Genomic DNA, 143703 nt, shown 5'->3' with positions numbered 1-143703 from the left:
TTATAGCAGCAGAAATGGACTAAGACATTTGGTTATGGAATTTAAACTTGTTTTCTGTGTCTCCAAGCCTTGGTTCTACTATTTACTAGGTCAGCCAAAGTGAGGGAATACATTTCTCCTGATCTCCTCAAGTTGTCTAGCTACTATGGAATTGGTCACTATCTTTAGGAGTCTTTCCTCCAAAAGTGATTTATCCCTTCAGACTCTTGATAAGGAGATATAGTCATTTGAGGGTACTGGGGAGTCATAGTCTTGAAATGGCCTAACCAAGAGCCCCACAGAATACTTAACCATGGTCCTGGGTTGGCACTGAAAACCTTGGTCCTGAATTCCACATAGGAAGAAGGATCCCAATTACAACACAAAGGAGATGATCAACTTTAATGGGTGCAAATGTATTGTCCTGATTGGTGTCATGATGGTGGCAGTTGTATGCTATTTATATCCTCCTTATCCAGAACAAGGACATTTTTCTTCCCTTATGTATTGTCCTCCAAGGGTATCATTATTGATAAAGTTAGTGTAACATACCTTTTTATCAATTTTTAGATTGGCTATGCTAGCTTGGGGAAAGGGAATTATAGTTTGGTGATCATTTCTAGTAAAGTTTATAGTTGTCAATATCAAGGGGGATATGATAACTAAATTAGAATTATATACATTTAAACCAGTAAAGAGAAGAGTATTACCAAAAGAATAATAGGCAAGATATATGTGAAAGACAATGTGACAGAATAATCTTGTACTGATGGTCTGAGGCAGAAGCTGCCTATTTTGTGTGGTCATCTACATGTTCTGAGGCTTTTGGGTTAACAGTCAACTTCTGTAGATCATCTGCTTCTAGAAGTTCTCTGGAGAACTTTTGGATCTTTAATGGATATAAATTTCTAATTCTATTAAGGCCTTTTCTGTTTTTCCAGGGGACTTTTCCAGGCAATAGGATTCTGACTAAAGGGCAAAACTTAAGTAATTCAAATCATGAGTAACTGTTCCAGCTTAATGTGGTCCTCTATCATTAGATAGATGGAATGTCCTTGGTAGGAAACACAAACTCTAATCATTTTTTAGCCCTTGTAAGTGCTGACTTTTTGATAGGGGAATACTTCTACCCATCCAGAAAATAAATGTGTATGTGTGTGTTTGTGTGTGTCTGTATATATATAAAACACATAGAATGAAGCAATTGTATAAAATCCACTTGTAAATACTCAGAGTCTTTTAGGATATGGTTCTAATTCATACTTCACCTTTACAATTTTTCCAATTAATTTCTTATAGATGAGACATGATCTGGCCACATCCTTTGTCGCCCAGAAATGTTTCCAGTAGCGGTTAATATTGTGACAATTTTTTCCCTATTGTGATGGGTGGTTTTATAGAGGATTTTAGCAAGTGTCTATTTGAAGTTTTATCTAGTGGTACTGAGTGGCTGTTCTAGTTTTGCTAGATCTTATCCTTAAGAATCTTACAACCTGATCATTCTCAGTGCTTCTTTACAGAATTTGGCAAAGATTTACACTAAGTCTTTGCAAAAGATTTAGTGTATTTAAGATGTATTCCTGGAAATTTTCCATGGATTTTCTATTTGTTGATTTTTTTGTTGTTGTTGTGTAAGGTGTCTTTATGGAGGGACATTAAGGTTGGAACAGCCTATTCAGTGCGATGATTTGCTAAAGTACTTTATAGTACAGCATACTAACTTCTCTTGTGGATCTCTACTTCTATGACAGCAATAGTTTCAAAGTAGTATCAAGTCATCAGCTAATTCATATTTGTTGTTCGTTTTTAAAGGATACTGGAGGAGGCTAAGAAATGTCTTTGTTTCTTTAAGTGAGTTATTCTAAAAGCATTGCAGCTACTAGAGTGTATATTCATTCTTTTATTTTCACAATTTTTCATGCCCTACAGAAGGTCACAGTTTGGTCATTTAAACAGTTTGGCTTCTGGTAAGGAATTAAATTCTTTGAGACATTTGGTGCCCTTTATATAACCAGCCTTGTTTGTCCCTTCTCGTTTTTAATATAAGATCCATCAACAAACAATATTAAGTCAGAATTTGGTACTGGAGTATACAAATGTTCTGTTTAGGGCATGAACACACCTCTTGAATTATTGAAATGCTATAATGAAATTCTCTCCTGTTGAGTAAGAAGTATGAAAGTGCTGGTTAAGACTGTTAAGCCAGGACCTGGGCTTTTGACCAAGATTGGGGAACAGGGACCAGATCACCCTCCCACCTGAAACAATCAAAAAACAGACAAAATATGTGAAATATATAAAACACTGGACATCATGCAGCAAAGAACAGTGATCCCTGAGAGAAAAGGAACAAACAAGGTGACCCTACCATTGCCTCTGTGTTGAGGAGGAACCAAGGTGGAGCCGAGCATGTCCCTGGAGTTAAGGAGGTGGAGCGGAGGCCAGAGAGACAAAGGCAGCGACAGTCCCAGGACAGAGCACCAGAAAGGAGAGAGCTGGGCAGGCAGGACGTTTCACGTTTGCAGAGTAGTCAGCACGTGCATGTGAGGAAACTACCTAAGGCCGGAGAAGGAACCATCCTGAAAGGTGTTAGAGGTAACGCCGCCTGGCACACAAACATAGTGCCAGTTCCCACCAGCCAGAATTGGAAACCTCATGATTCATGGGGCATTGGGTAGAGTGTACAAAAGGGTCTTGTCTCAGTAGTAGAGAATAGTTAACCCTCAAGTGAACACTGCTGTGGTCCCACCTAATGAGTCTTAAAAGGAAAATCCCAAATGATCTGATTCCAAGTAGCTGTGTGTTCCAGAACAAAGCTTAAGAATATGTTTATCATTTGTACCCCCATAATATGCTAAAAGAAAAAAACATGTACAGGCATACTAAAATATATGGCACCCATCAAGGTAAAATCAGTATCTAGCATCCAATCCATAATTATTCATAATTTGCAAAGAAGCAGCAAAACATGGCCCATAATGAGAAATTAGTCAAAAGTGACCCAGAAACTAACATAGATGTTAGAATTAGCAGACAAGGACATTAAAGACGTTATTATTATAACTGCATTCTATGTTCGAAGAGTATTACACTAGTGGATGGTGATATAAGAGATATAGTCATGGGCCACTTAACAATGGGAATACATTCTGAGAAGCGTGTCCTTAGGTGATTTTGTTGTGCAAACGTTGCAGAGTGTATTTACGCAAACCTAGGTGGAACAGCCTACTACACGCCTAGGCTATGTTGGATAGCCTGTTGTTCCTAGGCTACAGACCTGTTATTGTACTGCATGGTGTAGGCAGTTGTAACACAATGGTAAGTATTTGTGTATTTAAACATATCTACACATAGAAAAGGTACAGTAAAAATATGGTGTAATCTAATGGGATCACTGCTATGTATTCAGTCCATCATTGAAAGAAATGTTATATGGTCGTTATAGTAGTGACAAGAATTCGTAATTATGTAATTAGCTAGTAGAAAAATGATGGGTGGGTTTTCTTTAGCAATAGAGATTTACCACATGTGGTAGTATCAGATTTAAAGATAATCCTGATTACAAGATCTGTAGATGCTTTGACTAATTTTTTGAGTGTACTAATTGTTTTGAGGCAGGGAGGCTAAGCCGTGGCTGCTGAATTAAGACATGGACAATGGTTCTTCTATGTGTGTGGTATTGTTAACGCCCCAACAGCATGGCCTAATCTCTCCATGTTTGTACAGAAAGATTTAGGAAAATCTAGGAAGAATCGATCTGGACTCTAATTGACTTGATTTGACTCTAATCTACGGAGTCTTTTGCCCCAGGGCAGAGGTCCCCAAGCTTTTTGGCATCAGGGACCAATTTTATAGAAGACAATAGAACAGAGGCAATATTTAAAACTGTAATCCAAGAACACTGTCAAAAATAGAAAAAAAAAATGATTTTATACATTGGTGGGGCTTACCCAGTACCTGGGAAAAACTGAATAATCAACTTTGAGACATATTCTAATAAAGGTATTAGATTTCAAAGACAAAATAATCTTAAGGTCTATAAACCAAAAGCTCAAATAACTCACAAAGGCAAAGAGACTGCCATCAGACAATGAGAAACCAACACGCTAAGCAAGGAGCAGCAGTGAGTTGGCAGAATTCTGAGATAGGCCCCAAGATTTCTCGCCCTCAGTGTATATGCCCTCATCATCCTTGGGGCTGTGAAAATGATGGATTTCACTCCCATGATTAGATTATATGTCACAGTTACCTTTAAGAATGGGAGATTATCCTGGTGGGCCTGACCTAACCACGTAAGCCCTTTAAAAGCAATTTTCTCCAGCCCTTGCAGAAGAGAAATAGATTTAAAGCACAAGAAGGACTTCATGTACCCTTTCTGGCTTGAAGAGGAGGAGTCCACATATGCAGTGGCCTCTAGGAGCTGAGAGTGGCCCCTGGCTGAAAGCCGGCAAGGAAGTAGAGACCTTAGTCTCCAAACTGGAAAGAACTGAATTCTGCCACCAACCTGAGCAAGCTCGGCAACAGGTTCTTCCCCTGAAGCTGCTCTATGGCTGGTGCCAAGTGGAGACTGAGATGAGTGCTAGATAGAGTCTGCCTGGCTCATCTGGGCCACTAGTCCATTTCCTGACAACCCCTGTCCTGCATCTTTTCTAGTACCCAAAGAGGGTATCTTTGGGCAGGGAGAGTCGGCCCGAAGTTTACCAAAGAGACCCTCTAGAAAATGAGGATTCCTGCCAAGGAAACTCTATGATCTCAAATAGGATTTCTCTTCCCAGCAAAAGTGAGGCTTGTAGGGTTCTGATTTCTACTGACTTTAATGTTGGTGCCAACGTCTCCCTACACCTTTAAAACCTCTTCTGTTGCAAGTGCTCCAAGGTGTTGTAGGAGCTGAGCAGAGAGCTACCCCATGTTGTTTTCTCTGATTCTCTAAAGTCTCAGCTTCCCCTTCTTCCATCAGAATTAACAAGAAGAATCTCAGGAGTTTCTTTTGCCTCTTGAGTTGCCTGAAGATGGCCTGCAGATGCCAGCACTTTTGACTCTTCTCCATTTCCACTACCTTTATAAACAAATACGGTAAGTAAGTACTTGACTCGCCCAGCAGACACACAGTGAGAAGACTTCTGGCTTCACCATGAGACCAGGATCATTTTTGTTTAAGGCAAAGCCAAAAGCTTGCGATAAAGCCTTTAATCAGTCAAGCCCAGAGGCCAGGAACTCTGTATTTTTAATCCTTATACCATCTCAAAGGAGGGCCTTGTAAATCCTTCACAATCCACCTCTGCCTCCCGGCCTCGGAGAAGTCTAGCCATGTTTCTATAGATGCCACTTCCGCTCCCTGCATCTGCTTTCTGCTTTCGGAACCTGTTAGCTTTCCACATAAGCCATTTCCATGGTTCTGTTTGTTCCCTATTTTGTCAGTCCAAATGTAGATGGGGCTGATCTGCTTTCGGCTGAGATCCTTCTAAGAACTCCACTTGATTTTTCAGGATCTTCTTACTTTCCTGAACACAATCCAACCTTATTTTGAAATTTCATGTTGCCCATAAAGGAAAAAAAAATTTGATAAATTTGATTATACCAAAATTTAAAACCTGAGTTAAAGACACCATAAATAAAGTGAGAAGACAAGTGACAAGGCTTAATACTAGATTAAGTAAAGAATGCCTACAATTCAGTAAAAAAAGTAGGACCCAATTTTAAGAAAATGGGCAAAGAATGACAAAAGTGATTCAGAGAAGAAAAAAAATATCCAAAAGGTTTATAGAAACATGAGAAGATAGATTTTAGCTTAACCAGTGTGCAAATGAAACAACCATTTTCACCCATCAATTGGGGAAAAAAAAATGTGAAGCAGGCGTGGGGAAGCAGGTATCCTCACAATTGTTACAGCCATTTGGGAGGGCTCCTTGGCATTGGGTACCATATTAAAAGGCATGTCCCCTATGATGCAGTAATTCCTGCTATATACACAGCAAGGTGTGCATAGTTCTAGTCTTTCAAATCCCCTGGGAAGGCTAACTCGTAGGCACCTTGGAGGAAAACTTAGGCCTTTCCTGTGAATCATCTGCAAGACAAACAGACCTTTATATTGTTAACATTGACACTTGCTGCAGAACTTCAGTGTGTTAACATGTTGCTAAATCTGTCTTTTTTTTTCTCAGGTTTACCAAAGAGACCCTCTAGAAAAAGTGGGGATGGGAAGAGAAGAAATTAAGGAGAGGTGGAGAAAAACCTATCCTGCCATTTAACTACTGAAATACTCAGAATATTTTAGGCTTTTATAATCTGGAGATAGAGTCAATGTGAATTGTTCTTCACTCATTCCAAAACTGGCTTTAATCTGCGACTCAAAGGTAAACGCTTTCCAACCTTTTTCATGTCATGGCACACAGATTAAACGGCACTGTTTGTAGGCATTTGCTGGGATGAGCGGCACAGGCTGGGATTTGCTGGCCTCCCCCAGGCCTGACAGGTGATCACACTGGGTGCTCGGGTCCAAAGCCTTGGAGGGCTTGGGAAGTCTGTGAATATCATGCGCCATCTAGCGGTCAGATTCACTTCCTTTATCCTCCTCTGGTCAGACAAAACTAGCACCTGAAATGGAGAAAATGCAGTATCTTGCCTCCCCCACAGCACAAATTTACCAAGCATCTCTACCCAAACAAGACTGAACTTAATTCTTTAAAGCATGTTATTAGAAGAATTCTTCATTCAACTGTCTGTAGTTACGTAGGTATGTTTAAATAAGCAGCATTCATTTTGCTGCATTGAAACTCCTCTGAAACTAGAAGAATCCACTAATTAGCTTTAGAAAGAGGAAACAGAATTGGCTGTGACAGGGTTGACTTCTGCTTGTCCTCCTTTATGCAGCCGCAGGTCACTGAGCCAGAGGTATTGGCTTTTTCTTTCCCCTCTACACGTGCTTGAACTCTCCTCTCTGGGTGTAAACACATGACTGTCTCTACTAAAATGCTGAGTGGTCCTGTTAATTCTCACTCTAATATTAGCTTGCTTACCATGAGTCTGCAACAGGATTAATATGGGGTATGACCTTCAGGGTTGTGATTAGACTTTTCATGCATGATACAGTCACCTTTATATCTGCTAGACTTTTTTTGGCTAAGGCTGAAAAATGAGCAGCAAGAAACATATGTTAAGGCTCTAGCTCCTTCTTTCTGTGCTGATGGGAGTAATGCAAAAGGGACAGAGCCTTTTGGATATGATTGCTCAAATGTGGAGGGACGGATACTGAACTTTTTCAATCCAAATGTTAAAATTTCCCATAGTGTATTAAGACAATTAAATTTATGAAGTACAATTCTAAATTTATAGAAATGTACTGCCACCTACTGCATATAAAAAAAATCGCTGCAGGGTTATGTTCCTCCCACTGGAATTATTTGTAATCCAGATGCAATGAGATACCTTGAAATATAAATGAATTTATAAGTTATTACACAACTGCCATGAAGAACTTATAATTTAGACTGTTTTGTAACCTTCAATTTTCTTATCTGAAATTTTGTCATTTCTTCAATCTTCCATTTTGTCTTTGTTAAATTCTATTTTCCTCTTCTCTTCATTGAATTAGTTTTTACAATTACATTTTGAATCTCATAAAGCTCACTCTTTGAATTCCTTCCTTTTTATGGCATCCCTCTCTTATTTCATCTGTAGGATGTTTTCTCATCCGGGGATACTAATTGCATTTTCTTTGTTTCTTATGTCCTGCGTTAGTTCTGTTCCCTTTGAGTTCCTTCCCTACTCCCATTTGCTGTCACGGATTTCTTCCATTTCAGCAGCTTTCCTCAAATGTCTAATGACCATGAGCTGCAGCGCGCTGATAGCCAGGTGCCACCAGGCTGATTGGGCTCAGCAGCAGGGGTTTGTTCACTGGCCAGGTTGGGCTGTTCTTTGGGAAACCCCCAATTGTCAGTATACATAGATATTTCTTTCTTGAGCAGGGTTTTTCTCAGAAGGGAACCCTTCAATTTTCTGCTTAAAAGATATTAACTTGATGCCAATTTTCTGGAAGTTAAATAGGAAAAGGAAGCTGGCCGTTTCACTGTCCGGTATGTAGATTTTCACTTAATCCTTTACATAGTAGTGAATAAATCTTACTGTTACCCTTACATCACCACACTAGGCACATTCCCCCTACTCTTGCTCAGAACAGTTTTTAAAAGCTTGTTATGGATTAGATTTTGTGACACTACTTATAATTTAGCAACAAAGTTTTATATTCATTCCTATTTGCTTTATGCTCTTCTTGTGAAAATGGCTAGAAAACAGGAATGCTACATAGAAAGGAAGATGGAATGGTAGATCAGTTAGGAATTTTTTTTGGTGCAGCTAACAGAAAAACTCAAGCTAGTGTAAACATCAAAGGGGAAGTTAAAGAATCACGGATACCTTACAGAATGAATCCAAGGGTAAGAATATTGCTGGCTTTAGGATGGAACTGAAAGTTGGAAAATCTCTGGGAATCCATTGTACTTTCTCCACCTCTCATCTTTATTTCTCTTTATGTATAAACCTCACTTTTCTTTCTCAACAGAATGGGATAACTGGTAGTTGGCCTCATAGCTCTGAAGTTCTCCACAGAAACGTTCTCTCAATTCTAAAATTCGCAGTGAAGGAGGGAGGAAAGTCTTGATTGGCCCCGCTTCATTCAGGAGCAGACTCCCTACTGGATCAACTCAACAGTAGAAACGAATCTCATTGCATAAAATTGCTATCGGGATCCCATTGCAGAAGTAAGGATAGAAGGTAAGAGTGACTATGAGCTTTTTAAAAAAAAGACACCCCAAAAGATGTTTACTGCAGGTGCTTTCATAGGCTGAAGGCCTTGAGGACAGAAAAAGTAACTGCCAATTTCCTTTTTCTTTCTAAAATGAACTTACGCTCAATTTTTATGTTGTTCCTCTGAGCAAGAGTAAGAACGTTCCTCTTAAGGAATATCTCTGAGCAAGGAGTAGCCTGCTAGTGATCTTCAGCATGCTCTCTGTGTAAGGTGGATGTGATAACACCACCACCACCACGTACCTTACTGGTGGCTCAATCTCAAGTATCTAGTACTGTACTTAGCACATAGTAGCACAGTAAATAAAACTCAGCAAGTGGTAGGTATGATTTTAAATGCTAAACAAAGTTATGCAATATCAGACCTTTTTTTCCTTAGAAGACCGCTAGAGAGATTTATTTTTTCCTTAAAGGCTGTTTAGCAGACGCTAGAGTCACAGTCCAGTGAGCTAATTCAAGAGAGAAACTCTGAACACAGAATGCTCAGTTCCACCAAATTCTAAGACACAAATCTAACTTATTAGTCTATCACAGTTAGCTTTATCATTAAAGCTAAATGGCAGGTAATAAATAATAAGCATGTGAAACTGTAATTATAAAAATAAAATTTATTTAAATTATGTACACACACACAGAGTTCTCAGTATATTTACTTATTACATACAAATTCTGTTTCTCAACTAGAAAGTTATATATACAGTATAAACAGTAGTAAGAACTGCTAAAAAGCTCCCATTGTAGTTCTTTGATCCTATGTTTCTTCTCTCCCAAAATTGGACTGGGTCTTGCAATCCATATGTACATTTATTAGAGCATTTAACTTTCCCCTGAAAAGCTGTTGTTAAACTAGTAGTACATCTAAAAAGTATTGTTATCTTAGATTCAAGAACATATACTATTTGAGAAGAATGAAAGGTTTTTAACTTTATTCCATATACACAACTTGCCCAGTCTTTCTTACTGATCTTGAAATGGAAACCATGTCATTTCATTAAACATGATCTTTTTTTTTTTTTTCCTGGGTCAGGAAGCCACAAATACAGATCATGCATTTTTTAATTTGCCTTGTTGTAGTATGTTTTGAATTAGCCTAGCCTCCTAGGTTTCATAGTCTGTAGCTAAGATACATGCAGCTGAAAAGTAAAAGATTATTTATCTTTCTACCATGTAACCATTTTAAATAATTTTCTTAGCTGCTAAATAATGGTCTTGACATCATAAAGAGTACCAATCTGTCTTTTCTTTAATAAGCAACCTCTTTTTTGATGTATTTGAAAAACTGCCTTATGTAATACTAACAGGGCTATAGTATTATATACACAGATGAGTAAAAAATAGTGTATTCAACTCCAAGCTGGCTTAAAGGCTAATAAGACTGGGGACAATTTTACTATAGAATGGTAAAGCAAAATGACAGAACAATATACCAATTTGTGTAGGAATGATAATTTTGCATCATCATTATCATATATTAAAAATGAATATACTGTTAGATAATTCTGAAATCATCACTTCTATTCTGGAGTTAATAAGCCCTGAGACAGAAGATACTGGTCTCACACAGCAGCTGCCAGGCTTTCTCAGTTGAGGTGCTTTATACAGAACAATAGGTATACAAAAGCTTTTGAGCCATTCCTGTATTACCGCTGCTCTGATAAATGAGAGACAAGTTGTAGGCAATATCTCTTCGTAAGTCTAACTGGTCAACTTCTATACCCTAGGGGGAAAAAGATACATGAATGTTTCTATATTTCAAACTGCCAACCATGACAATTTTATAGCAAATTAAGTTTTCAAAAACTGTTAAAACTTATAATACTAAAAAAATTTATAAAAGTATGCATATACCTTCAATCAGTGCTAATTCAGTTAATCATTATAGTACCAATTATCAAATATTTCAAAATGTCTAAAGTCTCACCAATGAGCCACAGAAGAATAAACTCCAGATGAATGAAGGATTTAAGTATAAAAAAATACAGTTGCATACAATCTTGGGTAAGAAAGATCCTTCTAAATATGATAGCAAAAGTAGAAACTGTAAAGTGAAAGACTGATACAACTTCATAAAAAACCTTCTATGTGTAAAAAAAAAATAATACAGTAATAAGTGAACACAAATGACCAGATTGGGGAGAGGAGAAAGGCATATAAAGAATAGGTCTAGGAGGGCATATACCAAAGTGATTACCTCAGAGGTGTTACATTTTTTACTACTTAATGCAATGAACTCAATAGGATAGTAATCTTCCCCAATACAAAGTTTTTGGGTCAACTGAAAAATTAAAAATGATACCTATAAAGCTCAAGTGGTAATATGTAAAGATATTTATGAAATAGGAACACAATGGATGTATATGTTTTATCAACATAACTAAGTATATATTCATTTGTTTAAAGACTAAAGTTGAACAAGGGTAATAGAAAATAACTGAGGGAATATGGGAATTATGAGTGAAACAAATTTTTTTTATATATTGCTGTGTTAGAATACATTTAAAAATTAGCCATGAAAATATACTTTTCTCTAGAAATCAGACTTTAATACTGGTCTTTCATCTTTATAGAGAAGTATGGTATTTATACTTGGAAATGAAAAATCACTATATTACCCAATACTTAGGAGCTGGGAGACATGAAGCCCATCTGTAAAGCACAGGGGCTACCTTAACTGATATGTTCCCAGGGTTGCTGATCAAGTCATGAGGCTCAAAGATCTACCTGCTGCTGAACACAAATGCATTGAATAAGGGAAAAATACATTTTAGTATACAACCTGTAATTTATTTCACTGTCTGGACCACAGCAGCTAACTGTACTTATCTACAGCCAAATGAAGTGACTCCTCAGTTTTTAAATTATACAATACCTCTACCACAAGTGGAGGGAGCTCTAGAGCCTTCTGGTAATAGTGGATTGCAAGATGAATTAGCCCCAGTTGATGAAGGCCACGACCCAAATTGTAGAATGATTCTTGGCAAGGCCCACGCAGACTAAGGTATCGATTAAGAAAGGAAAAGCCCTGCCAAAAAGAAAAAGATAATTCAATATCTCACAAATATGTGCTGAACCACTACATTATCTGTTTAGTGTAGTGTCATATTAGTGTGTAGTAAGGTGTCAATACACAGCTCTTGTGAAAGGTGTAAAACAATTTTTTTCCTTTAAGCTAGGGACAAAAATATTCACAGAAAACAGAGCCAAATGTTAAAACTATCGACAGAGTATAATCTGTAGTAAACGAGATTTTTTTTAAAAATGGTTTCAAGTTGGCTTTTATGGCATTATAGGCCAATGAACTTTTTGGTTTGAGATACATGCCTAAAAACTTGAGCAAGATACAAAACCTGAGCCCTTATAATGGTAGTTTAGAAAGGTTTACTCTGAGGAGCAAGTTTACTTGGCTATATTTAACCTTTCAGGGTAAACTGTACCTTTTATAAGTAAGTTATCTCTCAGGACCATAATTGCCTCTAAACCTGAAAAACTGGAATTCTTTTTCCCCTGAGAACTTCTGACTCAAAGACTTAATGGAGAAAACTATTTCAGAGCAAAGCAATAATGATGCAGGCTCCCTGTGTGATATCACGTCCAGAAAGCACTTGCTGCTTCACCTCTTCCCATATTCACTTTCCCTTTTAATACAACTTCAACTTTTATCATCTACTGAAACTTACAGATTGCAAATGTGCATGTGTACTAATTAAATATATTACTTAAGGAATTGGGAGTAAATCAACTAATTTATGAATATAGAATGTAATTGTTCCCTGCATGATCTGCTATATAATACAATGGTCACAAATTTTCCTTTGTAAATAAATACATAATATGAGGAAAAAGAGTAGTCCCAAATGAATTGTAACCCAAATGAACTTTTAGGTCTTCTGATATAATAATGGGAGTTACCTGCTGCCTTTTTAGAAATTTTTAACACATTTAAAGAGGATAATCTCCTTGATAACTGAAAGACTATTCAGATATTTATTGATTTAAAAACTAGATAACATGGGCTTCATCTTATAAGAACTATGAATCATCAAATATAAAAACTGCAAAAAAGACAAAAGCATATAGTTTAAATGGAAAAGAAAAAGTTCTTTTGATGTTAGTTATGTTACATTTTAATCAAATTACTAAAAGGCCAAGTGTATTCACTACCTATATAATATTAAATAAAGGTAGAAGTAAGGAAACATGAAAGATTTTACTCTTACAATATGATATAAAGGTAACAAATGTAGTAAACTTAAATTAGCCTTTTTTCAAGGTAGTATAAAGGAAAATTACAGTCCTGGAGCATGAAGAAATATGAGAAACAATTTCATAAGTTATGCTATTACAATACAATCTGCTTTTTAGAAACTTTTTAATGGAAAATGTTTAACATACACAAAAGTAGAAATTAGTACAATGAATTCCCATTACTTACCTCTTGTTTCTTCTCTAGTCTCAATCATTTGTAACCTGCTATTTTCCTATCATAGTAGTTTGAAATTTAGCTTCCAAATTACTTTGAAGTACATGAATTTTTGCCTTACCAGGCCAACAAAAACTATACATTTTACCTATGAAATGAGTTAATCCATAAAAATTTCCATTAAATTTTTACCAGAATTTTATGAGGGCAAGAAATTCTGCCTGTGTGTGTACTCACTGCTATATCCCCAGTTCTTAGCACATAATCAGAGCTCAATAAATGTTTAATTTATAAACAATCCTACATTACCAAAAAGCATCCATTAATGAAGAAAAAGCAGCTTGGAGGAAAAGGTAGAAAGAAGAAAAACTTAGGAGTTTTTTGTGTTTCAGGGTTTTTTTTTTTTTTTTTACTTATGGTTATTTTCAAATATACAAAAGAGACCACTTTAATGAACCCCATACCTAGTTTAAACAATTATCAATTTAAGCTTTCCTTTAACCATTTAAAAAATTTTTTTTAATTTTAAAATATTAAGGGAGTTAAATGTTTTTGTTACATGAATACCTTATATAAGGCTTCAGTTGGGGCTTTTAGTGTGCCATTTTACTTTAAAAAAACAAAAATTCTTTACTCTAGATCCTGCTATTCCATTCAAGTCAACATTTTCTTTCCTTCCCAACCTACTGAAAAAACATGTCTATACCATATATTTTGGAAGCATCAAACATAAAAAATGAAATCATAGAATCAACAGTGTTGAGGGTACAGTAGCGAACTAGACAGACAAGATCTCTGATCTCAGAGTTTATATTCTTATAAGAGGAGATAAGCTATAAAAAAAGGGAAGAAAACAAAAACATAATTTTGAATTGTTGTAAGAACCAAGAAGAAAATTTTAAAAGAACCATTTGTTGGTGATGGTGTAAGGAAACAGTCACACTCCTCATATATGTATGTATTATTATATTTTTTAAAACTAATTTAGGCCGGGCGCGGTGGCTCACACCTGTAATCCTAGCACTCTGGGAGGCCGAGGCGGGAGGATCGCTCAAGGTCAGGAGTTCGAGACCAGCCTGAGCAAGAGCGAGACCCCGTCTCTACCAAAAATAGAAAGAAATTATATGGACAACTAAAAATATATATATAGAAAAATTAGTCGGGCATAGTGGCGCATGCCTGTAGTCCCAGCTACTCGGGAGGCTGAGGCAGGAGGATCGCTTGAGCCCAGGAGTTTGAGGTTGCTGTGAGCTAGGCTGACGCCACGGCACTCACTCTAGCCTGGGCAACAAAGTGAGACTCTGTCTCAAAAAAAAAAAAATAAATAAAAAAAAAAAAATAAAACTAATTTAAATTAAATGAATCTTTAGGACCTAGGATGGCTGGAGATTTCGGGTCCCCAGACTGTAAGGAACCCTGCATGTGGATTCCTCCAGATTTTGCCTGTGTCTTTTTCCCCTATGAGCTGAGAGTGTGTAGTAAGTCTTAGCCATGAGTACAACTGTATGTTGAGTGTCGTGAGTGCTGAACATAGGGACAAGTGTTGGGGTCTCCCGACATGTGTACTAAGCATTGTGTATTACTTGGAAACTGGATTTTTAAAAAGCATTAAATGTATTCATTTCTAAGAAACACAAAATCAAGTAATGAGAAATCCAATTGAATTACCTGTACAATAAGAGCATGTCTCCTTAACACATACTTCTGAGATGCCATATGAATAAAGGTTAGGCCTATACAGAGGCTATAGAGAGGTTCATGGGGGTGGGTACGAAAGGCTTGCACGTACTGTCCTGGAAAAAGAGCAGCAGTGTCAGATGGTGTGCCAAGAACAACGCTCCTTATTTCTTCAACACTTAAATATATTTTAAGGCTAAACATTATTGATTTTAACATATACAAAGTGTACACGACATCTTAAATATCAGCCCATTAATTTGAATTTTACAACACTACATAACATATAACACAATTAGAAATTTCCCACGCATGTGTCCTGACCATGAACATTAGTATGAGTAACTAAAAGTAACTTTTTTTCTAGGCACAGCTGGACATTTCTGTGTGGAGTAATACTTTCAAAATAAATAATTTATCAATTGTGATCATAAATCTGTTTTGAAAGCAACGTAGGAACGTGTCTTTTGGTGAATTCTTTTGTAAAATTAATCGATCTGTTTTATAAATTCAAATGTGACGGATCATGGAGGTGAGAAAAGGGAAGCTTTGTTTTGTTTTTTATGTTATAGGTGGTGTTTTCTCAAATGACCAACTATTCTGTTTTTCCTGAGAAAGCTAAATGTATCCAATAATAAGAATTTGAGGTTTTATGAATTCCAATTACCTCATGTCAAAAGCCTAATTAGATAGATAGGCGAATTTAAGCAAGTTGTATCTCATAAAGGAATAACATAGTATATATTAAAAACTTCTATTCCTTCCAGCTTCTGTTCTGGAAGGAATGGCACCACAGAATCTCTTTAGCAGCAAAGATGGTAAACTGTCCTTTGGGCTTTTCTATTTTTACCTTTTGTAAAAGTTTCCAATATAGGAAAATGAATATATTTTCTTAACAATAAACAATTCCCAAAAGCATATAAAAAAAGAGGAAAGTTTAAACATTTGATGTTTGAGGTTACTGGCTGAACAACTTTAAAAACACCAGCCATGCACAAAGAAACATAAAAGTATTAAATAGTCAAAAATCACAGTTTATTCAGAAGAAATGAACTTGGCCACACTAGCTTTTAGGCAGCAGGAAATACATGTCTAATTTTAAACATTTGGTTAGGTATTTTTCTACTTTTTCGTTTGTTTCCTCACTATAGAAATTCATTATAAATGATTAATGAATTTTCCTCAGTTTAATTAGAATAAGCACCATGTAAATAAATCTCAATATAAAGATTTGTTTCCTAAAGGAATGAACTATCAGCATACCTTAAATCCTTTTTGCACTACAGCAAATTAAAATCAGGGGGCAAAACATCCATAATTAATGGAAATTATTTTAAAAATAAGCCTAAGCAGAGAGAACTGTTGACCTTTACAATGAATTACAAGACCTACATCATGAGCTTTTTACAACCAAAGCTTAATAAGAATTAACAAATATTAATGTGGTTAATTATTATTGCTGATACTTACAGCCACGTACTATATGTGCCAGGCACTGTTTTAAGTACTTTATATTGACTCATTTAATTTTCACAATAATCTACAAGGTAGGTCCAATTATTATCTCCACTTTAGAGTAAAGAAACTGAGGCAGAGGGAGGTAGAAGAATTTGCCAGTGGGGCCACTATTTAAACCCAGGATGTTCCACTCCAGAGACTGGGCTCTTAACCACCACACTGTCTATGCCTGACAAATCATGTGCCAGGACACTTACCAAGTGCATGCTTAAAACTACCAGACACAAATGCATTGTGTCCATTTAAGACACACAGTGCATGATTATCTGGGTTTTTCAGCATTAATCGGAGACAGAAGCGATGATGGCGCACATCTTGGGAGTGCATGGTAACTTGATTGAAAATGTTCCAGAGCTGGGGTTTATTGACATTTTCCATTACCATTATCCTAAAATTGCAGAAAGAGGGTGAGGAGAAAAATAATGTAAAAAATCTTCCTGAATTCTAAAGATGAAACCCCTCAGTGCCATCCTACCAATATTGAAAAGCACCATCCCCCAATATGGAACCATAGAATGTTTCAATATATTTAAGGAAAACCCCTCACACAATGAAATTTTTTCCCCCCAAAAATGATAGTGTTTACATTTTATTTCTGCTTTTCAACAAAACTTTGAACTAAAAGCCAGAAGTGGTTTAAGTTTCACTTTTTCTCTCCCTGCTCACAACAGCTGCAGTACAATGAGCACTAAATAACAACTACTACTAACATCTGCCACACATTCTTAAAAGGCTTTAACCCTCATAATAATCCTATGAGGTGGCAGTATCATGATGTCCTTTTATAAATGAGAAGACTTACGCACTAGATGTTAATATAACTAGCCTAAGGTCACACAGCCAGTTAAGTGTCAGGGCTGGGATTCAAACCCAGGAAGCCTGGCTCTAAAGTCCGTGTTCTCAAATACTGCCTCTGAGAATCACCACTGAACTGAATCAATCAGGAAGCAACAGGAGAGCTAAAAATAAAGTAAATGTACTTATTCTATCAGAGAATCTAATTAAAGTATTAGAAAGTCACCTGATATAGTTGTATGCCTTTCTGAAATTTTTGTCCAGAATTGCAGCAGACAGACCAAAGTATTCTAGTTCTTTGCGCTTTTGCCTGTCATCATAAAATGAGTAATATTCCAATGAAGAATCTACAAGTAATTCAGCCTCTTGAAATCGGGATAGGTCACATAAGGAGTATATGGCCTTCAAGAGAAGGTTCCACCAGTCATCTTTTGTCAAGACACTTGTGAGGACAGCAAATATTGCTAAAATGAGACCAATGAAAACCAGTTAGGACACACTATTTCCAGAAGTAGCAGCATTGGAAAAATTCAAATCATCAATTTTAAGAAAAACTTAACCATGGGCCTGAATTCTTGCCAACACTGTCCTGACAAAGATAAGGGGGGAACTGCTTATTTTTACTCCTTAAATGCTACACCCTTCTGCTCTGCCTGCAAATCTGCAATCCCAGGTAATTCTGACTCTGACTTGTTGTCTACAAGGTCCAGCTAGCCTCATTTGCATGTTTCCTTGCTAGCTAGGATATATGCTCCTCCAGCGCAGAACAAGCGTGCTTCCCGTGGCTGCAGTCTGACGGGATTCTGCACATACAATGCACTCAATGACTTCAAATTCATACTCTGAGATTCAGGTTGTTCTTGATCTTTTCTGATCTCAATTTTCTTTTCTCTGCCTTAAAATTTCTCTTATCCTTAACAACCTCCTTCTCTTATTTCTCTGTAAGAAGCCCCTCTGTTATAACCCTTGAGAAATATCAGAAGCCACAAAAAATTTTTACTGTCTTTAATCCAGTAAGTTCCCTTTTGGGAATCTATCCTAAACATTCAAAATACGGATAAATCTATTTTTATGAAGATGCTCACTACATTATTATTTATAAAAGAAAATTATCAGAAGGAATCATATACCAAAAAAATAAAGAAATAAATAAATTATGGAACCACCATCCAATGGAATATTACACATTCCCTAAATATAACAGTTATGAAGGGAATAGAGCAACATGAGTAAATATCTGAGAAAATGCTCAGTGAGCAACAATGGACCCAAAATGAGGAATCACTGAAAGAAAATAAGGCAGGATCAGATATAGAGAAAACTACAACTTGGTCCAAAATTCATGCTGCAGAGGTAGAGCTGTTGGGATAAATCCAGAATCAATGAACTGGAGAGAGGGAGGGCTCTGAGGCATTTACAGCTAGATTATGAGCTGCTGAGCCCTCCCACCCTTCCTCTGACTCTAATAATGCCTATAGTAATGATTTAATAAATGTTTGCTGAATTAATTAACAATGAAATCATCTTCTGGCAGACTGATATCTCCAGTTTATAGCCTAGGTCATTTCCAAAGTTCTCTGAGTAATAACCTCATCTAAATATGTTTAATGCTCTTATAACTAAAAATAGATGTCTTTTAAAGTCATAATACTTGAGACTGGGTCACGGCAATTTATTTTTAAAGAGTTCATATGACTCTTGCTACATTTGTCAAAAATGAGTTTAATAGAGAATGGAATATATGTAATTGAAGTCACTGGACAAATAATCTGTACTGTCATCTTCAAAAATTTCTTAAAATATATTTTCTTAAAAAGTCAAGTCTTGTTTTACTTTTTTTCACAGAAGCAGATGCTTTCAATTTTTTAAAGTATTTACATTTACTGTTTCCTTTAACATCAAATGATTTTATTATACTTGAGAGACTTAATTTCTTTTTTTTTTTCTTTTTTTTTTTTCCTTTTGTTTTGTTTTGTTTTTTTTGAGACAGTCTCGCTCTGTTGCCCGGGCTAGAGTGAGTGCCGTGGCGTCAGCCTAGTTCACAGCAACCTCAAACTCCTGGACTTAAGCGATCCTACTGCCTCAGCCTCCCGAGTAGCTGGGACTACAGGCATGCGCCACCACGCCCGGCTACTTTTTTCTATATATATTTTTAGTTGGCCAGATAATTTCTTTCTATTTTTAGTAGAGACGAGGTCTCGCTCTTGCTCAGGCTGGTCTCGAACTCCTGACCTCGAGCGATCCACCTGCCTCGGCCTCCCAGAGTGCTAGGATTACAGGCGTGGGCCACCGCGCCCGGCCATTAGATTAATTTTTCATTTGAAAAGGATATATTTTCAATTACTGTCAAATGTTACTTCATGAGTCTTTTTCAATTCAGCCAAATTTTACATAATAAAGCAAATGACATAATTACCTTTTGCATCACAATTTGCTGTCTCTTGGTCATTGTTGTCTGATATTTTGTCTCTTGATACTTTAATTAGATAGAGATGCCTCTCTCCAGATTTGGAACTGGATATCAAACAGACTTGGGCTCTATTCATTGCTACCTGAATTAAGATGATAATTTGAGAGTTTTTAATCAATAATTTTTTTTTTTTTTTAAGAAATGGAGGGTTTCACTATGTTGCCCGCGCTGGACTCAAACTCCTGGGCTCAAGAGATCCTCCCACCTCAGCCTTCCAAGTAGCTGGAATTACAGACACACGCCACCACCACACCCAGCTTTAAACAGTAATTTTTTAAAGAAAATCTATGGGCCACAAATACCACAAGTGTGACTGAAACCTCCTTTAGTAAGAGAAAAGGAGGCCAAATTACTACATAAAAAAAAAATCTAGTAGTAGTATGAATTGATTTATTTTTTTCTCACCAAAGGAATTTTGGGTCACACTACTCACCTTAGAAAGGAAAAAGGCAATTTATATTAGCATTATAACAGGTATATACACACACGTGCACATACACATACACAGCCACCTCCCTGCAAAAAGCCAGGCTAAGAGATCTGGAATACATTTTTGCAAAGTGAAGAATTTTGGCACACAGTACTGTCTACAGGGCCAATAACTGATAATACTATGGTTCTCACTTTTCTAAATATGTATTAGGAAAGATTTTATTTCACTTAATCTACCATCAAGAATTTTCAATTATATACCACTGATCTCTAAAGTTTTTTGTTTTTATCTTTCACCTTAAAAAGTAAGTTTAACAGAGTAAAGCAATCATAAACCAGTATAATCTATATTTAAATACTAAACATTTAAAAAGTCAAAAATATAAAGCAAGCTCATTACCCACCTTTAAAAGCATAGCTAACATGGTAAGTAAGGTATCCACATAGCCATACATTTTGCCTTGTGAAAACAATAGAGTAGAACGATGAAGCAGTAACTTCAGTTCCTAAATAAATAAGCACATAATAATAATGAGTGTAACAAGATTTCTTTTTTATGTTTTATTTGCATTAAAAAGTTTTGTTTTAAAAAACCAAACTTTAAGCACATTCACCTTATGATCTTTGACCATAATTAAGATCCAATATTTTAGAAACTACAACTTACAATATTTAGTAAGTGGCTGAATCTTAAGATTCAAAATCATTTTTCAAGAACACTGAATGTAATACACTAAAATAAAACTTTGGATATAAGCTATACAGACATCCTTAACTGGGGACAAAGTTCTAAAATATAACCCAACGAGAAAAACTTCCTTGTATGTCACATAGCCTACCTGCTGCGCAGCGTTTGCATCCTGTGCTAAAGTATCTGGATCATACATTGGTTCCAGAGCTTCCAGAGCTTTCTCAGGACGGCCCAGCTGCTGTTGAAGGGTGGAAAGTGAAATTCTTGCATCCAAATGAAGAGGGGCCAGATCAACCACTTTGCCGTAGCTTTCGGCAGCACGTTCCATGTAGCCTAAGGCCTTTAAACATTCTGAGATGATGTTAAAATAAAGCATAAGTATGAACTACAGATTTGTAAACTGGCCAAAATCATTTTTCCATTTTAAAAGACATAGCAACATAAAAAGAAAAAGAAAAATGAATGCATATTTCTAGTGCTTTAAAACAACTATCCCTTCTAATCTCTTATCAGTTGATCAATCTATCAACCTATCTAACTAATTCAAATTGCTATAAAAACGTAATCAGTGTACACTTACAATCTGGGGCTTGGCTTTATTCACTTAGTGCTATGTTTTAAACATTGTCCCATGTCTTTGTTGGCATTCTGAATGGTTACATAATAATCAAATTGATTATATTTAACCATGTTATTTGACATTTGTTTTCAAATTCTTACTCTAATAAATAACACTGCAGTAAACATCTTCAGGTATATGAGCCAGAATTCACAAGTGGAAGACCAATTTAATTCACAGGTATATTTTATTGGGCCACAGTGCTTTTAAAAATTATTAATTGCTTACTTAACATTTTTAAAAATTAGGATTTTTATAAAATCCAAGGTACTAGTTTCTTTTGAAAACTCTGAATTTGGCAACAGTGGGCACCCCCATTCCCACAGGGCACATTGCCCGTGCTGAGAAATAGCCCTTCAGACAGGACTCTTCAATTCTAACCTCTCTACTACTCTCACTTGCCCACTCCACTCATTTTTGTTACCCACCAGGTTCCTAAGTTTTGTAATCCCCAATATAAATTGCCTTCTCTCATCCCACTCAATTAGTTCCTCAGGATAAGTTCTTGGAGCTGAGATTATTGGTCCCTATTCCTCAAACTTTATGCCCGATCAGTCACTAAGTTCTGTCATCTGAACATGAAAACAAGACCCTGTAAACATTTCTTCTCTCCATCCTGCTAACCTCAGCACTGATCTAGGCCCTTTTCATATTTCCTTTTTCACTGCGATTATCTCGTAAATAATTTTTGCCTCCAGCTGCTTTCTCAGATCTCTCCCAACCATCATCTTTATGTTAAATTTTGATAATAAAGGAAGAATACTAATATAAATGGATCATCACAATGGCACTTCTTACATTTTTTTCATTTTTCACTTTTAAACATTCAACTACTCTAATCATCTTTCTTATATCCTGATCCCAAATTTCTTTCTGATTCTTAGATGTCTCTGAGATACTATTTTCCAATCACTTCAAGCTACATGGGCTCAAAATGGAAAAAGCATTTATCAGAATCATGATCATAACTAAATAGAATTTTTAAAGTACCTCCTATTAGTAACATAGGAGCAGTTTCAATATTCCAGCCTTAAAAAAGCAATAAAAACTCAAACTCTCTGCTCATGCTGTATTCATGTTTACTCATCTAAACAGAAAGGTGTTATCTTAATCATTAAGTGCTCTCCTTCCTAGCTCATGTCTGTGATGTAAGTGAGCTACTGCCCCAACATGTCAATCAATGCTTCTCTAGTTATAGAGAACTTTCTGCCATCATGTAATTTAAGAGAGCCATTAGAACTTTCTGCCATCATGTAATATGTGAAACCAAGACTATTCAATTTTTAATGCATCTTTTATGTTAACTCAGTAGGAAATCCTATCAGAATATTTTTTGCTTTCATATATATTTTCAGAGATTTAGTTGTGTTTCTTAAGCTATTTTTTCCACTCTAAATGATTTATTTCAGATCACTGTGGACTTAGGCACAGTGTAATAAAATGACTGACAAAATCCAATCCTGACCACATATGTGGCTCAAAGAGAATTGAAAAATACATTAAATATTTTCTCTCAAAATAAGACATTAAATATAAATCTTTACTGTAAAAAATTTTTAAAAATTAGATTTCATCCCCCATAAGATGAAATAAAAAAAAAAAAAGAAAAAAAAATTAGATTTCACCCCAAATCTGACTATCCACTGGAAACCAGAGCCTATGGTTAAACAGGTAAGAGACAGGCATTTAAGGGACATGTTAGTCCTTCCAACTGCACTCTGGTATCATTAAATGAATTGTTCCTCCAAAGTATTAGTGAGGGGGAAATCACTTAATAGCCTAGCAAGACAATTTTGAAATACTCACTTTCAAACAGCTGCCCTGAAATCAGAAATACTTGCACTTATCATAATTATTACCACCTTGGGAAAATAAGTTTTTTTTTTTTTGTTTGAGACAGAGTCTCACTCTGTTGCCCAGGCTAGAGTGAGTGCCATGGCATCAGCCTAGCTCACAGCAACCTCAAACTCCTGAGCTCAAGGGATCCTCCTGTCTCAGCCTCCCGAGTAGCTGGGACTACAGGCATGCACCACCATGCCCGGCTAATTTTTTCTATATATATTTTTAGCTGTCCATATAATTTCTTTCTATTTTTAGTAGAGGTGGGGTCTCGCTCTTGCTCAGGCTGGTCTCGAACTCCTGAGCTCAAACGATCCGCCCACCTCGGCCTCCCAGAGTGCTAGGATTACAGGCGTGAGCCACTGCGCCCGGCCAGAAAATAAGTTCTTGCCTGCTTATATGATTAAAACTTCTCCCTCCCACAAAAAAAATATTACCTGCATGCCGAAGCCAAACTACTGCAAGATTATATCTTTCAGAGCAAACGAGTGCACTAAGGAGGGGAAGTGCAGAATTGTATTCGCCAACATCCAGAAAAGCTTCAGCAACATCCAGATACAGGTCTCCCATGTCTTCAGGATTCTGTTCCACTAGTGTTGTCAAGAGAGGCTAGACCCCAAATAAAATCCTAAAGTTAAACATTCATTACAAATGTGTAATCTACCTATAACTCTCTTTTTAACATCTATATCCATTATATGAGGCAAGCTGAAAAGGAGCAAGGCTTAATAAAACCAGCTTGAAATGATTATTTTTCTATTCACTTCTGTATTTCTATTTTAAAATCCTCATACTTACATCATTCACCTATTCAACACATTTTGTGGATGTGTTAAAAGGCAGGCATTGCAGGAACTAAGACCATGCTGATCTGTTGTGTTCTTCCTCTAACAAGGCAAATATCCCACAGCTCCCGGCTTCTGTGTTTGCTGATGTTTTTGGAAAGCTCTTCCTTCAGATATCCCCCTGGTTTACTTCCTTAAGGTCGTTATTCAAATGTCACCTTTTCAGGGAGATCTTTCCTGGCTCCTCTATTAAAAATTGCAACTTTCCCCCACCCCCAATATTCCCTATTTTTCTTCCCTGTTTGATTTTTCTCTAGAACACTTATCACCAATATCCCATATGTTATGTATTTATTTTATTATCCATCTCATCCCATTAAAACAAAAGATCCATGAGGCTAGAGATTTGTATATTTTATTCAATTCCTTATCCTAAGGTCTACAAAGTAGCCCAATACATTTTTTGTTCAATCAAATACTTGGTCCAAAGTTGGCAAAGGAGAATCAACTGTCAGAATTATTACCAACTGTCTAAAGGCCCAATCTAAAATTCTCATCTCTAGATTGTTCTCATTTTAAAAGAAAAACATTATTATGAGCCCAATTCCAAAACACTTTTAGCTTTTGTAAGACATTCATAAAAAAATATGATGCTTATTGTGCCCTCCCTAGTTATTAGGAAATGTGAAAATCTAGGGTCAAGTTATATATTAATAGTTTCTTGTCATTTAAAGAAAACAGACTGTGGATTTGATCTGAAGCATCTCAAGTGCAGATCTTAATGTTACTTACATTAAGTGGTTCAAGGATGTTGAGATGTACAAGGCAGACCATCAGCTTGACCGTGATATCTATTGGCACACCATCAGGTATAGTGCAGCTCACATTCTCATGAGCTGTGGAACACACAGACAAGAAGCAGTTCCTATATGCAAGCTTAAGATGTGTATCTTCTTACGTAACACCTCAGTTCATTCAAAGCAAATGATTCCATAGTCGATTTTAAGTTTGGCTAACTCCACTAATAAGTTCTTACACATCCTTCAGTCTGTCCCCTTTGGTAGGAAGTATCCTTCCTATTCCTTTCCTAGTACTTTATGTACTTATCCAAAATATAAATAAACTCCCACACCTTCTATCAAAACTACAGAGAACTAAAAAGAGACAAAAATGACCAGGGGGTATGAATTCTCTCTTGTTTCTTCTTGAACTGAAAGCTCTTTTTAGACTTCACTACAAAGAGGCTAAGAAAAGTATAAAATACTACTGTGTTGTTTTCTAATACTTCATTACAGCAAAACAGATTTTAAAGCCCTGGGAAATTAAAGGAATTTTCATCCACATTTAAAGTATTTTGTAAAGTCTAGTAAATTCCAGCTAAGTTTATGTGCTTCCAGTTGAGAAAAACCTGAAGTATAGAAGAAGGACATTAGAGATATATCTTAAGTGGTGGAATAAAATTAAATAACTTGATCTGTTTTATAGAACTTGTCATATAAATTATTATACAGTTGGCCCTCTGTATCTTTGGGTTTCATATCTGCAGATTCAACCAATCACAAATGGAAAATACTAGGGGAAAAAATACAATAATAAAAATAATATAAATTAAAAAACAGTAAAAACTATTTACATAGCATTTACATTGTACTAGGTATTATAAGTAATCTAAAGATGATTTAAAGTATACAGGAGGATGTGCATAGGTTATATGCAGATACTATACCATTTTATATGAGGGATTTGAACATTTAAGGATTTTTGGTATTGGCGGTGGGGCATATCCTGGAACCAATCTCTTATGGACACTGAGAGATCACTGTACTGCCTAAAATTACCAAGTCATAGGAGGATTTGGACAAGTTTAATTAAGAGACCGTTTTTTTTCATCGCTGAGCTCTAAGACAATAACTGATATCAGAAATCCAGCTTAGATATTTATTTTGCTCAATGAGAGCAGAATTTAGGCCGGGCGCGGTGGCTCACGCCTGTAATCCTAGCACTCTGGGAGGCCGAGGTGGGCGGATCGTTTGAGCTCAGGAGTTCGAGACCAGCCTGAGCAAGAGCGAGACCCCATCTCTACTAAAAATAGAAAGAAATTATATGGACAGCTAAAAATATATATAGAAAAAATTAGCCGGGCATGGTGGTGCATGCCTGTAGTCCCAGCTACTCGGGAGGCTGAGACAGGAGGATCGCTTGAGCCCAGGAGTTTGAGGTTGCTGTGAGCTAGGCTGACGCCACGGCACTCACTCTAGCCTGGGCAACAGAGTGAGACTCTGTCTCAAAAAAAAAAAAAAAAAAAAAAAAGAGGAGAGCAGAATTTACCTACCATGTAAATTTACTCACACTAGAACATAAGCTCCATGAGGACAAGAACTATGTCTATCTGACTCAAAGCTGCATCAATCTGAATAAGGACTAAACACAATGCAGTCTCCTTTTTTGGAGATGAAGTCTCACTCCATCATTCTGGCTACAGTGCAGTGGCATCATCGTAGCTCACTCACTGCAACCTCAAACTCCTGGGCTCAAGCGATCCTCCTGCCTCAGCCTCCCGAGTAGCTGGGACTACAGGTGTATAACACCACACCTGGCTAATTTTTCTATTTTTTGTAGAGATGGGGTCTTGCTCTCGGTCATGTTGGTCTTGAACTCCTGAGCTCAAGTGATCCTTCCTGCCTCAGCCTCCCAGGGTGCTAGGATTACAGGCATGAACCACGCTGCCCAGCCACAATGCAGTCATTTTAGTAAGACTTTGACTTTACTAAAATGGGATTGTATCTATATTAGATATGGATTCTATAATCCAAACTCTATCATTTTGATTTTCTTTCTAGAAATACTGTTTGCAATGGTCTGCATGTTTATGTCCTCCCAAAATTTGTATGTTGATACCTAACCCCCATGGCGATGGTATTAAGAGGTGGGGTCTTCAGGAAGTGATTAGGTCAATGGGACTTGTGTCCTTACAGAAGAGGTTTGAGGGAGCTTATTTGCCCCTTCTGCCATGTGAGCACACAGCAAGAAGGTACCATCTATGAGGAAAGCACCCTAACCAGAAATCAAATGTGCTGGTGCCTTGATCTTAAAACTTCCCAGCCTCTATAAATGTGAGAAATAAATTTCTGTTCTTTATAAATCACCCAGTCTAACGTATTTTGTTATAGCAGTCCAAACAAACTAAGACACTGTCTGCTAAAATTATCTATGTGTTTTAACGTTCAGCAAGAAAGGTAAGTTATATTACATGAAATACTTTAAATAAATCTCAGTATACTCATTAAAGATACAGTCGAGATTGTGTACAGATATATAGAGGAAAAACCTTGCTTTCAGATCAAATCACAAAGTAAAATTCAACTTTATGTTGAATATGAGATGCATGCCTAAAATCAAGTGATTCAAAACCTTTAGATTTAAAGGTTTTGATAAGCTGCTCAGTAATTCATTCTTTTTTCCTATAAGAATGAATGAAAAAGACCCTGAGTCAATGAGAAATGCCATGTTCAAATGGACACACTGAGAAATAAAAGGGACCCAAAATAAATTTTTTAAAAGACTACTTGTAAGTCAATACTCACAAGAAAAAGACTGGAAATCTCTCCAAGGAAAAAAATACTTCTCGGAAAACTTTGCTATGAGAATATTAACTATCAACTCACCACATTATGAAATAACTTTTCACCATAAAATACCACATTAGTAAGAAAGGATTATACACTTTCCTACGCAGAGGAAACTACAACCTTTATTCTCTTCTGAGGTGCCTTCTTTTGAAGTTTTCTTTTCCAGCACAATTCCAGAAAAATCTGTAATTACCTAAAAGAATGGGAAAAAAAGGAAATAATCGTTATGCATGAAAAACCTTTTATAATGCAAAGATTTGTACAGTTAATTCAAATTATTCCTACAATATAAAACTGGGCTGTAAAAAGGAACAGTAAGTCTTTTTAAAATAAGAAATTTGTGATATATTAACATTTTTGTATCATATTAACACTAACTAAATATATATAATTCCTCTGTAACAAACCAACCTACTTTCCCCCACTAGCTTAAGAACTATATCATAGCAATTTGTCTGACTGTAGACTTGTCTGTCTGCTATCTTATAAACCGACACACTTGGCATCTATGTTAATGGCAGTATGTTTTATTATATGATAGCAATATATTTCACGCTGAATTACTACAGAATCTAGAAATCAATTATTTCCATATAGCCTTTAAATATATACATAATTTAATATATAATTAAAATGAGGAACTGCCAATTTTTAAGAATTTCTAGAACACAGATACATGTTCAAAGCCTAACAAAAAAACACATAAACATTCCTACCTCCAAAGCTTTGTCATACTGCTTGTTAGAAATACACAGTTCAGCTGCTATGTTAACATCTTCCATGGAGACCAGGCTCTGGTGTTTTGAGAAAGCTTCATCAATTATGTTAATAGCTGAAGTAACATCATTGGCTTCATAGTAACTCCTAAAAAAGTTAATTGGCAAAATGGATGAGTACTTATTTAATTCTGACTATAAGACTCATTTCCTTGCTTAGGCCCTCTAACAATTAATTGTGACTTTCATTTCCTTAAAATTTGGGAGGAGAAAATACTTGCTTCTTTAAAATCATAATGAGAACTAATCCAGAGAAAAATGTGCAATGTCTGTATAACAATACCATCATTCAAGCATCTCCCTCTCCAAAAGCTATCACCTGTCATTCCAGCTCATTCCCTCTGTAATCCAATACCAACAACTCTTCTATGTCAGTGCATTTACAAAGCATGGATCCTACCCCCTTTTCACCATCCCCTACACCCTTCCTATCCTCATTTTCTTCCTTTTCTGTGGTCCAACATTATAATTATTCCCTTGCATACATCCTCCATTCTCTTGCCCTGCTTTCCCTTTATCAAAATCACCTAATAAAACCCCAACCCTGGTTAAATCCATCTATGTCTACTCTTCACCACCACCTGCCCAGCTGACCATGCCAAGGGGTCTCACTCCAAATTAATGACGAGTAGCCTAGTGGGTTCATGGTACTGACAAGCAATATTACTACAGTTACCTAGTCCAGTACTTCTCAAACTTTAATGTGCATACAGATCAACCAGGCATCTTGTAAAAAGGCATATTCTGATCCAGTAGAGCTGGGGCAGGGCTGAAAGCCTGTATTACTGACAAGCTCCCATGACACAAATGCTGCCAGTCTGTGGGGTAGTAAGGCCCTAGACCACTCTTATGCTTCTCCCTCAAATCTCCAATACTCTTCCCATCCTCACTGTCAGCTGATGGCCTTGCTTCATATTTTACCAAGAAAAGAGAAGCAAATCAGACATCCCACATACTGTCAGCACATCTACTTACTTATCAGTATCCTTGGCCATATCCTCTGCCTTCCCCTTTATCAAGGATGAATGGTAAGTATTCATGAGCCTAACCCCCAGCTAGATGCCATTCCCTCAAGGATATTGTTCCAGCAATTGTCCTTTCTCTCACAAATCTTCAACGTGTCCCTCAATTTTGGATCACTCCCATCCAAATACAAATATATTGTAATTTTTCCCAACTTAAAATATTCTCTTACTTCTACAACCCATTCCTCTATCTCTTTATAAATTTCTCCAGTTGCCCATCCCCCCACTCTGTCTTCAGTGCCTCCCCATTCTCTTCAACCCAATCCAGTCAACTTTTCCTCTTACCACTCTGCCAAAATTTCTGATCTCCATGTTGCTAAATCTCACTTCTCATTTTATGTGCTCAAACTGTGACATTTCACACAGATGATCATCCCTCCTCCTTGAAGTGCTTTCTTCAATAAAATTCTAGAACATCATGTTCTTAGTTTCCTCCTACTCCACTGGCCACGTCCTCTTAGTCTCCCTGCTGTTTCTTCCTCTTCTCCCCTGACTTCCAAATGCTGACATACCTCAGGGATCAGTCCTCGAAACTTTCCCCTCCCCCTCCTTTTCCTCCTTTCTTTCTCCTTCCTCCCTCTCTCTCTCACCCCTGGCCCCCATATCCAATACATTACAAAATATTGAGAGCTCAGCCTTCCAAATACATCAAAATCCAGAATCTGATTACTTCTCATTACCTCTTGCTACTTCTACCCTGGTCCAAGCTACCATTTTCCCTTCTATGTACCACTGCAATAATTTCCTAATTGGTCTCTCTGCTTCTGCCCTTATCACCAATCTATTCTCAGAAGAGCAGCCAGAATTGATGCATTTAAAATTTAAGTTGGATCATGTTACTTTTCTACTCAAAACCCTCCAGTGACTTCCAAACTCATTCAGAATAAAAGCCAAAGCCCTTACAATAGCGCACAAGGGCCAAATTATCTGTTCTTCTGATACCTCTCTGCTCTGCTCCCCTTAATCCTTCAGCTCCCATATTATCCCTAAACATACCTTTGTACCTGCCATTTCCTTTGCCTGTGATACTCTTCCCTAAATATCCATTCCCATACCTCCTTTAGTTCACCTTCAGTCAGTATGACCGTAACACAGAAAATTAAGTCATTCTCTATTTTAAAATAACACACTCCCATACCTCAAATTCCTATTCCCTTTCCCTGCTTTTTCTTCATATCATTTAACATCTGACATACTACATATTTAGTTGTTTATTGACCGTCTCCCCCACTGGAATGTAAGCTCCACAAAAACAAGGGATTTTTAAAAATTGAACAATTCTGGATATCCTGGTTCCTTGTACAGTACCTAACGCATAAGATACATTCAATAAATGTTTCTGGAGGGAAAGTAGGGACTGAAGGGAAAGCCTACTCAGAAGTTACAGTCCAGAATTCTATCCAGGAAAGACCTCTACGGCAGTGGCAGAACTGACCATCACCACCACTCTTCCCCAACAAAAGTATTATATATAATACAAGTGGAAAACAAATTTACTACCATAGGCCACCTAACAGTTTACAAAGTAGAAGCTTACTAGACTAACCACTATGACAGCTAAAGATTTAACTAATAACAGATAGCTTGGGAAGACTCTCAGTGTTCATGGTATACCATCAGAGATCAACTGGGGGTTGCCTTGCCTCAACAAATTTCCTAAAAATGCTCCTAGTATTCCTATATACCTCATCCCTGGGAGGTAGGGGACAATTTCACAGCTAAGCATCATCATAATAAAGGCCATGGAATTAACAGGGTTCACATAATGTACCCAGATCAAGATGACTAACCCTATACTGAATGCTATATACTAGATATCCCTAGAATAGAAAGCATACCACAAGGCATTACGTAGCCAAAATATTTCCTGCTTTGTTTTGCTGTGCAGCATATCAGAGATGTAAATGCAGTAGGGCCTATTTTAGAATAAAAAATATAGCACAGTCAATAACATTTGCCAACTATAGTAGTTTTAGTCTTAAAATTATTATTTTAGCACTGGCTCAAGATAAAATGATTAAAGAAGATACCAGATTACAAACATATCATTGGCATATCTGCAATAAAAAATAATTTTTAAGATTATTGCATATATACACAACTTCAACTAAGTTATGGAAACCTGGGAACCTAATCATCCTTTCAGAACATTCCTCATTTTTAAGTTTCTGAACACTTGATATGTAATCTATATACACAATTTTCTAAGCAATTACACAGTCAACTTGGAAACAGAAAAGTACTGAAAATTAGGCAAAATATAAAATACCAAAGGCAAAACACTCACTTGAACTTCAATGAAAAGTACATTCTATTTCAAATATATGCTTTGATTTGCAAAATAAGATGATAAATAAGAACATCTAGATATACTTAAAACTTACTTTGCCATATCTCTGGCTAATTGCATAAAACGTTCTCCATCAGATGGAGACAAAAGGTTTAAAATACGCCTATAACCATCCATGGCCATTTTATGATCACCCATCTGTTCATAAAGACTTGATCGTTCCCACAGGTAACGGACATTAGTAGGTTCATATTTAAGAGCTAAAAAAAAGAAATATGAATTATAAAATTATCACAAAAAGGGGTGCCTTGTACCCGGGTGTGACTCATCATCTCAGAAAATTTAACAAACACTTTAATTCTCTAATGGAACCAAGGGAGTTATTCTGAGATAAATCTATCTTCACAGGAACTCTCAAGTAGGTTTGATCCAAGACCAGATAGAACCTGAATCTCCATATTAATCTTCTTCCCTTGGTCACTCTATTCTGACAGTAACTCTTAAGGAACGGCTTAGAACCAACAATGATCTCTGTGGAAAACTGAAGGTACTGTTCATCTACCAACTTTTGTGTTGTATTATCTCACAATATTAAAAAAGTCACTGATAAATGTGATAGCAGAGAGACCCCAAATATTTACCTCTGGTATTACAAAATATAAGAAACAAATATATTTCAGCCAATATCACAACCCAGAGTATAAAGTGCAGTTATCAAAAAACCTATTAAGTAACATCAAAGTGAGGAAAATATTTTAATTACCTTTTGTATAGCAAAAAATAGCCTGCTTAATATTGTCTTGTTCCAGAGACATTTCTGCCAGTCTAACCCATTCTTCTGTGTCACTAGGATTTAAATGTGCAGCAATCAACTCAAACTGCAATGATTTCTCCATGTCACCTTGGTCCTCATATATCATGGCAAGAGTAGAGAATGGCTCATAAGCCAAAGGAGCTGTAACAAATTTAAAAAAATAAATTCCATTGCCTGAAAGAAGAGGTTTGAGCTGAAGTCAATCCCATGGTTCAAACTGTGGGTCTTTTTTTAATACATGAACTCTTTAAATCACTCTAGCAGAATTATACCCTTTAATGGAATTTGGAACACACCCTAGGTCATATTTGCTTCATTTTCATACATTTTTAGCATTTTTAAGTCATTATTTTCTCAAAGCAAAGTGTAATTTCATGAATAATTATACTCTCTGCCACAAATTCCTCATGAAAATCCTCCTTTGCTAAGGCTATACATAGCTCAATAACTCAGCAAGTTAATCCCAATGAGCATCAGCCCATCAGTGGTGCTGAATCTCCATGATCTAGCTCCCACGCCAAGGAGTATGGTGTGAATGGATGGATGACACCCAAGCCACACCTAAACCCAGGATATCAAAGTGAGTAGCTAATCTACAGTTCTGAAATACTGTTTCTGAAACAAAATTCAAAGATTACAAGGTATTAAAATCAAAGATTTCTGTCAAAAGTAAATAATTATAAACTGAAATAAAGGAACAGATAATACTGGAAAATAGGAACCAAATGAAATACACCAAAGGAAAAAGTTTGCCAACTCTTATTTCTGAAGGAATAAATAAGAAAAAGCAGTAGCCTCCAATTACCCTAAGGAATAAGCCAGGAAATTATAACAAGACCTCTAAAAGGACCCTCACCCAACTAAAAGGAAATGCCAAAATATGGAGAAGATAAATTAAAAGTTCACTGTATTACAACTACCCAAGCCACTCTGCAAGGCATTATTTGGCAACACACCAGAGAAGCAAAATAATATGGGTAATTAGTCAAAAAAAAATCAATCAGAACATGTCCTTCAATATGACCAAGATGTGCTATTTGAGAGAGAAGATGACAAGTTTAAATTGTGTCTTTTACCAAAAAATAGATTAAAATAATCTAGCACTGCCTAATTTGGAAAATGGAAGAAAAAAGAATGTTCTTCAAGTGGTTTTAACATAATATGTTTGTCACATTTAAAGAAGACTAACAATAAAAAAGTCTAAAACCCCTAAAATGAAACATTAAAAAACAAATGAAAAAAGAGCCTGTGAGAATTCAATAAATATTAATATTCCACTGAATCATACTCTCTGATTTTCATTTTCTTATAAAAAGTAGAAATTACTATTACCACGATCACCTCCAAGCTTCTGGATATATTTTCCAAATAGTATAACAAAGAACTCTTCCATTTCTTTTAAAAGTGAAACTATTAAACTGCTATTATCAATAAAGTCTTCACAGAACACACCTTGTCTTATGATTTCCATGCACATCAATATTGCCTCTTCACGTTCTCCTCGAGCAAAGCGAATGTTGGCTTCACCCATGAGACCTCTCAGAGCTCTTGGAAGTTTACTCCGAGGCCTTTTCTCCTGTATGGAAGAAAAATGACATTTACATTAAAATATAGTAAAGTCTTAGATGTCAATTCCAACTCTTTTAATAAATACAGAATATAATGAAACTGAAATTTCCCGTTAAACTTTTTCAATTTTCTAAACTCAGAACCAAATGATTACAATTTTAACTAACTCTTTAGCCTAAAAGTCTACACTGCAGGAAAAGGTCTAAAACTCAATTGCAGGAAAGAACAAAATTATTCTATGATAGTCTCCAAAGAGAAGCACTTCAGAAAGTTTTTAAAAAGCCTTCCTACAGACCGGGCACGGTGGCTCACGCCTGTAATCCTAGCACTCTGGGAGGCCAAGGCGGGTGGATCATTTGAGCTCAGGAGTTTGAGACCAGCCTGAGCCAGTCTCTATTAAAAATAGAAAAAAATTATATGGACAACTAAATAAATATATATATATATATATATATATATATATAAAAAAAAATAGCTGGGTATGGTGGTGCATGCCTGTAGTCCCAGCTACTCGGGAGGCTGAGGCAGGAGGATTGCTTGAGCCCAGGAGTTTGAGGTTGCTGTGAGGTAGGCTGACGCCACTGCACTCTAGCCTGGGCAACAGAGTGAGACTCTGTCTCCAAAAAAAAAAATAAAATAAAAAAAATAAAAGCCTTCCTACAGTGCAAAGCTCAAAGGACAGTAAAATATATGAAGAAAGCAAAAACCAAAGTGATCAGGAATTACTAAATTACTAATTAGAATAACAACAAATGTAGAACTGGATGTTGCAAAATGGATTTATGTGCCAGGAGACTTATTATGACATAATCTACTAAAGATCCTCCCTCTTGCAAATTTATCCACTCAGACTGAACCTGGTTAAAAAAAAATTGAGTTATAATATGGCCCTTTTAAAAGCAAAATTACAATCCATTTTGACATATATAATAAAGATTTTACATAAAAATTCTCTAAAAGGAAACATAAGAAACAAATGTCAGTAGTTCCATAGTATTTCCTTTCCTATAGTTTGAATTGTTTCCTGACTATAATTTAAAGATTTCTTTTTCAATTACTATGTCACTTTCTTACATTCTGTTTATAAACACCAACATAAGTAACAATTTACCTTCATCATTTTCTTGGTTTCACGATTGAGAACCATCTCCAATACAAATACGTCGCCTGCAGTGGGTTGCTCAGGTGTTTCTTCCTCTTCCTCCTCTTCTTCCTCTTCCTCCTCATCATCTTCATTCTCTCCAAGCATGGAAGCAAAGACCTTGTGAACTGACTTACTCACTCCATCTGATGTTTCTCCTGAGAAAAGAGACATTGGTTGAGCTTGGAAAAAAAAAAAAAATGAAAAATAGTGTTTTCTGGAGTATAAATTTCTACCCCAGTAACACCAAATTTGAAAGTAAAAAACAGTAAATGAACACCCCCAAAAAACAACCCAAAGAAGAAAGTTGTCACAAAGCCACATATTTTACTCTGTAGGAATGGCTAACTCATCCTTTAGGGCTCCTCCAGATATACAGGCAAAATTACCTGGAAAATCAGGGGCACAAACAGTAATAGTTAAAAGGAGAGAGGAAAAAAAAAAAATACAAATTATAAGATGTAGACCTAAGAACTAAAGAAGCCTGGTGGTACAGAACCCAGGTGGTATAGTGGTATAGCCTCTGTTATATGTGAGGGCTCTAGAGCCAAGCTACCTGGTTTCAAACTTTATCTCCATCTATCACTGGTTGCATAACCTTGGACAAATCACTGAAGCTCTCTATACCTCAGTCAGTTTCCTCATTTGTAAAAAGGAGTTAATAATAATGTCTGCCTTATAGGGCTACTCTGAGAACTAAATGAGTGCCTATGTATATTTTTATATATATGCATGCTTAGAATAATGCCAAGCATATTAGTGAAAGCTCACAAAATGCTACCATTAGTATTAAAATAGATTATTTCAGGAACAAAATAACATGACATACTTCATTTGTATCTTAGAGGATATCACTACAGTACAATGATTTTTGTATATTCATAATCATGACCTTGAATGATCAAGAGAAGGTTAAGTACAGAAGGCAATTTTCTGTTAAAGCAGAGACACTGCTATCATTTGAATATTTGTCTCCTCCAAAACTCATGTTGAAATTTAACCCCCAATGTGGCAGTATTGAAAGGCAGGGCCTTTAAGAGGAGAATGGATGAATGGATGAATGCATTTAAAGGTTAATGGGTTAAAAGGGGAGTGGCACTGGTGTCTTTATAAGAGGATCAGAGACCTGAGCCAGCACGCTCAGCCCTCTTTGCAATGTGATACACTACACCACCTCAGGACTCTGGAGTCCCCACCAACAAGAAGGTCCTTACCACATGCGGTCCCTCAACTTTGGACTTCTTAGCCTCCCTAAGAAATAACTTCTTTCTCCTTAAAAATTACCCAGTTTCAGGTATTCTGTTGTAAGAAACAGAAAACAGACTAAGATAGACACATAATACATTTTAGAAAAGTTCCAACAAAATAGTTAACATTTTTGTCTATGTGCTGTATTCAAAACCCTGGCCGGGTTCAGTGGCTCATGCCTGCAATCCTAGCACTTTGGGAGGCCAAGGCAAAAGGATCACTTGAAGTCAGGAGTTTGAAACCAGTCTGAGCAAGAGTGAGACCCTGTCTCTAAAAACTAGAAAAATTAGCCAGGCGTCGTGGTGAGCACCTGTAGTCCCAGATACTGAGGAGACTGAAGCAGGAGGATCGCTTGAGCCCAGAAGTATGAGGTTGCAGTGAGCTATGATGACGCCACTGCACTCTAGCCTGGGCAACAAAGCAAGACACTATCTCAAACACACACACCAAAAAAACCCCTCAAGCTTATTCACTTCTGTGAAATACTTCGAACCCCGAAGATGCTGGATAAATGAGATAATCAATGTTTAGTGAAGAATAGATTTAAAAAGCCACATGTTCTGATCAATAAATAATTATTATGAAGTCATAAGAATCATATTCAAGGGCCAGGCGCAGTGGCTCACGCCTGTAATCCTAGCACTCTGAGAGGCCGAGGCGGGTGGATCACTCAAGGTCAGCAGTTCAATACCAGCCTGAGCAAGAGCGAGATCCCGTCTCTATCAAAAAAAAAAAAAAATAGAAAGAAATTAGCGGGACAACTAAAAATATATAGAAAAAATTAGCTGGGCATGGTGGCACATGCCTGTAGTCCCAGCTACTCGGGAGGTTGAGGCAGAAGAATTGCTTGAGCCCAGGAGTTTGAGGTTGCCGTGAGCTAGGCTGACGCCACGGCATTCTAGCCGGGGTAACAGAGTGAGACTCTGTCTCAAAAAAAAAAAAAAAAGAATCATATTCAAGAATTTTGTACATCCAAATTAAAGATGAAATGTGTAAAATTTATCACAGGAACAACAGAGTAGGAAGAATCATATGATCCATCTTGATAGATAAAAAGCAGCATTGTGTAAAATACAACATCCATTCCTAACAAAAATTCTTAGACAACTGAAAATGAAATGGAGTATCTTTAATTTCTTGAAGAGTATCTACAAAAAACTTTCCACAAAATAGAAAGTTACTAAGAATGAAACAAAGATGCCTGCTATCACCACTTCCAGTTCAACATTTTACGGAGGTCCTAGCCAGTGCAATAAAGAGAAATAAAAGCCATAAAGATGGCAAGGAAGAAATAAAATTTTCATTACTTACAGATGACATGGTTATGTAAGTAGAAGATCCAAAAGAACCTACATACAAACCTACATACCTACATACATTCATGTGAAAATACATGAATTTAGCAAGGTTGCCGGATACAAGGTCAATATATAAAAATTAATTGTAATTTTATATCTCAGCAACAGTGGATTGAAAATAAAAGACGACCCTAACTGCATGATGTGTTGGAAAGAAGCTCAAAAGCAAGAATTTGGCAGTGGTATTCAGCAATATCCAGGAGGAAAAAGACAATGGCCATATATTCCAATTAGCAGACTTTGCCAAAGCTCGTTCAAAACTGACCCCTCTTTTGCTGTGAAGACAGGCTCACACTCACCAAAAGTCTTGGTAGAGTTCTGGGACAGTTTCTTCCTAGGACATTATAAGTTTTGTATCTTAAAAGGTCTGATACGATTACTTGAGCTGAGGCCAGCCAGTTCTATGTGCCTGACTGCTCATGAGGAGCCTGAACTGGACTCAGGTAACCCATATTTTAGGGAGGGCCTGGTGGCAGCTTTAGGAAACAAGGCTGACAGGCATGCAGTTGTGCCTGCTGCTACAGCTGCACCTTAAAGACCTGATAATAGAAGAGCAGCTCCTCCGCTGAGCAGGTAAAGAAGGACCCCCAGGTTATCAGAACAACTTCAGCCCCCTTTTCCATCCCACTTGCCTGGCAAAGTAAGAAACTGTAACCCCAGTTTCCCCCCCTTTGCCCTTTCTTCCCCACTTGGTCCAGAGAGGTAGGAACAAAGTCAGTCTGTTTTCTGCCCATCCTATGAGCATGTATTCTCTGTGTAAAGGCTTATTTGCTCAGAGCAAAAACAGCCGGCCTCTACACTTCTACCCCCGAGAACTAGAAAGTTTTGTTTAGTTCTCAGATACTATACATGAAGCTATATTCTAATGGACAGTTCAGCAACCAAAGAAATTTGACATGGGTAGTAAATGGATACCCTGAGCTATTACCAGCATTGTGAGCACCAAGAAGGACTATCAGTCACCAGAAATTAGTAAATTTACATACTAGTTCATCAATTAGTCCCTGACGAGTTTAATTAGTCTGGGTGCACTAACCAAATTTAATATCTGGACATGCAAAGCAAAGGACTGGATCCTAGAATGAGGTAGCATACCAAGATACCTTGTGTGTAAGGTCCCATCTGGGCAACCAGCTCGCCTTCCACTCTATCATTTCTATCTTATCTCCCTATAACCAAAGCTGTGGTTTGGAAGCCACTTTGTAGAGAACTATTAATTCATTCTGGGGGAGGATAGTCTGGAAGTAATTAGTCACCAACTTAGAAGGCCAATTTAAAATAATGATTGTAAAAAGGCTCCCAAACAAATACTTGTGTCAATTTGAAACACTTTTCCATCACTGGAACTCACAAAAATAACCATCACCATATTCAGTAACTCAACAAGCATTTATTGAGTACCAAGCATTATGCTCCTGATAAACCAGATAATCAACAACAGAATATCACTGCAATGACAAAATGATGTTTTCACTAAATTACTTTGCTTAGATACTCTTAACATTTAATGCAGGTAGCAACTAGTCTTAACATACCTTCATTAACATCTTTGTCTTGGGATTTGGTAGAGTCAATTCCTGATGATGATGGAACTTCAGAGTCATCTTGATTTTCTTCAGCTGATAACTGTCCTTTTTCCTGAAGACTCTATAATTGAAAATGTATTTAATGATTCCAAAAACTAATGCAAATCTAGCTCTCTCCAATCAAAGTATCTTGTTCTAGTCCTAGCTTTGCCACTAGTCATTTTGTGACCATGGCTGGGCCATTTATATAATAGAATAAGGCATTTGGCTTATTTTCTATTTCTATAAAACTTCAGCTCTACACATATACATAGTATGTGGAATCTAAATTTGAATATTGCCAAAGCATTTCAAAGTACTTAGGTTTTACCCCTCGGTCTCAGTTATTTGTAAAACAATTATTAATAATATCTTAATGATTTCATTAATCTACACATAGTATCCTAATACTGTCCCATGAATTAGGAAAGAATCCACCAGCTAACTTCAAAAGGTTCAATTTCATTTTCTCTTGGGCTTCAAATAAGTGAGAAATACGGAAAGTTCAGATATTCCTAAGCATGTCCTCGTTAGTATAGTGGTGCGTATCCCCACCTGTCAGATATACCTAAGTATGAAAAAAACAGATATCCGTTAAGATTTTGTTATTAGACAATAACTACGTTTTTGGTAGGAGATTTTATCACACCAGTGGGAAACTCCTCAAAAATGAGAGCTCAACAACTCCAGCTTAGAAGTAGAGAAACTGAGGCCTAAAGAAAAGAGGTGAGTTGCCCACCCACGGTCACAAAACGACTTAGCGGCAGAGGTAGGACTAGAACCAGATATTGTATGGCACCAAACTCTTCTCCTCACCCGCCCCACCCCCCATTTAACCTACAGGCACTAAGCTACCCTCAAATAAAAATTAAGCATTAGGCAAAAAGAATAAGTAAGAGGTTACCACCGAGACAAAAGCTTTCAAGTAGGGGAAAACATTTTTAAAAGGAGCTTAGCACAGTGATGAGGGAGGGGTGAGAACCAGAGTTTCTGGAAGACAGGGAAGAAGCTGCTGGAGTTCCCAGCCCGCTTCGTCACACCAAAACGGTTCATCTGGGTCCCCCACATTTCTAAGTGCATTAGGGCGAGGAGAAACTGAAGAGCATCCTGCCTAGCATCTCCTCACTTTCTTCTCGCGGGTTTTTCTCTCTTCTCTCCGCCTTTCGAACTCCTCAAATGAGATTTTCCCTTCCAGGTAGTCGATGAGTTCCGGGCTGAATCCCGACATGTCTGCAAGGTCAGTCTGTACAGACCCAGCAACCGGGACACCCAACCGGAAGAGCAACAGCTCCCAGACTCTACCTCACGCCGGGCCGCAGCGAGCAGGGACCCGGCGTCCTTCTGGAAAATTCTCCCGGCCTGCGCCGCACTCGCAGCGGTCGGGTTCCGAGTGCGCACCAGGCCGGCGCCTACTTCCGCTCGGCGGGGGCGGGACCCTCGGGGCGGAGTCGCAGCGCGCCCGGCTCGCTCCAGCTGTCTCCCTCAGGCTTCTTGCATTAAGGATATTAGGCAGTTGAAAAAAAATGGATTTTGAAGAGATTTTCTTGAGCTAATTTCCTGCCATTCTTCACGAAGATGTTTATTTCATTCTCCAATCCATTTTCTTTTCCGAATGTTTTTTAAATTAGTCTTTGCTGTAGTGACTTTTTTCCCTTAATTTAACGATTTGCTCTGCCACGTGCATGTTTCACTTTCCAGTTCTCCCTGGCACTAAAGTTCTCCCGCAATTTACGCATTAAATCCCACCCCTCCAGGACCTTCAATTTCCTCTTTTTCCATGAATCCTTGAACTCAACGCTTTTCTCAGGCTCCTTCTCAGTCTGTAAAGAAGTTCATCTGGGCTTCATGTTCCACCTCTAACTCCCACCCAAGTTTTCTTCTAACAGTCAAACTTGTAGAAAGAACCATATACTAGATATGGTTACCATAAATGGTTACCCATTTAGTATAGGCCATCTACTGTTTATACAAATTACATACATATCTCAAAATAATCCTTGGAAGTGGATGTTGTTATTGCCATTAATGCCAGTCTCTAATCTAATAAGTAGCAGAGTCAGGATTTGAACCCTGGTTTCTCCAAATGCCATACTTGGGATCAGGATGATATACTGCCTGCCCTCTGTGGCACTATTTTTCAACTCCTGCACACTCTCGTGATTTGTATTTTACCTTGTATTGTAAATATTTCTCTGCTTATTTGATTCTGCAGACACTAGCTGTAAACATCTTGAGAACACCACTAGCTGATGTGTGGTTGTAAATCCTACTCTATAGCCTAATAATTTGTGCTCAAAACACATTTGTGATTAAAGTGGATGGAATTGAAAGTGCCTTTGGGACTTTGGGCAAGGGAATTGAATATAGGGAATGCAGATCAATATCAGGTAAGGTTGAGACAAGTTACAGGTAGCCTATCACCTAGCCATTGTTAATAGAATCCAGGTGAGGATAATCAGTGGTAGAATGGCAGAATGAGGGGCTAGGATCTGCAAGAGCCAGATTGCCAGGTGAGAGAAAAAATCTCACAATTAGAAATTATCCACTTTCTCATGAGGAAGGATCCTCAGTGTCTTACCTGGGTATAAAATAGGGAAGGTGAGCAGGGTGGGGTGTGTTAAGGTAATCCACAGAAATCACTTTTGGGGAGATTCTCCCCTAAATTTCTCCAGGCAGTTAGGGAACTGCATGTAAGAGGAAGTCCAGAGTTTCCAGTCCTAACTCTCCTAGGGGGAAAAAAGAATTAAAGTGAGGAGAGATGGTTACCTGATAAGGAGAACACTCTCCTAAGACCCAGATGGCTTAGGCTAGCTTGTTTGGCTTTCTGGAATACAGAAAAACAATTCTGGAGATACGGATTCATGTCGTGAAGAATAGGGAGCAGTAAACAAGGGGTGGGAGAATAGTTTTTCTGCTATAGAACACCTTAATGATATGAAAGTTCTTTTAGAGGTCAGAATGTAGCACAATATCTTGAAATTTTAATCTGTTTTTCTTTTCCCCAATTCCCTGTAAGTGATTTGACCCTTGGTAAGTCAGAGGCATCATTTCCTTGAAATGAAGTGAAATTGTTATAGCAGTAATGAAAATACTTTCAGACTGATTTTTGAGAATCAAAATGGAAATTCTGAAGGAAGCAGCACATTAAATTTATACCATGGCCATGGAATTAAGAGAGTACAGAGAGAAAAGATGACTCCATTCTTTCTGGTTGTCCAGGGGAGGAGCTAGGATGGGCTATGACCCTTTGGGGAGGCTATTGTTCTAGGAGTCTTTCACTTTTCTGTAGAAGCTTGTGAGAGCTTTCTTCTGGGCTATCTTTTCAAGGATGTTTGTAGAACAAACAGCCTTCAAAACAAAAATAATGTCTCCTTCTGGGACAGGGAGCAAATTTGTTTTCTAACTGGTATAATAAAGATAACATTTTCCTCTGGCACAGAGGTTGGACATGTTTGCTAGCAGTCCCATCATAATAAGAGTGAGGACTTCCTAAGTTTGGGGTTCCTCAGCTTTGGCATGAACCCACTTGTGCCCAGCATACCCTTGCACCCACATTCATGTGACCCTCATGACACTTGGGAAATAAGGAGAATTGATATGAATGTAAAACTCATGCTGCCTGACACACCGTGAATATTAGTCAGTTGTCTCAGACACAGGCATCTCATGTGTCTGCCAGGATTGATGAAAATGCATAAGGCTAGTGTGTAGCTTACAAGTAGGATAAATCCTTACCAGTTCTAGACCACCCCAGATCTCAGGCAAGGAACAACAGGCCAAGCTCTAGGGAATGGGGTACTCATCGAAGAGGAGCAGAGTCAGTGTTGAGAAGCTGCGAAGGACCTATATAGAGGAGTACCACGGACTCCTTGAGAGCCTAGAACACCTGCAAAACATTTATTTCAATTGGAGAAAACACTATACTTCTGCTATTTTCTACCAGTTATTCTCAGCCAAGAGAGAAATCACTTCCCCATTGGGCTTTAGGAATGTGTGTAGGAAGGTTTTGATTATCAAAATGATAGGGCAGGGGTGGGGAACTATTAGCATAGGCTGTCTGGGACCAGGTGTGCTGAATAGTCACACATAGCAAAGAGCTGGCCTTCCCCACCTGCAAATAGCACTACCATTAAGGAACTCTAGTCAGTGTGAGGTATGGGCTTCCATTGTCAGCTACTGCCAATTATGAGGAATTTTCCAGCTGAAAAATGCATGTCCCTACCCTGAAGCTTTGCAAGCTCATAGCCAAATGCCCCACGTGGATGCCTTTCCTTTTCAAAGGCCCTGAAACTGATAAGCATTCCCTTTGTGGAGGTCTTGACACCCAGAGCAGGGATGGTGGTGAGAAAGGGAAAACCAGTCACTACTATTTGAATGGAACTCAACAGTGGTGAAACACTCCCTGCCACTCTACCATTTATCTGAATAAGTTCTACTTTTATAAGGAATAGATCAATAATTATATTTTTAAATAGCAAAAAAAAAAAAAAATCTTGACATTAACTAAAAGCAGCTTCCATTAATGGTATGAAGAACAGCTGAACAGCCCATGTTTACTTCAATTCAACAAGTAACTATTGAATACTTGCTACATGCTAGGCCTTGTGCTAGGTGCTGAGGAAATAAAGATGAATTAGATATGATCTCTGCTCACAAAGAACTCACAACCCACCAGGGAAAACAGACACATATACAACTAATTACAACAGAACATTTTAAACCAGAAACAGAATCTGTTCTTGCACAAATATTTTATTCTTGACATCCATTATCAATCATCCACCATAAAAGCCACAGTAAATTATTTTGGAATATACACATCAGTGTTATTAGGACACTGATGTTTGCATTCTAGTACAATGTTCCGTTTGCAGCAATCACAGAGAAAATGATGCAGCTATCCATAAAGATGCAAATGAGAATATGGGAATCAGAATAATTCAGCATGAGCTGAAGTGGGGGTAGGAGAATTAGCTGGAAAAGAAGAGAAATCAACTGTTCGACTCTCCCTTCTTGAGGAGGTTGTGTGCAGCAGAGTGAGGTCTGGGGCCTACCTAGGATATCTGGTGTCCACCTCTGAATGTTTTGGCAAAGAGGAACTCCCAGAGACCTTAATACCTCTTAGAATCCCATGTTTCTTTGCTTTCCATTTCAACTTAATTGTGGCTATTTATCACTTACTCCCGTTTGGTATGAGACTAAAACTGTGAGGTCTTTTAATAGCATATACTGAAAATGGGAATGCATCTTCCTTTTAGGAAAAAAGAAAAAGACAAATTTTAAACTCAAACCTTTATTACATATAATGAATTGTACCATAGTACAAATGAGCATGTCCCTTTCAAATAAAAATAGCAATTGGCACAAGGTAATAAATGTAAAAGACAAGTTTTAAAAACAAACTTAAAGAAACCACCTAATTTAGAAGATTATCATCTCTTTTCACTTTGTAGTCTTTTTGTAACTCCTACAAATACATGCAGTGCTCAATGTAAATATTTATGGTTACACAGGGGAAGAACACTCCTAAAATATGCACATATGTCACATAGTTCCAGCTGTTTATATGTAAATCTGGAACTGTAGAGTAAAATAATTACAAATTGACAAATAAAAAAGGAGGGGGAAAACCCCACCGAAAGTTTAGCTGTGGCTGAATTTTTCTAATGAGAAGCCTCATCCGTAGTTTTAAAATAGTCAGACACCTGAAAAAAACAAGAAAATGTTATAATGAAATGTAAAATGAATACATATGATCAACCCAAAGACACCCAAATCAACATATTTCAATGAAAAAACTCTTTTTGTCTTCATTTTCTCATCAGAGATGTTAGGAATGTAGAGTTTGTAATTATAAAATATACTCCAAATCAGAAGCTCTACTTCTTTCACAAAGTTGAATAATTCCTATTACAATTTCACCACCTTTATCAGTTTCCTGTCCTTAAACATTACCTTATTCCATAATCACATGAAAGGATTTATTTGATATTTTCCATGATACTTTCTATGGGATAGAGATTAGGATCTGCAGTTCATAGATCAAGAAACTGAGGCTTACAAACAACTTATCTGCCAAAGTAGGTGCTATGGTGCTATGGTATTAATAACTATTCTCTGTTTTAGTGTCTGATACCCGAGGGCCTAAATGTGAAAAATAGTCAAGGGAAAACCTCATTCACATCTTTCTGTTTATTCCATTTTATTTTTCATTTTAGACAGTATTCAAGTGCATATTCCACATGGTAAATTACATATTTTTAGAATAACAATCACTTTTTAATTGTCACATTTAATAGAACTAACAATGAAAACCCTTTCAGAAACACAACCAAGTACAACAGTGGTATGCTTTCTTACAATTTCATCCATGCACTTGTGGAAGAATGGGAAAAGATTTTAATTATGATTCCATTTCCTTTGTTATTCAGCTAAACAAAAAGCTAATGGGCTAGAATCATAATGTATTTGCTTGGAATGCACCCTACCTATTCCTTTAAAAATGGTAGGTATTTATTCGATAGCAATGCAAGAAATAAGAATAATAAAATTCAAATCTTAAACATAAATAAATTTTTAATTTTTTCCTATGAGAAAAATGCCATCCTTACTAGTAGTCTACCTTTTTTTTTCTCAGTGAGGAAGTTCAAGCTCAAATATATGCATAATACTTTCTCCCAAAAAGAATCATTCTTTTAACTTTTATATCCCATTCAATCCAACTGCTTAATTCGACACATTTTTTTATATATGATTCTCTACATAACTTAGCTATATGACCTGGTCTGAAAAAAGCTATAGGTAGGAGGGCTGCTCTATTATCAATTTAACAATCCCATTAAGAGTGATAATCCTATTATGTTAATATATTTCTCTCTAGAAAATTATGCCTAAAAAAATCATAACTATCATTTCTTTTTTTTAAAACCAGACCATTAAATACCTGAACCAAATCCAACTATTTTTTTTTTTTTTGAGACAGAGTCTCACTCTGTTGCCCAGGCTAGAGTGAGTGCTGTGGCGTCATCCTAGCTCACAGCAACCTCAAACGCCTGGGCTTAAGCAATCCTACTGCCTCAGCCTCCCGAGTAGCTGGGACTACAGGCATGCGCCACCATGCCCGGCTAATTTTTTTTTCTATATATATATTTTAGTTGGCCAGATAATTTCTTTCTATTTTTAGTAGAGACGAGGTCTCGCTCATTGCTCAGACTGGTCTCGAACTCCTGACCTTGAGCGATCCACCCGCCTCGGCCTCCCAGAGTGCTAGGATTACAGGCGTGAGCCACCGCGCCCGGCCTCAAATCCAACTATTTAACAGTGATGAGTATACTCAAAACCGAGCACTTATTTCTATGAGGAAATACAATCATTTTTCAAATAAGTACTCCTAAAATCTCTACTATATGGCTGAGCTGTATGTTTGCATAGATCCTGGGAATAAAGTGATAACTTTTACCTGAGCTCAGAAAAACTTTCAGCCTTTGAGGTAGTTTAGAAAGGAGTTTTTCTGCTCTTCATAATCTGCAAATGCAGAAGCAATCGCTCTGATTGGAGAGAGAGAGATCTGGGATTCTCATTCCCGGTGAAAGTATTTGGAAACCTCCCAAGATCAAGACCTCTGCCTTTAAAATATGCCTGAAGGCTTCTGAAAAACAAAAGAAAGAAAGAAAGAAAATGTTCATTGCCATATGTAAGTGAAACACCCAAAATATTCAAAAGTGAACCTCAAAGGTGAATATTTTTTTCCTTTCTTTTCTCCTTGAATTGACATTAAGGCTAATTTAGGAGGCAGGAGGCTGAAAATCTAGAAACAGAAGTAGAAACTTCAGCAACTTCTCCTCCCTACTGCCTCTTCTTTCTGACATTTCGACCCTCAACAAGATAATTCACCATTCTTAGTGAAAATTAGGGGAACTGGAGGAGGAACATCAATTATCATTGTGAATCACTTCCGAGTACTGAGGTCAGAGATGCAATTGAATTCCATAATGATCATCTCCGTGTCTCCTCTCCCTGAAGGTGAGATCCCAGTTGCTGCCTTCTGCAATAGTTTCTTTCAGACACGGGTTTTTCAGATTTCCATTAGGAAATGAACACAGAGAAGCTGTGCAAAGTGCTATTTGTTTGATTGTTTTAATCCTAAATTGTTATATTTCACATAATTTTCTTTAAAAAAAACTATATTTTGAAATAGTCATGTCAACATGTTTGTTGTGTTAATATTTGGCAGGTTTTTAAAAGAGGATTTTTACTGATCTTTTAAGTTCTATTTTCTAGATAACTGTATGTTGAAAATATGCCTAGTAAATTGATAACCATGAAGGGTCAACTTTCAATTTTTGCAATTGAGCTTTACAAGTGCTGGTTATATGATAATCTATCTGTTTTTATCATTTCAATCTAAGCTGTGCAAAAAGCAATTCCCTGTTATGCTCTTGATTTTGTGTATGTATTAGAAATCAAGGCTACAAAGTCAATGTGTATATAAGATCATTTACAAATGTAATGGGCTGTGTGTGTGTAAGATTATTTCTAAATATAAATTTGTTTCTCTTTACAGAAACAAATGTAAATTGGCCAGAGAAACAATAGGACACCAGCCACTAGGCTAAGCAAGACCCTGGTCTGTTGGGAAATCTTCTCCACCCTTGGGAGCCCCTCTCCACTGTGCTCTGAAATGCAGTGTCCATAAATCCAGAGAGATGCAGTTCCGCTCTGCAGCCCAGCACGCCCCAGGTGTGTTCTTACCAGATCTCAGTTTCTGGGGTTGTTCAGTGGCTTCCATTTGTCATTTCTCAGTGTGGATCCATGCGCATGCCCAAGGAGCACCAGGGTAACACACAGCAGCCGGAGGGGTGCTTGGGACATGGTGGAGTGAAGCCGAGGGAAAGGAGGGGTCGGGGGACTGTCGATGGTCACTGAGAGAGGTAGAGAGGAGGCAGAGTAAGAGGAAACATCTGTGAAGGCAAACAAGGAAGGAGAAATAGTATATTGGTTCACCTAAATTTTGTAGCCATCTTCTTTTCCAGATTCACTTGCAAATGAGGGCCCCCAAATCCAACTGATTAGCATAAAGTAGCATAATGATGAGAACGTTACAGTGATAAGCAAAGCAATGATGAACATAACCTAGACAGTCTGAGTACACTTTCTCATCTTTAACAAAATGCACTTTGTTGTTTCCAAAGAAAGTGCAATTTTTTAAAGAGCAACAAAAAACAAAACTTTAAATTATTTTCAAATCTTAAGACAGCCATCTTAAAAAAAAAAAAAAAAAAAGAAAGAAAGAAAATTACTTCAGATACCCTGAACTGAGAACACCTCACACACACATCTGAGACAGACAGACAGACACAGACCACACCAGTGTGAGTAGACATTGTCTTCCACCCCAAGGTGTGACAGAGAAACTGAAACACAAAGTGCTAATAAAGCTTACCAGGAGTCTGGGTTTAGCTGGTCTTTGTAGGTTTACCCTGCCTACAATCTGCAAGGTGATCACGGGTACTTATAACCAGTGGTTCGGCTGCCGGGCGAGTGATTGGGGGGAGCAGGGGGAGTTAAAAATGATTCCATTTTCATCCACGGCACAAAGACTCTTGCGAGTCAGATCTTCAAGCTTCTTCAGGGGTAACACGGAACCTCTTTGTCTTATAAATGCAGCAGCCGTTCCTTGAACTATTGAACATTTTACGTGGATTTTATAAAACTCACAAGGTACATCCACACCACAAAGTGGTTTTCTCCTTTTTCACTTTTAAGAGAAAGTATATACACAGCAGCTGGGAATATGATGATGATCCCACTTAATAGAATTCTCTTTTGGAGATATCAGATGTTAAAATGAACAGTGCTTTTTTGTACAGGAAATTCTATTGCAAGAGACAAAATTGTTCTTTTTGACCCACATCTTGTATTTTTTTCTCAGAATCTCAAGAAGCTTTACATGTTTTAAATCGTGGCATGGTTTATCATAATACCCCTTCAAAAATAAGCAAGAATATAGCATGTGTTTCGTGGAAAAAAGAAAAATTACTATACCTACAGCATTCCTTGGTGAATAAATGCCATCTGTGGAAAATGGTAGGGCCAGGAAACCGGACTTGATGCATTGTGATGTTTCTTTGCTTCCAGTAATTTGGAACAAAATTCAGGACGAGTTGTTTTTTGTTTTTTTTGAGACAGAATCTCGCTCTGTTGCCGAGGCTAGAGTGCTGTGGCGTCAGCCTAGCTCACAGCAACCTCAAACTCCTGGGTTCAAGCAATCCTTCTGCCTCAGCCTCCGGAGTAGCTGGGACTACAGGCATGCACCACCATGCCTGGCTAAATTTTTTCTATATATATTTTTAGCTGTCCAGATCATTTCTTTCTATTTTTAGTAGAGACAGGGTCTCGCTCTTACTCAGGCTGGTCTCGAACTCCTGACCTCAAGCGATCCTCCCGCCTTGGCCTCACAGAGTGCTAGGATTACAGGCGTGAGCCACTGCGACCGGCCGGGACGAGCTCTTTGTTGAGAAGGGTGGTGATCCAGACTAGGAGTTAGAATGCCTGGCTATGGTCTCAGCCTTGCCATCTTGACCTTGGGCAAGTCACTAAGACCTTCATTTGTTCATTTCCTTTGTTCATTCAGTCAACAAACTTTTATGGAGTGCTTACCACGTGCCAGGCACTGCACTAGGCTTTGAGGATAAAATGCCAAGAATAATAAATGCAGTCTCTGCCCTCATTAAACAGACAGATTAGTGGACAAGACAAATATTAATCATTATATAACAAAATATATAAATATAAATGATCATTACTATGAAGAGAAAGTGAGTGCTATGAGAGTATTAAAATGGGGGGAATCTGATTGGTCTCAGGGGTCAGGGAAGGCTTCTGTGAGCAAGTGACCTTACTTCTGGTCGACTGAATAGGAGATACCTAGGCAATCTGCAGAAGACAGGGAGAAGAGTCTCCAACAAGGTGAACAACTGTCCTAGCCCCTGTGGCTGAAAAGGAACATGGCCGGTTACCATGAAAGCAGCTGGAAGTTTGTATGCCAGGAGTAGAGGGAGCAAGGTGGGGGCCTGATGCAAGATGGGGCTGGAGAGGTATTCAGATCATAATCTCTCTGCTGCAAACAATACCAAGTGATTGAAGGGTTTTAAGCAACCAAGCAACGTGATCAGACTTGCATTTCTAAAAGATTATTCTGGTTTTACTTGGGAGGACAGATTGAGCCAGAAAAGAGGGACTTGTGAAGCCAGTTAGGTGACCACTGCAGTAGCCCAGGCAGGAAAAGATGTTAATTTGGACTAGGACAGCAGTAGCACAGATGCAGAGATGTGGGTGAACCCGAGAGAGATTTAGAAGAGATTGGTAATGTACTGGATACTATGGCAGGGGGCAGAGGTAAGGGGAAGGGAGTTACAAAACCAATCCCTAGGTCTCTGGATTATGCAGCTGAGTGGATTACAATGCCATTCACTGAGATATCAAGCACAGGCACAGAGGAGTGAAGATGATGATTCTATTTGGAATGTGTTGAGTTTCGGCCTAGATTTGTGTAGACCTCAGGTTTCAAAAGTGATAAGAAACGTATGAACAAGAATTCTGTGAAAGGGTTCTGAGATGATCCTGGGTAGCAGTGAACCCAGGAGTGCAGATTTAAACTTTAAATTCTCTCTGAAGATTTGGGCCTCCTAGGATTTATATGGTCCAAAGTATTTTTGGGACATTTGGGGCAGTGGTAGGGTGAAAATACCCCCACCCCTGCCAGAGATATCAAGCGCTAATGCTTGGAAATGTTATCTTATTTGGAAAAAAGGTCTTTGTATATGTGATTAAGTTAAGGCTCTTGATATGAGGAGATTATCTTGCATTATCTGGTTGTGACCTCAATGTAATCAATTTGATCTCTTGTCCTTTAGTAAAAAGAGGCAGGGGGAGATTTCGGAGACACACAGAGGGGAAGGTGATGTGAGCACAGAGCAGAGAGAGATTTGACAGTGCTGGCCTGGGGACTGCGGTGATGTGGCCACAAACCAAGGAAAGCTGGCAGCCAACAAAAGCTGGAAGAGAAAAGGAACAAATTAATCCCTAGAGTCTGGGGATGGGGAGCATGGCCCAGCCTATACCTTGGATTTTGGCACAGTGGTACTGATTTCAGACTTCTGGCCTCCAAAACTGTAAGAGAATACATTTCTGTAGTTTGAAGTCATCCAGGTTTTGGTAATTTGTTACAAACAGCCATAGGAACAGAATTAAGGGGATGTTGAGATGTCAGGCCAGTCATCAAGGAAAAAGACCCATGACTCACCACAACTGCTTTATGTTCTACTGAACATGCTGCACTGTAGACAGACCTAGAAGCTGGATGCAAATTCCTTACTCCCTTTTGAGGAAGGTTGAGCTGCTTCTGTCATTCAACTCACAATACAAAATGGATTTGGGTTGAAATGCCTATTATGAACCTGGGACTTTACATGAGTAAAACTATAATATGTCTTTTTGATACAAAAGGGAGAAAAGTGTCTATGTCAGACTATTAAATTACATCAGACCCTCTCCATGAGTCACATAATTTTGTAATGGACCACACATTTTAGTCCATTAACAATGTTACTTAAGTATTTGGAAGAGATACCATTCTTAAAATATAACTTAAATTTCCAGGTACATATTTTTGTACGCTAAAGGGAGTAGTTTCAGAGAAGAGAAAAAATGAGGACAATTCAGATGGGTATTTCTTTGGATACTGTGGGGCATAATTGGGCAAATGATTCTTTTTCTTAGTGCTATTCATCAATTGTGAGCTCTAAAATACAACCAGTAAGGTTTTATCCTAAGGGAAAGAAAATGCCAAATAAAACCAAAAATAACCCTCCTAAAAATGATGATTAGTTCCTAGCATTCTGGTAGTGCTTTAGGTGCATAAAACTGTATCCAATTATTTTAAACAAAATATAATAAATAGAAAACCTTTACTAAAAAGTGCTTTCTGTAAGTCTGGCTCTGGGAAAATGCATGAGAAATTTCAATAGCAGAGATTATTTCATCTGAATCCTCCAACAATAACATGCTCCCAAGTCCCAGTGGAGACATTCTAGGTTTCTACTAAAAATATTACCTGCTGACTTCCACTTTTAAAAACTGGGTTATTTAATGTTTTATTATTGAGTTCTAGAAGTTTTTTTTTTAATATATTCTGAAAAAGTCCTTTGTCAGAGATATGTTTCTCTATCTGTGGTTTGCTTGTTAATGATGTCTTTGGTGAGCAGAAGTCTTTAATTTTGATGAAGTATAATTATCAACTTTTCATATCATTGTTGCTTTCTTTATTCTAAGCACCTTTGCTCACCATTATATTACAACCTATTCCCCTATTATTTTTTTATGTAGCTTTAAAGTTTAATTTTTACATTTAGATCTATGGCTCATCTCAAATAAATTTTTGTGCATGATGTGAGGAAGAGTCAAGGTTTATTTTTCCCTATATGTATATTGTTATTCCAGCACTGTATGTTGAAAAACCTTTTCCTTTTCTTTCTATTCTTTGCCAATGTCACACTATCTTGATTACTGTAGCTTTTAAGTAAGTTTTGAAATCAAGTAGTGAGATTATTTTTAAAATTTTATGACTATTCACAATTTTTTCATTTTTCCACATAAATTTTAGAATCAGCTTGTAGATGTTTAGAAAAATAGCCTGCTGGGATTTTGCTTGAGTTTGCATTTAACCTACATATCATTTTAGAGAAAATTGACATCTTAACAATAGTGAGTCTACCAATCAATGAATATAGTATCTCTTAATTTATATTAGTGATTTTAACATTTCTCTAAGTAATATTTTATAGTTTTTGATGTAGAAGATTTGACATATTTTAATTTATTCCTAAGTATCTTATTTCTATAATAATAGAAATGGCATTTTATAAAATTTATTTTACAATTGTTTGGTGTTTGTATTAGAAGTAGAATGTTTTTTGTATATTGACCTTCTCTTCTGTGATCTTGCTATATTCAATTATTATTTCTAGTAGTTGATTTCTACACTTCTGAGGAGTTTCAAAATAAACAATATATCATTTGCAAATAGAAAAATGTTTACCTCTTCCTCTCTGATCTTTATGCCCTTTTCCCCCTTGATTTTATTTCACTGGCTAGGATCGCTAGTACGCTGTTGAGTAAGATTGATGAGAGTGCACAACCATGCATTATTCTTGATCTTCAGAGTAAAGCATTCAGTATTTTGCCATTAAATATGATGTAATCTAAAGATATTTTGTTAGATGCAATTATCCTTTATTCTTAATTTGTTGAGGTTTAAATATCTTGAACAGATGTCAAATTTTGTCAAATGCTTTTTCTATATCTATCCAGGTGATCATGTTTTTTTCCTTTTTTTCTGTAAATATGATAAATTACATTGATTTTAAAAATATTAGGTTAATGTTGCATTCCTGAAATAAATCTCACTTGATCATGATATAGTATCCTTTTTATATATAGCTACATTTGATTTACTCACATTTTGTTAAGGACTATCACATTTATATTAATAAGGAATATATATAACTTTCTGGTTTTGTAATTTTTTTGTCATGCTTTGGTATCAGGCCATACTTGTATCATAAAATGATTTGGAAAGTGGCTCCTTCTATTTTCTGAAATAGTTGAACAACATTGGTGTTACCCAATGTTCAACAGAATTAAAAGTTCAAAGAATTTACCATTGAAATCATCTGGGCATGGACTTGTGTGTGTGTGTGTGTGTGTGTGTAGGAGGGTTTTTTGTCTTTTAAGACAGGTTTATTGATATATAACTTACCCTTTATAGTGAACAGTTCTATACATTTTAATAAATGCATATAGTTGTATAACCACCATTACAATCAAGAATTAGACCATTTCCATCACTCCTGAAAGTTCCCTGATGCCCCTTTAGAGTGAATCCTCCGTAACCCTCATCTGTTTTCTGTCTCTATGGTTTTCCTTCTCCTGACAGTCATATAAATGGACTCATACAGCATTGCATCTTTCACTTAGCATAAAGCATTTGAGATTCAGCATTATTTCTTCTATCAGCTATTCATTCCTTTTTTTTTTTTTTTGGCCAATATTCATTTTATAGATGTGCCACATTTTTCTGCCCATGTACTAGTTGACAGACACTTGGGTTGCCTCCAGTTTGTGGAAATTAATGAAGCTGTTGTAAGTATCTACAGATAGGTCTTTGTGTGGACATCTGTTTTCAATTCTTTTGAGTCAATAAATATACAGGAGTGGTATTGCTGGTTCATATGATAAGTGTATGTTTAACTTTATAAGAAACTGCCAAACTGTTTTCTGAAGTGACCTACCATTTTGCATTCCCACCAGCAATGTGTGAGAATTCTAGTTGTTTAGAAATCTGGTATTGCCAGTTTTTGAAAATTTATATTTTAGGCATGTGGTTTTAATTTGCAATTTTCTAATAGCTATACTAAACATCTTTCTTTTTTTGTTGTTTTTTGTTTGTTTTCTGAGACAGGGTCTTGCTATGTCACCCAGGCTGGAGTGCAGTGGCATCATCATAGCTCACTGCAACCTCAAACTCCTGGGCTCAAGCGATTCTCCCACCTTAGCCTCCCAAGTAGCTGGGACTACAGTCTTGCACCACCATGCCCAGCTAATTTTTAAATTTTTTGTAGAGATGAGAGTCTCACTGTATTGCTTAGGCTGGTCTCAAATTCCTGATCTCAAGCAATCCTCCCACCCCAGCCTCCTAAAGTGCTGGGATTACAGGGATGAGCCACAGTACTCAGCCTAAGCATCTTTCCATGTGTTTATTTTGCCACCCATATATCTTCTCTGGTGAAGTGTCTCTTTAGGTATTTTGTCTATTTTTAATTTTTTTTATTGAGATCTGAGAATTCTTTATATATTTAGATACAAGTTCTTTATCATATATGTTTGGTTTTCTCCTACCTGTAAATTGTCCATTTTCTTAACATTGTCTTTTGAAGAAGTTTATATTTTTGATGGAGTCTATTAATTTTTTCTTTTATTGTTTGGGCTTTGGAGCTAACTTAAATTTTTTTAATTTCTCCATTGGCATTTTAGCTATACTTCTTTGTATTATTATTTTAATGGTTGGTTTGGGAATTATAATATGTAAACTCATATAAATGGATAACCACAAGTAATAATCCTTTGGAATTAGCTAAGGTTAAGTCAGAAAAATAACTTTTTTTCAATTATTTCTGAAAGTTTTTCTAAATATATTAATCTTCTTAGTATATATTTGGAACACAATTAATATTTATCATGTAAAATTCCCACATATACAAAAGTAAAAAGAATAGAATAATGCAAGTCCCTGTACTTATCGCTCAGCTTCAATAATTATCAACACAGCCAATTTTGTTATAGACATAATTGCTTTTTAAGTCAGGATTTTCGAGAATCTTGAGTCACTGTTATGATCATTCACTTAGAAATATTTAACAAACTTCTATTATATAAAGTATAATTGCTAAATGTGGAAATACAAAAAGGCATAGGGAAAGAAACATGATCCCTGCTAGCTAAAAGCAGATAATCTATTTGGAGAAACAGCATGATTTGGTGGCATTTCAGAGTCAAATTTACCCATGTTCAGAACTTAGCTGAAGTCATCCTACTTTGGAGTGTGTTAGGAATTAGAAATAATACACATGAAAGGACTAGGATAGCCCCTGACACATAGCAGGTGTTAAATAAATGTCAATTATTAACAAGTGTATACAAAGAGTACGTAAAACCTAATGTGATGATTCCCATAGGGTATGGAACTGTGACAAGAAAGAGCTAGAAGTAGAGACAAGATCAGTCCTGACTGTGCCCTGGTAGACTTCTACGGAGAGAATTTCAACAGCAGAGATGTGGGGGGAAGTTCCTGAGCAAAGGCAGAGCAGTAGCAAAAGGGAGGAGATACTCAAAGGAGATACAGTAGTCCAGTTTGCTTGTGTGGCAAACCCTGCTCCCTGCTTTGTTTTATCCCTTGCTATGGACTGATTTGTGTTCCCCTCAAATTTGTATGTTGAAGCCCTAACTGATAAAGTGACTGAATGTGGAGATAGGGTTCATAAGGAGGTGATTAAAGTTAAGTGAGATTGTAAGAGCCCTGATCTGATAGGATTAGTATCCTTACAAGAGGCCCCAGAAAGCTTGAGCTCTTCGCCATTTCTTTCTCTTTCCCTGCTATGTGAGGACACAGAGAGAAGATGGCTGTCTACAAGCCAGGAACAGGGCCCTCACCAGAAACCAAATCAGCTGGCACCTTGATCTTGGAATTCCCAGTCTCCAGAAGAACTGTCAGAAATAAATTTCTGTTGTTTAAGCCATCCCATCTCTGGCATTCTGTTATAGCAACCTGAGCAGATGGGATGGTGTGAGGGAAAATGCATTTGTATAGGCAACAGGTTTCTTAGGCCAAACTAAGATGACCAACTCAGTGTTTTTTCCAGCCTGGTCCCTTGGCTAGCCGGCCTTCCTGGGTGGCATGAGTCAACATACTTATGTAACCAAGGTGTTATCTCCTATGTGAAACCATGTGATCACGCTTTCCCATGGCATGCTGCCACTATTGTTCAGAGCCATATATAAGCGCTTGCCATGTTTTCGGCCATGCTTTTTGCACTGCTCCATTCCCCGCCCATCCCTTCCCCAACCCCCAATAAAGAGCATGTCTTACCTGCCTGCTGCCACTCACCTTTTTTTCCAATTTCCAAAGACTGGGCTGGAGCATGTGCTAGCCACAGAGTATCCTCCTCACAAATGGCTTAAACCTGCAGTCCCCAAACCCAAGTCAAAGACCAGTACCATCTGTGGCCTGTTAGGAGCCAGGCTACACAGCAAGAGGTGAGCAGTGGGCAAGCAAGAGAAGCTTCATCTGTATTTACAGAAGCTCCCCATCCACCTCCTGTCAGATCAGCAGCTGCATTAGATTCTCATAGGAGTGCAAACCCTACTGTAAACTGTGCATGCGAGGCATCTAGGTTGCATGCTCCTTATGAGAATCTAATACCTGATGATCTGAGGTGGAGCTGAGGTGGTAATGCTAGTGCTGGGGAGTGTCTGCAAAAACAGATTATCATTAGCAGTGAGGTTTGGCTGCACAATAAAGGTAATGAGCTTGAATCATCCCCAAACCACATCTCTCTACTCCAGTCCGTGGAAAAATTGTCTTCCATGAAACCGGTCCCTGGTGCCAAAAAGGTTGGAGACCACTGCTGTAAAGTATGTTCATATTAACACATGATCAACAAAAAAAGACTCAATCATCTTGCTTTATACATTTAACATTTTGTATCATTCTGATCAAGAAAGAACTATAGAAGGTTAAGAGTAAAGCAGCTGAAAGGATCTAGGGATTAGAGCATTAGATTCAACTAAAACAATCAAGCCCTTTTCACTTTGGAACTACAAAGGTTTAGTGAGAAGCTTCTTGAAGAAGAAACTTTATGATTCATCCCTTTCATTCCCTGCTGAAATAGCAGCAATGGATTTCGTGGGCATTGCAGAGATCGTTGCCCCTAAGAAGGTGGTATAGGACTAGGGTGGTGGGGAGAGGAGGGAGTTGACTTTTTAGAAAAGATTTCGACCTACCAGAGAAAAATTAAAAGGAATTTAAGAAAGGAACTGGTTTGCCCTTTTTAGAAAAAGTTGGCAATATCGTTGCATTTTAGGAATATATAACATTTACTGTATTTAAAAATCTTTGATCTATTTTTCCCAATTTTTATTGTGGTAAAATACACATAAAATTTACCATCTTAACCATTTTTAAGTGTATAGTTCAGTGATATTAAATGCATTCACATTGTTGTGCAACCATCACCACTGTCTACCTGCATGATTCTTTTCATCTTTAAAACTCACAACCATACCCATTAAATAATAATTCCCCACTCCTCTCTCTCAACCACCATTCTACTTTGTTTTTGTGATTTTAATAAAAAAAATTTAGTTATATTTATAAATTGTAGATCTAAAGAATACCATAAAGCGAAATGTGTTTTGGACACTCTCCAGACTTTTTTGATTGCATACTCTTATTGTTAAAAGTTTGAACATTTCCCCATATACATACTACAACTCTACTAATATGTAAATAGAATATTTAGAAGGTCATGATAAAGATATATTTTAAAATATTTTGCTAATTAGAATAGCTTGATATGAGCAATAGCTAATATTTCAAAACACAATATATATCTAGGACAATAGCGGATAAAAGTTGACTTTTCAAATAATCTTGGTCATTTTTAATAGGGAGGGTTGACATTAAATTATCAGGTCTGATTACATTATCATTTTTAATTCCAAACGAAGCTGACAAAGAATTGTCAGCACTGATATTTTCTTTGGTTAGTTTGTGCTTGCATTACTATTATTATTTTCAACCTGTGGTTTCTTGAAAGAAGTTGTTTTTAAGCTGCTTTCAATTTGTGATAGGTTAAAACTAGATAACATAATAAATAATAATATAATCCATGAGTTATTTAACTGGCTCACATACAACTAGAATGTAATAATATGCTTAACGTGAACAAATAAATGAAAAAACTAATAGGGTGCCCTGTCATCCTACGTGCTATAGAATTCCCACTCTTCTCTCAAGGTATATCTCATACACTATGTGTAGCCTTCTTTGATAAAGGGTGAACATGTGAGGGCATTAATGTCAATCCATTTATAAAATATTGGTGACCTAATTTGTTAGAGACATGAAAATGAATTATGTTTTCCTATACACCACTTAGGATGTACACATCCCTGTTTAGAGAAACTTAGTTGGGGATATATCATGTAAACACTCTGAAGTTGTCTTTTTTCTCCCCAGCTTTACTGGGGAATATTAACAAAAATCATAACTGTAAGGTATGCAATATGTTTTAACATATGTAAACATTGTAAAATGATTACTACAATCAAGCTAATTAACATGTCCATCACTTCACTTAGTTACTGTGTGTGTTGAGAACATTTAAGATTTACTTTTTTAGCACATTTCAAGTGTACAGTATTGACTATATAGTCATTCTAATGGGTGTGAGGTGGTATCTTGTGATTTTGATTTGCATTTTCCTGATGATTCATTATGTTGAGTATTTTTTTCACACACCTGTTGCCTATTGTTATGTTTGCTTTTGAGAAATGTCTATTCATGTCCTTTGCCCATTTTTAAATCAGGTGATTTGTTTTTTTGCTATGGAGTTAAGTTCCTTATGTGTTTTGGATATTAACCGATTATCAGATATATGGCTTGCAAATACTCTCTCCCATCCCACAGGTTATCTGTCTTTTCACTCTGTTGATTGTTTCTTTTGCTGTGTAGAAGTGAGGTTGTCTTTGACAGGTTTTTAATATCTATGTATACTTATCATGAAAACAAAAATGAGGTTTCTGGATCAGAAACTGACTCTTCTTAAGTACAATGGAGGGAGTAGATAATGGGTTTTATGAATTTCCATTTGGTTCTCTCTTCATCTTGTTGCTATACCTTAAAAGTTTATTGTTCCAGAGAGACTATATAATGCGGTACGATCTTTAGGTACCAAATGGAACTAACTGAAGTCCTTGATCAGAAATATATGCTGTGAATGCAACTTTGAATAAAAATAAATAAATCATAAGAAAACTAAAAGGTATAAGCAATTTCTTTTAATAAAAACTTCTAGACCATATTTTGGGGTTTGTACAGACTTCCTTTTCACCTATACTTTGTCATTCCAGCAGACATTCATTGAGTACACACTGTACCAGAATCCATGACACACACATTTACACACAGCTTCTCTTTTCATTATCCAAGAAAACCCTTAGACAGAGGATTATTATTTCTACAATTACAAGAAATGAAGTAGGCCTAGAGAAACTAAGCAATCTGCCTATAGTAGAATTTAGACCAGATTATTCAAGAAATAGAGTTCTTCCAGTGAAGACCTGCAATATGCAATAATATTAGTTCACTTCCTAATCTGTCAAAATCTTTCTGACCATATTTGTGATTCCTCTTACCTTGAAAAAAAAAAACATTTCCAATGATCTATCCACAACCTTCTTTGTTATTCTGTCCTACAGAGATTTCATCCAACTCTATGACTTCAGTGTTATATTCTTGGTGGATGATTCACCAAGTCAGACAAACTAGCTCCCTCAGTTCCATATTTAAGTATCTGAATCAATGGCAGTACATTTAGTTTCTCTGAGTCTGTATACTCGTCAGTAAATGGCAGCTAGTAGTATCCATCTTACAAGCCCTGAGTGAGGATTAAGTGAGATAATGTGTCACATGTACCTGACACAGAGTAGGTTCTTCAGAAATGATAGATACTTTCTTCCCAGCTCTCCAAACTCTAGTCTTCACCAAACTAGACAAACCAAGTTTTAACCTATCATTGAAATTTAACCATATAATTTTCTCCCTAATTACCAACTCTTTAGTTTCCAAATTTTTATTAAATCCTTCCAATTACACAAGGGTTTAAAATCTTTGCATTTGGACTTCTCGCTTGCCTGCTACATTCAAGTAGTTTGCTAAGCCCGAAACAGTCCAACTCTTAGGGTCACCCTTTTGGCTCCCACCCTGGTTTAGACTATCCTTACTATTATTCCAAATTTTACAGCAGCTTCATAAATGGTTTCCCTCATCTCACTTGCGTTGCGTTCTACCCTACGTATTACATTCCCATTAGTTTTTTTTTTTAAATGGCTTTTTAATTTATCTTTTTTCTAAAATGTTTTAATCTTTACCAATGTTCTACAGCAGCGGTCTCCAACCTTTTTGGCACCAGGGACCGGTTTCATGGAAAACAATTTTTCCACGGAATGGGGGTGGGTGGGAGTGGGGGGAGGTGGAGCTCAGGCGGTGACACGAGTGATGGGGAGCCGCTATAATACAGATGAAGCTTCGCTTGCTCGCCCACTCACCTTCTGCCTTCCTGCTGTGCATCCCCTTCCTAAGTTTCACAGAAGACAATTTGTCCACGGAGTGGGGCAGTGGTTGCAGGGGGAGGGTGCGGCGCGGAGCTCGGGCTGTGATGCTCAGCCCGGTTCCTAAGAGGCCACGGACTGTACCCGGGTGCGGTCTGAGCATTGGAGTCCGCAGCCTTACAGAACTATTCCATACTGAAAAATAAGATGATTTACATTTATGAATATTCAAATCAGCATGTAACTCTGCAAAACCTGAAGCTTTCATTTACTCAGTATACTGATTTAAGTACATGTAGAAAGTCTATGGAACTTAACACTTTTCCAAACATATTCAAGAGAAAATTACTAGAAGCATTTTTAAAAGCTCAGTTTGACTTTAACATAATTTTATTTGAGTTAGTCGTTATTCTTGACTCACATCCAACATGCAATTACATTTTATTAACCACAGTAAAATGCTCCGGCTCATTTGATATGGCAAGCTGGTCTACTCTTCCTTAATTTCAGGCTATATCCAAATTCTGACCGTTCAAAACAAATAAGACAGAATGAATCCATCTCTCATCAAAATCTCTCTCACACACATACAAAACAACCAGGGGTGGGAGAGTTGTTTTTTTCTCTTTTTAAGAGCTGTTTAAAATTCAATCAATGAATTGAGGGGCTTTTCTTTCACCAAAACATTTTCTATCTAATTCATCAGCTCTTTGAATTAAAGCTATGGAATAAAATATTAACTATAGCAATTATAATAAAAGACTTTAGTTCCATGTTATGGGTGGTATGCAGACTTCTAAAATGGCCCTCAAGATTTATACCCCCTGGTATACACACACACCTTGTATAATCCCTTCCCCCGACTACGCGTGGAACCTGAATATAATGGAAATACGATTGTTACCTTTCATGGCAAAAATGATTTGGCAGATATAATTAAGGTTGACTTTGAGTGAATCAAAAGAGAAATTGTATCAGTGTACATAGGCTATTCACTTGAGCCCTCTAAATCTGAGTCTACAAGTTAGAGATAGAGGAAGTTCAAGAGATTCAAACTGTGGAATTCTCCTGCTGGTCCTGAAGGAACAAACTGCCATGTTATGAAGGGCTATGAGGTAGGGCGTGGCACTGGAGTTCAAGAGTCCCCAGTCAACAGCCTGCTAGAACACAGAGACCTCAACCCTACGACCACAAGCAAGTGAATTCTGCCAATAATCTGAATGAGCCTCACATGAGATAGCAGCCCTGTCCAATCCATTGATTTCAGAAGTGTGAGACTCTGAACAGGGAACCCAGTTGGGCTATGCCCGGTCTTCTGACCTTCATAAATTGTGAGCAAATAAATAGGTTTTGTTTTAAGCTGTTAACATTGAATATGCTATGCTATATATATACACATACATACACTTGTTTTAACAAGTGCCCCAAAAGTAATGTGTATAAATATAAGAGAATTGTTTGTGTTTGTATATATACACACATATATGAGAAAGGGAGTGAAGAAGAAAAGGAATGGAAAAGACAGAAAAACTAGTGGGAAAGGCCTATGAGGTTTTCATGTTATATATTCAATAGATTCCAAATTGAAGTGGTTTCATTCAAGATAATCCTCTAGGTATTCAAAGAAAATATTAAAGTTTCTAATTATATGTTTCTTATCCTTAAAAACTGACTTCTCAGGTAGATAATTCATAAATGTTCACATATTTAGGAGTGCTGGTTAAAAGTTTGGAAGATACTAATCCCTCTAATTATATCCTATCCCGTTTTACCACTCCCATCCATTCTATAATAAAGTTTGAATCTGTACTAAACTCTGAAATTATTCAGTGTTTCTTTTGGCACCTTGTAATCTTAAAAAGTCTTTCTAGTTGTTTCTAGGAGTCCTAGCAAATTAATTTTACTGACTAAGGCAGTGTTCACCAAACCTGTTTGAGAATTACTTTTGGGGAACTTGTTAAAACAGAAATCACAGGCCTCTCCCCTAAAGATCAAATCCTTGGGGTGACCTGGAAATCCGTTTACAATATCTAAATTATTCTTATCTTACTAAGCTGGGAAACTGGGCATCCAGGAGTATATCAAGTTAGCATAAGTTAAGTAGAAAGCATGGTCTCTGAGAAAAAAATAACTGTACAATTCCTTAAAATAGAATGTGAGTCATAAAATGGCCACAAAAATCCATGTGGGAAGGTACAAAATACAAAGTTGGAAAATACTAGAATTTATTTTGCTTCCAATATTTACCTGGGATGTGTCCTGTCCCATGCTTAGGCATTCTAATTTCTGAAATGCTAGACATGTTGGAAAGAAATCATTTTTAAAGAGTTTTTTTCCAAGATGGTAGTGTGGAGAGTATGTGAACTGGTAAGCAATTGTACTACATGTGCTTATTCACCAAATTTATTTTTGAACATTCAGAACACGAGATTATGACAGATTAAAAACAAAGCACCAAAAATTGCTACACATTAATACCTGAGCGGAGACTGAAGGCAAATATTTATCTATTAAACCTACACCATAATGCTGAAACACTATAGATATAAACATCCACAACACTCTACAGAGTAAATAAGTAGCACTTTTTGTGAATTACAACCAGTTAAATGTAATAATGTTAATTACCATACAAAAAATACACACAAATTACACATAAGTGTATTTAATACACCATACATCATACAAAATACTGGAGAAGATCATGCATGTTTAAATGGAAAGATCTGCAAAGTGACAATCAGTTTTCAGTATATACTACAGGACAAGTTTCTTTGCACTACACTTTCTGGATAAGAACAAAATTATCAATTTGCAAAGAAATGATTACTTACTGAGTCTATCTCAGCGTAACACATAGTTTGTCCTCTATACATTTTTAACTGTATTATAAAAACTGATGCAAGTTGAGAGCCATTTGTTTTATTTTATTACACTCCAAACTACTTTCATGTCAACTTGACCATGTTTTAGGAAAAGACATTTACTTTCTACTTACTTTTAAAGAAATCTATATTTTTGTCTTTTAGGGGGAGTTACTAGAGGTAAAATAGGAAAGAAATGTGTTTATGTTCAAAATTGAAATTGAAAAATATAATATACAACAAACTCTGAATATACAGAAATGTGGGCTTTTAGCAAAGACCATGATTGTCCTGTCAATAGAATTTAGAGTTTAGACAGAAATTATATCCAATATTTTAAATAAGCACTGTAAAAATGCAAGTCTTCACATTTTTTAAAAAATCGGAGCCAGTTCTCTCTTGATACCTTAAAAATAATTAGGAAGACAAAAGAGAAATAGGGGGAAATAATGTTAGAAAATATACTACATGAATCTGAGTTTATTAATTACTGAAAAATTATTATTGGGTCAATTAACTTTATTTGATATATACAAATACAAGCCTCACTAGCCTGATACAAAATGAGCACAGGTGTTCGGGAAGAATTCATGTCTTTGATATATTATTAAGACAAAAAATTACATTTGAAGGTTAGTTTTTCCATGTGTAATAAGTTCAGAACAGCAGTGCCACCACTTTCTCCTAGAATATTTTTTCAGAAACTTTAGTCAAACTTAATTTTTTACATATTTGTAGTGTAAATCAATTCTAATTTGAAATGAGAACTCTGAAAATTAAGGGATGCCTCTAGAGCAACAGTTCTGCAAATACTAAGGGAAATACTGGTCAATATTTATTTTAAACTTTTATTTTACCAACCTCAAAGAAAAGGATTTGGGGCTAATTTGACAAGACCACCCATAAGAAAATATACAGTTATAAAATTGCAGGGCATTCCTTTATCATTTTAAGGCACAGTCTGTTTTATCCCAAATGACTATAAGTTCAAGGTCACAGTGATGATATGTATTCAATTTTGGTCTGGTTTCTCATGGGTACATTGCTACATTTATAGTTAGTCATAAGTTTAAGAAACTGTAGTACAATCACTTCAAAATAATATATTTAAGTCATTTTATATTTTTAAAAAATGTAAATACATAGTACAACTTCCTAATTTATATACACTAAAAACTGGAGCTTTTTTTCCACTCCACAATGGAGGAGAGGAAGCTTATTTCTACCAGTATTCCAACAAATACATACTTGATAATATAGAAAGCATGATTATGTCAAATACAGGCATCTCCCACTTAGGATAAAACTATTCAACACATTTAGAATGAGGACAAACTCATTCTAAAGAACAACGTACACTGAATTTAGGTCTTCTAGATCATCTTTTTACTAATACCACACATACTCCCTACTAGATAATAGGATAAACTGTCAATAAACAAGGCCAAACGTTTCAATATTTGGCTCTCCGGTGCTGCTTCTTCACTTCCAAAGCTACTTATGCAAACTGCATCAACATTACTGGGCAGAGAAACAGTTAAGTGTTATTAAATAATGGGAAGAACTCTAATTGAGGGACTGAAATTTCTTAGCATTTCTATGGGAAGAAATTAAAGTATTTCAAGCAGATAAACACAGCAGTTTGTGAGTCTATCATATTTCTACTTTTTTCCCATGAGAACACCACATTATTGTTAACATTTTAGCATTAATATCTTGTTTTATAATATTTTCCTTTAAGATATGCATTTTAAAAGGTTTACTTCATGGTACTATGTCAGATTCTAGTGGATAATTTTCCCCTGTGAAATATGTGACTCTATAAAGGGACTGAATGGAAATATAAAGAAAAAAAATTCCACAGTAAACTTTCAATTACATAAATGAGACACCTGTACTAAAATGGCTTATACAATAAAATCCATTTACATCACAAAATGAATCTGAAGCAAGATTACTTCAAATGATTACTTCCATTAATTGCTGAAAGATTACTGGGTGAACTTTTACCCAGTAAAATCAGAAAGCACTCAAAAATTCAGACAAAACAAAACACACTATGCTATAAACTGAATATTTTCAAAGAAAAATTAGTGTAAGGAATGTAAGTTTTCATGATTTACACATTTATCATAAATCCTAGATGAAAGATACTGAAAGATTGTTTTTGCTTTAATTCCAATATGCTAAGAAAAGTTCATTGGCACAAATATCCAGAGGTATTTTACAGTTCATTTACTTTGGTGGCAAAGTATGTTTCGCTAACCATATGGATACAGTTATATAGTTTCCAATGCAGAGCTTTATGCTAAAAAGAATTCAAACACGTCTTTTTTTCCCTAAAAAAGGGATGTAAAAAGTCCAATATGAAACAGAACAAGTGCAACATGAAATACAAAATATGCCCATCATTTAGGCTTTTGAACAGTGAATAGCTCTATACTTTGTCTATAAACATTTTTTACTAGTAACATTAATGCTATATAAATACTAAAAACCAAAATAACATTAAAAAATCACATATGAACTTACAAAAATGGCTACTTTTAGACTTGCTAAATTAAGATTAGAATTCAAATATGCAAACAAACTTACACCAACTAATCAAAATACACCAACAGATACAGTTTTTCATAAGTGTTTAAAGTTACAATGTACAGAATGAGTACAGATTGATTCTGACTCATATATATCAAGTCCTATATAAAGTCATCAGAAATTAACTGGTTACTTAGTGTTTCAAAACACAAACATTTTTGGCAGTGTAACATGCCAAACACTTTCAGAAAGTACTGTACTTTATTTAAAAATTATCAACCATAGACAATTTAATCAAGATATAGCTTAGAATATCACCAAACTTTTGAACATGTTATCTTATCAATGTAGGTGTACATTTATACATTTTAGATGTTACATTTACACTATTAATGGAATAACAGCTTGTCTATTCTCACAATTTCCAAATTTTAGTCTGTTCTCAAAACTGTTATTAACAGATAAAATTCAGTCTCCTGTATTCATAATATAACTTATAAAAAAATGTGAATTCTAAAGCATTTACAGTACACACATTTGGATTTGGATTACTGACCTTTCTTTCCTATTATCCCTTATTAAAAGTAAAGAATGTGAGTTGCCTCACAGCTTTCCTATTTCCTCAGGCTATTAAAACTTACTGTGAAAGAATGCATGAGTAGTGTGTATAAATAATAAAGTTCATTACAGAATATGAAATGTTCTTTGTTCAAAAAGGCTAGGATAAAATGTCAGCTCCCAATCATCTTACCATTTTTTAAAAGTATGTTTTACATATACCTTATCAGATGAGGAAGTTTTCTGGCAGTATCTAATTTCATAATAGAATAATTTAATTGCTTTCTTATCTTAGTGAGTGTCATGCTCTCCAAATTGATTTTCCTCAATAAATTTCACAAAGTATCTTGTCTCCTAAGATATACAAATTCACAATTCCTATGCAATGAGAAAACAAAAAGTGATGATGAAAAATAAAGGTCCTAACACATTAAAAAAAATTTTCCCAAATGATTTTAATAACCAGTTGCTAAAATTCTAAATGTATTACTGTAAAGTTTTGCACTAAACCTAATAAAAATGCAAGACATTACACTAATTTGGACCTATAGCTTAAAATGAAAATATAGGCCAACTGATTTATCTGGGGTTCAGGAATCAATAGCCTTAAGTTTATTTCATAAAATTTATGTTTCCCTCATTTTTCCTAGAACTCTCAAGAACTAAACTGAAAATTGAGTTTTACCTCCTTTTATTTCCCTTGACCACCTTCATAACAGGTGCTAAAAAGCAGCAAAGTGAAATAAATACACATTGTTAAGTGAGAAATCTGAAGAGTTAAGAAAAATATAGGAACTAGGTAATGAACAAAACAAATAATTTGCTTCATACGAGTTTATCTGTATTGTGGAAATGTGTAGTATCTACATGAGTGGTAAGATAACCAACAAAAACATTTACTAGGCTTATTACAGTTCTTTATTTCTTTTTCCTTTAATGTATAATCATGTAGATATTAGAACCATATTAGTGTAGTTCACTCAAGAAAAGGTATTTCATTATATATATCTGAATTTATCTGACGAAAATATGGAAAAAAATTAAAGATCAATACATGATCAATATATATTGAAGAAACTCAAAATCAATGTTAACCAGCCACAAATGGCTTTTTTAGAATCACCACTTCAAATATTTTCATTCTGGTGATAACTAAGAGCGAGCAGAGCTGTTTAATTTCTGGCATGAAAACGATCCAGAAAAAAAAGTGTTAAGAATTTCTATCATATTATTAATTCCAAATTGTAACAGCAATAACTCCAGAGGAGGCTTTAGAAACACTAAAAGTACCCAGTGTTTTTCCCTGTCTAGTCTATATTTGATCTAGTTATCAACAGTAAGGTCTAGGAATTACTTTATAAGCAACAATACTTACTCAAAACTCAACAATTTCTAAATAAAAATGCCGTTAACAGTGCAGCACAGAAATTTGCTGAATTAGATAATCTCTAACTGCCAATAAATACTTTTGTATTTAGTAACATTGCTAAGTGGGCTGTGCTGTTTTACCAGCTAGTATATACACTGTAAGCATGATAAAAACAGTGTGTGCTTTAAAGGCAAAGGACTTTCCTTTTCTCAAGTGATAGAAACATCAATTTTGCTAATCTTTACACAGAGCCTACCTTCTCACCTCTGGTAACTATCTGACTTTAATCAGGACTTGATCCCATCAAAATGTAAGTGCACATATATATCTGTCTGTATATATACATATATAATGGCTAAAGGCCCAACCTATTATTGTTTATAAAATGTTTAATTAGAATCCTTTTGTAGTCCTTGAAATGAAGTATTTTGTTAGCAAAATAAGACTTTAGGACTTAGTGATAAATACACCTACATGAAAATATTTTAGTGAGAATTAGTGTGCCTTGTCTGCTGTTTTAAAAAGCAAATGTACTACTCACAAATGAGAAATTTAAGCTTGTTATATTTATTCATGAGCAGCACTGACTAAACAAGGAGACTTTAGATCACAAAAACATAATGATTATGGCTGTGAAGAGAAGATCCAAATTAATACATTTTCTAAAGTTCTTTCTGTATATGGACCTAAGTTCAAATTCAGAAATAGTTAAAAGATATATTTAATCTGTAACTTGAGATACATTATGGTAACAGCAGCAAAAAATAATAATACCATGTGTGCAAAAGTATATGTATAGCCAAACATAGGCAGACGTGTCCCTATTTAAATATATATATGGTATGCCATGGGATGAGTGTATAATCTAATAAACTCTCTCTCTTTCCTCTCAGCTAAAACATATGAGTGTTTTGTATATTATCCCTTTTACTTCTTATCTCAAAGAAACAGGAGTTTGGTGTGTCTGCCATGTCTACTATGAGGTATTACTTCCCTTGAATGGTCTCAGTAAGTGAAAACATGAATACTGAACAATAGGCACGAAGCTGGAAAAGACAACCATGGAATCAAACAAACTTAGTACCATCAGAGGTGATAGCAAGACCCTCTTCAACTGATGCAGAAACAGCAAGGACCGGAGGAAGAACTGAGATGAGAAGTGAGGTAACTCTCTACAGGCAGTAAAATGGGAGTAAACTGCGATAGGCTGTAACAGCTGCAAGGCTGTAATGGAATCCAGATGCAATGGCAGATAAAATGAAATCGGTACTCTAGGACATCCCTGGGTACTAACAAGGATTCAAGTTCACAAATACAACTGTGGAATCACTGGGATTTAAGGACTTTACTTGAGAAGTTTGGGGTATTTACCGTATACGTATCTAAAAGAAGGACTCTGAGCCAGGTATATCCCAGCCTCAGTTTACTCTATTCTAAGACAAAGAATATAGTCTTCTACCTTGCTCCATTTCCTTTTTCCTACTCTTTTGTAGCTAAGAGTGAAGTGAAATCTGAAATAAATAGAAAGATTACTCTTTTATTTGTCAAACTGTAATCCCAGAAGTCACCTGGACATATCAGGAATCCACTGTTAAATCTAGTAGCTGAAGTCTCCAATTTATTCAGGTGGTCTATTAATACTTATGCTATTAATGGGGTAACAGTGTCTACTGTTATTCTATTAACAGTATAATATCATACATCAAATGTGGTACTACACATGATTGTGTTGATTTTTTTTTTCCACACCAGACAAAAGTGGTGCAAACCTAGAGTTGCTTCCAACCACTGGAATTTAGTTAATACATCATGACCTGAGGCACTTTTGGCAACCATGGGGGCAATTAATTAAATAAAATGCTATAGATGGAAGAACTGAACTGTTCCAGAGCCAGGAAGTAAATATCTATGAGCATTTTCTTTAAATTTAACAATTGATTTCTTTAATAGTCTCCTAATATTTACTAAGAATACATAATAAAATTCATATTTGAAAAGAAGAAAATTTCATTAAATTTTAAGTTTGAATCATGTTTCCATTCATCAGTCTTGCATTGGTTACTGAGAAAACGTGTCTCCTTACAATTCAAAGCTCTATTTTCATAGATGTAAGAAGACAAAAGATCTACTCCATTCATCATGGCTGCCAAAAACTGACCAACGATTCTGAGTGGCTATTTCACTTTCGAGACAAAACAGTTGTAAATTTTATCACTTTTTAAGACTTATTTCTCAATATATAAACTATAGCAAGTTCAAAATAACTCACTTTCAGGAAAAAGTCTGATGAAATGAGCAGAATACTTGAGGTGAAATTACAAACAATGCTGCATTTACTATGTCTCTAAGAGAGGATCTCTGGTATGGGTGATGAAGCAGACTAATTGACGTGCACAGGAGTCCTCAAACACTAGTGGCCACCATATATCCCTTCACGAATTTTTTGAAAATGATTAGTACATACATTCCACACCACAAAAAAAATCCATGCTTCAACTACTTTCCTCAAGCATTACAAAACTAATTTCCTATCTTCAATACTGTAAAAATAGACTTGTCTTCTCCAAAGGACCTTGCTGTCCATGTTGATGAATTTATGTGTTCCCTCTTATTACTGGCCTTAAACGCATCAATCACCTTTATTATTCTGTAAGTCCAATCTTACATAAAGTTGCATAATGCATGGAGCAAAAGAGGAATGATGACAAAGCACGGAACCCTATATAAGTGTGTTGATCCAAAAGCAATCACACCAACAGCCAGAGGAAGTGGAAACTGTGAAGCAGTCTTCAACAATTTACTGTAAAGAGACAGAAAAATAAACATTATATAAACTACATTGTGAACGAAAATGGAATATCCCAATCTTTACAGTTTTGGGAAAGATAAGTGTTCTAAGTGATTTTGAATAAAGTTATCTTTTGTGTAACAAATTTACCTGTCCATAATTTTTTAAAAGATTAATACAAGTCAGGTTTTGGCTAGAAAAGGGAAAAATATTTCTATTTAGAAAAGAACCAGTTTTTTTTTTAGCCTTTCAAATTTTAACAACAGAAAAATACTAGTTGGACTTTGATTCAGTAATTCTACCTCTAGAAATTTATCCTGACAAAAATAATCAATAATATTCACTAAGATATAGCTACAGAAATGTTTATTTTAACCCTACTTATAATAGCAAAAAACCAACCAAACAAAAAAGGAAACACCTCAAATTCCCAACAAAAGGAGCATATAAGACAAAAAACTAAATATTTTTAAAAGAAAAATACTATCAGGAAAGACCATCACCTTTTTATTCTGAAAATAGAGAAACTAAGGATGGGAAGGCTTAAGAAACCTGCATAAAGGCACAGAGCTATTAAATGGCATCTGCAAATATCTGCCAGAATCATCCGAAAAGGCTTCCAGAGCAAAACACAGTAATGAAAAGTCAGGTTTTATTATGGAGAATTTAAAACACATATAAAATTTGACCAACAGTATCATGCACCCTTATTCAGCCTCAAAAATCATCAAATCATGGGCAAACTTACTTCACCTGCATCCCCATCCACTTCTCCCACACTTTTTGGAAGCAAATCTTAAGCATCATATCTTTTAAGGGTTAACTTTTTAAGGAAAAAATGTAATATTATGTATATCCTAGTAAGTTAAACCTATAATTAAGAAAATAAGTACAATATACTTGCATATAAACCATAATACTGTTATGGCTTTATTTTTAGGAACAGTCAAATTAATTAAGAATAAAGAGTATGTTTCAGACACAAAATGAAGGGTGGTAAAGGCCAGGAATAAATGTGAGAAAAAGAAAGATTAAACTACTATACCTTGATTTTATTGAAACAGTGTAAGTATTTCCAAGAATTGCCATAGTTGGAATAAGGATAAAGGCCAAAGGTTTACATGGATCAGGAGTAAGTTTAAAATAATACCTATAATAAAAAGAAAAAATAAAACATAAATCAACAAAGCAGACCTGATCATTTTAAATTATCAGAATCAACCAAATTAAATAACTGTTAAAATATTCCAGTAGCAATATGGACATAAGAGAGCTCTAAACAGCTCAAGAGATCACTGGTAAGTATTTTTTGCTCTAGACCATCTTTATACCCAAGGTTTATATATGGGAAATTATGCTCAGAAACTACTAAAGGAAATTAAAATACCCAGGATGAAAGCACTTCCTTGTTATAATAGGTATATGTCTAAAAGGGTATATATAAAGTTTTTAAGAAACAAATTATTTCAAATATGTTAATGCTACTCTATAACAAAAGATAAAATGAAGGTTTATATTAAGATAACTGCCCCTTATCTTTTTAAAAATCCAATTCATCTCTTGCATTTATTGACAATAAGGTGTCTATGGCCTTTTGGAATCATAAAGTATGCTCCTCAAATAATTCTGACTACAAATCTGAGAACAAAAATTTGGATCTTGACTAAAATGAGGGACAAAAGAAGGATAGTAACACCTGGTAACCTTTGATTTAATTTATTGAACTTGTTTTGGTTCTGTGAACTTAAAAAAAAAACTTCTAGTATTTAGATAATCTGAAAGTTTTATACCATTTTTGAAAACTATACTGATCAGGGGTTCAACTACTACTTGGATGAGGTGGCCTTTTATTTAGCAATTTACCAATAAATAAAAATACAATTCACTCTTTTTGGCCAATTTTGGGGGAAGGTTATGTTCCCATAGTTTATGTTTGAAAACTAGGGGGCAAATGTGAATGTATTAAAAATAAATTTCAGGTAATATATGGCTCCCTGTTCTTGAAAAATTTTCATGGACCATTAGGAATCTAGTAAGTCTCTATAGTGATATTTATTGTTTGAACCACAGAAATAATAATTATATAAATAAAACACACCTAAGATTCTTTAACCAATAAATTAGAGATGGCATGCTGAGCAACACAATCCATGTTAATAAGTTAATCACAGTACTGTGCATTCGAAGACTATCTTCAGCATCATTAGCAGATAAACGAAGATGGTGTGCTATCGAGTCTTTATGGTGATTGGATTTTTTTTCACTTCTTCTAGAGTGTTTGGGATTCTATAAAGCAATAAAGTAAAAATACCAAGATACTAAGTAAACAACAGTAAGTTTAAGATAATATTTTATTCAGAATCATACTAAATTACTTACCAGCTAAATACATACATCTTTCCATTACCAAACTGACATAAAATATTGAAATTACCTTGTTTAAAAGCATTTTAAAATATTACAGTTACAAAACTTTTGTTCTTTTGACTTGCTATTTCCACTGAGAATATATCCTCTAAGTAATTATTCAAAATAAAATTTAAAAGATAATCATTTTTAACAATAAAAATGACATAGGTACTTACAAAGATCAAATTTAGAACTTAAGTCTATTTTAATACCCATTAGGTTCACTTTTCTTAAAGTAACTTAAATTCATAATACTGTACCTTTTAAACACTTTAAAATCCTACAACAAACTCTTGTATTTTCCCATGTTCTTTCATCTTAAAGTTATGTAGAGTATTAAAAATAAAACTTACCACAGGCTGGCTATTTTTAAAAGTTGTTAGACTAGCTTGCAGATGAACAATCTAAGGGAAAAAAATGACTGTTTAATTTTATTTTGAAGCAAAAAGTATAAGCTTTTTTTATTAAAACTCAGAAGCATTGTAATCTGAAAAATTTGAAATCTTAAACAATGGAAAATTCATTTAAACATTTAAAAACATTCTTTTAGAAAACACAAAACAATAACTACACATGCTTGCTATCATGGATTAAAAAAACAGAAATGGAAAACAATACAAACTTCCAGAGTATGTTGGGGCCAGGATATATTGCTATATCTTCTACATCCTGTAAAAGTCTATGTTTGAATGATGTCTTGTGAACCAAAGATTTGATTATATTCAATATAGTAAAAGAATTTAACATATTTTATGTATTTCAAATCCTTGAAAATCTAAACTCAATTATATAAAAGCGTGAAATGTTTATAATAACCTAAGAAAATCTCTAAATTTGTTAGGGTTCCTTAAATTAGTATTTGAGAAAGTTTTGTTTATTGGGTCAGTTGTTTGAAATAGTCAATTTTAAAAATACTAATATTATTACTCATAAATCAAAGTAGCTCTAAATAATTTTTTCAGATGCATATAAAAATTTCCTTTGAAAAACTGAAAATAATCTATAATGTGCATGTATTAGCATTAAAAGCAAAGGCAAATGTACCTTTGTTTAAAATATGACAAAACAGGTATTATCCACTTGATGTTAGCTATCTGTCCATAAGGTTAATGTGGAGAACATGCACTTGTATAACCTCCTGAATTTTTCTGCAAAGCTGTCAGCTTTCTCAGCAGTGTTTTGTGCTTCCTCAGTAAAATTATTAGCTTAATTATTTTTATCATTGTCTTCTGATTCTTCAGCAACATTTGCAACATTTTACATTATTCTCAGCAGACTGATAAGCCTAATGCCTCTGACATAGCTTTTGGCCTGTCTTGCACCCATGTTCAACGAGAGGTATAAATAAAAACTGCTCCAGTAAAATGTCAAAAAAAAAAAAAAAGTTAGTGCTTGCAAGAGCAAGAAACAACCTGAAATAGATTATATCTTCTCCTTTTCTTTTATTTTTTTTTTAACAAAAACCCCCCCAACTCAGATCAATAATTTTAGTCCTACAGTTAACTGCATGTAATTTAAATAACTAAGATGTTTAAAAAACCTTTACATTTAAACATGTTACATAAAAGAAGTTTACTACAGTGGTAACTAAAATTTTTGCATACAATGCCTACAGGACATTCTATGCCTGTCTAATACAAAACTCAATCATTCTGGCTTTACTGATTTGACGTACCTTAAACACATAATAAAGATAAGAAAGAAGTATGGCAAGTGCTCCACAAGTTGTCCAACTAACTATGATCAAAACAATTGTCAAAAAGGGCAAGTCTGGTGATATCATTTTGATATCTTTAGGAAGTTCAGAGGGCCTGGAATTATAAGAATAAAGATTTAAAAAATATATTAAGATATATTAATACAGTCACATATAAGAAGAAAACGATATAGTACTCTCCCAGACTCTCCTCATTATTAATATGCAAATATCATAAGGTAAATGGTAAGGTATTTTTTAATAAGGGAAGTGGCCCCAAATATTTGATTTTAAGTTCTGTAATACACTGCGATAGCTCCTCTTCCATTTAGATACACTATGGCTAATACTTGTATACTAAGGAAGAAAAAAATGTTGCCAAAGATAACCATTAATTACAGACCCTGCGCCATACATCTCCAATCTTGATTAAAGGAGAAACAATTTTCTGTTTTTATTTCTTAAAGCCTCAACATCATTCAGATGCTTGATGGTATTACTATCAGAAACCCCTGTCTGAAGGGGTTCTCAGAAGTGTGGAAGGAGAAGCACCACATCATAATCTCTTCTGTGACAGGAAATCACAAAACATGTCTAGTAAGGAGGAGTGGCAATGGAAACTAGATTGACTTACCAGGAAAGCCTACCAGTAACTTCAGATTTAAACTGTGTCTTTGGGCCTATAATAAAACTTGAGGCAACGTATTTGAAGCTTTTATACTTCTCATCTAATCTAATGCTAACTATCTTGATTGGAGTCTTTTGCCCTTAGGTTCGATTATAGAATTCAGCATATAAAAGCACTGCCAGAGAAACAATCCTCCTGGGAAAGATTCACAACTGTCAAATTAAAAAATACCTGTGTAATTTGTCAAACTTTTGATTAACTCTTGAGCACTAAGGGCAAAATCAAATGTAGCATTAAACATGTAATAAATGACTGGCTTTGGCAAAGACATAACTGTGAATACCAACCCATACTTTTGCTAGTTATACATTTTTCCTTAGAAAATAATTTAGTAAAAAGAATTAATTTTAAGGTTCTCTATCACAATATGATTGTTTTTTAACTAAAGAGCAATAAGAAAGCTTTTAATCATTCATTCTTTACCTTTTCAAAGCTAGCCACAATGACGAAAGGAGTCGCACAGATGCAGAGGAGAGCAGGCCACTCCAGTAGGCAGTACATGTTCCAAAGAGAAAGAGAATCAAGGACACAAGGGGGAAACACATGCTCTGACTAGTTAAAAAGATGGCATCTAATTCTGGTAGCAGTAATGTGTCCCACAGTTCTTTAAACCATTTATACCTGGGGACAAAAGAAAGAATAAAATAAAAGCAAAAAAACCCCAACAACTGACACACAAGGATTTAATATTTGAGGTATCTGAGCATTCACTAGAGTCCCTAAAGTTCCATGATGCTTAATTTACAGTTATACTAAAAAAAAAATGTTTAATTCTTTGTGTGGAACAAGTCATTTATCTTCCAAGTGAGCCTACTGATCTTTGAAGAGCTGAGTCCTGAGTCTCAATAGTTTTACTGCTCTCTGTTGACCCTTTTATGAAGTAGTGTGTGCGTTTATTTTTCTTTTTTTTGTAAACCCAACAGTTCACTTTGTTATAATGATGAAAGATCTAAGTAATGGTTCTTAACCAAAACACACATAATGTGAATAAATTAAAAATGGAATGTTATCTAGGGTAGAGATGTCTAAAATATAATTTGCACGAGAAGTAACAGAAAGTGATCAGAAGTATTGTTTCATCAATACTCTATCATGATTTGAGTCTGAAGCTAGGATACTCAAACATCACGGACCATAAAAATCTATCTGCAAATGTTAAAGGCCTAGCAAATTTACAGTCTAAGTTCATTTTTTTTTTTTTTTTTGAGACAGAGTCTTCCTTTGTTGCCCGGGCTAGAATGAGTGCCGTGGCATCAGCCTAGCTCACAGCAACCTCAAACTCCTGGGCTTAAGCGATCCTACTCCCTCAGCCTCCCGGGTAGCTGGGACTACAGACATGTGCCACCATGCCTGGCTAATTTTTTCTATATATATTTTAGTTGGCCAGATAACTTCTTTCTATTTTTAGTAGAGACGGGGTCTCGCTGTTGGTCAGGCTGGTCTTGAACTCCTGACCTTTAGCAATCCACCCGCCTCGGCCTCCCAGAGTGCTAGGATTACAGGCATGAGCCACCGTGCCCGGCCTAAATTCATTTTATTTTTAGAGATGGGGTCTCACTATCTTGCCCAGGCTGGTGTCAAACTCCTGCCCTCAAGCCATCCTTCTGCTTCAGCCTCTTAAGTAGCTGAGATGACAGGCATGAGCCACTGTGCCCAGCTCCAGTTTAAGTTTAGATTAATATATATAAATTCTATAATTACTTTTGAAATGATCATACTATTGAAGTAAATGTTGATATACTTATTAGGCCTTTGCTTAAAAGAAAAAAATCCCATTTAATGAAACACGTTAATTGCCAAATTTGTATGAAAATTTATTGCATTATGGAATCAAACATGTTTTATATATAAAATAAAATTACAATCATTATCACAGATAATAAAACTTACCCCAATAGAAACTTAGTCATAATTACAAAAGGATCAACTTTGTATGGTTTAGCTTCTTTATCCAATATGGTAGCATATTCTAAGCAATAACCTGGTGATTAAAAAAAATTATATGCAATAGAGAATTCACAGTAATTAAGTATGAGATCTATTATACCCTGCATTCTCTATAAGAGCAGCATATTTTATATCAGAGAAAGCATTACTATCACAGAGACTCTTCTTGAAAGATTTAAAATTAATGTAATTCACTGGTTCTTATACAAGAGTACATTCAATCACTTGTGAAACAAATTCAAGAAGTCAAAGCTGGAGTTTCACCATCTGTATTTTCACAAAATTCCACAGGTGATATTTTAAACAGCTTTATTGGATATAATTCTCAAACTCTACAATTCATCCATTTAAAGTATATACAATTCAATGAGTTTTATAGTGCATTCAGAGTTGTGAATCCATCACCACAATCAGTCTTAGAAGATTTTTCTTACCCCCAAAAGAAACCCTGTTCACCTTAACTGTCACCCCCAACACTCCCCTTCCCTAGTCAACCACTAATCTACTTTCTTTCTCTACAAATTCTGAACGTTTCATATAAGTTGAATCACATATGTGGGGCTTTGTGATTGGTTCCTTTCATTTAACATTTTTCAAGATTCATTCACGTTGTAATGTGTATCAGTACTTCATTTTATTGCTGACTAATATTCCATTGTATGAATGCATATGCTATATCTTATTTATCCATTCATCAACTGATGGACATTTGTGTTGTTTCCACTTTGAGGCTGTTATGAATAATACTGGTATGAACACTTGTATACAAGTTTTTGTATGGATGTATGCTTTCATTTTTCTTGTGTATATTCTTAGGAACAGAGATGCTGAATTATATAGTAACTTTGTTTAATCATTTGAGGAATTTTCAGACTGTCTTCCAAAGTAGCTATTTTACATTCTCACCAGCAGTGTATGAGGGTTCCAATTTTTCTACATCCTCATTAAAACTTGTTATTGTCTTTTTTGTTACAGTCATTCTAGTGGGTATGATCCACAGGTGATTTCTGATATGCATTCTTGGTTCAGAAATACCTCTTTAATTGGTTGAAGACATAATTCCATACTAAAATCCTCTAGATTAATCAATATCAAATAACTCTGGGGTCTCTCTGGATTCTGTACCTGTAAATTCTATATGTTTGAGAATCAATTATCAAGTCAGTTGAAACTAAGAAAAACAAGATGTCTTTTTCAGACTTTTAAAACAAGATAGACATTTATATTCAAGTCAGGTTAATGTAATACTGTCAGAATAATCTCTTAATTAAAAGGTTGGGTCTGGGGCAAATCACATTGAATGTTGCTTCCCTCTTCCTGGAATATAGGTTAAATCAGGTAAAAACAAACACTAAGGTTGTATAAAAGTCATTGAAAGGCACTGAATACCTGTGGAAGGATTTGTATAGAGGGATTTATGGACTGCTTTTATATATTCTAGCTCAATTCTTTTTTCGTATCTCCTGCCTCCCTTAATTGCTATCCAAGCCCAGTGAAACAATGTTTAGATTCCTGGGAAAATGTTCTAACTCAGCAGTCCCTAACCTTTTTGGCACCAGGGACCAGTTTCATGAAGACACTTTTTCCACAGACAGGGGGATGGGAAGGGTAGGCAGAGGTCAGGTGGTGATCCACAGACTGGGCCATGGCCTGGGGTTGGGGTCCACAGTTCTAACTGATATACTCCAGGGTGGGTATTATCCATTGTAGTGTATGTTCTACATCTGCCTCTCCAGATCCATTTTCCACACTTCACTTTGCTCTGAACTCTGGGAGGCTGACTTTTATGGATTGGCTTCCAGTTAGACTCAGTGAATGGAAAGTACTGACAGACAGGATGGTAAGAGTAAATAAGGTTAGTGTATGTATTTCTTCACCTTTTTCCCTGCTGAGCCACAGGTTAGCAGTGGCTGCAGTATTCCTGTACCCAAGGCTGCAGCTTCAGTAATGCTGTCTACTCCTACAGCCCTCTAGGTTTGTTCCCTCTCTTGCCTGGAACCTAGGATTACCAGATGGTTTTGTTGTTAGTCAAGTACCTTATCATCTCTTGTTAGTTTCCCTTAACTCTGCACATACCTTTGAAATGGTCCCTTCATTAAAATCTCAATTATTCCATTTAGTGTGCCAGGACTGACATAGTTGATACAGCCTAAATAATACACCGAATGCCTACTGTGTACTTGGCACTATGTTAGGCACTGGGAATCGAATGGACAACAAAATGCTCTCGATAAGGGTATACATTTTAAGAACTCATAATAGAGGAAAGAAACTTCAGGCACTAGGGTATAAAATGGAGAAAACAAGTGAGAAATTTTCTTGAGGATGTCTTAAAACTTAGAGGACCTCAAACCCCTGCAAATTTGAGAGAGAAGGCCCATGCATTTTCAACAAATTATCTGTCTTCCTTAGCCATGTGTAGGATGAAAAAGTAGTAATGAAGCATTGGCCCATAGAAGCAGGGAGGGAGGGAAAAAAAGAGGAAGGGAGGGAGGAAAGGGGAGGGAAGAAAGAAAGGAGGGAAGGAAGGAGGGGAGGGGAGGGGAAGGCAAAGGGGCTGGGGACAGGGAAAGGGAAGGGGAAAGAAAGAGAAGGGAAGGGAACGAACAAACATGGAAGGAAATTAGGGAGTGAGTGCCTCCTAACAGAAGTATAGAACACTATGAAGTATTCTTGCTGTATCAGCAGCAGCAGAAAAAAGAGGAGGGTCAGGGATGGGTGGGAAGAGAACCAGATTCTGATCAAGCCTATAGCTCTAATTAGTAATTTATAGAAAATAGAGAAGATAGAAAAACATGTTCAATCTACCAGCAAAATCCAAACTCTGGGAAACTTAAAAGTACAAAAAAACAGTTTTATTGAATAAATTATAAAAGGGGGGAGAGATGGAAGATAGAATCTACAGATTAAGAAACAATGTTTACACTGTGAAAGTTGTCAGACTCAAAATGGAGTCGCTTGTGTTGCAGAAAACCAAACTCCAACAAATAGAGCCAGGGAAGACTATGAAGAGAAGGTTCTCATGCCTGTATCCCTGATAATAAAACTCTGTCAAAAGACTCTGGCAAAACCATATCCTTGCGCAAAGGCCACTGCAACCTCTCACACACATAAGAAAAAACTTCTCTGAGGACATCTGCCCAGCAATTACCTGTCTAAGCTCAAACTGGTGCCACCTTTGCCACTGATCCTTGTAGCCAAGAATAATCATTTCAAAACAATTATGTAATCCTCCTCATTTTTTCTCTAACACTTTTTGTCTTCCTTTATCTCCCTGAATATACACATAGTTTACTATGGCACTCATATTTCCACTGCAATATTCCATTCCCAAATTAACATCATCTTCTTTTAGAAAGCCTCTCTGTTTGTTATTTGGGTTGACATAAATGGTGTCCAGAAGTCGGACCTGGAGTATGCTTACCCTTGGATGGAGCTGGCAATTCTTGCAACTGGTGTGCAGTACTCACTTGAGCCCTCCGAGTTCTCTGCTTCCATGGCTAGCCTTTTCTGTCCTGGTGAGTCTTCTCTCAGGCTGATCCTCCCCCTCCCTCTAAAGCCAAGGTAGAAACTCTTGACTTTATTTGGGATCTAGTGTGGTTATAAGGTCACCTTAAAAAAAGGACCTTACATCCCTCTTGGGATGATAAAAGACATTTTGTCTTTTCTGGCAAGTCCTTTCTGGTATAGAGACTAGTGTTTTTCTAGTTTGAGTACTCTGTGCCTAATTTAATATTTTGTTTGATCTGCATGCCTGTGTTAACATTTTTACGAATACTCTTAAAGTTTTTTTTTTGATTTGGTTACATGAGTCTGTAAATGATTTGGCTCTTTCCCCTGCTTGTGTTTGAAAATCTTCTGAGAGCAAAATAAACATTCTAAATGGTAGATGCAGGATGGCTAATTAAAAGCCACTAGAGTAGCCACCACCATCTAAAACTCTGGTCCAAAATCCTGACATTCTCTGACAGGATTGATAGGATTTCCTTTGCTCTGGAAAGAGTAATAAGAAATGAAATGGGATTCTCAAACATTAAGGCATGCCCGGTTTTCTGGGACTCAGCTGGCTATATATTATGGCTTGTTCTTGTGCATATTTTTAAACTGATGGACAAAATTATATCAGGGAAAATTCAGAGCTCAATGGTCATTACTGAACCCTCTAAAACAAACCTGCAACTATAGAGTTAACATGTAGAGCCTTCTAAGTTCTCTCTCTCTTTTTGTTTTTTCTGCTTACTTTGAATCTGCTGACTTTTCTACTGGTACTGAGATAAAACTCATTGCTTATGGCATTATACCCAAAATTAAAAAATTTTTAAAATGTCTTAAAAGGTTTTTAAATTAATAGCTTTACAAATTACAACAGCTCCATGATAACCAACAAACTAGACACCTTTTGGAAATGCAAATTTGGGTTGGCCAGATTAACAATTGCGTAGGGTGACAGAATAGTTAAATTGAAGGACTGATGTTCTAAAAAAACAAAACTAAATAAAAGTTAGGCTCTCGGCCGGCGCAGTGGTTCATGCCTGTAATCCTAGCACTCTGGGAGGCCGAGGCGGGTGGATCACTTGAGGTCAGGAGTTCGAGACAAGCCTGAGCAACAACGAGACCCCGTCTCTACTAAAAATAGAAAGAAATGATCTGAACAGCTAAAAATATATATAGAAAAAAATTAGCCAGGCATGGTGGCGCATGCCTGTAGTCCCAGCTACTCGGGAGGCTGAGGCAGAAGGATTGCTTAAGCCCAGGAGTTTGAGGTTGCTGTGAGCTAGGCTGATGCCACGGCACTCTAGCCTGGGCAACAGAGTAAGACTCTGTCTCCCAAAAAAAAAAAAAAAAAAAAAAAGTTAGGCTTTCAGATCAAACAGGTCAAAATCTTGAGCTCAGAGAATAGTATAAGGCATCTCTGTTGAGCATAAAAATTTTGCTTTGTTTGCCAGGCAGGGGTCAAAAAAAAAACAACAAACCTGAAAAGAACTCTGCTTAAAATGCTTCCCCACCTATACTGCCTAGTCAAGCAAACCAAAAAGATAGGGAAATGCAAATCAAACCCACAGTGAGATGTCATCTAACCCCATTTAAAATGGCTACTATTAAAATGACAAAAAATAACAAATGGTGGCGAGGATGTGGAAAAAGGGGAATGCTAAGTACACTACTGGTATGTAAATTAGTATAGGTACTATGGGAAATGGCATGGTGGTGCCTCAGAAAATTAAAAATAGACCTACCATATGATCCAGCAATCCTACTGTTGGGTATATATCAAAAAGAAAGGAAATCAGTACATCAAAGAGATGTCTCATATGTTTATTGCAGTACTATTCACAATAGCCAAGACACGGAATATCTTCACTTGGAATCAATCTAAGTGTCCATCAACAGATGAATGGATAAAGAAAATGTGGTATATTTACACAATGAAATATTTGCCATAAAAAAAAATGAAATTCTGTCATTTGCAGCAATGTGAATGGAACATTATGTTAAGTGAAATAAGCCAGGCATGGAAAGACAAATATCACATATTCTCACTCATATGTAGTAGCTAAAAAAGTTAATCTCATGGAGGTAGAGAACAGAACAATAGCTACAAGAGGCTGGGAAGGGTGCAGGGGAGGAGGAATGAAGGAAGGTTGGTCGATGGATACAAAAATACAGTTAGAAGGAATAAGTTCTAGTGTTTGATAGCACAGTAGGGTGACTATAGGTAGCAATAATTTATTACATATTATAAAGAGAAGAGAATATCTGTAATGCTCCCAACACAAATAAATGATAAATGTTTGAGGTGATGGATACCCTAATTACCCTGATTTAATCTTTACACATTGTATGTATCAAAATATTACATATAACTCATAAATATATACAATTATGTATCAAATTTCTTTTTAATTTAAAAAATTATTTGATCATATTAGGGCATTATTGTTAATTTTTTGGTGTGTATTGTGGTTAATTTCTTATCTCTTTTTAAGACATAAATATTGAAAAAATTATTATATGAAGATTATACTGTTCTATTCCTATATATACGTTAAAAAACTATTTAACAGCCAATTTGCTTAGACTCAAAATAAATTATTTTTTCCATTAAAGAATGACACTGATACAAAAGTGACAGGTAAGGGAATGTTAATAATTTGCAGGTCTTAGGCCTACAAACTGAAGGTCTCTGGACTAGCTGCCCCAAACCAGTTTAACATTGGTAGTTGACAGTGGAAAAGTAATAAAGATGCAGGGAAGATTGGCCATAAAAATCACATGCTATTTTGGAGTTTTCAAGAACAAAAGTAGTAGCTACTGTTACGTACTTTTTACGAAGTCCCTTATTATGTCTCCTGATTCAATATAATAGAATGAAATACATATAAATATACATATGGAACTAATACTTGCTCTATTTAATATTCATAACAAAATTAACTCAAAAATTATAAGCATTCTTACCTGTTGAGAAAAGAGAGTATAACTGCCCTCCATAAGCAAGGAGGATACTGGACACAACATAAGCAGGAAGAGCTCCGCCATGAAATCTAACTACCTAGAAAACAAGCAAATCGATGGACAACTTAATATTCATGAATATTCATGTTAACAAAATAAATGTAGTTTCACATAAAATAAAAAAGTTGTTCTTCACTTTATACCCTTCATGACACAGCCACAAAGGTACCTCCAATAATAAGTATCAAAAACTCTAAGTAAAATAAACGTTAAGAATATATAGCCTATTAGAAACACCTGAATTTTTCATCAAAGGCATAATAGAGAGAACATACAATTGAGTAGCACATGCTACAAAACTGTTTTTCAAGGCACATTTATTGAGCATTTAATATGTTCCAAGCATGATACTAAACACCTTATATGCATTATCTCATGCCTTCTTCCCAGAACCCTTTGAGGTAGTTCTTATTCCTATTTAACAGGCAAAGAAATTCAGGCACGGGAAACCACCCGTAATATGTCGAAATAAAAAAAATAAAATAAAAAAATAATTCAGTCAAAATGTAAGCCAGTCAAAGCTAATGCAATAATAATAAAAAAATAACAAGTTACTTACCTGTCCTTTTCTATTCCCTTATCAGTAAAATGGTACAATAATATTATTTACCTTATAGGTGCTTATGAGCAATATATGCTCACTTGTGTAAAACATTCACAATATTAACTTGTATGTGATTGATAAATTATCAGAAAATGTTATCTGCTATTATGAGCCTTTTATGTCCTTCTGTGTTTGGAAATCTTATGGAACTGGGTTTTAAATTCAGAGCCCAAATTTAGAACCATTGTTATATTAATAGTGTCTGTAGTCATTCTATCAGCTAATCCTATCTCTGTTTAGAACAAATAAAAACAAAGTGTTAAGTTCTTCTTTTAAGGTTACATTTTAAAAGAAAATTTACTTTAAAGCATGTTCTCCATTCCACAGAATTTTTTAGAATACATAGACTCCTTGGTAATCTGATAAAAGCTATGGAAATACATGCAAGCTTACACAAAATGTTGCATAAAATTTCAGAAAGTTCAGGGTCTCCCTGAAGTTCCTCCATAGATTCTCAGGTTAAAAGAGATGAGAAAAACAAAAAAATGTATAGCCTGTACTCATGATTTACAGTTTATAGCTTTGAGTGGAGAGAGGAGGATGTTGAGTAAAACAGAAAAGGACATTTTTCTATTACTAAATGCTACTCATTGCCTGTTAATGACAGGTAGGGAAAGACATAGCATACTTTAGTTATCCAGAGTATGAAAGGAAAGTTGAACAGAATAGCAAGCTCAGGAGTAAGACCCCTGGATACAGACCCCAGCTTTGCCTCTCACTAGCTCTGTGTCCTTGGGCAAGTTACTTTATCCCTTCTTCTCTCTATTCCCTCATGGGTAAAATGAGATAAATAGCACTTACCTCACACGGGTAGGAGGCTTAAATGTGTTCACACGTATGTGAAGCACTTGGAATAGTAACTGGCACATGCTAAAAGATTGGTAAATGTTAGCTGTTACTATTACCTTTAATGCCCTTCACTGTCTTTAGAATCTTCTAAGAGGTTCTACACAGAGTATTGTGAACATAAAATTTCTTTTAATGATGAGTATCATCATTATGAGTATTAAGTGTTATACTGGGCTATGGACACAGCTGGGTGTATAATGTATGACTAAATAAACCATCATAAACTGGCCTCCATGGGCCATAGTCCCACTGTACACATGCTTCATTTGGCTTAGTATTTAGTACAGTTATTTCCTTAAATTTTGAATTAGATACCAACATTGAAACACTAAAAGATTTTTAATTATACCTTGCCTGACATAGCCATAAAGATATTTCCAGTAATGAGTATCAAAAACTCAGAAGGAAATGCTAAGAATACACAGCATATTATAACATCTGAACTTTTCGTCAAGGGCATAAGAGAGAGAAATATAATTGAAAATCTAAAAATACAGATTTCCAATTTCTCTTAAAATCTAAAGATCTGGCAATACTAGACTTCACTCCCATATAGTAATGATTTACTAGAGTTTATGGAATTCTCTTGAGAAAGTAACTTTTAGTTTGCTTGTTGCCCTCTTTTTCATAGTAGACTAAAAAAATATTTAAATGTATTTTCTTCTTTCCTTTTTTCAGAAAAAAATATTAATTTTATGAAAAATTATCTACTCAAAGGCTGAAGATTCTCCCATTAGTTTCTCTTTATTCCTTTTCCCCAGTCTTCTGTGACTGAATCAGCCACAAAGTATGTATTAACATTATTTTTAAAAAATAAATAAGATGGCCGGGCGCGGTGGCTCACGCCTGTAATCCTAGCACTCTGGGAGGCCGAGGTGGGCGGATCGTTTGAGCTCAGGAGTTCGAGACCAGCCTGAGCAAGAGCGAGACCCCATCTCTACTAAAAATAGAAAGAAATTATATGGACAGCTAAAATATATATATAGAAAAAATTAGCCAGGCATGGTGGTGCATGCCTGTAGTCCCAGCTACTCGGGAGGCTGAGACAGGAGGATCGCTTGAGCCCAGGAGTTTGAGGTTGCTGTGAGCTAGGCTGACGCCACGGCACTCACTCTAGCCTGGGCAACAGAGTGAGACTCTGTCTCATAAATAAATAAATAAATAAATAAGATATATTATGCAACTTTAATTCATTTTCTTACTGCCTACAAGCTAAATTTTTGAACAAGCATGAAGGAAAAACATCTTGTATCTTTTCAATAATTTAAGAACTTAATTCAACTACCACAAATTCTTTACCTGATATTTAAAAAAATACCCATCTCTGATCCTATAAGACCTGTACATCCTCATTATTTAGAAAGATTTCCACATCTAAACAAGAATTTTAGTCTGTCATCTTTTGGTGTACAATATAATTATGCTTGACTATGGAGTATCAAGCTAATATGACATTTCTTGTCACTAAAGTATGAACCATGGTATATGATAGAGATAAGAGAGTATGTTATATCCTGACCCCAAATCACTGTGTACAGTAATATGCTTTTTGGACATACTGAAAATAAAATAGTATGAATTTTCCCCCATAAGAGATGTAATAATTGGTCTCTTAACATTTTAGAATAGTTATTATTTTTCCAACTTATACTAACATTTAATCTTCCCTTCCTAATTTAGCACAAAATTTTTATACATTAACTTAGAATTTTGTAGTGTTCAAAAACTTAATAATCACAATCTGGAGCTCACTGGGTTGCTGTGAGGATCAAATGAGATAATGCATATAAAACTGTTTCTAATTTAATTTTGATTTGTGAGTTTTATTATAATTACAGTTTTAAATGACAAAGTAAAAAAAAATTCTACTGTGCCTCGATTGCAAAATACAAGAGATCAAAAAATAAAGTAAAAGTAATAACCACAATAAAAATTTTACTGAATTTTAAAACTATATAATTTCCCTAATCAATATTATCTTATTTATGTCCAGGTTGCACAATTCTGTAAATTATAATAATGATGAATAATATCTATAGTTCCACTGCTTGATAAATTACTTTTGTAACATTATTTGCAAATGAATTTCAACACATTTATCTTTAGTAGAATTTATTTTTACCTTTTATAAACTGAGCATGCGTAATATAAAAAGTTCTTTGAAAAATGTTCATTTATATGACAAGGCCTACAGATTTTATTGTACAATGAACTGTAATATAGTATGAGCAACATGAAGTCTTAATATGACATTTGTTTAGGCAAAAATATTAACTTGTTTGAGAATCAGGTATCAGTTCTCATTTCTGGGATGTATCAAACATGAAAGCATCACCTTAAAGCAAGGGTTGACCAACTATTGCCTGTGGGCCAAGAATGGTTTTTATATTTTATTCAAGTGGAAGAACAATGAAAAGAAAAAAGAAGGAAAAAAGCAGCTGCACTGGTAGCAGCAGCAAAAAGAAACTGTATGTGATCTGCTAAATTACTGATTATCTGGCCTTTACAGAAAAAGTCTGCAGCCCCTTCCTTACATTGTCTATTCACAAGCCAATAAATAATCAAGCAACCAGGCACCTCTCTTACCTGTCCAAGTATTTGTGAAAAGGAAGTCTTAACAGTCACCTAGTTTAAAACAATAATTAAAAAAAGGTTATTTTCTCCTAAACAACTCCAGTTCACATTTTATTAAATCGAGCACTTCTATACACATCTCTAAGCATAATAATTTTTCATAATGATAAACCTAAAGGCACTCAAGATCTTAAAGAATCTTCTGAACCACTACTTAAATTGTATTAAGTGTAGTTATACTATTTAGTATATTTTCCTATATTCTAATTCTTTGACAACTGAATGAATGCTATGTATGTGTGGTAATCCTTTACTAACTGGAATACTTAATTAACCAGAATAACTTATTACCAGATCATGCCAACTAAAGGAATTTAAGCCAAAATAATATGTTAAAAAGAAATTCATCCTTAATTATCTATACCATAAATACACTTTTTTTGATATTAGGAAGTCTGGGAAAGGAGATAAATCTTTCTTACAAAAGTTATAAAGTGACTATTTTGTCAAAATATAGACTTCTTGAAAATATGCAGTATTTGTAAAAACATGGACACTCTGAGAGCATGGAATATTTGTAACCAAATTATTAACACAATTTTCACTATTGCTTTACTATAAGAAATATAAACGTGCAAGTTAAAAACCATTATATCCCTGTAAAACCCTTCACTATTAGAAACCAAATACAAGATATCAAAGCATTTGTAAATTCTATGAAATCTAAATTAATTTATAATGTAGGTTCAACTGAAACTTGGTTGTAGGAACAGACTCTATTAATTTGACAATACCAATCCTAGTTTACCCTAAGAAAGTTAGCTCTAATAAGAATACAAATATTTAAGCTTCGTTTAAAGTAGCTAAGCAGAAATAAGGTACTTCATATAAACTAGAGGCCTATGATGTTACCACTAGTGAAATGTGTACTTTAACCACTTAAATCTGAAATCTGGGGACTCAGTTCATGAATCCATAAATAAATAAAATGTTACTCTCAAGTCGATTCCCCTTCTCTTAACACAAAGAGATCTACTTTGATTATAAAACAAACACAACAGGCACTAAATCACACATATTAATGACTAACAGAGCTTAAAATAATTAGTGAAAAGGAAAGAAGATCCTTAAGCTAACCCAGTAGAGCTGTAAACCAATGAGCATCCTGTCAATTACTGCAGTAAAGCCATGTCAGCTGATTTCATGATGTTCTTCAATTTACAGTTGATTCTGGACTTTGGGCTTCCAAATATAGAAGGTTAAACTGCAGTCTTGATTTTTGTTTTATTTTCTATTATTTATTAAGATGTGTACATTTCAAATGGTCCAGCTAAGGAAATATTAAGGTGGTGCTAATAGGCAAAATGGAGAATATTTAAGATATTTTAAATGCTTATTTCTTATATTTATTGGCTTTCACATCACTATATAGCTGAGGCTGATGTAAAAAAAATATTTCTAGCTTATTCTATAACTAAATCTAGAAGATTAAGCAAATATACAACTCACCTCATACCGACAGTCTGATGACGTGTACATTTTTAATAATGCCACATGGCTGTCATTTTCTGGTTGAGCAATATGGAGTTTCAGGGAAATTTCTGTGTTAGATGGAGCCCTGAAGAGATAACTTAATTATCAATTCTCAAATACAAAATGCTGGTAAAGAGCCATGGCTAAGTCAATTCTCAGCACAATACAATGAAATAATGCAGAGGAAACTAGATGCCAGACACATTATTGTGGATGGACACTTTTCCAGATAGAACACAATTGTCTGAATGCCCCCTCTAGGACACAGGAGTTGGAAGAGAGGGTGGAAGGTAGTTCATGTTTCAAGCAAGTAATGTCTAAGTTATATACAATTTAATATTAATACAAATACTACTAAGGGCACAATACTACATAAAGGATGCCTACATTTTACTGAGACAGTTTAATAATTCATATGATCTAAATAAACTAAGCAGAATATCTATTCTTCAAAAACACCAATGTTAAAGTAAATTCTTTCTTATACTTACTGTGCAATGGTTAATGAATCTTCATAAGACCAGGGAATGTGAAGTTTATAGATACTAGTTATTTCTTCTGTTAAAACATAAAGGAAACATGTATTACTAACCATATGTTACCCTGTTACATAAGCTACTACAATACCTAATTATACAATTGCCCATTTCATAAGAAATAATCTGTAAGGGTTATATCACATGATAAAAATTAAAGAGAATTCCTGAATAATGATTTAATTAGATTTACAAAAGACATTAGAACATATCGGCAGTATAAAGAAACTGGAAAAATATTAAACAGCTAAATCTGAATTACTACTATAATAAAACATAAAGATATGTAGTATTTTAAAAATATGGATATTTAAACTGAAACAGATGAAGATGCTTTACTGTTAAGAAAGGGTCTATGTCAAATCCTTTGGAAATATAAATATATTTTCTATTATATATTACAGTTTACGTCACATAAAAATATATGGAAGAATAAGTATTATAGAAAATACAAGTGAAAAACTATTGATTCCTTCAAGCGACAATATTTATTTCCTGTATGTTTTTCAGAAAATATATTTATTTACCTTTGACTGCTGAGCACTTGCTTACCACGTTGATTTTAAAAGCTTGGTATATCTAATAGAGGTCAACCACAAAAATAAAAAACAAAAGTTTATTTGTTCGTTTAACTAAACAGTATAGTAAAATCAAATCCTTCTTGTTATAGGCAGGATAGTAATTACCTGTCCAAAGTTCAGAAGCTCTATATTGTAGTACAGGCCACTTGTATTTAACACAACTTTCCTTGAAGACAATCCTAATAAATTAAAAGTATTACTTAGAATATTAAAGAACTTTAAAATATGAACTGATTGCTTAACATTAAAATGATGCCAATAGGCTTCTGATATTAAAAAAACAATTTATAGATTTTCACTTCAGGTGTGGAGGACTGAACTCCTAAAAATCCAATCCTCCTGCAATAAACTCTGGACAAAGCATATTTATGACTTCCAACCACGTGTATGTGTTTTTAAAAAGTCAAGTACCTATTTTCAATTTCAGAAAGGTATGCTTTCTTGGTAGATCTTTTATTTACAAGCTTGCTATCTTCAATGATATAAATGATTCAGAGTTGTCATTTCTGTATTATTCTGTTTTTGTACCAAACAAAGGGGGAGGGGGTGATAAAACCTTAAAGGAAGTTTTCTCAAGTAACACAGATTCTTTCCACAATGGAATATAAAATATGTATTTAAAGGATGGGGCATACCAAAAGAACACAGGAGCCAACCTAAAAGAGCTCCCAACATCCAAAGCTGGAACAACTTAAGAAAAAAACATATAATAATGGATTATAACCCAATGAATAAAATAAATATCCATGAGTCCATGCTGACATAAGTAACAATTGAATAAATAAATAAACAAGGAGAAAGGACAAATTTACCTCAGGAAGAATTTCAATAAATGTAGAATACCAGAGTAATATTTGCTAAACACTAGATGAACCAATGGATGCTAAAACTAATGGGTTATTTTGAAGAAAATCAGGATATTTACATACTCTCAAAGTATCTCACCCAAGATATTTATTAATTACAAAAAGCAAGGCAGTAAAATTACAGTGGAGAAACCTGGCAGGTACCACCTCAGCTGAGATCTAGGTAACATCAGTAATGAGAGATATCAACATGATGTATACTCTGATATACTGAGAAACGCACAACGCTTCTGTGGTATTTTTGGCAAAAATGCATAACCTCAATCTAATCATAAAAAAGCATTAGACAAATCCAAACTGAGGGGCATTCTACAAAATAATTGACCAGTAGTCTGTAAAGGTTTTACAGTTATGAAAAACAAGAAAAGGTTGAGGAACTGTTATAGATTATAGGAGACTAAGGAAACATGACAATTCTTTATCTATTTATTTTTTGAAACAGAGTCTTGCCCTGTTGCCCAGGATAGAGTGCTATAGTGTCAGCCTAGCTCACAGCAACCTCAAAGTCCTGGGCTCAAGCGATCCTCCTGCCTTAGCCTCCCGAGTAAGTGGGACTGTAGGTGAGCACCACCAGGTACAGCTAATATTTTCTATTTTTAGTTGCCCAGCTAATATTTTCTATTTTTAGTTGCCCAGCTAATTTTTTCTATTTTTAGTGGAGATGGGGGTCTCACTCTTGCTCAGGCTGGTCTCGAACTCCTGACCTGAAGTGATCCTCCTGCCTGGGCCTCCCAGAGTGCTAGGATTAGAGGTGTGAGCCACTGCATTCAGTCAGAAACATAACAATTAAATGTAATGTGGGAACCAGGAGGAGGACATCAGTGGAACAACTGGTAAAAACTAAATAAAGTCTGTAGTTAACTGTATTGTAACAATGCTAATTTCTTAGTTTTAAAAACTGTATTGTGTTTATAGAGGAGGTCAACATTAGGGAAAGATGGGTGAAAGATATACAGGAACTCTACTCTTTTGTGGCTTTTCTATAAGTCTAAAATTATTTCAAAATAAAGTATAAGAGAATATTTAGAGAAATCTTGAAACCTTCCTAAGGCAGATAGGAATTTATAGTCTATAGGAAAATTTATAAAAAGGGTCAATATTTAGGATAAAAACACACACACAATTATCTGCAAATGTATGTGATTATGGAGAAATTTCTTTTAAAGTTCTCTTCTCAGAAGATGACTGCTGGCCCAGTATTAAATGAGAATCAAACCACTGAACTATATCATATAGTTATTCCAAGAATTACACTTGAGATATACAATATTTAACATGACAAAGCTCTGTTTTATTGCAACTAACTGGTAAAATAAATCAGTACTCTGTTAAAAATAAAAGCAATTCTTAAGATTTCCAAAAACAAAGTACTTACCAAAGGAAAAAAGATGAGTTACAGGAAGCTGTATGGATCTCTTCTCTTTTTTAAAGAATTCACAATCTACAACAAACTAAAATATAAAACATTCAATTATTACAAAAAATAAAATTTATAGTAAAATATCTTCACTTGATGTTTGAATGGAAAATAAAAGTCTATAAACCTTAGCTTTGGAGAAAGTATCATCTATCACACTATAACTCTGGCTATACTTAAGTGGCAAGATTCTTCAAGATGAGATGCTATGCTGAGAAAACAATACACAAGCTTAACTTAATTAAATAGATAAATTATTAGAGGGTCATTTCTATAACAAGAGATTCATAGCAAAGTTTTTTTTATAGTTATTTTAGGTATTTGTAGAAGGACATCAAAGGATGGATCAAAGCATTAAGAGCCAAGGCAAATTCAAGATTAAGGGTTTAGATAATATATTTCTGAATACTTTCACAGTCAAAAGGAAAAGGTGATTTTGTTACATATCTTTTTAAAAAATCCTTCATTTATTATTTATAGTCAAGGTGTTTGGAGACATACGGCCATTCATCAATAGACGGCTAATGTTATTTATGTGGGAGTATTTCAGGTTAATTATAATAAATGGGAAAAGGTTTACTACATATGAAGAAAAATGCTTTTAAAAAATGTAAACCTAAAAAAACAAAAACAAAAATGTAAACCTATAATGTGACATTTACACCATTACAATTTTTTCATTGACATTTCTTTTTTAGTAACATTTCTACAAATGTGTAAGAAATTTGCTCTCAGTTATCTGCAAAAAGAATTGTTTCTGGTAAAGGAACAATTTCATTAAAATTATCTCCAATGTGCAATCAGATTATTTTGAAGAGCTGAAGAAATAAATAATCTGATGCCTAATTGTAGTTAGCAAGTAGTTTGCTGTCTACAGAAAGTAGAAAGCCAGTGGCACCTATCCTAGGCTTTTCCAACAACTATATCTTGGATACGTTTGAAGCAGTGTTACTTTGCTTGCCTCTTGGGTAGATTTCTGATTATTTTTGAAAGTGAAAAACAGATGAGAGAAATTGCTATTAGTCCATAGTACACACATGGGGGAATAAAAGGAAAAACTTGTTAAGAAGTTTTGCTTTTATTCCTCCCTCTTTACTTACAAGGCAAAGAACATAGATATTTTCATTAAAGAAAACAGCTGTTAAAAGATTAGAGAAATGACTTATTGAATAGGATTATTCATTATATTTTTATAAAGTACTTTTTGGTGAGCCTTTACCTGAGACAGGGAAGCAGTTTTTAAAAGCAATTTAAATCATTTTGTACAGTTATTTAAAATAATAGAATTTTTACTATTGCTTTAAAAATTTGGCTGTGCCTTTAGTTTTGCATAATCGAGTAATTCCCTATCCATGAAAGAGAAAATTCAAAGGTCTTTCTCTAAAACCTCCAAGGTAAGTAAATTTCTAATGGCTTTAATTATTTTGTTTTCTGTCATCAAGAAAAATGCAGATAATTTCATATTTGCATTTCCAAAAATACATTAATGTATCAGTTGAGGCCAGACACAGTGGCTCATGCCTGTAATCCTAGCACTCTGGGAGGCGGGGATGGGAGGATTGCTTGAACTCAAGAGTTCAAGACCAGCCTGAGCAAGAGCAAGACACTGTCTCTACTAAAAATAGAATTAGCCGGGTATCCTGGCACATTCCTATAGTCATAGCTGCTTGGGAGGCTGAAGCAAAAGGATTGCTTGAGCCCAGGAGTTTGAGGTTGCAGTGAGTTAGGATGACGCCACTGCACTCTTACCCAGGGCAACAGAGCAAGACTCTGTCTCAAAAAAAAAAAAAAAAAAAAAAAAAAAATTAAAAAAAAAGATGAGTTAACTCAAATTTTTTTACACTGGATATTTGAATATACGTAGTCTTCTGACGATGGGCTATACATAGACATGCAAAAATTATGAAAGACTTAAGTTATCATTCTAGTGAGATAGAGTTGTCTAATAGTAGAGTCAGCAGAGTTATTTTCCAAAGAGCATTAAGACATATTACATATTTATTAGGCTGCTAATACAGTCTATTTGCAGAAAGGCCCATTAATTTCTTGGAATAACCAGAGAGGGCATTTTCAAGTTTGGGAAAAATGTTAGATTCATTCAAAACCAACTTACCTGCCAGAAAAACCCTTAAAGAGAGCTTTTAGTATTGAAGATGCTGAATTACCTCTCACTTGAGCTAAGCAAAACAAAACAATGAATCCATTATAAGGTACTTGTGAGACTTAGTCTTTGAGATGACTCCCAACTACATCCCCCTTTTCCTTTCTCTATTTCTTTTAAATTTTCCTAATTATTTTGGCCACAAATCTCATCAACTTTCTCATTCAAGAAACCTTTTTTTAGTATTTATGTGGTAGTCACTAAAAGTTGAGAATGCAAAGTAGAATAAAATCTATCAGGTCATTATTCTCAAAGAGTTCACAATATGCTGATGGCACTAGAGACATAAACAAATAAATTATAATTTAATGTAATAAATTTCTCAAAGAAGTTATAAACAAAGTATCATAGGAGTAAATAAAAGATTATTGGAGGAGTCTAGAAAAGGAAAAGAGGGACACTTATGTTGGATCTTGAAGGATGAGTTCACTGGGTGAAATAAAGGGGAGTACAAAGGGCCTTTTACCTCCAGCTTCTTTCTTCCCCACTAATTCTCCTCTCACAGAAACCATCCTTTTATTTCACACTCCCACTTCCCCAGTCCCTTACCCAAAATGCTTCAGATCAGAAGTGTTTTAGATTTTGGAATATTTGTTTATAAATAATGCTTTCTTGGGGATGAAATCCAAGTCTAAACATGAAATTCATTTATGTTTCATATATACCTCACACACATAGCATGATGGTAATTTTATACAATACTTTGAATAATTTTGGGCATGAAACAAAGTTTTGACTGTGTTTTGACTATAGTTCACCACATGAGGTGAGAGGTGGAATTTTCCACTTGTGGCATCAAATCAGCACTCAAAAAATTCTGGATTTTGGATTTTTGGATTAGGAGGTCCTCAACCTATACAAGCCCTCATGACTCCTTATGAGGTGCTTAGTCTCTCTGTTTCTGACCCATCCTACACCATAGATGAATCTTAAATAAATTATTTCTGATCCCATTACTACTAAGGTGAAAAATCTTATGGCATCCTACTGACTCCTGAATTCTATAAAGCCCTGAATTCTTCAATCAAGGACTCCACAATATGGCCATATACTACTTTTCCAGACTTTTCTTCCATTACTATTCTACCCGTGGTGGCTATCCTTTCAAAATTATTATTTACTTATTCACTATTTTCTTAATATATCCCATGCATTGCTCTGTTTCTTTATCTAAACAATGCTGTCCATTGTAACTTGTGGCAATATTACTATTGAGCATCTGGAATGTGGCCAGTACAACTAAGAGACCGAATTTTAAATTTTATTTAATTTTAACTAATTTAAATAGAAATAGTCACATGTGCTAGTGATTCCCTAATTTAAATAGAAATAGTCACATGTGTTAGTGATTCCCATATTGATAGCACAGGTCTAAAATGTTCATTCTACTTATAAAAATTTTTACTATCCTGTAGGGCCATTTTATTTCTTTTCTTTTCTATTTTTTAAGAGACAAGGTCTCATTCTGTTGTCTAGGCTGGAGTGTTGTGGCTATTCACAGGCACGATCATTGCACACTACAGCCTCAGAACTCCTGGACACAAGCAATCCTCCTGCCTCAGTCTCCTGAGTAGCTGGGACTATAGGCACCTGCCACTATGCCCACTTTAAGGCCATTTTAACTATCACCTCATTATAAAGCCATTGCTGATTCCATCAATTTGAGATATCTCCCCCTTTTACATTTTTCATGTACTTGCTATATTCTGATTTGGGTATATATATTTGGGTACTTCTTTTTCTCACTCTTCCTTCTGTTCTCAAATACACTTATCTCCCCTTACCCAACAACAGTATGTAGCTTTTTAAGAACAGGGTTCATGTCTTCCTCACTGGTGTGCCTCCTATAATTCTTGGAAGATAACTTTGTACATAAAGGGGTACCTAGTAATTAATAGATTTTGAAAGACTAATAGATAAACTGGAACCAGTTCTTACTTGGGTTTATTCTGCTTAGTTCAAGTTGGAGCAGATGATCCTAATAATTTAACAGTCTTAGATGGATCACCAAACTGGCCATTGTTTTAGATAAGCCCTGTGCAGAAGAACTCATTAAAAAAAAAAAACAAAACTTTAAAGTTTACCATGAGTATCCCCAAAACATTCTGATAATATCTTAATCCAAGTGTTACCTTAATTCCATGAATAGATGGTACATAAACAACAAGATGAGACAAAGATGGATAGTCTTGAAGTCTCAACGTCAGAGACTAAAAAGAAGATAAAGATAAAAAGCTACTTTTATTTCTTAGAATACATAGCACTTAATGCAGGTTAAAAGAAGAATAAACTACAAACACATTTCTTATTTAATTAATTATTTTAAAAAGCAGCTTTCAAATTTACATTCTACACTTCATAAAATGCTCATGTTTACATTTCCAGGTCAATAATCCTGCTGAAAGTCAAATTCCTAATAAGTATGTTAAATATGGACTGCCAAAAATATTCCTTGAAATATCCCTTCATGTAAAATAAATGTCATTTAAACACTAAATTTAATTACTTTATATAATTATTTCCAGATTTGGTATCTTTCTTTTTATAATGTGGCTCTTTGTTACATATAGCATTACAGTGTTATTTCCACATTTATTTTGGTAGTACATAACAAAGAGCATTCAATAGCTGATGAATGAATGGATGCTAAATATGATGAAAGATTTGCAATTTAATTTCAGATGGTTCTGATCTAGCCCAAGTAGTCAAGAGTTGCTGGCTAATGAGATATATTAACATCATCCCCTGGGATTTATTTAGTAAATGACAAAGACACAATATAGCTAAATAATGTGCGTTACCAAGTGAACAACTATTCTTTCTCAAAATGAAGACCAGATCCTATAGTCCATATTTTGAGGGATGAATTGGAAGAAGACTAGTCAATTTAATGAAAAGCCAAGCCAAAAAATAAGTTGTTAATTCAGTTTTGTTCTAGAAATAGATGTGGGGTAGGAGTAGTTATGTGTCGTAACAACATGCTTGCATTAAGAACTTTCTATGGACGTTAGCTTTCCCCGGTCTGCGCTGGAAGCAAGGACAGAGGTGCTGAAGTGAAAGAAGCATTGAGTGGTCCTTTAACAACCTGACCAGATTCATGTGATAGTGGTAGGAGTGCTTATTAAAGATAAACTCCTGGGTTCGCCCCAACGTAGCAAAGTCTCTGCAACAGACTCATATGTTCTAATGTAAATTAAGGGACCACATAAGCCACAACTACCGGCAGCTGAGACCCACCAGACAAATGGTAGATAGTATGAAAGGTAAATTAATTAGGAAGAACTTGGATATTCTGTGTAGTTATCTACTTTAATAACTTCTCAATATTTATTCTCAACAATGGCAAAGTGTTGAATTTATATACGCTATGATGAAGGGTTCCATCTATTTATTAATAGTTCAGTCAGTGGAAATGTCTAAAAGTGATAAAATTCTCATTTGACATTACTTTTCTTGAGATGATACTAACATGAATAAAACCTATAAAATTTTTTCACTTTAATCATCCCTTCAATTTCATGGCAAAATAATTTTATGTGTTGTTTATATAAATGGCTAACACATATTATATAAAATTTTCATTTTCATTATAATGGAAAAGTTTATTTATATTTAATAATTACAATCCTCTTAAACTGAGGTGAACACCTAAGATTGCAGAATGTTATAATCCCTGTTTTCTAACTTTCAGCATTCACCATAAAAAGCAAGCAGCTTAAATAGCTTATTCTCCTGCTATTTTAGCCAGCTGTTTCATATATTCAGAACAAACAACATAGGAACCTAGAACTTGATGAAGACATTGCTTAATCTTTGGAGATTAAAAAAATAATCTAAGGATTTTATACCTTTTAAAACATGGGAGCAAAGTACATTTTATCAGATTTTTTTTTTTTTTTTTTTTTTTTGAGACAGAGTCTCACTCTGTTGCCCTGGCTAGAGTGAGTGCCGTGGCGTCAGCCTAGCTCACAGCAACCTCAAACTCCTGGGCTCAAGCGATCCTCCTGCCTCAGCCTCCCGAGTAGCTGGGACTACAGGCATGCGCCACTATGCCCGGCTAATTTTTCTATATATATATTTTTAGTTGTCCATATAATTTCTTTCTATTTTTAGTAGAGACGGGGTCTCGCTCTTGCTCAGGCTGGTCTTGATCTCCTGACCTTGAGCGATCCACCCGCCTCGGCCTCCCAGAGTGCTAGGATTACAGGCGTGAGCCACCGCGCCCGGCCCATTTTATCAGATTTTTAATCATTTATTTCTTCCTAACTCTCAAATTATAGGCTGGAAAGAATATCCAAATTATTATAGAAATTCAAGGAAATACTTAATTTACCTTATGAATTATTGCTCAGTAAGCATACTCTAAAACTTTTGTTATTTGTTTTACTTCAGATGGAACCAGTGAGAGACCTTAAAAATATTCACAAGTCAACTTACTTTACTATGATATTTGTTTGATAAATACAAAGCCGTATGAATGAACGTGCACAATGTAAGACCGATCAAGGTAATGGGAAAAAATTGCAACCATTCCAAAGTCAAGTTAAGTAACTTGCAGTTACTCCTTCTGTCACCATTCCTCTCTGTCAGTCTAAGTTTCTCTGTGTTAGTTTAATATAGAGTTGACAATATGTACAAATAAATATAAATATTTATGAGCAAAATTAACTAACTTAGGGTTAATTGGGAGATGACTAGGACTGACCAGATGATTTCACTTTCAAGTCAATGAGTCTAGGATTCGTTATAAAAATATATTTTATTTTTAAAGTATAGATTTACTTGAAGAGTAAAAACTATCAGCCCTGGCATAATATTACCAGATATAATAAATATAATTTGGAAATTAGGACAGATATTTTCATCAAATTTTAGAATTATTTTGCTTTTCAACAACAGATTTTGAGACTATGCAAAACAGCCTTTTATAAATGACTTGCTGATCTACCAAAGTTGTGTAAGTAAATCACTAACAATTATTAAATAAATTCCTGCTGTGATTTATCACTCTGAAAGTACTAGATAAAGCTGTTATTCAAGTGCTTGACCACAAAGTGATCGTGACGTTCATATGCAAAATTACTTCATGTCTCTTTGAGGTGCCCACTTCCCAACTGCAGGCTCTTCCTCTCCAAATGAATTCTCAGTATACTATTCACCTTATATTTTAAGACAGACCATTCGAACATGCCCTCAAATTTAACTTTAAAAATCCATCCAGCTCTTTTGGTATGATGCTGTAACATAGAGATTTAGAGGATTGTTAATTTATAATTTTTAATCTCTGAAAGTAAAAAACAACCCACTAATTGTATGTTATGCCCTATCAAATGTATACTAAGAGAAAATATTTCTAAAATGTAGGTTAGCAAATCTCAAGTTTATTTAACACCTAGATAAATTAATAAAAGAGCATATTCTATAATGTCTACAGGCTCAAGTATTTTTTCACCTAAGTATTAAAATTCTAAAGCCATAATTTACCTTAATTGTTGGCAGCAGTTCAGCTTTCCATGATAAATCAACCCCTTGCCGGCTTTGAAATAAATATGAAAATATAATTAAAGGACAAATATATTGAAGCATTATAAATTATAAATAAGCTTCAGGGGAAAAAGAAACCATCTACAGACCGAGTAGAGAGAGTTATAAATGAACCAAAGTCTAATAAATCTAATCCCAAACACTCTGTCCACACAGTTTCCTTGGCAACAAAAAAATTTTCCTAACTACTTTCAATGTTTGTAAAAATTACTAGTATTCCTTTCCTTTTCATTTTAAATTTAATACTACAATTTAATACACAAGAGCATCAAAATTAGTATACGAATGTAAGAAGCTATTCTAGAAGTGTGATTTCTGACTATTGTTTATTTTGAGAAAAAAGAACAATGGAGTGCCATGGATTCAAAAGACTTACCACATAGAAGTGCTGTTTATGCAGCCAAAAATCCAACTATTTGTATCCTGTTTATTAATGACAAAACAAAACACACTAAATGTAGAAGATAATCATATAAAACAAGCATCTTCAACACTTTACTGTTAAGAGATAGGATGAATAGCAGCAAGAGAAACATAAAATAGCACCTTGTTATTGAGAAACATATCCAAGATGGTCTCAAAAGTTAAATAAATCAAGGACAGACCAAAAAAAAAAAGTCTAATATCAACATAGACTGGTAAGAAGTTAACCCAGAGCAGCAGTATGAGAAAGAGTGACCCAATGGGTATCTTTCTACAGCATATTGCCTAACCATTTCTAGTTGTTGAACCAAAACTTTCAAACAGTTCAATAATGTTCATACTTTAATTAGATGGTTACACAGTAAGTAACCTATATTTTAACAAATAGAATAATGAACAAGCAGAAGTAGACTTTTATACAAATAAAATACAGTGCCAAGCAATTAAAAATAACAACCTATGTACAGCTTTTTACTTTATCACTTGAGGTCCCATTTCGTTGCCAACAAATAACTTCTATACAACCAAGAATGTGTTTGAACTGAAGCACAATTCCAAGGGCTCAAAACTAAAGCTAGTTATTATTAATACTTTATCAGCACAGGATAGGAATGCTACAGAGACGACTGTTGGTATAACAAGATTCTATATTCAGTCTTAGACATATAAGAGCAGTGCAACCTAAGATCTGCACTCCAACTTTTAAGGAAGTAAGAAAAAAATGTTCCAAGATATGATGACACAACTACTGAAATCCTACCAGGACATAACAGAATGAGAAGTACTGCTCAGACGGCTACATAAATTTGTCCTTAGAATTATAGGTAGGGCAATTGAAGAAATCAATCCTTTTATTCAACTAATAGTTATAAAATCCATTCTAGGGCCAAGGAATTATACGGCAAGCCCTCAGGCAAAATGATCAGGCACACATAGTCTCTGCTCTCATTTAACTTAAGAAATTTTTCAAGAGTATAGAAAAGGAAGTTGATAGAAAATAAACAAAAAACAATATATTTCCCTGCAGACAAAATACTTGTATGTTCTGTATCAGTTACCTATGCTTCCCAGAATGTGACATTATAAATAAAGCAAGACAACAAAATGGATCTGCATAGCCCGGACAAAGAAAAGCTAGCAGCCTCTAAAGATCCAACCCACTGCTGTAATGGGTTTTTGTAGCTATTAATGGGACCTATCCTCAAAGGTAGCCCTCATTATGAAAACTGCCAATATCCCACACTACTTACTTCGATATATAGGGAATTCTGACTCAGTCATCACCATGCTGATATAACCTATCTGTCAAAAGAACAATATCAATTTATCTAGAAAACACTCCTAACTCAACTAATTACAAGAATTATATCCAAAGCCTTAGAAGAGGAATTGCGGACTAACTCCTAAACTATACCAGAAAAAAAAATGCTACTGATCAAAAATTTATAGTTGTCAGAAAATTCTACTTAGAGTAAAAAGTAATGCCTTTAACGGCTACTAAAATCATTAGGTAAAAGATTTACGAATTTTACAATGAATGGCTCATACTGATACCACTATGCCCATTGATGCCTGTATGTCACTAAAAGTGGGAAACCAGATATTATGTACCTCCTGATATGATGAAATAGGAGGTACACAGCTCTACTTATAAAACATTAACACCACAAAAAATTAATCTAAATCTAATCAAGATTCTAGCTCTAACTACCAGTTTACAGAAAACAGAGGGGACAGAAATATGTATTAAAAGCTACCACAAGAATACAATCAGCTAAACCCAGAATGTGGGAAATTCTGTAGAGCATATAATGTACTTTTTTGAACCACAGTGTCATGGGGGGAAAAGGGGAGGGGGCTATTATAAAAGAGACTTATGATCCATGAACCAGAGGCAATGCATATACTTTGTTTGGGTCTTGATTCAAACAAACTTAAAATTTAAGTGAACTGGGGAAAACTAAACATGGACTGGGTTGTTAAGGAATTAGTATTAATTTGGTTAGATGAAATAATAGTATTATGGTAATATGTAAAATCCTTATCTGATAGAAAAACATATCGAGGCATTTATAGATGAAATGATAAGATGCCTGGAATTTACTTTAAAGATGCTTCAATCAAAAAGGCAGAAACAGCCAGAACAGTGGCTCATGCCTGTAATCCCAGCACTTTTGGGAGGCTGAGGCAGGAAGATCACTTGAGGCCAGAAGTTTGAGACCAACCCGGGCAACACAGTGAGACCCAGTCTCTACAAAAAAAATTTTTTTTAATTAGCGGGGCATGGTGGGGCACACCTATAATTCCAGTTACTCAGGAGGCTGAGGCAGAAGGATCACTTGAGCCCAGAAGTCCAAGGTTGTAGTGAGCTATGACTGCATCACTGCACTCCACCCTGGCCAACAGAGTAAGATCCTATTTCTATTTAAAAAAAAAAAGAGGGAAGGAATAAATGACAGAATGTTGATAATTGTTAAAGCCATGTGTTGGTTACAGAAGAATTCATTATTGTATTTTCTCTCTGCTTTTATATATTCTTGAAAACTTCTATAATAAAAATTGAAAAGATTTTTAAAAAGTCACATGACTTTATGCTAGTTAATATCCATGGATGTTAAATGCAGAAAAAGGATCTTCCAAACAGCCAGATAGATAATTTGCTCTGAGCAGGCATTTTTCTCCATATATTACTAACATTCTGATTTGAAATTCAGTATTGAGTGTAGATATTCTAAGCCATTGCTCTCAGGGCCAGATTCTCCCAGGATAAAGTGCCCATCCAGATTTTAGACTGAGAGATGCTAGTCTCTGTGAAAGATGCAAAACTTTGGAAATTCCAGTAAAATGTTATATTCATTAGCACCTAGGCCACACTGCCTGCCTACCATCTTTTAAAAAGACTTTACTGTACATAACATGGCAGCCACCAAAGTATATCTACCACCAAAGTGATATACTAGATCTTGGTTCTCAAAAAAAAAAAAAGTTACCTAACAAAAAGCAGAAGAAGGAATTTAAATTATAAAAGATGCAAATATAAAGTGAAGACTCTTGAGACATGCCAAAAAAAAAAAAAATTCAGAATGTAGGAAAAATAACCTAAATTGGGAAAAATTTCTCAAAGGAAGAAATGTTGATAATTCATGGAAGTATTACTTAACCACTCATTCCTACTATTATACCAAAAGCATACTATAGCACTTTTTATTTAACAATGTCCAACATAGTATTTATTAAAAGAAACACAAATAAAATCATTACTCTGATGCAGTAAGTCTAGATAACATTGTAACAGTTACTTTATTATCTTAGAGAATATTTATAAAACTATTCTCTAAGTTTTAGTATGGAAGCCAATAGAAAAATGATTCACTTTATTGCTTAAATATATCTATTCTTTATAGTACTAGTAGAATTTTAGAATTAAAAGAGTTTTGTACTCATTTCCTTCATCCTGAACATAGTAAAAATTAAGCAGCAAAACAGGGTGGATTCTAAACTAGAATCAAAGGTATAATTTAATAGTGTATTATCAGTTATATAAAAATTTTGATTAATATTTTTCAATCAAAACACTATTCCAGATATTTTTCAACTACTTAGATTTAATAATAATAGTTCATAACTCAGTCTACTATTAGATATTAGAATTTGAAAAATATACAATAGTTAGCCTTTAGGTTTACATAAAATATACCAATTATCTTACCAGCATAGTGCTCTGACAATAAACATGAGTGTAGATTTTTCTATGATTTGCAAGAGGAAATGTAAAATATATCTTATCAGATTCCTAAAAAAAGAAAAAACACTCAATATAGCTATAAGAGTAGATAATTTCATCATTCAAAAATCCACATAAAACAAATGAGTAATTATCCTAATTCTATCATTCTTGCCGTTGTTGAGAACCAATACTCTATGAGTGGAAGGAAGAAGACACAGAGGTTAAGATAGATTAGGTATAAACTTTGCAGTCCTGAATTTATTCTGGAAGTATCAGTATGAATGTCTGTTTTGTTTTGTTTTTGTTTTTTTTTTGTTTGTTTTTTTATTTCAAAATCGATTTTATTGCAGCCAAAACAGTGGAATTAACTGTACATAATAAACTATTTTATATATATATATATACACACACACATTAAGTTATAGGGAATAAAGTTTATTTTGGCAGATAGTGTTAAACAAAATTAAAGTTGCATACATTAGTAACATAACTCAACATCCTTAATTTGGTATAAGTGTGACACACTTTCTTGCTTTCCTGTGTTCTGCTAAATCACTGTACCCTAAACTGCTTTATAAAACTGATATGCTGAAATTTAACTTTACTGTTTTCGCTTACGCTCTGATTCCAAACAAAACTTTTCATAAGCTTCTTCTATCTCTGGGTCCATCTCATCATCAATATCATCCAAGTATGGATCACCAGCCCCTGATAAATCTGTTCCATTTTCTTCATAATCTGGAAAAAAGTCCTCTCTTTCAAGTAATTCTTGATACTTCTCTTGGTAATCTGGATCAGCTGCAGTGAAAGGAACACCATCAGATGTATAAAATGCTGGTTCATTCATGAAGTAGTTAGGATCATTTTCAGGTGTTGCTTCTCTGTATGTTGAAGTTGCATGAACTCTAACCCAGTTACTGGACCGGAGTTCTACAAGCTTCAGGAGCATCTGTTTTACATCTCTGCTGCAGTTTGCATCTAGGACAACATTTTCAATTCTCTGAATAATTTCTTGCATATCAGTCTTTCCTTTCTCTTTCCAGGCATCTTCCAAAACTGACCCTGTCAACTTCAGTAATTTTACTGCGCAAATTAAGTTGTCATCCACAGGATTAGAAAAGAGGGCATTCAGCAACTCTCAAAGACCAACCTGAAGAATATCTGCTCTTGTAACCTGTCCATTTGTTCCCTTGATCTCCAGGTTAAGATAAAGCTCTCCCAGAAAGAGCACAAATGCATGAAATCGTTTTCGAGTAACTTCATCCCCTTTTGCGGCTTGATCTTTAACTTCCTATTCAGTCTGACATCTTTGAAGTAGCAATTGGCGGAAGTTGCCACTCTGTGGGCTAATTGTCAGATGATGGGACAGGTAATTACACAGGCGAACTCCCATGTAAGAGAAATTTGGGATAGATGTGGCCTGTTGATAGATGAGTTCCACAAGTTCTTGCAAAGCATCATCTGTTGCAACCCAACCATTCAGTGTCTCTGCAAACTGTTCAATTTCAGTTTCAAAGCTGCCAGGCTGTTCTGTAAGATGATTCAAAAAATCTTGAACATATTCTGATACAGTGGGATAATCCTCACAACCATCCTCATAGGATTCTGTATAATTAGAAGAATATCCTGATGGGTAAAATTCGGGGGCATTCACAGACAGCTTAGACATCAATACAGGAGCTACAACCACCTGGGGTTTAGCCATTGCTAACTCCGAGTTCTGCTGTGGGATTTTATCCTGTGAACTAGATGGAGCTCTCAGGGGCCTCGTTTGCTCTGGGGCCCGATCGAAACCGTCCGACATGCTCTTCTTCCTCCTCCTCCTCCAGGGGCCGCTGCCGCTGCGCTCGGGATAGGACGCGGAGGTAAGGCGCCGCGGGCTGGCTTTAACCGCTGTTTTTTTTAATTGTGTTTTTTGGCCTTTTAGTTAAAATACATTTCTAGGCCACTGAAAAGGCCTAGAAATCCCAACCCAGCAGCCATAAACATTTCTAATGTCAGATTATGGTTTTAAAATGCCATGTCTCAAATTAAAGGAATAGTTCCTTAGAGAAATAGCTGATTCAAGGTCTGGTGCAGGAAATGTACAAAATGAGCTGAAGTATCTTGTCATACTGTGACAAGACAGTGAGGAAACTACTAAAGGCAACAAAGAGCTTTATCAGTAAGACTCAGAAGCCAAACTTTAAAAGTGCTTCACTGGTCAAACATAGAACAATTTTAGCATCAATGGGTTGAAACTCAAATATATTTAAGTCCATGAGTTCATAATAATACTGGGAAGAAACCTCTAATGGTCACTAATGGAGGAAGCTTGTGAATCAACTCACTATTCTGATAACCAGTAGATATACGATTAAAGATCCAAAAAATTATCATTCTTTTCCTTTATGATTTGATCCACTTTTGACAAATTTAGTAGGTGAGAGGAAACTTTTCTATATAGTATTCCAGTTAATAAATGAAGAAGGAACAGTAAAATTAAAGTATCATTATTTTTGCATCCTCCTAAATGAATTGACTCCATGCATTCTTTATCAACAGCTGCTAACATCACAAAAAGGAGTCTAGCAAAAACAAAAACAAAACAAAAATCTGAATCTGAATAAGCATCTAGATCCAACTACTAACTCATAGGGAAAGAATAGGTAAAGGAGTATGTTGAATGACAACAGGAATAAAGTCAGCAAAATCATGACTGTTTTTTCAACAAATAAATTACAAGGGAAAAAAGGGTAGCAAAAGTATTATAGATTAAAGAGGAATAAGAGACATATCAATTAATAACAATGTATAGGCCTTGTTTGGATCCTGATTTAAACAAATTGAAAAACAAAACAGAAAAAAAGATAAATTTCTGATAAAACTGTAAAACTGAATACTGACTAGATACTTATTATTAAAGAAGAATTATTAAATTATGGGAAAATTGTATAGTTACCTTTTTTAAAGAGTCTTTACTTTTTAAAGGTAATACTAAAATGTTTCTTAAAAAAGTAAAAGAAATACATTGTTGGAATACTTACATTATAAGCCACATAGGTCCATTTGGATACTTTTACTGGAACCCACATAGATGTTCCTTAAGGTAAAGGAAATTAATTTATTTGCTCTGTTTTGTTTTTATATTAAATATTTTCTTTCTTTTTAAAATTTTCTGGTGAAATACTTCTCAATTGAAATAAAGACATGGTAACCTGAACATTGGCGTGAAAACAGAAAATCTAGTAACATATTTTCTATATGCTCATTACCACTAGCATTCATATCAGGTAAAGTATTATAAATCTATTTAGTGTCTTTAACTCTAGAAATTATCAACAGAAGGAAATAAATATTTCATTTCCCAAACAAGACATATAATTAAGTAGGGTTTAAGAGGTATAATTTGCTTTATTTAAAAGCAAAATTTGCCAGCAAAAGATATGCTGGTAATCCAAAAGGAGAAAAAAATAACTGATAATTGAGAAAATGAAAGGACTCAAGAATGATATAGAACTTACTTTATGTGACTCTCAGGAGAATAGAGACATTTAACAAAAAATTTTCTATTTGTGTCATGTTATTTTCAGGACAAAATTTTTATCAGTAACATCTAAGTTGCTTTTCTTCTTTGTTACCTTTCTAATCAAGAACTACATCAGCACCAGCACCACTATAGGGTAATTAATAATATATAATAGGATCAGTATACCTCAAAGTATCACAGTTTTCAGTTTGTCTGCTAATAACAAATTTACCTAAAAATAGTGAAAACTTCCACATAAAATGTGTCATTACCACCAACCTGTTAAGTCAGAAATTATAGCTGGATTTTCCTCAAAATGTTTTGCAGGATGTCTTATAAAGTGGTGAGTCAAAACTGACAATTTCTTCTTGGAATTTTGAGTTATCTAGAAAGAACATTGATACATTCTGTATCATTTTATTATCTACTGTAATATTTCAATGAAATATTGTTTCAAGTCATAATGATAAGAGTCAACATTTCTTTACTCAGCCGGGCACTGTTCTGAGCACTGAACATGTTATTAACTTATTTAGTAATCACAAGAATCTAAGAGATAATAACCTTTTTATCTGCATTTTAAATATGAAGAAACTAAAGCACAGAGAAACTAAGGAACTTGCCCGAAGTCACACAGCTATTATGAGTCTGGGCTGGGATCCAAACCCAGGCATTCTGGCTCTAGAATCTATGCTTTAATTGCTATGCAACAGTGCCTCTCAAGTAATAGTTAAGAGTAAAACATTATAAAGAGGTACAGAATCAGAACAGAACTTAAGAGATTCTCTGGTCTAGTGATTCCAACACATTAGTTTCCAAACTCAAGCCAGTGCTGATCCCACAACAAAAAATACACTGATCACTAGAGAAAATGTAAATTGCCAGCTGTTCTTCCCTGGAACTACTCTCTTCTATTGTCCTTCTGCTTTTTTTTTTTTTTAATAGCCTAGCACAAAAAGTTGGCAACTTTTTATCAGTCCCTCCCTAAAAAAAAAAAAAAAGGTACTAGCAAAAAAATCCATCTGGAATCTACCACTATTCAACTTGCTAATTTAATGAAGCCTTGACAGGAAAGTTATTTTCTTGGCAAAAACACAGGGAGATAATGACAAAGAAATGACAGTGAGGACTGGGTCTACTGAACATTTCCGATTGTTAGGAAGTTACCCAGCATTTGCTTGAACATTTATAATTTGCTACTTTGTAAGACAGTACATTCCAATTTGTAAGACAGAATATTCCAGGAGAACCGTCTACCCTTTTCAGGGCAAATATTTGACTCCTCATTACTCTGACATATTAGATTAGAGAACAGTCCTTCAAAAATTGGAAGACTTTTATTATATCCCCTATCCAAATAAAACAATTCTTCTGTAAGTTAAATGACTTCAAATATATCAACTATGTATTTATTTATTTGCCCAAATTCACAGAGCTATCAACTGTGTTTCATGGAACTCTTTTAGTCCCTTCATCATCCTGATTACCTCCTCTGGATAAAGTTTATTGATGTCCCCTTTAAAACATTGTACACAAAATATAGTTCTGTATATATGGTGCAAGTAGAGTGGAGGACAGTGGAACTTTCATATTCATTCATGCAAATGAATCTCTATACTTCAATTAACTCGGTCTCATAGTACATTAGTTTAAATTTTTTAATTAGCCTCATCTGTTTGTAATCAATTAAAAGCCATAAGTCCATTTACCAAAACTTTAATTAAACCAGGATTCTACCATCCTTACTCACTTTCTAGGCAATCTGTCCGTTCACAAGATTGTAGATATGACTTTTATGCTGATAACCAACAAAAATTACTCTGTAATTCTTATTTCTGCCTTAGCACCATGTTTGGGACTAATTAGGCTTTGAGTTATAGTTTCCCTACATGTATGTTCTGCTTTCCTCCTAGACTATATGCTTCTTGAGAGTTAATAATCACACTTTAAGTTTTTATTTTCTAGTATTTAGTGAAGTCAATTATATATAATGAGTTTGTTGAATAGAACTCAGTTTCATAAATAGTATTGTATTTTTTTTTAAGTGTCAGGGTCTCACTTTGTCACCCAGGCTGGAGTGCAGTGGTATGATCATAGCTCACTGTAACCTCAGACTCCTGGGCTCAGGCAGTCCTCCTGGCCTCAGCCTCCTGAGTAGCTGGGACTACAGGCATGCACTATCATACCCAGCTAATTTTTTTATTCTTTTGTAGAGATGGGATCTTGCTTGTTGCCCAGGCTAGTCTCAACCTCCTGGTCTCAAGTGATCTTCCAGTCTCGGCCTCCCAAAGTGCTAGAATTATAGGTGTGAGCCACTGCACCTGGCAACAGTATTGTATTTTGATCCGTAGCAGTATAGTTATCACAGATTTCTCATTTGCCTCTTAAAATGTATCAGTAAAATATTTAGGCATTCAGAATTCTAATTTATTACATACTAGTATTATTAGAGTTCTTTTCTCATCTTAGGAGAATTAATGGAAAAACATGATTTTATTTCCTAAAATTAGTTTTATGCCCAATTTTTTAGGATTATACCTCTCTGAGGTACTCCTGTTCTTTACTGGTTAGAGTAAGGTTTTTCCTAAACCTACGAAATGTCAGTTCAAGTAAAAACTGGTCTTGCAATTTTAATTGATTCTATTACTGTATCTAGTTGCACACTCTCACATATACTTAAAACTTTTGCCACAGTTAAGCCTCAGAGTTAAAACAATGTTGATAAACCAAAAAATGTTTGTGTTCCATGACCAACTCACAATGTCAACTCCATAAAGCTTATTTACTTCAATAAATATGCTAACTTAATATGGAATCTTGTGGAATAAAGTGTGGTAAAACACAAAATGATTTAGATCTTCAGGAGAGAGATAAGTATCTATGATTCTAATAGTGGTTATATACAAGCTTTCTGAAGAGTTAAGGAAAAAATAGAGACACTTCTCCCTACCCCTCAAGAGAATACCCTACAGGGGAAAGGTTCTTTCCCCAATAAGGGAAGTATTATCTAGAGACCTATTAAGAAAGAGGCCACCCTTACTGGCCTCTCAAAGAATTGGAGCCTTCAGGGGAAAGACTCCAAAAATACCTGCAATACTTTCCCATAATGAAAAAAGATTACCTAAAAAATAAGGAATTTTTTTCCTCCAAAAGGAGAAGCCAGAGCCATGATTCTGAAACCTATTTCCATGGAACAAGATGATCTGAGGTGAAAGGCTAAGATGAGTAATGGCAATTTGTTCCCAACTCATAGAAAAGAAAATTTAAAGTTAAAGGATTGAACTCTCTGAATTTCACTGAAATTCTTGATACCTGCTACTATTTATCTGCTAGCAGACAAGAAAGAGATGAAAGAGTAATGTGATGTTCTGTAAAGGATACTATGATTTCCATATGCTATGCTAATTGAACTTGGAAAATCACTAGTTTGAAGAGTATACTGTGAAATCTCATTACAGAGAAGGCTCAACTTATAGAAGTACATAATTTAAGTTCTAGTGAATTTGGTATACTCAATAAATGGACATATTTTGATCTTCTCAGAAAGTAAAGATATGTTTTTAAAAACATGGCTCAAAAATGCCTAATAAACTTGGGAAGCTGAGGTGGGAGGATCACTTGAGCCCAGGAATTTGAGTCCAGCCTGGGCAGCATAGCAAGATCCCATCTCTTTAAAAAATGTCCACTAAGATATATATGATGATGTTTATAATTTATTACTAGGGAAAAAATTACAAAATAGCTTGTAAGAAGTATTTTCCTTAAGTTAAAAAAAGTTAGAAGGATATATATCAAACTTTACACAGGGAAGGGAAAAACAGGGGGAAAATTTAAGGTCGTTTCACTTTTTTATTTTCATTGCATTTTATGAACCAAAAAGATATTTCTATTTTGGAACTAATTAAAATGATATAAGGTATTGGCTATTATTTTCATCAAAATAAAAAGAAAGGCAATAAATCCATAATTTCTGTAACAAAAGCAAAATTACTTTATTGAAACAATTTTTAGTTTAAAAATACATACTTGTTTAGTATCAGCATCAATAAGATCAAAGAAGGCTCGAACTGTAGTCAACTGCAATTGTTTACACCTAAAAAACAAAGTGTTACAAATGAAACTTTTTAAAAACATGCTTTTGATCCAAACATGTACAATTCTACTGTTTAATGGAATACCTGGGTTTCTTTTAATGCTGTAAACTCAAGAAGTATTTAACAAATCATTCTTTTTTTTTATTTTTTTTTATTTTTTTTTATTTCTTTTTTTTTTTTAATTTAATTTTACAGAATCAAAGAGTCTAACAGTATATCTTGTTAGATACAGTATGTCCTCATAATGTATACATTATTTCTTGTACAATGATATGAAATAATATGGGAAATATTCATGATAAATTATTAAGTGAACAGTGCAAGTTAAAAACAGCAGTTTCATATTTTTTTTCCCCACCCCGCCTTTCCCGAGTCAGCACCTTCAAGTGTTACCACTCCCCAAACGGTGCGCAATGCACTCATTGTGTAGGCATACCCCCATCCCCTCCCCCACCCCCCACCTCAGTCTGATGTCCAATTGGTGTCGTTCCCAGATTTGTATTTAGGTGATGATCAGGGAAACCAATTTTCTGGTGAGTACATGTGATGCTTGTTTTTCCATTCTTGGGATACTTCACTTAATATAATGGGTTCCAACTCTCTCCAGGAGAACCATAGAGATGTCGTATCTTCATCATTCCTTATAGCTGAGTAATATTCCATGGTACACATATACCACAGTTTACTAATCCAATCATGTATTGATGGGCAAACAAATCATTCTTATTAAATATATATCTTAAAGCTGAAACCTATAAAAATAAATCAAATTAAATCTTCCTGGATGTTTTGACAGAACTGTCAGGGTCCTTCTGGCTTCTCTAAATCTCCTCACCTACCCTAGCTACAGACATATATCTACCCCATCTTGATATGCCTGAACTGTTGTGGTTCTTGCAGACACTACTGCTTATGTTGTCAGAGAAAGATCAAAAGAAATCTTTAAGCCAAAACATATAGAGATAAATACTAGGGTCTGCCTATTTCTTGACCCATATTCTTATTTTTAAATTTATATTCAGGATAAATCTAATTCCTACTTGGTCTCCCACGTGCTGCTCCCTAGAATAGGCACTACTGCATTAAGTAGTATGGTCATTGGCCAGGAACTCAGAAAGTCCTACTACAGGTGCATTTGATTTTGACAAGTAGGACAAACTCTAAAACTTTGGTATTTGACATTAGCTTCATTTGAGACTGATGCTACTGGTTCTTCAGGAGATAATTTTATAAGTTGTCAAAGGAACCTTGGTCAAAACAAGACAAGAACAAAGGTTAGAGTTCTAAGCTCTTAAGTTAATCTTTCTCCCATAGCATTATTTATTACGAATAAAGTTCTAAGAAAGCTAACAAACCAATCACTGCATTGATGTGAAAAAAAGACCACAACAAATCACCAAAATGTTGGACATGTATTAACTTACCACACAATGGAGAGGTGATCTGTTGAAACCCAGGTCTTCGGCACTGCTGAACTCTAAAAGAAAAAAAATTCAAACTTAAGAAAAGCACACTTGTTATTCTCCAAAAGGTTTAAAATTCTTATAAGCTTATTCAGAAACACATTAGTTTCACTCTATTATGATATGTAGACATTTTAAAATGATATATTTTTATAAAAGGTCATCCAAATATATTAAGATGTTTCCTGCATGAAATAACATAATTCTCCCTAAATGTAATTACTGGTTAGTCAAGCTTAAATTTTCCTGTAAAAATTATTAAAGCATCCACAGACTCTTTAATGAAGTTTAATATCTAACTTTTTAATTACTTTTATGAAAGGCTGAGTTCAAGATTCTTTAAATTAATCATAGTTTACATATAAGTTAAAATAAATATTTTGGTAATTTTAGTTTTGACTAAATTACCACTTGATAGATTGTAAGATGTTACTTCTATATTAGTGGTGTACCTGAGAAATTCCTAGGCCTAGGGCGATTTTTCAAAATAAATATGCCTGATCACAATTCCAAAACTACGAAATCAGACTCTCACAAGTGGGGTCCAGGCTTACTATTTTGAAAAGAATCCCTACATGATTCGGATGTATAGTACTGGTTAGAGACATAAGGGCAAAAGGCTCCTAAAAACTATTAGCTATTTGCAGAAGGCTTCCTAACAATGGCACAGCACCCTTCACAATTAGAAATTCCTTTTCACACCAGGTAATGATCTCTCTATGAATTTTATCTTACACATAATAGGGGCTCATTAAGTAAACCTTACTTTGTTTTTCATAGCCTCTCTCTCTGCACCATCAAAGACACAACAAGCTGCTATCACCAGAACTGTTAACACAAAATGGAGACCAACAGCACAGGAGCAAGAAAATTTAGAAGTCTAAAATGCCTCTTTCATAAATGAACTGGAAAAAAAAAAAAAAGGTATATATAACATCTAAGGAGTCATTCTCACCTCTGTGCTCTGTAAATAATAATATGTCTTTGGGTCCCAGGTTCTGAAGTGGGAAGAATCTATAGCTTATTTGGTGAATTTATAAGCACTTGATGTATTTAGAAATTACTGCTGACAGCTTACTAAAAAATTAGACAGTATTATTACAGTAGTTTAGCCAACCCTAACAATACAATTATGGTCTCTAACTTATATGATTTCTTGAGTCTCAATGGATGTAAATTTAAGTCATTTAAGTCTTCTTGAGATAATCATTCAAAAGTTGTTACTTCTTAATAACTTTTTTAAAAGTGAATATACATGTAGATATACTAAAGACTGTAGACTATCTAGGGGCTAAAACAAATAAAACTCAGGTTATATAATAGCAAGTTTTGAGAACGTTCCATAAAATATTTTCCTCAGAGATAGAGAAATCAGAACTACAAGCTGTTTTGAAGGCAACATGTTATCAAATGGATTAGAAAAAATAGGGAAATACACATACACACACACACACACACAACACACACACAAAGAGGATTAAAAAGATCAAAATTCTTTAAAAGATAAGCTTCAGGTTGTGGTATCAATACAGCATCATGCTCCAAAGTACAGGAAATAAGTCATATCCAATTTTATATGACAAAATCATCTGTGTTAACTAAAAAGTTGACATTCAGCTTTTTGAGGACTTCTAGTAAATATCTGTCAAAAATATTCAAAACCAAATAACAAGATTCATACCACCAATAATGAAATTTGATAGATTTACTAATTTAGTTCCAAAGCTAATCTGGCTATAACTCAATTCCTCTAGTTATAAGAAAATGGTGGGTAATAGCGAATGGCTTAATAATTTTTGTTGTATGTATGGCAAGTATTCAGTAAATATCTATTTAATGAATGAACAGCAATCTAAGGTGGGGCAACAGTAGATGAGATAAACAAAGGAGTATCTATGAAGAGAACCAATTATGGCACAGTGACTTTCTAGAGCTATCTCCTAAAAAACAAAAGGAATGGGCAGACCACATTCTATGGATTTTCTCTTTAGAAAATAAGTTGCGTTTGGAGATGATGTATATACTGAGTTAAGAACATCTTAACTAAAGACTTCAAGGTAAAATATACAAAAAAGAAGTCCTATAATGAAATTTGAACTCACTTTACATAGGTTAAGTATCCCAGTTAAAGACTAAATACTTGATATTCTAACAGGGAAGAATAAATAGCAAATTAATTAACCAGGCTTCTATTTATACTTATACTATCAAAGCTAATCATTTTATTTTAAAATTGGTAAACCTTCATCCAAGTTTAGCATTCAAGAGTATGTGGTTATGTTTGATATACTACTGCTATCGTATATAATGTAACAATCAGATGTAACTCGATTCCCTTGGACTTCAGTCCACACTTTCTGACAGCTACAACTCTATTTGATGGACAGGCTCTTATTTTGGACAAGAAACAATTATTCCTCATAAATAAGAGTAATTTTCACCACGTTTCTAAGATCCTTTCTACTTTCTATGGACAAAAGCATCCATGACTCTGCCTTCCCAACACATTCATATTCATTCATTCATAGTATGTTTCACTCTCTTTCTCTCTCTCACACACACACAGGCACACACAGCAGCCCTACACCACCAATTCAGCATTCACTACCGATATTATTTCTTCTTTCATGTTCCACGGTGTCTATTACATTATTATTTCAGTATAATCTTAAAAAAGATTACCACAACAGATAAGGCACTGGTATGATGGCTTAATTTTGGTAGAAAAGTCAGTCCTGAACGAACTTGGTAATCCCGGAATCCTCCAGCTACAGAAAGTGTGGTTAAATTTATGTTTCGAGCATTTAGAATCCAATAGTTGTTTACAGTCATATAAAAATCTGGTAGGGAACAAAAAAGAGATGTTAAAAAGGAGTACTCACTTCCTGCAACAACAAGATATTGGTACAGTTATACTAATATTTTAACTAAATTTTTGCTTAAGTCATCTGCTCTACAAACTATGTATTATTCATATTTCCCTATTTTGAGTAAAAGCAGTATCTTTACACATTCCTCCTTCCCCGTTAAAGTACAAATACTAAGAGCTACTACAGGCATCAATAAAGAAAAAAGATATCCAAATTTTACTAGCTTTGACAAGTCCATATGCAAACATATCTCTACATTCCACAAGGATGATGCTCGCTCATGAGCCACGCAGTATAGCAAGGAGAGAAAACTCTCAAATTCTTCTAAAGAGAAGAATTTACTATGCCAAAGAATTGCAGACATTTGTGGTATTGGTTTCATGGTGTATTGTGTATGTTTGAACCCGTCAAATTGTATACATTAAATATGTAAAGTTTTTTGTGTATCAATTACCCTCAATAAAGTGGTTTGTTAAAAAAAAAAAAAAAAAAAAAAAAAGAGCTATAGATTCCTCCGTATCATGGTAGTGTCCCTGCTTATAAGGGCTTAGCAACTTTCTACTGTGACCAACCACACCACACAAAATACTATTTAAATTCTTACAATACAATCTATCAGGACAATACCAGTGATATTAGTCTTAGGACTAGGCTGCTGTGGAAAGTCTCAGGTTAGGATTCTACTCATTTAGTGTAATAAGCAGTTCAGAGGGAAGAAGAAACTTGCAGACAATTTTTCAGCTCTTCTATGTAATGTGAGAAAATTTTAGTGTCAAAGATTATTAAATTGAGGCCAAGGCTGGGGAGTTCTTATTTCTTTTTCTGATTATCAAAACTTGGCCAGGGGTGGTGGCTCATGCCTGTAGTCCTAGCTCTTTGGGAGGCTGAGACAGGAGGATTGTTTGAGCCCAGGAGTTTGAGGCTGTAGTGAGCTACAATGATGCCACTGTACTCTAGTACTTTAACCCAGGCAACAGAGCAAGACCCTGTTTCACAAAAAAAAAACTTACTGCATTTTTATCCTGGCATGTGGTCCCACTCAGGGCTTCAAACATTTGGTACACCAAGCTCCTCCCATTAAAGATCTCAGCAATATTTACTGAGATTGCCACCAAGCCAATCCAATCCTAACATCTGGAGGGACTGGTATACGAGAACCAATGCAGCACACTACCATGTCTAAATACTTAAAAGTAAAAAATCCAGCTAACAAACTGTTAAATATATATTGTCCCTGCCTATCTTGACAAATATATCACTGAAATAAACCGGAAGGCCAGGTTCAAATTAAGAATTCTCAGACACCTCAGAGCTGGACATTGGATTGTGGCAGCACACGAAGAGCAGATCTCTGGGCCATTATTATTCTATCCTCCTTCTCTTCCCATCCCAATTCCATTTTGCATCATAAGCCCTGTCTGTACTTCCTGCAGAGGTACCCCATGGCTACAACTCAAGTTTAGGATTGTACAAACTTTCCCTTAGGAGGACAGAGCCAGGTAAGAGACCCACAGAGGTCCTGGAGGGGCATATGGGCAAAAAGTCTGGAGGCCTAGTTATCTGGATGACGGTCTAGAAGTAAAGGCATGAGCTCTAAGTGGGGAAGCTTAGCGTGTATACTTCTTACCCTACAGGGAAGGACAGGTCCAGGGCAAGGCCCTCTGTAGTGCAGAGCCCAGTGCAGGGCCACCTCCCTCCTATTTAGGGTATTTCCACCAAATAGATACAGAGAATCTACTTCTGGAGGTCTTATGGATCTCTGTCTCTCAAAAGTTAAAAATCCATGACCCTTTGAACTAGTTGTTTTGTTTTTTCATTATAATTTTGACTTACTGAAATAAAAAATAAATGTAGAATAAAGAGGAAAGATGCTTATTAATTACAGGAAAGGCACTAACGATCACTTTCTGTCTGAGCCTTTTAGAGATAGACCATCGCCATCTTTCAAAACAATAAAACCTGACTCTATTGAAAGTTCATTCCTCAAAGAATTTTTTAAAATGTTTTTAAGTCATTCTAATTTAATCTACATGGCTCATCTATATATACTGTACAAAATGCAATAATATAAAGAGTCCTCAATTGTGGTGACAAGTACCATGATTTTTAGCCTTTGATTTTTTTCTAAACCTATGGTCATGTATGATCATTAGAAGTAGTACAACAGATTTAAACAACTTCCATAGTAAAATCAGAAATTTTTGCTATTAAAAGATTTCTACAGGCAAAGTTTTAAATGTAATAACAGAAAAACCAAATCTCCTAATAAGTACTATTGTACCATATACTTCTAGCCAGTAAATTATTCCTTGGCAATGTTATTATGTTAAGATGGGCACTTTAGAAAACTACTTTGGTTTGGAGTCACTGGGGGATATTTCTTTCTCACTTAACTACAAAAAAAGTTTTCATCAAAATTAAGATAATCCAAATTTTGATAAAAAGTTGCATAAATTTACTGACCAGGAAGAAGAATTCTTTCTAAAGATTTTCTTCTACTGATATAATATTCCTATAAGCAGTGAAGATAATCTTTGACTTTAACAAAAGTTGAGACAGTAGGCAGTGAATTCTTATCCTGTAACATCACCATTCAAATGACATAATCATAAACTCCTACCGTTCATTAAAAACTCTCTGAAATATTATAGTATTATCCGTAGTTTTATTTCCTATGCTATAGTAATACAGGTCAATTAAGAGGCAGTATAGCATGCTAAGGGCACAGGCCCAGGCACAAGTTTGTCGGGGTCAAATATTGGCTCAACTACTTTCTTGCCCTATGACTTTGGTCAAGAACTTTATCTTGGCCTCTTTTTCTATCATAAACAAGAGGATAATAATGGTATCAACTTCACAGGACTATAGTAAAGATTAAGGGTGATAATATATCAAGTGAAATCCTTAATATAGTACCTAAAATATAATAAAACATCAATAATATTGCAATTCTACCTCACTAAGTGTTAGCATACCTATTTATTTAAAAACAAGACATTGCTATTTTACTTAAATAAAAGTTTATTTGGGATAGAGTAGTGGAACAGTTAACAAAAGTATAAGAAGTTTAGATACATCTTAAGAGACAGGGAATCATCCTCAAGAATACTAAACTGAAGATCTAGTGCCTAGGGATTATAAAGTACATGTCAACCATGTGTTGCTATGGACAAGATGCTATGAACAGAGAAAACTAACAATAGTTTCAATTATGAGCCTAAGTTGAAAGACACAAAGTGCTGATTTGCAGTTCAGCTGCTTCACACTTGTATAAATCTGTAGCACATTCTAAGGGAATAGCTGCAGGGTTTATTTATTTTATTTATTTAATCTTGAACAACAATAGGGAGGTCAGTTAGTGTTTACGTAACAGTACTCACCTGTAATGAAACGATCTAATGGCATCACAGGAGCAACATGAGGTGTGGCTTGTGTAATAAGAAGATTTATCAGATCTTGTTTAAAGTTTTTCAGTGTGAGCAATGCTCTTGCAACAAGGCCACCCATAGAATGACCAATTATTGTCACACTTTTTGGAGCAAATTCTTGACCCTATTAAAATAAATCACCATGGCATAATTAAAGCTTGGTATCATAAAAATACTAAATATTCCTTTCTGCATATGAGTAAGTTTACAGAAAAAAGAAATTTATATAACCTCCCATCGGAAGGTACAGAAATACATTCTTATACAGTTTAAATAAGTACACTAGTGTATACATAATATTGTGTTCTGCTAAACATTTTTATAGATATACCTTGGTTTTCTGAACCCAAATTGGAATATTGGTCTAACAAATCATGTTTGTACCATTTGTTATGTTGCATATAATCTGAGGAGTAATATTTGATATATACCAGAATATTAGGTTTTACAAGATGTAAGAAATCATTCATTTGAAACTGAAAATACCACAAAAAAGCCAAGACAATTATAGTTGTCTTAGCAATATACTACCTCACTATGTTGGTTATCTTCTACTTCATCTAATTATTTCTCTACTGTGCATATGGGTTTAAAAATAAACCAGCATTGCAGACATTTAGTCACTGACAATTACATATTTCATTTTTTAAATAAGTACTGCTTTTCAAAAAATCTTTTGTCTTCACCAGTATCCTCAGTCCCACTATCAAACTTTTGCTCATCACCCCCAACACTGACCCTTCATATGTGCCTTCTCTGTTACTACGAATAAATTGGACCTTGTGCAGAAAGAGTTAATACAGTAGGCCTACGATGGCAATCCTTAGAATGGACTGCATGCAAATCTGGCTCTTGGCTGGAATATGGGACCTTATATTTGGGGGGGATTCCCACCATTCTCTAAATGGTAAGAATGGCTCACTGTGCCAAAACTGTTAGTGCAAACAATATGCTTTATGCTGAACACCTACTGTCCTTCAGGCTGGAATTCTGGTATGCGCTTGGCAGAGGATGTCTACATGATAAGCCTCTAATAAAAACCTTGAGCACTGAGTCTCTAATGAGCTTCCCTCATAGACAATACTTCATACATGTCACAAATTGTTGGTGAGGGAATTAAGCACATCCTGTGTGAGGACTCATTCTGTGTGACTCCCCTGTGAGAGGACTTCTGGAAGCTTGCACCTAGTTTCCTCCAGATTTCACCCCATGTACCTTTTCCCTTTGCTGATTTTGCTTTCTATCCTTTCACTGCAATAAATCATAACCATGAGTACAACTATATGCTGAATTATGTGAATCCTCCTGGCAAATTATCAAACCTGGGGATCGTCTGGGGGATCCCTGACACAGATCTGATCTTAGCAAAAGCCCACCTCTACAATTGTGCTCTGAAACCTATCCCCTTTGGTCTTCTCAAGTACATCATTCCAGAAATTCTTCCCATTTTCTTCTTATATCATTGTTATTTCCTCTATACTAGGTTATTTTCATTAGTGTATAAATGTACTGTTATGAGAGTCAAAAATAGAAACAATTCTCCTTTGACTCTCATTTCCCCTTTGTGACTGCACTTTCTCTACATCTCTTTAACAGTAAAACTCTTCAAAAATAGTTGTATGTACAGTACTTGCTGTCTCCAATTTCTCAACTTCCATACACCCTTAAATCCATTCCAGTCAGGTTTTCACTTTAACACTCCACCAAAACTGCTCTTGCCAAGTCACCAAGGAATTTAATGATCAATTCTTAATCCTCATCTTATTTGACTTATTAACTGCATTTGACATAGTTGATTACTTCCTTCTTTGAAATATTTCACTTGGTTTCCTTGACAATGAACTCTCCTGGTTCTCCTCCTACCTCACGGGCTGCACCTTTTTAGTCTCTGTTGCTGGTTCCTTCTCATCTCTCTTTATTTCTTAAAATGGGAGTAACTCAGGCTTTAGATCTTTTATAACTATGTTGACACCATTGGTGATCTCGTCCAGTCTTGTGGCTTTAAATACATCTATACACTGTCAACCCCCAAGTAACGATCTCCAGACTGGACCTTTGCTCTTAAACTCTAGTCTTGAATTCCATTTGCACAACAGTTATATGTGGAACATCTAATATGCATCTCAAATTGAGCTTGTCTAAAACTAAACTCTTAATCTCCTACAAATCTAGTCTTCCTACATTCTCCCCCTCCCCCACTAATGCCAATTCAATCTTTCCAATTGTTTAGTCAAAAAATTGTGGTCATTCTTTTTTTTTTTTTTTAAATTTATTTCAGCATATTACGGGGATACAGATGTTTAGGTTATTTACATTGCCTTTGCCCTACCCGAGTCAGAGCTTCAAGCGTGTCCATTCCCCAGACGGTGTGCATCGCACCCATTAGGTGTGTATATACCCATCCCCTACTCCCCGCTCCCATCTGCCCGACACCTGATGAATGTTATTACTAATGTGCACTTAAGTGTTGATCAGTTAATATCAATTTGATGGTGAGTACGTGTGGTGCTTGTTTTTCCATTCTTGTGATACTTCACTTAGTAGAATGGGCTCCAGCTATATCCAGGATAATACAAGAGGTGCTAGATCACCATTGTTTTCTGTGGTTGAGTAGAACTACATGGTATAACATATACTTGTGGTCATTCTTAACTCTTCTTTTCCTCTCACATAGCTCCTTCATATCTGATCTGCCAGCAAATCTTGTTGCCTCAACCTTTAAGATTTACAACGATCTGACCATTTCTCATCACTTTAGCTGTGACCAACTTAATTTAAACCATCATTATGTCTTGCCTGAATTACTGCAATAGCCTCCTAACTGGTCTCTCTGCATCCACCTTTACGTTCCTTCAGTTTATCCTTAAAAGCAGCCAGAATAGATACTGTTAAATAAGAACATGTCACTCCTCTACTCAAAAACATTTATAGTGGTTTTCTATATCATTCCAAATAAAAGGCAAAATTCTTAAAATTGCCCATAAGGCTCTACAATCTGCCACTCCCCAATTTCTCCTTCTACCAACTCACTCTATCTGCTCCACCCATACCAGTTTCCTTGTTTCTCCTCAAACACGGCATGTATGTGCCTGCCCCATTTACTTGTTTCCTCTGCCTGGAGTATTCTCTTCCTATATAGCCAAATGGGTCACTCTGTCATGTACTTGACACATATTAAATTGTCTCTTTCTCAAAAGAGGTCTTCCCTGGGCACCCTTATTTATCATTGTAATCCTCTGCCCTTGACTGCCTAGCTCCCTGTTCTATTTTTCTTCCTGGCATTTATAACCATATATGATTGTATGTATTTTTCTTGTTTATCATGTTTATTATCTGCCTCTCCCCATGAGAACATAACCTCCACGAGGGCTTGGATTTCTGTTTTACTCACTGTTATATTTACTTAAAGACTCATGTGATGAATGAGGTTTTCTCCAACCAGAATTTCCTCTCTCTTTCCCACACCCAAATCTTAACCATTCAACAAGATTTAGTTGTCCTCTAACTTCTATTATACTTGTTTGTAATAGGAATCATACTTTCTAAAAGCCTCAACTTTTGAAATGTTTATTATTTTTATTATAAATGTGTTATGCAGTCATTACAGAAAATCTAAAACAAAAAATAGAGAAAAAAAATTACTTAGTGTACAATATTAAAGACATTTGATTGTTTATTATGAATGACAATTATGGAAATAAATCTCACTCTGTGATCATATCTTATTTATCTTACCCAATACCAGACACATAAAAGATCCTGCACCTAATATGGCTTGTTTCCTCTCATAATACTTAGAATAATCATAATTACTCAGGTTGAGGAAGTCTGTTTCTATTTCTACTTTGCTGAGTTTTGTGTTTTTTATTTTACAATCACGAATGAGTACTCACTGTAGTCAAATGATTTTTTCTTCATCTACTGAAATAATCCTATGATGAATTACATTGATTGATACTTGAATATTGAACCAATTTTGCTCCTTGCGATAAACTCTATTCGGTCATGAAATATTATACCTTCAAAATATTGCTGGATTTGACAGGCTAACTTTTTGTTGAGGATTTTATATCAATGTTTATGAGGGATATCATGTTTCTATTTTCTTTTCAAACAATACTATTGTCTAATTTTGATATCAGAGTTTGCTGTCTTCGTAAAATGAACTGTTAAATGCGCTCTCTTCCTCTGTTTTCTAAAAGTTTATGTAAGATGGTATTATCTTTTCCTTATTTCTATTTTCTTATGTCCTCTGGTTTTGGTATGAGAGTTATGCTGGCCTTGTAAAATGAACCTGTGTTTTTTTTTTTCCTCTATTTTCTGAACGTTTGTGTAAGATGGGTATTATTTCTTCCTTAAATGTTTGCTAGAACTAACCACTGAAGTCATTTGGCCCTAGGTTTTTCTTGGTGGTAAAATTTTTAATTACAAATTCAAAAATTTTTAAATAGATATAGGACCAAACAGATTTTGTTTCTTCTTGTCTCTTTTATAATTTATGTTTCAAGAAATGTGTGTATTTCATCTGAGTTGTCAAATTTATTGGCATAAAGTTATTCACAGTATTCCTTTATCATCCTTTTTATCTATAGGCTCTGTGGTGATGTCCCCTATTTCATTCCAGATATTGTTCATTTGTTTTCTCTCCCTTTTTTTTCTTAACAAGTCTAGCTATAAGTCAACTTTATAGATCTTTTCAAAGAATTAGTTGTTGGTATAAATTATGTTCTCTGTTTGATTTCCATTCTCATCTTTATTGTCTACTTACTCCTACTTACTTTGTTTACTTTGTACTTCTTTATTTCCTTAAATTGGTTTTCTAAACATAGTTCTTTTCTGATATAAGTATTTAAGACTATATTTCTTCTAACCACTAGTTTAATCTTAAAACTTCTGACACTGTGTTTTCATTTTAGTTCAGTTCAGAATATTTTCAAATTTCACTATGATTTTCTTTTTGACCTCTGGGGGTTATCTAGAATTAATTTCCAAATATTTTAGGATTTCCCAGATGTCTTTTTGTTGATTTCTAATTTAATTCTGCTATATTCAAAAAATATATTTTGTATGATTTCAATCCTTTGAAATTTACTGAGACTTGTTTGATGGTCTAGCATACAAATTTCTTAGTAAATGTTCCACGTGCATTTAAAGAAAACACATTCCTGCAGTTGTTGGGTACAATGTTCTATAAATGTCAACAAGGTTAAGCTGGTTCAAATCTTCAATATTGTTAATGATTTTCTATTTATTTTATCAATTACTGAGAGGAGTACAAATCTCCAGCTCCAATTGTGGATTTACCTATTTCTTCCTTTAGTTCTGTTAGTTTTTGCTCCATGCATTTGGAAACTCTGTTATTAGATGCATACTACTCACTCAGGATTATTTTGCTGTCTTTTTTTTTTTTTTTTTTTTTTTTTTGAGACAGAGTCTCACTCTGCTGCCCAGGCTAGAGTGAGTGCCGTGGCGTCAGCCTAGCTCACAGCAACCTCAAAACTCCTGAGCTCAAGCGATCCTCCTGTCTCAGCCTCCCGAGTAGCTGGGACTACAGGCATGCGCCACCATGCCTGGCTAATTTTTTCTATATATATATTTTAGCTGTCCATATAATTTCTTTCTATTTTTAGTAGAGGTGGGGTCTCGCTCTTGCTCAGGCTGGTCTCGAACTCCTGAGCTCAAACGATCCGCCCACCTCGGCCTCCCAGAGTGCTAGGATTACAGGCGTGAGCCACCGCGCCCGGCCTATTTTGCTGTCTTGATGAATTGATCCTATATCATGATGAAATGTCCCTCTTTATTCTTGATAATATCCTTTGTCCTAGAATCTATTTATCTGATATTGATATAGCCAGTGTGTCTTGCCTTTTTAATCTAGTCTGACAAGATGTGCCTTTTAACTGGAGTGTTTAATCTACAATTAATATAATTATTGATACAGTTGGGTTTAACTCCATCATCTTACCATTTGCTTTCTATTTGTCCCATCTGTTTTTCGTTGTTTCCTCTTTTCGAATTGAGCTTTTAAAAACTGTGGTAAGAACATTTAACATGCGATCTACCCTCCCAACAGATTTTTAAGTGTATAATACAGTATTGTTAACTACAGACACAATATTGTATAGCATATCTCTAGAACTTATTCATCGTGCATAACTGAAACTCTATACCCATTGATTAGTAAGTCCCTATTTCCTCCACCCCCTGGCAACCACCATTATACTCTCTGCTTCTGTGAGTTTTTGACTATTTTGGACACCTCATATAATCATGGAATCATGTAGCATTTTCCCTTCTATGACTGGCTTATTTCAACTAGCATAAAGTCCTCAAGGTTCGTCCATGTTGTCACACATTGTAGGAATTCTTTCTTTTTAAAGGCTGAATAGCATTCCATTACATGTGTGTATCACATTTTCTTTATCCATTCATCCATCAATGGACATTCAGGGTGCTTCCACATCTTGGCTATTGGAAATAGTGCTGTAATGAATATAGAAATGCTATTATCTCTTTAAGATCCTGATTTCAATTCTTCTGGATAAATACCCAGAAGTGAGATTGCTAGATCATACGGTAGTGTTTTTTGGGGGTTTTTTTTATTTTTTTTTATTTTTTGAAAAATCTCCATGCTCTTTTCCATAGTAGCTGCACCATTTTGCATTCCAACAGTATACCAGGGCTCCAATTTCTCCATGTCCTTACCAATACCTGTCTTTTGTCTTGTTTTTTTTATATACATAGTAGCCAACCTAACAGGTGTGAGGTGGTATCTCATTGTAGTTTTGATTTGCATTTCCCTCATTAGTGATGTTGAGCATTTTCCTGTTGGCCATTTATATGTCTTCTTTGGAGAAATGTCTATTCAAATCCTTAGCCCTTTTTTAAATCAGGTTATTAGTTTTTTTGCTATTGAGTTGTCTGAGTTCCCTATCTATTTTTGATATTAACCCCTTATTAGATATGGTTTACAAACATTTTCTCCCATTCCATAGATTGCATTTTTACTCTGTTCGTTGTTTTCTTCGCTACACAGAAGTTTTTGGTTTGATATAGTCCCACTCATCTAACTTTGCTTTTGTTGCCTGTGCTTCTAGTGTCATCATTCCAAGACCAATGTCCTGAAGCTTTTCCCCTATTTTCTTCTAGGAGACTTAGTTTTACAGTTTCAGGTTTTATGTTTAAGCCTTTAATCCTTTTGAGTTGATTTGTGTATGAGGTAAGGGTCAAATTTCATTCTTTTGCATGCAGGTATCTGGTTTTCCCAACACAACTGCTGAAGAGACCATCCTTTCTCCATTCTTGACAGCCTTTCAAGTATCAGTTGATCACGTATGTGCACATTTATTTCTGGACTCTTTAATCTGTTCCACTGGTCTATGTCTGTCTTTCTGCCAGTACCATACCTCTTTAATTACTGTAGCTTTATAATGTATTTTTAAATCAGGAAATATTATGTTTCCAGTTTTGTTGTTCTTTCTCAAGACTGTTTTGGCTATTTGGGGTCCTTTGTGGTTCCATATGAGTTTTGGAAATCTTTTTTCTATTTCTGTAAAAAGTGCCATCAGGATTTTCACAGGGATTACACTGAATCTGTAAGTTACTTTGGGTATTATGGACAATTTAACAATATAGAGTCTTCCAATCTATGCACATAGAGTGTCTTTCCATTTGTGTCTAATTTCTTTCATCAATGTTTTCAATATAGAAGTCTGTGACCTCTTAGTTTATTCTGAAGTATTTAATTCTTTTTGATGCTACCGTAAATGGGGATGTTTTTCTAATTTCCTTTTCAGATACTTCATTGTTGATGTACAGAAATGATTTTTGTTATGGTGATTTTGTATCCTGCAATTCACTGAATTAATTTATTAGTTCTAACAGTATTTTTTGTGGCACCATTAGAAGTTTCCAAATACAAGATCGAAGTCATCTGCAAACAGACAATTTTATTTCTTCCTTTCTGAATTGGATGTCTCTTATTTCTTTTTCTCATCTAACTGCTCTGGCTAGGATTTCCAACACTATGTTGATTAGAAGTGGCAAGAGTGGGCATCTTTGCACTGTTTCTGATCTTAGAAGAAAAGCCTTTAGTTTTTTTACCATTGAGTATGATGTTGGATTGAATTTTTTTAATGTTCCATTATGTTTCTTCCATTTGCTCTTTGGCTTTATCTCCTTTTTTGTTACTCTAGAAATTACAATATGTGACCTTAAACTTATTAGTCTACCATAAATTAATATTACACCACTTCACAGAATCTTGTAGCAGAATAATTCTATTTACTCCTATTTCCAATCCTTTTCACCATTATTGTCAAATATTTTCTTCTAAATAAATTATAGACCTCATAATGCTTTTTTTGCTGTAAAGAATTTTTTTTACCTTTTTGTTTCGAACTAATTAAGAAAAGGTACAAAAATAATACAGAGTTCCCATATACACCCCTTAGCCAACTTCCCCCGATGTTCACATTTCACATAACCAAACTCAATTACCAAAATCAGGAAATGAGCATTAGTATAACAGCATTAATTAAACTGCAGACCTTATTAATATTTCACCAGTTCTTCCTCTAATGTACTTTTTCTGGATTCCATCTAGCACCCCACCTTGAATTTAGTCTCCTCTAATCTGTGATAATTTTTCAATCTTTCCTTGTTTTTTATGACCTTCATACTTTTGAAGGTATTGTGTTGTTGTCTCTCAATCTGGGTTTGTCTGAAGTTTTCTCATGATTAGAATGAGGTTATGAACTTTTGGAAATAATACCACAGAAATGATGTTGCATTCTTCTCAGTGTATCATGTCAAGGGGGTTCACAGTATCGATGATTTATTACTGGTAAGATTAACCTTGGTTAAGATGGTATCTGCCAGATTTTTCCACTGTAAAATAATTCCTTTCCTTTGTAGGTGACAAATGTTTTACAAGTAATACTTTGAGACTATGTGAATATCCTCTTTCTCCTCAAATTTTCATCTACTAACTTTAGCATCCATTGGTAGAACTAATCTGTAGCAATTACTATGCTGTTCCCTGATAGTAATTTTGTATTTTTCTATTTCCTTCTACTGCTGACAAAACTACCAGCGGTTTTTTTTTTTACTCTGACAATATGTTTATTTTGCCTTCATTTTTAAAGGACACTTTTGCTGGATATATAAGTTTAGGTTGAGAATCCCCCTCCTCCCACCCCAAGACCTTTAAGATGTTATTCTAAACTGTTTTTGGCTTTCATTATTTCTAATGAGCAATCAGTAGTAATTTTTATTATTTTTCCTGTAAGTAAATGGTTTTTCTCTATTTTTAGGATTTTTCTCTTTACTTTGGTTTTCAGCAATTTGACTATGATTATTGTTGTATTTCTCCTGCTTGACTTTCATTGACCTTCTTGTATCTGTGGGTTTGGTGCCATTAATTATTTGAATATGTTTTCCTCCCTTATTTCTCTTTCCTTTCTTCTGAGATTCTAATTATACATGTATTAGACTGCCCCACGTGTTACTGAAGTACTGTTATTTTCATTCTATCATCTATGCTTCAGTTTGGATAGTGTTTATTATCCTGTCTTCAAACCCAGTGATCTCTTTTTCTGTAGTGTTCAATCTGGTTTAAGCCTATCTAGTGAATTTTTGATTTCTGATATGTATTGTTTCAGCTCTAGATTTTCCATTTCGTTTGTTTATAGTTTCGTGTCTCTGTTGAGATGCCCCATTTGTTCCTTTGTTATGGGCATCTTTTACTTTAAATCCTTAACTTTGTTTGATATTTTTGAGGCTTATATTTAAGCATTGTTAAGGTGGAAACTAAAGTACCTCTTACTTTAGGGCTACAGCATCCTCTTCCTAAATCATGTTCTTTCTGAGGTCTCAAATGAATGTCTACTGGGGTCAGATAGGTCCTTCTACTCTAGCACATCTGTTTCCCAGCACCACATGGCCTCTGAAATTTCAATTCAGCTTACAATTCCCCACCAGCTGTTTTCTCCAGGATTTGTATAGCAGCATGACCAAGGGAGGAATTGGTTCACCCCAGTAAGTAGCTATAGTTTATCCCTGACATTATTTAGAATTGCTGGCACAGAATGGGTTTTAGTCTGTTTTACTGTTCTTTTAAATTTCTCTAAAACATATATTTTCTCTTATTTCTTACACCTGAGGTGGACATACCCTACCACTTCCTCCTTGGTATGCCACTGTCTTATAGCTTCTTGCCCTCTGTATATACAGCATCACATCCAAAGATTGAAAAATCAAACTTTTTAGAGCTCCTTCTCTGCATCATTTTCTTCTTTCTCATACCCTGTCCCACCTAGCCCACTTTAGTAACCCCAAATTCAAATTCTCTGCCTTCTTCAGATGACTCACATTGATGTGCTCTGCTTGATCTCTACCTACTTGTCTCATGGTCTGGAAAATGCTTCCAGGCAGAAATCCAGGGCAGTCATGGAGCTTACTTCTTCCAGGGATCATGGTCCTTTGCTGCTTGGTTGTCCAACATCTCAGAACATGTGCTTCAGATATCTTGACCAGTTTTACAGTTGTTTACATATGCAGGTGGCCTACTCTAGTACCAGTCACTTACTCATGTCTAAAAGCAGAAATCTATACCAATAGTTTTTAGGAAATGAACTGCACTCCTAATTTACATATATAGCTAAAAAAAATTTCCCCTGAATTCACCACAAGAAAGGTTTCTTGAAAATTCAACTTAAACCTCAAAACCACCATTGATTTCAAGATGACAGATTCTAACAACAACAACAAAAAGACCTTTGTGCTATCTTTGCTTCAACTTCCATATAAACAAATATATTATTTAAAATATATTGAAGAAAAGATGCTCATAGGTAGTACCACTATTAATTTGCATGCTTATCTCTTACCTTGTAGAGTTTGAGAATTGTTTTAATGCATTCATGTACAAACTTGGTCTGCTTCTGAAGACTTCCACCATACAGTGCCACCAGTTCTTCATTGAAGTTCACACTAAAGAAGTCAAAGTGGTACTTGAAGTCAATGTCTTCTGCTTTTCTAAGAGCAATAGAGCCAATAGAACGAACTACAGAGGAAAAGAGTGAAGTGCAAATTAAACAAAATTTTTAGAAGTTTCATCCAGTCTTTCTTCAAAGTTTCTTAATAAATAACTTTATCCCACATCATGAATATAAACCATCTATTTCAGGATGAAATCCACTAACAGCAAGAATTTAGAAGAACAAACTAACCTAGCAACTGTATATGCCTTAAACATAGTAAGTGTACCCTAAATATTTTTAAAATTAAATAAATAAAAAGTGAACAGGTCACTCATTCTCTACCGGCTTTCCTTTCAGTAGGGGTGACACTAGCTAAAAGACAAGGGAAGGATTCTTTGAAGAATGAGAAATAAAAATTTTGTGACACTTATTGAGGATTTTAAGAATGAGAAAGTTCCTACAAGAAATGTCTGCTCATCACTTGGTTTAGATACTCATGGTTAATTTGTCTCTTTCTCTTACACATGACATCAGCAAGTTCTGCCTTGCTCTACCTTCCCAAGATATCCCCAGTCGAAGCTTCTCATCATTTCCATGGCTCCCTTCCTAATCCAAACACCATCATCTCTTGCCTGAACTACTCTACAGTTTCCTAACTGGTCTCCATGCTTTCACTTTTTTTCTCATTACTGTTTTGCAAACCCTTTAACAAAATTTATCATGAATTAATTAAATTAAGTGGCATAAAAATTGAGGCATATAGTTTAGCAAACAAAATACCTCTGTTTGCCATTCCATTTTCTAAAAACATATACCATACACACACTATAATTCACATGCTGTATAACTCACTTTGTAAAGTGTACAATTCAATGGTTTTTAGTATATTTACCATATCTGGTACATACTGTACAACCATCTCTGAAATCTAACGTTAGACATTTTTTAATCACCTCAAAAACAAAATCCTATGTCCATTAGCAGTCACTCCCCATGTCCCCACTCCTCCCAACCCATGGCAAGCACTAATCTACTTTCTGTCTCTATGGATTTGCCTTTTCTAGACAACTCATATATAAATGGGATCATATAACATGTGTGTTCTTTTGACTGGCTTTTTTCACTCTTCATAATGTTTTCAAGGTTCATCCATGTTGTAGCATGTATCAGTAATTCATTCCTCTTCATTACTGAATAATGTTCCATTATATGGATATCATATTTTATTCATCCATTTATCAGTTGATGCACATTTAAATTATTTCCACTTGTGGTTATTATGAATAGTGCTGCTATAAACATTTATATACCAGTTTTTGTGTGGGTGTATGTTTATTTTTCTTGGGTAGATACCTAGGAGTGAAATTGTTGGGCCACATGATAGCTCTATGTTTAATATTCTCAAGAACTACCAAACTGTTTTCCAAAGTGGCTGTACCATTTTATATTCCCACCAGCAATGTATGACATTTCCAATTTCTCCACATCTTCACCAATACTTGTTATCTGTCTTTTTTATTATAGCTATCCTAATAGGTATGAAGTGATATCTTTTTCCTGAAATCACTTTTATTTTTTTTTTTATTTTTTTTTTTTGTTGAGACAGAGTCTCACTTTGTTGCCCAGGCTAGAGTGAGTGCCGTGGCGTCAGCTTAGCTCACAGCAACCTCAAACTCCTGGGCTCAAGCGATCCTACTGCCTCAGCCTCCCGAGTAGCTGGGACTACAGGCATGCGCCACTATGCCCGGCTAATTTTTTCTATATAGATTTTTAGGTGTCCATATAATGTCTTTCTATTTTTAGTAGAGACGGGGTCTCGCTCAGGCTGGTCTCGAACTCCTGACCTTGAGCAATCCACCCGCCTCGGCCTCCCAGAGTGCTAGGATTACAGGCGTGAGCCACCGCGCCCGGCCCTGAAATCACTTTTTTTAATTTCAAAGTATTAAGGGGGTACAAAAATATTTTTGGTTACATGGATCGCTTTTGGAATGCTTGAGTCACGGGTGTAAGTGTGCTCATCACCCAAATAGTGTTCATTGTACCCATTAGGTAGGTTTTTGCCGCTTCCCTCCTCCTGGTATCTAATTTTGATTTGTATTTCTCTGATGACTATTGATGTTTAGTACCTTTCCTGCTGCCACTCTTGCCCTTTTATAACATATTTTTTTCATAGCAAAGGCAGAGTGATCATTTTTTAAAAGTAAATCTCACCTACCAGACTGGTTAACATTTTTAAATCTGACAATTCCAATGTTGTCAAGGATGTGGAGCAAAGGCAAGTATAATGTATCGCTTGTGGGAATATAAATTAGCATAACCAGTAAAGATAAAAGGATACACATAAACTGTGACATGGAATTATATTCTGAGATATACATTTTATAAAAACATGGGCTTATGTGCTCCAAGATACATAGAGAAGAAGATTCACTATTTGTAATTGCCAATACATGTAAACAACTCAAATGTCCAAAGACAGAATGGACAGACTATGGTACAGTCATACAACAGAATAATACGGAGTAAGGAAAATGAATCAATCATAGCTCCCGTAACAACCTGGATGAATTTTAAAGACAATGCTAAGTGGAAGAAGCCAAATACAAAATAAAGCATACTGAATGACTATTTATATTACAAAGTTTAAAAACAGCCCCAAAATAAATAGACTGTACAGAGATGCATATTTATGTACTAAAACTATAAAGAAAGTTAAGGAAATTACCACCTAAAAGGATTGTGATTATGCCCAGAAATAAGGGACGGTGTTTTAATCATGAAGGGGCACATAAGGGGGTTCCAGGATGCTGGCAATCTTCTACTTCTTGACCTGGGTTTTGGTTCCATGGGTGTTCACTTTACAGTAACTTTTAACTGAATATCTATATCTATGTATTTCTCTATATGTGTGTAAAATCCAAATATAACAATTAACAAAAAATCAGATTATATCATTTCTTACCCAAAATCCTCCCATCATACTTCAATCAAAATTCATTCAAAGTCTTTTCTACAGCTAATATAATATAATATGATATATGGCTACTTTTTCATTCTCATCTCTTTTCACTTTCTCTAGTCATAGTGACCTTAAAGGCACCAAGCATGTTACTGACTCAGGGCCTTTCCCCAACAGTCACATAAAATCCCTTGCTACATTCAAGCCTCTCCGCAAATGTTCTCTTCACGGTGGCCTCCTGACCCTGTTTATCCTCTATCCTCTTGCTCTGTTTTATTTGTCTTTGAAGCTTTTAACATTACTATTTGTTTGATGGTTGTCTTCCCAATAAGAATGTAAGCTTGATGAGGGAGGGATTTTATCTGTCTTGGTCTGCTTTGGATCCCTAATACCTGGAATATTGCCTGGCTCATGGTATGTACCCCATAAATATTTGCTAGATGAATAAACATGTAATCATACATATTGAAACAATTCTAGTTTAATTATATAACAATTGTAGTCCATTTAATAACTAAGCAGATTTTAGTTGAAAACAAAATTACTTTCAGATTACTTGGCTGTTATGCCAGAAATAACTGCTGTTAATATATCACCAAGCCAACACCAAGTTGGCATCTGTGCATATAATTTCCCTACCCTCATCTTTCTGTGTTCCTCCCAGTACTTCTAAATCTAACTTAAATAACTCCAAAAGAAAGAGTCCGATCTCCTTTCTTGTTCGGCATAACATAAGCCTAATCAATGCTTCAGGTTCTGTTCTCTGTACCCTCCATTTCCAACATAAACTTGTTTCCTCTGCTGATTCCTGAACTCCTACACCATTTATTATCCCACTCCACTCCAACTTATTCTTTTTCTCCTTCTCACTTTTTGCAAAGTGGTCTTCAAATCTTCTTTTCTAAGTACTTCTCACATGTATTCTCTCTCAGAAAAAACGTCACGTATTTGGGTCTCCCAGTAAGCCTAACACAGTACTTAACACAAGAGTTGCATTTCATGCACTTCATTTGATTCACTAAGTATGTATATGATTCAAATTCTTGACAGCTTTCAAAATTTACTTCCAAAACTTACCTTGCTTATAACTTCCAGCATTACCAGGAAGAAAGAGAACTGGAATACCTGTCAAAGGGAGAATTTTGTGTTCCTCAGCATATGATCCTTCTCCATAAAGATATAACTCATATGCTGGATAGCGTTTTGCCAGTTTCTTTGGAAGTTCGATTTTCTACATCAAAAAAATAAAAATGCAGTTTCACTTTAATCAGTTTTACTAATACAATTCGGCCTCATTGTATACAATTCTGAATTATGCATATTTGAAATAGTACAATATAAAAATATTACTGATGTTAAAACCACTTAATACACAAAACAAGTTCTACCTGTAGTTTTATGCATACAGAGAATTAGTCTTGAATTATGTGAATTTTGAACCATGAAGACTTCAGGAAAGCATAAAAAGAAACTACCTGAAATTCTAACAAATACAAATTACTCAAAGTGGGCACCAACAAGGCAGAAAAACACTAGCATATGTCAAGAAGTTACATGTTGACATAATTGGAAATGCATTTAATTTAGGATCAGTATGAGTTATAGTTAGAAATTATAAAGGCTTCCTACCATCCAATTAATTCTTCTTTTGCCATTTTTAACTGTTTTGTAATGTCTCTCCTTTTATGTAGGCCCAACTATATATTCCAGCTGTTACATCTTCAAAAGAAAGTTGGCCGGGCGCGGTGGCTCACGCCTGTAATCCTAGCACTCTGGGAGGCCGAGGTGGGCGGATCGTTTGAGCTCAGGAGTTCGAGACCAGCCTGAGCAAGAGCGAGACCCCACCTCTACTAAAAATAGAAAGAAATTATATGGACAGCTAAAAATATATATAGAAAAAATTAGCCGGGCATGGTGGCACATGCCTGTAGTCCCAGCTACTCGGGAGGCTGAGACAGGAGGATCGCTTGAGTTCAGGAGTTTGAGGTTGCTGTGAGCTAGGCTGACGCCACGGCACTCACTCTAGCCTGGGCAACAGAGTGAGACTCTGTCTCAAAAAAAAAAAAAAAAGAAAAAGAAAGTAAGTTTGTTTTATAATGTAGCTTTCTGACTTCTTAACTTCACATGCTTTGACCTACAATATGCTTAACAAATTAATCTGAAACTTACAGTCATGTTTTGGTCAAGACATGTACACTCTTCTTACCATAAACATTCCAGTGAATTAGCATCTGTTTCAGTTTTCATAGACCAGGTGCATGGTTTGTCAGTATGCCTTAAACTACTCTGCAATTCATATTATTGTATAAGAAATGAGCCAGTAGTTCACATAAATTTTTTCAACATAATATAAATTAGGTCTTAATGTCATCCCCAAAAGGTAGGCATTTCTAAAAGAGGTAGTAAAGCATAAACTCTTCTGCTCCTTCTTTTTTCCCAAAGGGTAAAAACCATATAAAATGAAACCAATTACACTGGAGGGTAATGTTACTTATTTAAGTAGACATCAATAGATTAAGTAGTGCTATACATGTAGTATGTGCTTGATAAAAAATTTCAACTACTGAATGAAATTTAAAAACTGTAAATGTTGTTAATGACTACTGAAAAACTTCATTGTTCTAAAAACAACAGAATTCTGATCATTCATACACTTTCCTGAATATTCCTTTGAGGATATTACCATAAACAATCTGTGCCAGTAACACCATGGAAACATCTGTAGAGACTGCGAACTTATTGCTTAAATACCAGCAACTTCAGTTATTTCCTCAAATACTCAAAATACAGAGATACCAACCTCACTATTTGCTTTATATATGCATATGTATACTTCAATCCAAATTAGTCACAATATTGGTTATGCACAGTATACAATAAAAAACGAAAATGACACAATTGTTTATTTCTTTCAGTACAAATTAAGCAAACAGAAAGTGTAAGAGACCAAAGAAACAGTTTCTTAATTCCTCCCAATTTAGTATACCATTTGACATATTAGTACATGCATATTAGATCATTAGTCTTTTTAGTACAGTCACTAAACAAAGTTTGAACGAGTTAAAAATTAACTCAGAAGAATCGGAAACTATCAAATATATCTAAAAATAAATATTTAATTCTCTGGAGACAGAAAAGCAAGCAAAAAAATACTTGATGTATTTCATAAAATACTATTCTGAAAGCAATTTTTGTAGTGAAAAAGAACATTTTTAAAAATATGAATGTATACAGAGTTTAAAAAAAAAAAAAGTATAGAGATGGAAAAAAGAGGTGGAACAAAACAAAGGTGGGGCAAGAAAGGAGGGAGTGTAGGCAAATGGCAAAACTGCCTTTCCAGACAGAGTTCAAGTTGGAAGTGAGTGGCAGGAAGACATAGGAAAGGTAATTGATCAGACTGACAGAAAAAGTGTAGGCATACAAAAAGGATTTTGATGAGACAACAGAATAGGGTCAAGAGTTTAAAAAGAAAATATTCATAAGCAACAGGACTCCAATATAAATTGATTATTTTATATAGTTTATTTTAAATGAGCAAAGCGCCATTCCATATTAAGATCAATTACTTTTTACGCTTAAGTCTTATCTCCACAATCCTGCCTCTGCTGTCTGCCCTTCCTCAATTCTGCCTTAGAAGAGGCCCTTCTCATCTCTAACCTAAACCCCTTTGAAAAGACAAAAATGCTAACTCTCAAGTGTTAGAAAAATACTGAGTTAAGAAACTAAAATCTTTATGATATATATTATCTAATTATGAATTAAAACTAAACACAAGTTTCATCTCTATAACCAAAAAGAAAAAAAAAGATTTTTATCAAGATAAATGCAGACAGTTTTGAAGCTCTTACAAAGAGCTCTCAGCCCTTTGCTCACCCCACCTATAGGAATAGTCCTAGGAATTCCAGTTTGATTAAAAAAAAAAAAAAAAAAAACCGTAGAAACAACTGAATCTTTAAGACTGGTATCTCTACCTGCTACAATCTACAGTCCATACTGCTGTCAAGAAATACCCTGCAAAAACACACACTGTAGTATGTGTTTCCTCACTGCATGTGTAGATAATAAAGGCTTAAGAGAGAGCTGTCCTTTAAAATCTGGCTCTAGTTATTCTTACCTACTTTCTTTTAACTTACACATACCATGTTTTAAAATTTGTTTTTAATATGTTGAAAAATTCAAGATTCAAAAGGATATACATTGAAAAACAGCTCTCCTACCCCTGGTCCTTTAACCATCCAGTTCTCCTACCCCAGAAGGCAACCAATGTTCTTAGCTTGTGTATGCTTCCAGAAATATTTTACATAACCACAACCAAATATGTGTATAGATTATTTTTTCCTTTTTACATAAATGGTAATACATTATAAATACTTCTCATGCAATGTGTCCTGGTGCCTTCCCACCTTCACATATGCCTGCAATTTTCTTGTTTCTGTACATTATAAACTACACATCCGCCTTGGCCCAATTCACTACATCTTGTCTAAAGCATTTTAACATCCAAGACAAACTCAGATGCTTCCTCTTCTGTGAAGAACCTTGTACATACTCTTATAGTGAAATTACAACACTTAGTACATTATATTGTTACTATACATTGCATTCCTCTTTTCCCCATTGTATTATAAAGACAAATTAAGGACACAAGGTCTGATTTATCTCTAATTCCCTCTCCCCATACCAAGTATCTAGACATATCTTGCACAGAGTAGTTATTCAATAAATGACTTGCTAAATACACATCACACTTAACAAAATATATGATTCATATTTTCAATGTCAATATTTCCTTTCCAAGAGCAACCATTAGGTCACACATACGAAGACAGCCATAGCAAAACAAATTACTGTTATGAGAGAAAACAACTCAGATGTTTCTTCTCAAATTCTACAATTTGCCTAAAACTGTTTGTTGCCAAATAAAAGTTTTGCCTTGGTGTCATAATACGACAAGAAACTTTATAGGATAGAGTATATTTTGCCTGGTAGGCTTGCAATATGTTCGTGAGATGTTCAATTAACTCTGAATAAGTGAATCTACGAAAACCAGGGGCAGAAGATGCATATGGATAATCAAACAATTTTAAATTCAAAGCTTCATTTTTGCAAAGAGTTTCAAATTTCTGTGCCATATTTTTTAAAAAACGGGGAAATAAAACTGAGTATATTTCAACTATCTTTCCATTTTCTCTGCTGGCTGGCTAAAGAACATACAAATGAGCAGTAAAAAAGAAAGGCATCAAGAAAGAGAAGGAAACCCAATGACTAAGACATCCTACATGCTGGATATCAACCTGTGAACAATTAAAGAGCTCACTATGAATATAATTAAAAGTAAGCAATATATAAAATATCTTTAGAACATTTTTATTCAAAAAACCATTTGGTTCTTAACAGAATGACCTCATTTATCCAGAAATCTCACTATATTTAAATTGACTTATTTCTTTAAGCAGGTTTTAATTGTACTTGTAAAATAACATGACCTCACCGGTGTGCAAAATAAAGACTAAGAATCAAATATAAATACTGTCATAAATTAACAGCTTTTTACATAATAAAAATAAAATCTGCTAAAATTGTGGATCAAAAACTTCTGCCACCGTAATTATTACTGTACTAACCAATTATTAACAGAAGTATAAACCACCCAAAAAGCAAATTAAACCAAAATAACTAAATACAGACTACTGAACAACAACAAACCCCCAAATAGCTCTTTTGCATTAGCAACACTAATTTTCTGTCTTTCCAATTTTATGAGGCAGGAAATGCATCTGTGAGGTCCATATGCTTTGTTCTCAACACGAAGGAAAACAATTTCTACTACTGCAGATATTAAAATAGCTTCAATAATTTTGGGCAAACTAAAAATAACTGGGAATTCGTACTGTATTGCTCCAAAATGAGTTTATCTGAACTAAACTCTTCAAAGCAGTACAAAACTAAAGTGATCTACTTCAATCTATTGGGAGTTTCCTAGTTATTAAACCATAAAAAATGAAGATGGATTACAATAGCTCTATTTTCAATTTAAAAAAACTAAACTAAAAGCCCATATATTTAACTATATAGCCTCTGATAAATATAAACCAACATATCCCAGCATATTTGCTTAGACATGAACAGAGACAACAGTAACATGTTAAAATCTTCTCCTTCAATAGCATCAGTAATCAAATATTTCCCCTCCCTTATCCACTGATGCAAAACCAAGGTAAGGATCTCAAATGAAATCTTAATTGACTAGAATCTGGCCCATGGGAAAGGATGCTGTTCAGCAATTTAAACCTTAAGTAGTTTTAAGATCTAAATTATAGCAGCTTAATCAAGTAATATACTCCCTCCATAATGACCTGTATATAGAAGCAATCCCGACTTAACATCCTTCATCCTAAAGAAAAAAAGTCTGCTATGGTGTTAAAAGCATACTAAAAATGTATTTTATCAACATGTATTATAGTACGTATACATTTTTTGGAAGGGAGTTATCATTATAATAGGTATTCCATAATTAAGAGATGCATTTAGAAATGAATCATTTGGAAGAAATTTCTTTGGATAGTTGTGTAATTTGTCACCACCTCTTTTTACAGCTGGTCATGAATGAAATTCTAGATTCTACTATGTCGAACCAACGAAGCAATTGATTGAAAACATTCAAAATGGAATGGAAGAGGTGGGGGTGGAGAGAGAGAAGGGCCAAGTCTCTCTCAAATTCCAAACACAGTGAGCAAACAAAAACAGCACCATGAAATAGATTTTAAAAGCAACTGGTAAAAAGCTCCGCTGCTAGGCGATATGCATAAACACAGGTATGCACACACACGCACGCCCCATAACCTACAAAACAGGAGGATCCGCAAAATCTTTGCAGGAGGGGAGCTAAATACTTTCCAATTTAATTACTCAGCAGGCTACCCTTTCGTCCAGAGGTAAAAACCCTGGCGTCGCTGAACAGCCTTTGGAACTATCTAGCCGATACACACTCAACAGACGCTCAGTTCCTTTCCAGAAATGCGAAATCTGACTAGCAAATCACTGCGCACGAGGGAAAGAATTTAGGCGCGTGGGAAGCAAAGGAGGGTCCAGGGGCACCTGTTAAAGCAGGAACGCCAGAAGGATGGGGTATGGTTTTAGGGGAAGGGTTGAGGCTGCCCCTCGGGATGAGGGGGCTGGGGCCGTCCAGGCAGAAGAGCCTGTGTTCGGGATTTGGGGCCGGGCAGGATGCTCGGGAAACCATCTCTCACCCCACCGTGAAGAGAGGACACAAAGGGCAGGTGGGGGGATAGAGTCGGGGGCTGCAGAGTCTCCGAGGGCGGAGAAAACACATGCGAGAATGAGATGGGGGCCGGAGAGGCGCGGAGAGCCAAGGCACCGCGAACCCACAGAAGAACCAGGCACCAGGGGCCAGAGTCTCGGAGCGCCCAGTGGAGGAGAGGCTGGAATCTTACCTGATACTCCGGGTACTCAAACATGTAGCTCATACTGCACTTGTTCTCCTCAAAGCCGAAAAAGACATCCCATAGTCCCAGGGTGGCCATAAAGACCATGAGGACATAAAAGGCAAGGTTCCCAAGGTTGACTGAGTGAAGAAACATGGTGCCACCGCCGCCTCTGCAGCCGCCTCCGCCGCGGGGCCCCAAGCCCAGACTGAGGGAGCCGGAGAGCGTCTGGCCGCCCGCACGGGAGCCGAGCCCGAGCAGCGCGCGCGCCTGCGTGGACGCCCGGCCTGCCCGCGCGCCCGCCGCGCAGTGCGCCTGCGCGCAGCTGACCGGGGGCCCTCCCGCTTGGCTTCTCCCGGAGTGGAAGGAAGAGGCGGCGTTTGCAGCGGGAGCGCGAATCTGAGGGGGAAAGGGAAAGAGGGAGAAAGCAGGGTGGGCTGGGCTGGAGGGTGAGGGAGGAAAAAGGGGAGGAGGCGAAGAGAGGGAAAAGAGGGAGGGAAGGGCGAGGAGTGGCAGTCGGGAGGGAAAGAAGGGGAGAGGGAGTAGGAATCGAGAGGGGGATGGGTGGAGCGCGGGAGCACTGGAGTCGAGCAGGGAGGAAAGGCTGGAGGTGGGTGTCAGGTGGGTTTATCTGGGAGGAGGACAGAGCCGAGAGGCGATTGAGGACGGACAGCGGACCTGGCAAGGGGAGGAGGGACTTCAAAGGCCAGTGGGCATCAGCTGTCACATCGCAAACACCTCTCCCTGTAGCAGTTTAAAAACCCTTCCCGTTCAATTTTGAAACGCCTCGGGCCTCCGCAATTTCAGTTTTCCCGGCGGTAATAGAGCACATTCACAGCTCTATAGACCAGTTAGCCTGAAGAGGGAACAAATGGCTTCCCCCCCTCCCCCCTTTGACTGCCAATTTGGGCCCAGTAGGTAACAGAAGCTGAAAAGCATCCGCTCATTAAAAAACAGCAGGCCGATGAGATTCTGCTCTTGGTATAAGATGAAAACCTGGGTCACAAAAGGCATCGTTAGTCATTAAAAAACGGAACCCAAATATCCATTAGCACTGACGTCCCCAACAGGTATCTTCGTGATCAGTTTGACGCGGACTTGCCTTGCGCCCCAGAACCTCCGGCTCTTGGGGAATTGGTTCCACATTAACGTGAGGAGGCAATTTCGTCACGCTTCCGCTCGGACTCTCAAGTGACTTAATTCCTTTGGAGAATTGCGGTTTAGCACAAAGGCGGGATTCAAAGAGCTCAAAACCATAATCACGTTTGTGGCAGCTTCAAAACACTAGAATGTTTATGACGAGAAAGACACGGTATCACTCTTTAAAGCTGACCCAATCGCAGATGGGGTGTGTGTGTAGCTACCCGCAGAATTCC

At 35.5% G+C, this 143703-nt stretch overlaps 3 protein-coding genes and 1 pseudogene across 3 annotated transcripts; all 4 read right to left on the bottom strand.

Moving 5' to 3' along the window:
- Positions 1–9051: 9051 nt before the first annotated feature.
- On the bottom strand, positions 9052–40738 carry GTF3C3 (general transcription factor IIIC subunit 3). The gene is made up of 18 exons (XM_069469018.1): positions 40569–40738; positions 39413–39524; positions 35242–35429; positions 34014–34137; positions 32511–32702; positions 31842–32007; positions 28373–28520; positions 27777–27849; positions 24820–24923; positions 23680–23851; positions 20933–21135; positions 20498–20599; positions 19608–19743; positions 17418–17655; positions 16594–16784; positions 14870–14994; positions 11651–11803; positions 9052–10498 (listed from the first exon to the last, which is right to left on the bottom strand). The coding sequence occupies exons 1-18, from the start codon at positions 40668–40670 to the stop codon at positions 10376–10378; spliced, it is 2652 nt and encodes an 883-aa protein (XP_069325119.1). The 5' UTR covers positions 40671–40738; the 3' UTR covers positions 9052–10375.
- Positions 40739–46919: 6181 nt separating this feature from the next.
- C1H2orf66 (chromosome 1 C2orf66 homolog) lies at positions 46920–48313 on the bottom strand. The gene is given in 3 exon segments (XM_069469005.1): positions 46920–46987; positions 46990–47102; positions 48198–48313. Coding segments are annotated over 3 exon segments (297 nt in total).
- A 23067-nt stretch (positions 48314–71380) lies between these two features.
- PGAP1 (post-GPI attachment to proteins inositol deacylase 1) lies at positions 71381–142483 on the bottom strand. The gene is made up of 27 exons (XM_069468995.1): positions 142337–142483; positions 135960–136113; positions 131831–132006; positions 120894–121065; positions 117326–117483; positions 114605–114657; positions 113113–113179; positions 109366–109471; positions 108605–108660; positions 105561–105644; positions 101805–101851; positions 101369–101420; positions 98017–98094; positions 93682–93757; positions 91546–91619; positions 91387–91438; positions 90815–90881; positions 90300–90408; positions 88803–88841; positions 84707–84800; positions 78191–78281; positions 76724–76921; positions 75592–75727; positions 74270–74320; positions 73606–73793; positions 72553–72657; positions 71381–71519 (listed from the first exon to the last, which is right to left on the bottom strand). The coding sequence occupies exons 1-27, from the start codon at positions 142481–142483 to the stop codon at positions 71381–71383; spliced, it is 2769 nt and encodes a 922-aa protein (XP_069325096.1).
- On the bottom strand, positions 106113–107453 carry LOC138383859 (polyadenylate-binding protein-interacting protein 1 pseudogene; annotated as a pseudogene).
- Positions 142484–143703: the final 1220 nt, after the last annotated feature.

The sequence above is a fragment of the Eulemur rufifrons genome, chromosome 1 (assembly GCF_041146395.1).
Source record: "Eulemur rufifrons isolate Redbay chromosome 1, OSU_ERuf_1, whole genome shotgun sequence".
Classification (NCBI taxonomy): Eukaryota; Metazoa; Chordata; class Mammalia; order Primates; family Lemuridae; genus Eulemur; species Eulemur rufifrons.
This window is presented reverse-complemented; position numbering and strand designations above follow the sequence as displayed.

What these genes read in the sequence shown, in the direction of transcription:
- GTF3C3 (XM_069469018.1), bottom strand. Translation starts at nt 40,670, where the DNA reads ATGTCGGGATTCAGCCCGGAACTCATCGACTACCTGGAAGGGAAAATC. An exon ending in AGTTTGGCTTCGGCATGCAG is followed by an intron (nt 21,136 to 23,679) that starts GTAATATTTTTT and finishes ACATCATCTCAG; the next exon opens with AATGTTTAAAGGCCTTAGGC. An exon ending in GACATGCTCTTATTGTACAG is followed by an intron (nt 11,804 to 14,869) that starts GTAATTCAATTG and finishes TCTTTTTGGCAG; the next exon opens with GGCTTTTCCTTTCTTAATCG.
- PGAP1 (XM_069468995.1), bottom strand. Translation starts at nt 142,483, where the DNA reads ATGTTTCTTCACTCAGTCAACCTTGGGAACCTTGCCTTTTATGTCCTC. An exon ending in TTGAGTACCCGGAGTATCAG is followed by an intron (nt 136,114 to 142,336) that starts GTAAGATTCCAG and finishes TTTTTGATGTAG; the next exon opens with AAAATCGAACTTCCAAAGAA. An exon ending in ATCTTTATTATGTGTTTAAG is followed by an intron (nt 74,321 to 75,591) that starts GTACGTCAAATC and finishes TTTTTCCCTTAG; the next exon opens with ATTGTTCATCTGCAAGCTAG.